This window comes from Strigops habroptila, chromosome 5, assembly GCF_004027225.2.
Source record: "Strigops habroptila isolate Jane chromosome 5, bStrHab1.2.pri, whole genome shotgun sequence".
In the NCBI taxonomy this organism is placed as follows: domain Eukaryota; kingdom Metazoa; phylum Chordata; class Aves; order Psittaciformes; family Psittacidae; genus Strigops; species Strigops habroptila.
The window spans coordinates 51092787-51236965 of NC_044281.2; positions in this window are offsets into that span (position 1 = coordinate 51092787).

Sequence of the window (144179 nt, forward strand, 5' to 3'; positions counted from 1 at the left end):
ACAGTTTCACTGGGCAGTAAAGAAGCTCTTCCCATCCCCCACAGCAGCTTGTTATGCTTGCCATGCTTCTCTGCAGCATTTTGTGTGCATCTTCACTGAGGAGACCCAACTCCTTTGTGTTTGTGAATTTCAGCAAGATTTGCAAACTTTACATCTCTTCCAACTAATGGGCTGTATCAAAAGCAGCATGACCAGAAGGTCAAGAGAGATGATAATCCCCCTCCACTCCATGCTCTTGTGAGACCTCACCTGCAGTACTGCGTTCAGCTCTGGGTCCTCCAACACAAGAAGGATGTGAAACTGTGAACTGTTGGAGTGAGTCCAGAGGAGGCCATAAACCTGATCAGAGGGCTGAAGCACTTCTATGAAGACAGGTTGAGAGATCTGGGTTTGTTCAGCCTGGAGAAGGGCAGGCTCTGGGGAGACCTTAGAGCGGGCTTCCAATACCTAAAGGGAGCCTACAGGAAAGCTAGAGAGGGACTTTCTGCAAGGGCATGTAGTAATAGGACAAGGGGGTATGGCTTTATGCTGAAAGATGGTAGATTTATATTAGGTATTAGGAAGAAATTCTTCACTATAAGGATGGTAAGGCACTGGAACAGGTGCCCAGAGAAGCTGTGGCTGCCCCATCCCTGGAAGTGTTCAAGGTCAGGTTGAACAGGGCTTTGAGCAACCTGGTCTAGTGAAAGGCGTCCCTGCCCATGGCAGGGGGGCTGGAACTAGATAATTTTTAAAGGACCCCTCCAATCCAAACCATTCTATGATTCTATGATTCTGATTCTATGATATGATGAAGGACTACTACTGTTTCTCAATAAATGTTAAGAAAAAGAAAATATAATTTTCATTTTACAGCTGAAAATAAAGTAACTTACTTGAAGTCCCATGGGAAGCCTGTTCCAGGCTGAGAAAGCAGACCCAAGTCTTTGATGGAGCATCTCTAGTGCCCCCATTATTAGAATAAGATTTCTTCTTGGACCAAGTATTAGCAAGAGAAAAATTAAATTTTGCTTTCATTACCTGCCTTTTGCTGATGGAAAACTGAGCTGAGGGGCCCAAGATTTAATACAAGATCACCAGTGCACTAGCTGAAGATCTGGCACTCACATTCAAATCTGCCAATTCCCTGCTGGTACACTAAATCCCAGAAAAAAGGTTGTGTTCATTCTAGAGCCTGCAGTATATCCAAAATTGATTTGGGAAGTCTTACTTTTTATCTCTGCAGAAGTCTATCAGTGGCAAAGCAAATTTTCCTGAGACACCACCTTCCAGAATTGCTTTAAAACTTTTTGTGCAATGAATTGGCCTGCTTGAGAGTGGGATATAATGAACTAAGTGCTGAATGCTTGTCATCCTTACATAAATACTCTGGACCAATTGCTTCCTTAAAGCAATGTGAATTTTTCCAACAGTATCACAGAATTTTGACTAGACCTCTGAGTCCGCAGCTTTTGTTTTTATCAATTGTTTCTTTTGTTAATAAATCTCACATAGATGTGTGTGTATTCTACAAAGCAGTTGAACTGTCTTGTGCTGTTTATCTGTCCAGCCAGAGCTGATGTAAGTGGAAAGATGCTCTTTCTTTTCCCTCATTTCATCTTTTATGTGATTAATGCAGGAATTGCTTTAATCTTCTAAATGTCTTCTTTGCACCACTTCTGAACACCTTCTCATGGCAAATTATTGCATTAATACCCGGCTACACTACTAGAAACCTTTGATCATATGCACTGTATTTGCAATGCACCTGCTCTTAATTTCTTATCATTACTGCATACTAAACTACAATCAGGGTACTTTCTAATAGCCTTTCTCCTTTTTTGCCATGCCTGCCCACATGTGTATTTTCTCTGAATTATCCATGCTAATTTTCCCCACATTTCTCCAGAATAAGCTTAATTTTTATACTTTTCCTTACCCTTTAAGACTCCTTCCTTTTAAAACCTCTCCTTCCTTAATTGTGTTTTGTGTACTTCACTCTGGTTTTACAGTGGAACATAAAATCTATCTGGCAAAAAAAAAAAAAAAAAAAAATCTAGTATTATTTAGAAAGCTTGTGGTTGTGTTTAGCCTGTCAGACAAAATGTAATGATGTCTCCAGATGCTTGTTGTTGGAGACTTAGAGAAGCTTTCTTCTTGGTGGGTGTTCTTTCTGGATAAGAATACATTGTGCAAGAAAGGCACAAGAACTCATCCCCATATCTCACTCTTTTCTTAACCTCAACCTCAGACTTTTCTTTGTTAGTTTGTTTTGATATGTAGCAATTTTTATTCCTTGTTCTGGAGATATTTAGAACTTTACATAATTTAGGTACTTAAAAGGTAGTACTATGTAATCTGGTGTTAAAAAAGGAAGTTTTTTTAAACCAAGATGATTTTGTCTATAAAAGTTAAAAATTGCAGTATGCAGTTTGAGACGAGGAAGTCCAAAATAGTAAATAAAAAAAATTCAGTTTTAAGTAACGTTAAGCTTGCTGGCTTTGTATGTAACAACAAAACTTTCCAAACCTAAAAAGCCCAACCAAAAGAACATAATAAGGATCCTTGTATAAGACAAATTATTGTAGCTGACATAGTTTTAGAACCTTATGACCTTCATATAAAATTTATTGTAAGCAAAATAAGGGCTGTAGATAAAGAGTGTCTGAAACTAGCAGATGTTCAGGATGTGCTGTAGCTAAGTTAACTGATAAGTAGAAGGACGAGAAGAAATCACTCACTTATGTCAGCAGTGTTACCGAACTAATTAAACTGGCGTAAGCACTTATCTACTGCGCAGACCTCAAAGACTACCAGAACAAGAATTCAAGGAAAAGATAAGGTGATGAAGAGGAGGATGATGAAGAAATGACCACTAAAGATCTCAAAGACCACTACCATATTAAAGTGCGCATGCGGGAAGAATGTTCTAGGAATGTGAAGTCATGTATAAACAACTTCATGAGTATGTATACAATATAATGAATATGTATGACGAACGACAATATAATCAGGGTTTTATTGATGCTCGAACAGAACACGCTAGGAGGAGCTATCCCCCGTGTTCTCTGGCGCCGCAATAAAGAATACCTGCCTGTCAACTTAAAACTTTGTTGACGAGTTCCTGACGAGTTCTACGAGTCAGTTGGATTTTTACTATATTTAAGGAGGTTAAACTAAATTTATTTGTAACATTTTTTTCTTGGGCCCAGTAAAGACAATTCGCTAGGATGTCAAGAAAGACTTGGGGATGCAAGCTGAATCAATTATTTATTTATTTTGCCCTGCAGAGCCTGCCAGAACACTTGTTGAAGGATCAGCTTTTCACCCAAGGTTATACACCTACAGAATGATCGACTCAGTTTGTAATCAGTAACTTCCAATTAAATTACTGCTTCCTCATAATTTAGAAGTCGATGGTGATGTCTTTAAGGTATGTCTTTCAAATGCTATAGACTGACTGTGAAAAAAATCCCATGTTTCAGAATATTCCTGCTCATCACAAGCTCCTGGTCTTGCCAGTGGCTGATAGTAATTGCTTTCCATGGGCAAGTGGTTGATACAGTCAGCACTGAATTCTCTAAAAGACCCTTTCCCCTTTGAAAGAGTATGTCTGGCAGATTTGGAGAAGCTTCAGAGAAGTGTTGATGGAGAATGCTGCTCATCAGCTTGTCAGGACACTAATTCCACTCACACTAGTGACTTCTGTCTATGTGGCATGCTAATCTTGGTTTATATCAATAAGGAGAAGGTTGGGATGTAAGGACATATTAGCTTTATAAGTGATATGTAAACATGCTGTATAATCAGCACTAATGTTGCCTTTCCAAACATTGGACATTAGTCCTTATTTAATGTATTATATACTATGTTATTAACCAGAGAACGGTATGATCACAGCAAGTAAACTATTGGTGTATGTCAAAAAATCTGGTATTATTCATCAATGAATTAAATCATATTTTTGTCTGCCATAATTAATTTCCATTTTGAAGTACAGAATTTTTATGTGGGAAATACGCCAGTGAATAATGAAGAATGGTTTATGGTAAATGTTGTTTTGGTATTTAAACACTCTTTTATATCTTCCATTTAGGCTGAAATGTAATTAGCTGTATTTTAAAAATAGTAATGTTTAAAAAAATTGCCTGAGATAACAAAGGTGATCTGTGTCACAAACTGATAAGGAAATCACAGATACCAATTTATTTCTTATTTGTGTTTTCACAGTGATTTGACACAAGAAATGTATACCTGGAGCCCATTTTATTCTATTTACAGGCACTATACAAACAGGCAAAAGGCATCCTTGTTCTGATCCTAAATGAGCAAATCACAGGAATGCAGAGAATTAATAATGAAAGAGCCAAAAGAGTTTTCAGTGAAATGTGTTGAAGCTGTAAACATAAACAAGTTTTGTTTGATAGTGTGTTTTTTAAAAGTTTTTAGACTCGGTGCCTGTTTGACTTGAGCAGAATCACCAGATATAGCTGTTCTGGCTCTAGCAAGATAATAAACCTGTACAAAGAATGCAAATTTTGGGATCCAGAGATAGTAAAGGAGAGAAAAGTAATATTTTGGTTTTATTTGCAAGGAGCTGAAATCCCAAATTACTTCCAGTCCAGACTATCTACATTTTTGCATAATAAAATAAAATGGGGCAATAAAAATAAAAGCCCCACTAAATTAAAATTTTCTTTTGATTTTAGAAACACAGATGCGTCCTGTGGCAGTGAAAAGCTTCACCACATACTTTGTATCTTGCCGATTCTTCCTACTGGAAGGAACCAGTAGGCCTGGCCCAAATGCATTTTTCAGAAAGAAACACAACGGATCTGAAGATGCCATATTTACTGTAATAAACACATTGAAAGTGACCCTGAAAACAATGGCGCTAATGTCAAAGAGACCCTACAAGAAAGCTCAGCTTCTCCATGAGGTGTTCCCAAGAGAACTTCTGGTCTCACATCCATCAGCATGTAAAAAACTTTATAAAACTGGTCTAGTAAAAGTCTCAAGTATCTAGGTGCAGAAGATATGTCAAACTGAGCTAGGCACTGATGTTTCGTTTTCTGTTTTTTTAATCCCCTGTTGAGTCTGACTTGCTACACGAGAAGGCTCTCCACTGTTTTGGAAAAGGGACTTCTGCAGAGGTACTAAACCAAGAACACACATAAGTAAAAGCTTCTTTGCCATTGATAGAACTTTTGATGGAATATACTGCAAAATACACAAACATGGCTGCTGCCTGCTGCCTAAAATTGTTGTATTCAATGTATATAGGAAAGCAAACAGTCTGAGTCAGAAATGCATGGCACCATTAAAAGAATAATTCAGCCTCTTTTGTCATATTCTGCAACTAGTAGATTGGTGATATGTGATATGTGTTTACATTAAATATAAAGTTATGGAAAATAAGTGTCTAGTATGGGGAAAAGTCCAGAGACTCCTTTTATGCATCATTGATTCCTTAAGGTTACTGACATATACCTTGATTTTGAAGTTAGGCCACCACCCACAGATGTCAGTGGTGTCCGTAAGAGCTATTATGCCTTGGAAAAATTAAATTGTTAATCTGACTAAACAAGATAATGCCTCAGAGGAGAGAAACTGAAAAGACTAAGACAGTCCGCTGATAAAACTCTAGATTTAAATTCCACTTAAATTAATGAGAATTTTGTTGCCCATTTTAATCTGGCAATGAAAGAGTTACAGTCCAATGTTATGAAACAACAAGTAGTTACAGGGGCAGACATCAGAAGGTACAGTCCCCTTTGAGTATTTTGTGCTTAATGTTACATGGCAAAGATGTTGGTAAACTGAGTTAATAAGTTATCTAAGAAGGAGGCTGATTTAAGAATTGAAAGAGAATTTGGATTTCAGATTTTAAGATTATTTTAAACTAAAAATTAATAAATAAACTGGAAGTCAAGAGAGAGTGGGAAGAAGTTTCTGTATTTAATGCAAAACAGGAAAAAAGTGTCATTTGTTTGAAGAAACATGTTAGGATACACTTGATAACTCCTGATGTTTTTTAGCAGAAAAGAAAATTCCCATCTCACAGAAATTCATGTTGCAGAAGGTAATTTTATTCAATTCATAAAACATTATAGCAAAGATTTTTGCTTTCCCAATTATCCAGATATTCATTTCACAGGAGATAATGAAGTATGTGGTAAATGTTTCAACTGATCTTATTTTAACATTTCACCATCCATGTGACAAAATGCCATACATAAAATCTTACATCAGGTTTTTTATTGGTGTAAAAATGTGATACCTCAAAACATTATGCATGCTCATGGATGAGTGTCTAAAATCAAAAAACCATAAAATATTTTATTGGAGGTTGTGTTTTTCATAAATGGCAGCTGTGCTCCCCTCTCATAATGTCAGTGCCAAAGCAAAGTGAGATAATAAAACTCATTTTTCTTTGGCTTATTTTCTTTATAAATTATATAAAACCAAGTCATGTATTTATTGCCTTATGGAAATTATTTTTAGCATTTGATACTTACAAAGAACTACAAAATGTCCTTTCTGTCTAAAAATCACAGCAGCTTACTGAAATGAATCCAGAGGCTTGTCTGCTTGTCTTTGACTGTCAGATTGGATTCTTTACTTTTAATTCAGAATATGACTAAATATGGATATTGTAAAGGTGTGTAGTACATTATTTTTTAGTTTCTGCTCTGAAGCAGCTGTACAGCATAACTTAGAAAGCAGCAGAACAAAGCCCTATAATTCTAAATAGTGCAGTCTTAGTACCTAGTTACATTTAGACATAAAAAGTATTGCTTTATAAAAAAAAATCAATGTATAAAATGAAAAGGAAAATGAGTGAGAAGTGTCTGTTAAATGAGCTTAAGAATACTTACATAAGTAGCTTCTCTGACTCCAAACTGCTAATAGGAAGTTTTGTAGAATGTAAATAAAAATCCCTCAAGCTGCGACTCATCTGACTGCATTTTGGAGCACATTCAGTGTTGTATTTTCTATTTCTGTGCTATCACATCGAAATAGAAACTTTGCTTAAAATCTGGCAAATCTTAACTGTTTGTTTCTGATTAAATTATATTTAGTGAGAGATGTCCTGCCAAGCAGCAACTTTCCCAGCATTTGTAACTCTTGAAATTTGTGTGTTATCACCCCAGAGAAATAAACAACTCTTCTTCACCGTGGCCAGAAGTAAAAACCTCATGGAGCTCATTGTGTAGCTCAACAGATCCCGTTGTAGAGAGGGTCAGTTCAGTGCAAGGAATCCTACTATTTTTGTATAGTAAGTATAATAGACACAGGCATCATCTTACACTAGTGTGGTTTGCTGAAGGGACTTATTCTTGGCAGCTCTTTACTTTCTTACTCTTCTTTTCAGCTTTTCTGACCTGGTTTTCACTTTTTTATGGTCTCATTCTTCTCATTTCTGGAACAGAATATGGCTGCAGAAAGATTGGGTGCTGGATGGGAACTGCATTAACAACAGTGACAGAGTTATTGCACGTCTGGTTTTTGATCTTTACTAATAAACAAACCCACTTAAACTGAGCTTATGTTCACATTTCTAGTGGGCTGAACCAGCTGCATATTGAAGAGGCCAGCCTTGTCCCCAGGTATAATCAAAGTGATACTTGAGACATGCACATGCACAACAATTCCATTTCCTAGTTTAGAAATCCACCCAAAAGCCATCGCAGGACTTATACAGCTTTAAAGCAGCATCAGAGATGCTGTAAACTGTGGTAAACTTCAGCCATGTCAGAGAACTCTGACAAAGCTGCTTCAGTCTCTAGGGGTAAACAGAAAGTAGCATCAATCACCCTCAACACTGCATTTTGTATGAATTAGCTCTCTCCCCCCTCTCCCCCCCCCCCCAATTCTTGGAAGATGGCATTTTTTAATGGTCCTATTTTATTTCTAGGTTGCAAAGACCCTGTGTTACAAAGAATCTAGGAAGTGCTACAATTTTCTCATATACTTTTAGAGCAAAATCTTAGAAGTGGTTATCTTTTTTATTGCAATACCTCTATGAAAGTCATTGCGACAAAACAGGCAGGGCAGATGGCTGGTCTGAAATAGCCAAGTCTTCAGCTCTAGCTCCTGACAACAGAAAATATTGTGCCATCCCAAGACAGTCTTAATATTGACAATCTTACTTATTGGACCAAGATCAAACCTTTAAAGAGTTCCCTGAGATATTAATGAAAGCTATGAACTAAGAGCTAGAGATTTATAACGAACAATAAATGCAACAGAACACTCCTTGATACTTGACTCTTGCTGGGATTTGCCTGTGCCTCCCTTTCCTCTTCCTATAGACATTTCTTTGCAAGATATTTCTGCGGGTAAGTCAAGACACAGGTGTGAAAACAATGTATGCAGAAGGATTGAACACACAGAATAGGGTTTATCTTGAAAAGGTTTGAATAGTTTTTGCCATTTTGGAGAAATGTGTGATTTTGAAATCATTGGTTAAAGTCTACAGATGCAGCATTATTAATGGTAAAGAAATTCTTAAAAATCCTTAAAAAAGAAAAAAGAAAAAAAGTGAACTGACAGCTACCATGTAACTTTTCCAGCTGTCAAACCAAAATTATTTTATGTTGTCATTTGGGAGAATTTTGTAAAAACACGGTCAGTGGAGGTCAATCTTATCCTGACCCTCTGTATTTCCATCTGTTTTAAGCAATCAGAAAAACAGTCAGAAATATGTCTTTACAGTCCAGGTAGTCTGCACCTCAAGAACTGTTAGATTTTACCAGCTATGGGCCAATCAAAACAAAGAACATATAAACTTACTTCTGTGGGAAAAATACTATACCTTTCCTGGTATTGAAAAGCATGTTCTTACATTCTGGGGGTTTGATTTCATGCTGTCTTGTTTCCACCAAAATTTTTGGAGGCTGAAAAGAGAGAGCTTCTTCAGTTTGCAAAATGTGTCAATTTCAGGTGCTTCTTATGGAGTCTGAGAAACCAGAATTTTTTTTTTTTTTCCCAGAATCATTGCATCGGATTCCATAATATGATGGTGCTTTGAGAATGAAATATACAGGACAGATTTTGAAGATGTTGCCCTGAGGTAGGTAAGTTGTGAGACTAAAATTTCTTCGTGCCCTACAGAGAATCTGAGGGGCACAAGAGTGAGATGGCACTTGGTGTGAACAGCTAGTGTGATACCAAGTATTCATCTCCAAGCCATGAAACATGGACTTAAGTTGAATGAATGAATAACCTCAGTTAACTTTACTTATATGTTGTATACATATGGGTGAAAGGGAGCTTATATATCTGACCTGTCTTCTCCATAAACTCAAAAATGCTGAGATAAATGTCTTCTGATTTACTATTGCATAAAAACTGGGTTTAGAGGCCAGATTCCTGAAGTTTGAAAGCCTGTTCTTGGTAGTATTTCACCCTTCTCCACTGAGTTTCCTGACATGTATGACAGCACCAACAAAGTACAAGTTCTTGGGCATGACAGGAATTAAATTTTACACCAGTTTCCAGGCCTGGGCCCCAAATTAGAGCACTGAAATGATACTTCCCATGATTTGTCCTGCTCAGCCAAACTACTGGGCCATTGTCTGTTTTTTAAGAAACAATTTCTTTCATTTCTTCTAGCTATAAAATGAATAACATTTATAAAACACTCATTACTCATGTTTCTGGGTTGAATACCTTGTGTTACATCATTCTTCATATGGTATTGAAACAGCCTTGGGCAAGATTGTAAGGCAGCACTCCTAGTGAGCCCCTCATAAAGATGAGATGTTCATCTCATCTGACAATTGCTGAGAACAAAAAAAGACAGATAAATTATTTTTAATGATACCTGGAAATGCTACTCGTTAACAATAGAAGCGTTAACCCTCTTTCTTGCTTCCCTTCTGTGCTGCCTCTGTAACATCCTCAGCTATAACCTTGGGGTGGAGCAGACTTTGCAGTGCAATTGTGATAATGCTGGCAGAAGCAATCGTGCATTTGCTGTTCCTTTCAGTAACGAGTATGCTTTGCTTTTTTGAGCTGCATATAAAGACTATTTGTAGAATGTCTTAAAACTTTCTAGTGAGACCTTTCCCACCTAAAAAAAACATAATAGAGGAACTGTTAAATTTAATTTCTACAGAAAGTGAGTTATCTTTTACTTTACTACACCAGTAAATTGGATGCTAAATGTGTTGAAAGATCACAGCTACATGTGAAGAAAGGCTTTTTAATCACTCAAGTCTCAAAAATTGAAAGTATTCTGCATTTGTGGATAAAGGCATTGATTTTTTCTTTCTTTCTGCAGGCTTCTTAGGTGTCACGTTTCTATAAATTTCAGCACTGTAACTTTAAGTTATCATTATACAAGCATAAAGCTATAAAATAAATACAAGGCACCACAGAAAGAACATAAACCTCAGTGAGAATGAAATAAAAAGTTTACCCAGTTGCCACTAGACACTTTCTGCTCTCCCACAATTGTTGTGTGCCAAAGGCACAAGTGCACACTGAAAGCTCTCCTCTGCTCCTTCACCAAGAGCAGAGCCCCATCAAGGCTTTGCAAAATTGTGCCACCAAACAGCTCTGCCTACCTGGACAATGTCCATGGAGATTGTGCTCCCATGGAACTTGTAGATGGTATATTTTAAGGCCCCTTCCATTAAGAGGCAAGGCTAATATTACAACTTATAACTGGAGTCTGGTGTAACTGAAGTCCTTGCTGTCATATAAGAAGAGAGTGACTAAGGTGATCACCTATGCCACAAATATAACACATGGATGTGTAAGCCATGCAAATGTTTCAGACCAAGCAGTGAAGGTGAAAATGAATTTGGAGTTGATTGATCTGAATTGTTAGTCAAGGCAGAGAAATGAGAAGGAGATAAGAAGCAAAAAGATTGAAGACTTAATCAGCCCACTGAAGACACCAGGCTTTGTACCACTAAAAAGGCAATAGTTAGTAATTCGCTTTCTGATCTGTACTTACTTAATAACTAAGTTAATCTATAGCCTTTCTTTGGATGGACACACAAAAAAAAAAAATCAGAAACAAATACAAGATTTGAGTGTAGGAAAAGATAAAATTTAAAAGAGGTCTTGGATATATCATAGTCAAGGCACTTTTGACTGATGAGGGAAGAGTATTGGCAGAAGCTGGAAGGAGAAAAAAAAGCTAAAAGTATGATGGATTTGTTGAGGCACACTACTATAAAAATAGTGTACGATAAAATTGCTTATGAAAAGAGTCACAAAGGTTTTAATTTTCGACTTTGGAGAAGTTCCTATGAAATACTGGAAATGCAAGGGGAAAAAAATCACCCCTTCAGGAAGATTTGAGATGACATAGAAGAAGACAGTATATGTCCTTAGCTGAAAAGAGCAAATGTGAAGGTATTTTCCTAAAATATCCTTTGAAAAAGCTGTGGTTGGATTCAGAAATATGTTAATCTGTGTGGGAAGGAGGAGAAAAAGTCAAGAAGTTTTCAGCTTCCTCCACAGACTTAGTATTCAAAGGTCATTTGACTATATGTCTTAGAGTAATTAATGTGAAATGAGAGCAATTAATGATCCTTCATTAAAGTGTCTGTTACATTAGATTAGTCAGCTTCTATTTTTGTCAGATGTTATTTAGCTATCTTTTTTTCAGTGTTCAACCTGCACAAAAATTGCAGCTGGGAAAGGAGTGGAAATAGGAATTACAGCTGATTAAGTTTTCCCAGTCTTTTAAAGAAGTGAAGTGCTCCTTACTGACTTTGTTGAATCAGATGTCTACTGAATTATTTCGATTTTAACTAGTTTCTAAGGTTCAAAGACAATCAGGTAGCTGCATATCAGCAAATAAATGAATGTTCAAGTCCCACTTGTGCCTTTCAGATTTTTATTTCCACTGCTAAATATCTTCTGGGAAAAGAAGTTCAAAATTCCCACTTTAAGCTATTCTTACTTCAGGATATTTTAAATTTGTTGATCTAGGACACTTTTTGAATTGTCTTTATACAGAGTCTGTGCTTGCTCATGGTAAGGAAAGAGTGTGCAAGTAAGGATTCACTGATCTGACTGTGAACTTCACCAAGTCATTCACAGTCCTCTGCTCACTGTTTTCCAGCTGCTTCCTACATCCTAGCTCCTACACTGGGTGTTGTGAAGCTTGTTTGAAAAGATTTATTATAATGTTTGTAAAGGACTTTGAAATGCTCAGATGAAAAATGAAATACAAGTGCAAATTGTAATTATCACTATTCCAATCTATTTAATATAAACACCCAGTTAAATTATTCATCAATTAACTATTTTTGTGTTCTCACTGAATCTTGAAATTCAGTTATGTTTTCCGTTATTGGCAGCTAAATTGGAGTAGGATCTCTAATGTGAAATTTGAGCATTTCATCTCAGGTGATGTGAAAGGTATTTTTCAAAAATCAGAATATATGTACTTGCATGTGTATTACTGGTAACAATTTACCAAGCCCAACACTAATTTTCTCAATTAATATCTTGTTCTTTTGCATAGGCCAGATTTTAAAATTCTGCTGGTAGATGCCTCTATTCTTGAGTGTGAAGCAAATGTGGGCTCTGGTTTTCATAGCATAGGCAAAAAAAAAAAAAAATCCAACAAAACAAACCAAACCAAAACCAAAGAAAAACCTATAGGAAACTCTTATTTCATTCAAATTTTGCAGATAATAAAAAGACAGCCTGTATGTGGCGATTAGTGAATTTCCCACAATGTTTCTAATCCTGATCAACTGTGGCAAAAACACATGCATGAAAAATTTATCTCAAATAATGCTCCACAGATGGCATTTCTGTGATGTGCATCAAATGAATATTGATGTGTTTAAGCTTCACCATTCAATAAAATACAAAAGTCACTTTGTTTTCATTCAAGTCAATTAAGCTTAAGTACATACTTAATTGTTTTGTTAACTCCTGGACCAAATCGACTCAATTGTTACAGCAAACTGAGCAATTGCACCCTGTATTCTCAGCAACAGAAAAAGTTGTATGTTTATGAACAAAGGATCAGTGATTAGGAGAAAACCATTCCTTTTATAGATCCAAGATTACTGCCAGCTGTTAAAATAGAGCAATTAAAAAACAGTAAAACATTAAAGATTTGGAATTGCCAAGGTGAAGCAAAATGTCTGCTGTAATTCACTGTTGAAAGGGATACTGCTCCAGCCAAAGATGTACGTGCCAACAAATCCTCCAAGATATTTTCTAATGATGTCCTTCCTTACTCATTCTGCAGTCAGACTCAGTCTAAAGAGGTGTTGATTGTCAGCAGGTAACTGGAGGAAGGGCAACAGTAGTATTGTACAATGTGAGAAACAAGTGAGCTCAAGACTGAAATACTAAGCTTACAAGACTTGCTCTTGAATGAAAATACTGCTTCTATAGCCCAGAAGATCTGTGAACAAAAACAAGTCTGAGGTTGGATTCTTAGTTGAAGTCAATAGCTGATTACCTCCTTCTAAACTATTCTATTATGTACTTTATCAGTCTAAATGTCAGAAGTCATTAAAAAACTCTCAGAAATATGACTTTTCAATTTCCCAGAGGTCCAAGATACTTTAATTGAAAAGAAAATTTAATACGAAATCATGCAAATTCTTTAAGGCCTGTTATATAAAGTTTTAGGATACATATTTTTTGGTTTTTATTCCATCTGTTTCTATAAACTTTAGCATATAATATAATGGACCAAAATGCTCGATTTAAAGGGAAAAGATGCCAAGTGTACTATTACAGCTGCCATGCTTTAGAATTCATCTGAACTGTTTTTTCTGTGAAAATATACAACGCTTCCACTTCAAAGATGTTATTCTTTTTATTCCTAAACAGTACCAGTTCTGGCCTTCTATATCTGTTCAAAATTGCTAAGAAATTACTTGTTTTAAACCTGCATATTTATCTTCTGCATGCAATATGGACAGGGAGTATGTAATCAATTTTGGTTCTTTTTTTTATTGATGGAATAGTATTTGCTTATTTATTTTCTGATTATTTTTAGTAAAAATATTTTTAATAGCATAATTTGCAATATAGAAGTGTTTCTTGCTGGGCAAATACATTTCAACCCACAAAATTCTGGACAGGACATTTTGCAATAGCAGATTTTAATGATATGAAGATCAGTTATTTTAGTGAAAAAAGAATTGATTTTAGGTCTCTTTGTTGCCCCATTCTCTGGGCAAAACAACCAGAACCACCTAATATTTAGAGAGCAACTCTGTCAGCAAGAGAGGTTTGGTTGATGCTTAGGAAAATGAAAAGCAAAAAAATGAACATCTGTAATAATTCTGTCCAAAATAGCAGTTACAGGTGTTTTTTTTCACACCACTCTTCATGTGGTCAGCTAAACAACAGTAAATAATACCTTCTGAATTTCCTTAACGGCTATATGATTATTAGCAATTCTTATATAAAGAGATTAAGCCATCCTTTTGAATTCAGGATACATCAACAGGTAAGAAATGGCAGCAATTCTGCTTTTTATCACCCACTAATGGAAAGTAATCACCTGCGCTAGAAGAGTCTGTTCTGTTTGAGCTTCCCAGGTACTGATGCTTGGCCTTGAATCACCACCTAAATCCTCTGTAACTTCAATATTCTGTAAATCCTGTTTTACTCGAAGTTGTTAAAATATTTGATTGGTAAGAATTATTTAATTCAGTTTATTTGAACAAAGCTCATAGAAAGCCAACCATGACATTTCCAAAGCACTACCCATATCATGGCCCAAACAGCCGTCTCTCAGCTGTAAATTGCTTGGCAATGTCATGTGTGTATAAACAGATGTCCTGCAAGTTGTTTTAAACTGCAATTATAGAAATAAAGATGCAAGAATCAAGCCTACAAGCATACCAGTTGCTCACCACCTATTGTAAGAGCAGGTACATATGTCTACATGAAATTTCAATTAATATTTAGTATTAATTATGCCAATAATTAAAAGCCTGTAATCTAAGTTGTTATATTCAGTTACTGAAACAAAAATGTTGAATGTTTCATTCATTCATGAAACATTTTATTATATATAATACTTATTTTTTGATTTGCCTTCTAAATCTAGACATACACAATCAAACAGAAAACTCCTTAAACTCACACACAGAAAAAGAAAAAACATGATGCAAATTTTCCTTTTGTTGCAATAACAAAAAGCACTGCAAATTTGTGCCAGAAGACAACTGAGTAATTCGTAATTCATAGGCAAAAGTCTTTCTTTGCTTCATTCACTCTTAAATAATTAAACAAATAATTTCTTGGCATTTTCCAAATACTAGTTTGCTTTGCACTTTCATGGGATGTTCCACATGTGGTGACATTCTTATGAAAAACCACATGACCATTAAGTACTGGGAAAAACACAGTGGTCTGATAAGCAGGTAGATTGCAGCACATCTATCTCACAGTACTTTTTTGAGATACACACAGATCCCTAAATCCAGATGACCCCATGATATAATCCTTTTCGTAAACAGCTCAAGCAGTCTCTCAAAAGTAGAACTTGTTTACTTTTACTCCAAAAGAACACTGTGACATGATCTTGCTGTTTTTACTTTTAGGTGTTTGGGATTTTTACTAATTCCCAGAATAAATATAATAGGAAAAATAATATCAATAAATAATATTAGTATGTTAATTTACCAGCATTATTTTTTTTTTTAGGTTAGTAGGATTGTTGTAGTTTATTGTTGTTGGGTTTTTTTCTTAATGTTTATGTTAGGTTTTCTATAGACAATACTCGCATCCTCTTTCAATCTGAATTTTCATAAGGTAAACAAGTGGAAGGAGGCACTTTTGTTTTCCATTTTCAGATGAGTTCTTCATCCCTCAGCTCATTCTAATATCTCTTTTTGTACAATTTCCAGTGAAAACTCACCTTGACTCTCAGCCTGTGTTGCAGAATACATACAACTCATGTTTCTCTGCCACTTCACCTCCTGATAGATGACACTCTCTTGGCCGATGGAATTGAAGTTCATAGTCATTCTATAATCTTCTAATACTTCAGACCTTCCAGATCTTTATCACTTCTGCCACTTCCAACTGATGAGGTCCAGTTTACAGCAGAAATGTGTGCTGTTGAATACCATATGCTTGAACTTGCACTTTGATCCCCAAATCTATGATTTCATTTTTGAAGACTGCAGTACAGTGATTATTATCAGTATTGACGATGCCTTCCACCTTTGTATGATCAGCAAATCTCAGACTCTTATCTTTGTGCTGATGTAGTAAATGCAGGTTAATGAAAGGCACAGTATAACCAGATCATCATGGAGATGGTCCTTGGCAAATTCACTTTCAACCTTTCCTCTCATCGGATGCTTTCTCTTTGATCCCTCATCCTTTGCTAATCTTTATATTCCTGTTTCTTTTCAACTAGCTCCCATTTATAAATTGTTGTGTAAAATCACATTAAACACTCCATGAAATTCAGGTACAGGTGAGTTACTGTATTTCCTTTAGACAGCATAATGAAAAAAAGATTTTGGTTCATCTGACTGTATCTCTTTCTGTCCAGTCCTGTTTCTTTTCCTTCTATTTGCCGTTTACCTTCACGTTTTTAAGTATTCTTTCAGAGTAATGGATCAAAGTCAAACTAAGGGGAAATCCTGCCTGACCAATTTGGTGGCCTTCTATGATGGAGCCATGGAACTGATGGACAGCGGCAGAGCAGTTGACGTCATCTACCTGGACTTGTGAAAAGCATTCGACACTGTCCCGCACGACATCCTTGTCTCTAAATTGGAGAGACATCAATTTGATAGATGGACCAGTCGGTGGATCAAAAACTGGCTCGATGACCACACGCAAAGAGTTGTGGTAAATGGCTCGATGTCCAGTTGGAAACCTGTAACGAGTGGTGTCCCTCAGGGATTGGTGTTGGGACCGGTCCTGTTCAACATCTTTGTCGGCAACATGGACTGTGGGATTGAGTGCGCCCTCAGCAAGTTTGCCGACGACACCAAGCTGTGTGTAGTTCGGTTGATACACTGGAGGGAAGGGATGCCATCCAGAGGGACCTTGACATGCTTGTGAGGTGGGCCGATGCCAACCTTATGAAGTTTAACCAAGCCAAGTGTAAGGTCCTACACCTGGGCCGGGGCAATCCCAGGCACAGCTACAGGCTGGGCAGAGAAGAGATTCAGAGCAGCCCTGCAGAAAAGGACTTGGGGGTGTTGGTTGACGAGAAGCTTAACATGAGCCAGCAGTGTGCGCTTGCAGCCCTGAAAGCCAACTGTATCCTGGGCTGCATCAAAAGAAGCGTGACCAGCAGGTCGAAGGAGGTGATCCTGCCCCTCTACTCTGCTCTTGTGAGACCTCACTCGGAGTACTGTGCACTGGTCTGGTGTCCTCAGCATAAAAAGGACATGGAGCTGTTGGAGCGAGTCCAGAGGAGGGCCACACAGATGATAAGAGGGCTGGAGCACCTCCTGTATGAAGACAGGCTGAGAGAGCTGGGGCTGTTCAGCCTGGAGAAGAGAAGGCTGCGTGGTGACCTCATAGCAGCCTTCCAGTATCTGAAGGGGGTCTACAAGGATGCTGGGGAGGGACTCTTCCTTAGGGACTGTAGTGGTAGGACAAGGGGTAATGGGTTCAAACTTAAACAGGGGAAGTTTAGATTAGATCTAAGGAAGAAGTTCTTTACAGTGAGGGTGGTGAAGCACTGGAATGGGTTGCCCAGGGAGGTTGTGGATGCTCCCTCCCTGGCAGTGTTCAAGGCCAGGTTGGTCAGAGCCTTGAACCACGTGGTTTAGGGCAAGGTGTCCCTGCCCATGGCAAGGGGGTTGGAACTAGATGATCTTAAGGTCCTTTCCAACCCTTACGATTCTATGATTCTATGATTCTATGATTCTAATAGACCAAGGTCAGAAGTGATTTCCTGAACTGCTTTCCTCGCTCATCACTCTTCTTAAATACAGGTACTTTATTTGCTGGTTTTGACTTCTACTCTGCTGCTTTCATTGTCCTACACCTGTTATAGAAACATAAATGCAGACCCGTTGCCCCCTCAGTCTCCCAGTCCTGGGCAGGAATAGGAATGTTATCCTCAGTCTGCAGGTGTCACACTGCTCCAGCTTTCCTTTTTGCACATTAACCATTCATCTGCTTTGCCACTTGCGTGATTAAAGTCTCAAAGTAGTGAGGATTTCAGCACAAACTCAGTACAACCTTCTGCTGTTCTGTACAAACCTGAAGGAAAATCCTCTGATCTCAATAGTATTACTTAGGTGTCTACAGGTTAATGAGGATTAAGTGCTTTTCTGGACTGGGGCCTAAGGAGGTCACAAGTTATCTTTGTATGCCCTCACTGTAGATGCTGCTCTCTCAGCCCTCATAAGTACCTCTGTGACCACAAGCACCCCATGACCTCAGATACTTCCTTTGCCTCCAGATCTTCAGCTTCCTTGTGCAGCCAATGGACACAGAGAGCCTTAGCCCATGCACTGGCACCAGAATAGGCAGAGTCAGGTCTTTAGCAGTTGTATATTCTGCATAGATTACATCTTAGGAGAGTGTTTCTGTACTGTATCGTGTGAATATGTGACTGAAAGCCATACTAGCAAGGTAGAAGGGAATAAGTAAATAGTGAGGACCATAAGTTCTGTGGGTTTGCTCAAGAAGGAATTCAGACATATACACAGCTGCCTATGTTTAAGGTATACAAAGTATATCACCTTGAATACTTCATTACCTGGTTAATATGACTTAAAATTTAATTTTTACATGTTAAAATAAGCAAACCTTTTTTACAGAACTATCCGTTCTTCTCAAGAGTTACAATTTCCTTTATGCATTTGTTGGAAGATGTTTCATCATTTCCCCTGTGATTTATTTCTATGAATCTTGTCTGATGAAACACTGTAAGACTTATTTCTTCAATGTTATGTTCCTCATAGAATTTTAATTGTAGAACAGTGGGAAAAGAGCTGGAGCAGAATAAAAACATATTGATTTAATTCAATTTTTATACTCATTTCAAGTTATCTTACCTTTGGGGGTAAGTGGGTTTGGGGAGACTGAGGAAAATACAAGCTATAAATTCTACTTGATTGATCAGCAATAAAAATAAATGATCTCATTTAAAAATTTACAATTAAGTGATGAAATGTTGAATAGCCATATTAGTTTGACAATAGGTGCCATGGGGCATATATAAAAAGAAATTGTGACAAAGCAGCAAAAAGCTAATTTTAGTCAAAGAACATTCTTCATTATGCCTAGAAAATATGGCTTTTTTGGCATACTTTTGGATTCATCTTCTTTCAAATGGAGATTTGAAATCAATACATATTACCACGAGAAGTCTTTTTAACAGCACAGTTGTAACAAACTGAAGAAGTCAGGATTTTCTTGACAGGATTTGCCTATCTTAAGGTATTTACAATAAAGAAATTTTATACAAAAGTATTTCTGAATTGTTTAATTTGAAAGTGTGATGAAACTGTTTCATACTGGATAAATTGCTATTCCGATAGGTAGTATATCACAGTGGATAAATCATTAAAGTGACACATTTTGGAATGATGGGCAGAGATCTGGAAATCTCATGTCCTCTTGCCTTCCTTCCACCTGTCCCCTTCAGCACAGTTGTTTCTGGCTGGCTTACTGTAGTTTAAAAAAACTTAAGTTTACTATAAATATCTCTTAGTATTTTATTACTGAAACATTTGGGGTCCCTAGGCATGGCCTAGTCCTTGGGCTGCTTGGTGCTATAAAGAGCAGATTAAAAAGTTGGAGCACAATGAAAAAATGTGCTGTATTATTAATCTGTTTGCCAGCTCTACCACCCCAGAAGCTCAAAGGCTTTTTCCTCAGCTTCTCAGCAAAGGACAGTTTCAAAGTGGAGCCTGATGGATGTTTGCTCCTGCTGGGATGAGCTGTGATGCTGAGGACATCAGGAAGATGCTTCATGGCAGTTGCAGTGACCCTCTCATCACAGTATGCTGCCAGGGAAAGTGTCCTCCCCCAGGTAGGTATGATGAGTAAAAGGAAAATAACTTGTGAAGTCTCTGAAAGTTAGAGTTATATTTGAAGTAATCAGCACTGGGGATCTGGCAGGGTCACACCTGGCAAGAGGTGACATACAGAGACCAACACAGTAACTGTCCAGGAAGCTAAGGGAGAAGGGAAAAAAGAAGATGTATTTGAAGAAACCAAAGCCAAATGCCATTTCAAGCAGACGCAAAATTGCACGTCTAGACAAGAATATTCATCTCTATGGAGAACCAAGCAGTATAAATGGCAGAACAACTGAAATTTCAGTCTCATGAGAGAAAAAAATATTCCTTCTTTTGGAAAGGGGATGTTTTTCTTTTACTTTTGACTAAGATTTTTCTCGGCATGTGGTTTCCTTTATATTTCAACTCATCCATTTACTAATAGGCAAAGAAAATATTTATTGTCTTTGGTGGTGGGTGGGTCTGCTAAATAGTTTGAAAATAACCAGTACTTTGGATTTGATTTTCAGGCACACCAAATAGCTCTGATTCTAAATAGCATTTATAGAACAGAACCAATAGACATGCAACACTAGACATAGAGATTTTTTTTTTTTTTTCCCCTGGGTTAATACCCATGGAAGAAAACCAGGTAATTTTAATTTTATGATTTCAAGTTTTCTCCCACATTTTTCAGCAATATTACAATTTTCAGACTCCTCATCTGAGTTACAGACATGTGGATCAATATGTAAGTTGCACCCCAAGGAGTAACACTTGCTGCTGCACTTTAATCTTGAGCTGCTGGAGTTTTACTACTGACTTCACAGGTATCATGTTTCCATTCATAATTAATAAGTAAACACTTCATACAGTGTTGTCAGTGGATAATATTTTTGTATTGTATATCATGATATAGAAAGACTAATCCTTACTAGTATCTTTGGAGATTTTGCAGACATCAAGGCTGGAAGACACCTGAACAATATTTCTAAGGAAGAGATGAAAGTGTTTCACAGCATATTGGTCTGTACCTGAGCATGAATGATTAATATACTTTTGGTCCAGCTTCAACTGGACTTCTTTAGAAACAGCCAAGAAGCATCCTATGATCTCATATCTCATATCTATTGATAGATCGATACACATTTACCTTTATCGTATGTCAGGCCTTGCATTATAAATCAAGCCTTGGCAAAAAGAAAGCTATAGAGATGCCAGATTTCTGATGTATCAGGTTTAGTATTTATTAATTTTTATTTTCATTGTGAATCTCTTTCCATGCTTTCTCATTTTTGACTGAGAATCACTTGATATATACTATAATTTCCTGAGTTTTTCTCTGAGTTAAAAACCTGTCTGTGCTACCTGACATGTATTATGGAAAAAATGTGAAGTCCCCATTACTTTGCTTAAAATAGGCCTTTATTAATGGCTTGATTTTTAAAAATCTCCTTTTGCTTCTAATGTAAATCAAAGCAAGTAAAAAGAAAAACAAGAAGTTTACTAGGAAGTTGGAATGACTAAAAAATGGGGACAAAGGACGATTAATTCTTTTAAAGCTACAAGGACTCAGTCCTTAACTGAGTATTGGAGAATTCGTATTTCTAGGGATAAGGAAGACTAAAATCAGTGCATCTCAAACAGAATCACTTAAAAGTCATGTTTTAAGTACTGTAAGTTGATACATTGATCATCTTTTCTGTCAATTAATTTGCATGGGAACTTTGTATTTATTTCTTCATAGTGTATCTTCCAAAGAACCTCTTTACTTATGCTATTATTACTACGTGAACCTCACAATGTCAACAGAATAATTGTGCTTTTATTGCTATGCACAATAAATTGCTTTTAATGTAGAGATAATATTTCCAGTCTACTATCTAGGAAAATAAGAACCGTTTTCATAATGAGTTTGAAGTATCATAACCAACTCAAACTGCAAAGAGTGTATTGGTGTTTTTTTTTTAAGGAATGACACTTAACAACTGAATACCGTAATAGCTGCCCAGAAGTCTTGCACATTATTATACATCCTGCTTCATACTGGTGCTGGGAAAACAGTCTACATGATCACAAATACGTAATCCAAGTAATTTGGTATGTCAGTTTGAAACATTACTTAATTGTCATATCCTAGATGAAGCTGCTGTTTTCATGGAGTACTTATATTTCTACCACAATAATCCACTGTGAACCAATAACAAAAGGCAAGTAAATATGGAAATTATATTGCCTGAGGAAAACCTGCCACATTAAGTAAGTATAGTGATAACCAGCTCAGACAAGAGGAATTCGAGTGAAGTAAAAGCTAGTTCTGTTTTCTCGTTTTTAAAAAATGATATAAAAAAAGATGACAACTATCTTGGTTTAGTGACATACAGTGCATATGAACAAAAATCCTACGGTACAAATTGATGAAAGGCTCCCCTGTTACTAGGATGTGAAGTACCTTTAGGATGCTGTGGGATAAATTCAACCCACATGTTACTTCAGTAAAGTTATGGCAAGTTACCAGGGAGATCTGGGCCTGCTACAAATTATGGCTCAGTTATTTTTCTGCTGCAAGCTCTCCCTGTCTGTGCTCCAAGCTGGCCAGCCCCAAAATGACTGCATTTCATAAATCATTAGCCCTGACTGTGCTTAAGTGAATTGATCCTCACCCCTCCAGTGGCTCAGAGGAGTGTCACGCAGATACCCCTCCACACACACAGATCATAGAAATTTGGTTGTGTATGTATTGTCCCAGGTGCACATTGTTCACATCCTGCCAGTGTGAACCCAACCCACTGCTGCACTGGCCCCCTTCACTCAAGTCCTTGCTTCAACAAGTGACATAATTTTGATTTTTCTTCTGCTGCTTCAGAAACACACTCAGTTTGGCCTCATGACAGAAGAAATTGTACTGCCTGGATACGAGAAGGTCTGGGACGATTGCATTGCTCAAATTGTAAAGATGTGAAAGTGTTGTCTGCTCGTTCTGGTGCATCCTTGCCTTTGATCTCCAAAGTGCTGAAAACTGAGCCCCTGTCCGGCAAAATACTTCAAGAGTGCTGGCTTGCTGGGAGTATTTGGGACAGAGAGACAAAAAGTTAAGCTTATTCATGGAATCATAAAAGCATAGCATGGTTTGGGTTGGAAGGGGTCTTAAAGATCATGTAGTTCCAACTCCCCTGCCATGAGCAGGGACACCTTTCACTAGGCCAGGTTGCTCAAAGTACCATGCAGCCTGGACTTGAACACTGCCAGGGATGGGGCAGGCACAGATTCTCTGGGCAACCTGTGCCAGGGCCTCACCACCCTCACAGTGAAAAATTTTTTTTGCAATTCATGATAATATCATTCATCTTCATTGTACCTACAATCTCTAATGGAAATTAATCACTTTTTTCATGATTGTGTGCCATGCACTGGAATAAATGTGGTATGAAGTGAGGCAGTTAACAGCTTGACGGCAGTATCTATCTCAAACAAGACTGCAGATAAATCCAGCTTAAAATGCAGAGATTTTTTAGTCAGAGGTATTTAAATTTAATTCTCAAGAAAATGAAATTAAATTTATTTCCCGCCACCGTTGATCATTTTAAGAACGCAAGTCATGAATTACTCGTATTTTCTTCCAGGGCTTTTTGTCAGATCTAACAGTTACTTGGGCTCTGCATAGCAAGCTGTCTGTCTGTCTGTCTCTCTGTCTATCTCACTCTCTCTCTCTCTCTCTATCTAGCTATCTATCAGTTCTTTGGCCTGTTTCATAAAGCAACAAGGTTGACGTTTCTTGGACAAATGCACACAATTATTCATGCATGCTTGTTTTTCAAGAAAGAGCTTGCTCCTAGACAATTACATGAAGAGAAACCTAGCAACGAGTGATGTGTAAACAGACATTTCGCAGAAGTGATTGTCTCTTGTCTTCCTCAGAATCCTCGAGTTGGAAATGTAAGTCCAGTGGGATTATATAATTTCATAGTTCAGATATTAATGTGCCACATTTCATTAGGGCCTGTGGTAGACTATTTTCTCTTCTTTATTACATTTGTGACTTGCAGTTGGAAATCCAAAATGGATCAACATAGGATACAGCATAATACCATCTGACAAAACACTTAATAAATGCCATGAAGAAGTGACATACAGCCTGCTTCTAAGTAGCCTTTCACCTGATACCAACAAAACTATCTGCATCTGCCGGATAACAGGAAACCATGATGATTTTCTTGTCATGTAGCTTTTCCTTCACCTGCTGGTGAACATCCCTGCTTGTATGTTGATGAATGACTTACATTATTAGCGAAAGCTGTTGACTTCTTTGGCTCCTGAATACTACTAACTATGAATGCTACGTGTTTTCAGTGGATTCATGGAAATAATTTCATAGAAAAGCCATCATTCTTGTTGGCTATAAATTCACTAATAACACTCCTTTGTAAGTGAGCTATAGTTTTGCTGATGTTAATGCACGTTCCATTGTGTTCTCATGTAAATGAACACAGCACATGGATGGAACAAAAACCTACCGAGTGGGAAGAGGAGTATGTGATGGAAGAAATAGAAGAAACTGTGATAGTTAATCTAAACTGTAATATTTCAATAATCAGCTCTAAAAAACACTGCAGAATGCTGGCAGTTTTTTGTAAAGATTTTGTGTAGGTTTTGCTCATCAACTTTGAAGAAATGGGATTCAGAAAGGTTTGTTATCATTTTTAAATGAATTACTGAAGATTCTTCATGGTAATTTATTCAGGTTTTCATAATGTTCTCTATCATAAAATATGCACATTAAAGATCCTGTAAGTGCTTTTGTTCAATATGTCATTTCAGGAAAGGATTTCCTGAGGTTACACTAACTGACTTCACTGCAGCCGCACTGAAATAATTATTAAAAATCTTCGCTGGAAATCAGTGAAACCTTTCATTTGGCATTTTGTCATTGAGTCTATTTTGATGCATCAAAATGGTGCATGTCATTGTGATATTTCAGTTTGGCATTGTAAGCATGATCCTCTGCTTGCATGTACACATTTCATTCCTGAGAGTTGAAACTACTGGTGAGAAAGCTATTAAAAAAAGCTAAGTAAAAATGTCTTCTTTGGAGAAGTTATTTCATTTTTTTAATCTGCAAGGGTCCATATGTCATGGTCTGTCTTTGGAAGAGTTATACGATGTTTGCTTAGATTATGCAGCTGGTGGCATTTACACTGTGCTGCCTCTGAAGCAAAGGACTCCACTCCTCAGACTGGTTTTACCTGTTGTCCTTTTCTGCAGGCCAGGTGCATGCTCTGGTGCTGCAAAACCAGTCTGTTTCCAGCCAGAAGGCAGAGGCAGAGGAAGGCTCAAGGTTACATCTCTCAGGACCAGCTTGCAGGGAGCTGGTATAGAATAATGCATAGGTAGTGAGTATGATTAAATGTCCTTGTTTCATTGAAGGCTGAATGTTCAAGCTGAGAACATTACTGTGAATTTGCAGGCAATGTTTGGATGTATCTTATTGTGGTATTTATAAATAATGTTGAGATATTTATAAATAATGTTGAGAAACTCCTGTAGGTACTAAGATCTATATATTGCAATGTTTTCAAAATACTTAATTTCCTTAATACAATAATAAAAGAAGAGTCAGGTTGACAAAATGTTTGAAATGTGTTATGAAGACATGTATTGTAGCATCATAGTCATGTTCACAAGTGAAATCAAAAGTTCAAAATAGAAAGAGCAGAATATAACTATGAAGGTTGAAGGTGGCATTTGCATCTACAGCCCTGCACTCTGCATGCCATTCTTATACATCTTAAACATTTTCTGCCTCTTGCTAAAGCTATTAAACAGTCTGAATACTTACAAGGACAGAAACACAAACACTGCTTTCTTCTTCATGGAGTGATTCATATTTGTTCTTTGCTGTTTTCCTCTATTGCAGTAAGCCATGTATACTGAAAGTACTATGCACTCACTATCTACAGGAACTGTAACTGAGAGGTATATCTTGAAAGGTGACATTCAGCTCAGCCAACCATGTGTTAATCAAGTTTCCTATAAAGCATCTAAAAATCTCTTTGGATATTTTCATGTAATTTCAGCCTAATGAGTATTCCAGCTCAAATAGATAAAGGCCTCTTCTGCTGCAGACAGTAGGAACACTTGTTGTTGGAGGCACATGAGGATGATGCTCCAAAACACTTATCTGAAGGCTTAAAATAGCCTAAGATGAATGCCATGCACGTATCCATGTCCTGAAAGAGCTTGTCAGCACACACATAGAGGGTTTCCCGTTGGTACCACAGGGCTGAATGCTTGTGTCAGATAGATAGTTTTAGAAAGTCATTTTTAGACACCAAGGCTCTGTATCCCTCATGACAGCATTTTTGACAAACATGGGGCTTCTACCGTACTTGTGAAGCTTTAATAATGCTTGCAAAAACTTCAGACCCTTCAGAACAGAATAAATTTTTTTTTTTTTTTTTGGTAATTCACTATCATACAGTCCAATCCTTTGAAAAATCACCTGGAAAAGTCTCTATCTGGCAACAACCCACTAATTAAAGGCTTGCATGTATTATCCAGCTTTATTTAAAATCAAAACTCTTTCTTTTTGCTGTAATATGGGTAATAATATTATCTGGATAGTCCATTGTATGGGAACAGCTTTGCCTACAAAAATGTTAATTCCAAGGTATTACTTCCCCAGGACTAATACTAATATGATTCCTTTTTTTTTTTTTTCTGTGTCTTTCTTATTTTCATGTATTAATGAACTGCCAGTTGGAAAATGCAACTAATTCATCCTTACCCCATGTCCTTAGCACATCTATTTCTGTCACACTCAAAGGGATCTTTCCCAGTCAATGTCTTCTCTATTTTATGAGCAATACTCCATGTTACCTTGCTATCAGGCTGGAGTATGTAGTCTGAAAGGGATCTGAGGATATAATAATATTTACTATTCTGGGGTGAGAGGAGACAGCACTTGATTTTCCTGCCTATGCATCTAAGTGAGTATCCCCCACCCTCTAACAAAGCAAGAACTGAACCCAGGGTTCCCTCTACTTGCTAGAAGAACCTGAAGAGGCCATTTGCACCTTCTTTCTTTTTTCCCCTCCATTGTTTTCTCTGAAGTCCTTCCTCCTCTGTGAAGAAGTTTTTTTTACTTGACATACCCTTTATAAATACTCCCTAAGGACTCTCAAATAAAACTGGTAGTTCAGACAGTTTTTTTCCTATTGTGATATTTAACCTTTTTACTTGCCTAACTTGGTGGAAAAGCTGTTATTTTCAGCTTATCAGACAAGCTTTTGTTTTTATCTTCTTTTGGCCCCTTTTTTTTCTATAGAGCCATTTTGCAGCCTTCTTAACTAATTATAGGCATAAATTCTTTCCAGTTCAACCAAATTCTAGTGTAAACCTTATGTCTAGATCCTAATAATTTCCTTTAAAAAAGTGATCTGCCTTGAAAATTTCCCAGGTTTATTTTTTAAGACAAAGGGTATTTTAAAGAACATTCTGAGGAAAAAAAAAAAAGGAGTTGAAACGTTTCTTCATTTTAATAAGTGTCTGAATTTAAATTGTGCAACTGCAATTTTACTGCTTTTAAAAAGGTTGTAATTTTGCACAGGAAATGAATAATGACATTTAAAAGGAGAAATTATGCAAGAAGAGTAGTCATTTTCTGTGAAATGAAGGACAGGCAAGCCATTTATATGTTTGAATTGCTTTAAAGGTACTGATTTGCAATGATATCCTACTAAATTTGTTGTCCCTTTACCAAAACATGCTGAGACTTCATACCTATAGGTTGTTGCTGTACTGCAGCACTGACCTTTTGGCTTAATGGTGGACTGGACTTCCTGTTATGTGTAGTTGGGATTAGAGAACAGCCTTTTAAAGAAAGAAAGAGAGTTTTCATTTTTTTTATTAAAAAAAGAAAAAAAAGATAAACCCCAGAATAGTCTGGGGAATATGCCTGAACTGCTTTTTGTAGACATTTCCTTTATGTTATAGCCAGGTATAAAATAAGCATGTATCAGTTTGCAGACCGTAAGATGAAAAAGCAGTGTTGAAGATGCTGAGTGGATGTTGTTTTTTTCCTAGAGGAGTGAATGTAATGTTTTATCTGAGTGCATAGATCCAAAAGTTTTATTATCTATGAGAATATTAGCCCAGAAATTTAAAAACAATGCCATATAAATATAAATAACTAAACTTCCATGGAATACTTATTTTCAGTCCTGGTGTTTCACAGTGCAGGTGGCAAGGTCACCTTTTCGAGCACAGATACAGCTCTTGTACCAACTAACTCCCGTTTCTCTCCCCAAAATATGGCTCTTTCTGTTTTGTGGAGAATTTGCTGAAATATGGGCAAGTTAAGCCAAGCATGGAGATCTGCCCAAGAAGCACGCAGCCCTGAGCGTGAATTGACACTTTCACACCGATTCAAACAAGTAGGAAAGAACAGGGCACATGAGTGCAATTCTACTGACTGCAACAAGAGTATGAAAATATATTTCTGTTCAGAACGAAGTTTCCTACTGTGAGAGTGTGTGTGTCTGCAAAATCTGGTTGGTTCTTGTAAAAACAAAGAAAAAAACCCAACACTTTCTATAGTATTGTCAGGACTTTTAAAAATACATTTCGCATCTACGGAAAATAAGTAATTTCATTGCGTTCTATTTCTTGAGATAATGCAATGTAACAGCTGTAGAAATTGAGTTTCATCTTGATATATGGTTTCTTAAAAATGTGCCCAACCCCCAAAGTAGCAATATTTGCATTGAATGATGCATACTTAAGACTGTAATGTTTAACAGGATACCATGAGATGTGGTACCAGAAGGTAAAATACAGTGAAAAAACATTGGTTCTTTTAACATGCCTGAGGGCTGAGGAAAAAAAAAAAAAAAAAAGGGAAAAAGAAAAAGGAGAAAAACATTTTCTTTGGGTAGCAATTAGATATTTTATGGAAAAGTACTTTCGACAGAAGTCTTCACAAGAGAAAGAATATAAATGTCCGTAGTCTGGCCATATCTGTTACATTGATTGGCCTTAAAAAGTACTGGGTTGGATTTCAAAGTATATGTATATTTCATATCTATACTCCAGTCCTTCTTCCATCTGCAATGGCTGGATACCAAGTCTTTATTCTCATGGAAAGGGGTGTCTTGATTTTCAGTCACTTTCCAAAGATTGTCTTCAATGGGAAATGTCAGATGCTGATGTGTCTGGTCGTGTACATAGGCGTTCAGCCTGACTCTCGAGCTTCATTTAATCTGTCAGCAGATCAAATACTCCGTCTACACGGTGGTATGCCAAGTGACTCAGTCAGAGCTGTGCGGTGGCTGCAGCAAATCTCACTCCAGGGCTGGGGGCAGCTGCAGAGGCAGGCCATGCATGGGTGCTCAAGAATCAACCCAAGCAAAACTCTTCTTTCAGCTCTCCCACATATGCAATTGTATAGAGATTTTAGTCTGTGTCTTGTCATTATCTGTGATTTGGAAGACTGGTGGTAGGCAAGTCAGCTATTGAAGACTCACGGCTTCTTTGAGAGGTGCCTTTTCATCTTGAAACCCAAACTATTTTAAAGGGTTAAAAAACTGTTGCTGTCCATGCCCTTGTGCACCCCCAGCCTGCTCTCTGGGGGGGTTGGAGGCAGAAAAGGCCTTGACTCTGTGTAAGAACTGCTCAGAAGTAACGAATGAACACGAAATAGTGTTACCACCAACACTATTTGCAGCACAATATCCAAAACATAGCCCCATACCAGCTACAATGAAGAAAATTAACTCTATCCCAGCCAAAATCAGCACACAGTTACTGAAGCCAACTGTAACTAGAATATCTGAAACACACAGCACAGCAGTGCCCATGAAATGCAGGCAGGCCTGTTTAAATTGAAGTAGTAAATGCTCTACTTTAATTACTATTGTCAAAGTTTGCTAATCTTTACTCATACTGAGCAGTACCTTTTTCTGTGAATAGAGTCATTGTATTTAAACAGGAAGTTCTGCAGAGTAATATGATAGAGCTAGTGACAAGAAATTGAATAGAGAATTGTGAATACTATATAGTAAAGCATAATGCAGGAGACATGGAAATATTTATATGGTGCCCAAGATCTGTAAGGGTATACTCAGAGACCATTTATAGCAGGAACTAAAAACTACACCACATACAACTCAAAACAAGTTAGGAAGCCTTTGTGAGATAGCAAGCCTTTGTGAGCATTTTACAGTCTGAGTGCATAAAAAGACAAAAATAATGGAGATACTTCAGTTGCTGGAAAGTATCAGGGATCCTCTATGAGGCTCCTGGGAGTCCTGTCAGCAAGAGAGGAAATTGCTGTTGGCACTTAGATCTGTAATATTTTCCTTGTCTTTTTGCCTCAAGAATGAAAGAATCAGCCAGAGTGTTGTGGAAAAATCTTTGATAGACAAAGAAAATAAACTGATTTTCAAATTCCAGCTTCCAGTTGTGGAGGTAGAAGTCAAAACAAAGACATCAACCTTACCCTATACTTCTGACTTTTAAACTAAACAAGTTTCACCTGCCTCTGCTAGGGAGGAATAAAAGCAACCCATGAGATTAACCTCAGAGCCATTTTTGTGAGCTTAGCTGAAAAGCAGCAAATCCTCAACTCCTAAATGATTTTTTTTCCATAGCAGAACAGACATAAATATCAGCTCAACTTTACCATCTAAGTAAGATTTTTGTCTCTATTTCTATTACTATGATAGTGCTTTGACATCTTTTCAATTAAAGCATTATTGTTAAGGAAAAAATATTAAACCAGTTTTAGTAATCAACAAGTATAATATTTGAATTTGCTATGGCAACAGGAAACTTTCCTAAGTTTCCTAATAATCACAGCAAGAAGAAAATTTTTATGGTTCCTGAGGGTTGTAACTTTGCGCAGTCAAATACCTCATTGGAAAGATATTTTTGGTGACTAGAACTGTTGCTTTGGCTTCTGAGGGGCTGTGTTGTGCTTACTGTTTGTTAAATAACACTTGAATGATACCCAGGAAGTAAAATCACTTTTCTTGTTTCCTTTTACGACTGTTTCTTCTTCAGAGTCAAATGCCACTGACTTGCAGAGGAACTACGGGAAGGCTTTTAATTTTTGTTATCTTTGTGAGCCTGAAAGTTATTCAGCACAGTGCATTGATCCTTGGTATTGGAGAAGAGCAGGAAACTGTGGGTTAAACAAAGCCAATTGACCTGAAATGACTGCATTAAAAAAAAAAAAAAAAAAAGTATTTACTTTTACAGTTACTGTGAAGTTTTGTAGTTCAATTCTCTTAGGCCTTTTAGATGGTCTCCTCCCACAGACTCTGTGGATCTGTGCAGATGTTGGTCACTGGCTGTGGCTTGGTCAACCCTACAGTCACTAAGGTGTTAGGACCATTTTCCTAAATCTACAGAATTCTTGAAAACAATATACCCAGAGTGCTGGCAAATGAACAAAACAACGAGCATGGCATGGAAAAACAGCACTTGTCCTCTGTGATTTTTTTAACAGGTTTGGCTTGCGGGTATGGTGGGCATGAGCTATTCAGATGAGGATGTGAGTTCTAAGAAGACAGAGTATCAGAAAGGAAAGAAAGGAAACTTTCATCAGTTTCCTGACTGCACTGAGGTTTTTTCCTTATGCATAGAAAAGGCAATATCATTTATCCTTGACTGAGAATCACTGATACATTTTAACAATGGAATTAGCTATTCACTGCATCACAATGACTTGCTCTCTGTAATTTGCCATTAATATGCTTCTACCTGAACAGTGCAAAATGTGAGTTAAATTGCCACAGGGAAAAATGATGAACCTATTCTTTGCTTCCATCTAAAAGCAGACAGTTACAGTCTCTTTACTCATTCTAACGTTCTTCCCTTTCTTCCAAACAATTTCACTTTAACTTGTCTTAGTTTTCTTTTTAATTAATGAAAAATGAGTTGCAGTCTGCAATGATGTGACCTTTTTGCCACTTTTAAAATTATAATTTATAAATATTTAAATATATAGTATGATTATATAGTTATATATTTTTTATTCTATGTAGTCATACAGTAAATTTATAATTACAATTAAAATATAATTTCCTAATTATAATTTAAATGTGGAAATAAAAATTACCCTTGCTTTATAACCAAGTCTTCCCTCCTTCCCCTGTCCCCACAGTGGAATGGTTAGGACAATATTAAGGATTCAGTTGAAATTAGTTCACAAAAAACCAAAACAAAACCCAAACAAATGAAAAAATAACCCAAACACATGAATAGGAAGATCATGCTGAAAAGTCATTTTTAATATATTGCCTAGTCCAAAGCATATCACTGGCATATGTCTAATACTATACCTCTATAGATTGTAGTGCTTCCAAGACTATACACCCTTTTCTACAGTTTGACAAACATAGATTAGATAAACTTTGCTGCTCTTACAGCTGGTCTCTGTCCTCATGAAAGACAACTACTTAAAGCATTTAAATAGGAAAACATTCTTACATCTGTGACTCCACCAGCTGTTTGCCTCTTCTCTGAAACCCAGGAAAGAGAATACTTCATGGTACACTGTAAAATACAAATGTTCAAAAATACAGACATATGGTCTTTGAATAAGGCAACTTATATTGATGATGTTTTATGCATAATGTTTTTTCCTCTCTCAAACTGTTATTTGTTAGACATTTGTAAAGATCTGAGGCATTAGACTCCTTTTTATGTGATATTTTCATGTGCATTGCTAAGTGGTCTGTCTGGGAAACAAGGTTATGTATGTGATCCATATTGCTTTTTTGGTACCATCCTTACAGTTGTAAATTCAGCTTATTGTATGTGTGGTAACACACTCCAAGATATAAAATAGATAACCTTCCCCTATTCCCTGGCACCAAACTATCTCCATCTCAAATTTAATAGTGCTCCATCTCAAAATTAATAGTGCTCTAGTTTTCACTGGTAAGCATTGATATAGGAAGGAGTGGAGCAGGAACATACATTGTCCAAAGGAGTGCTCTGGACACACACGGATTTTTTTCTGCTACTAGTGGAGGGATGATGAAAGTGGTGGTGGAGATTCTTATTTCTGGAATAAGTCACCTCCCTAATGTAAATGCCTGCAGCCTCTACCCCAAGCAGGACTGCAGCGCTTGGTTTCTCAGAACCATGGTGGATGGGCAGCAGGAAGTACCTCTGTTGGTCTAGACAGCTGCTTACTTTATCAGACTACAACCAGTTCAAGGTGTGTGTTTAATTTAAAGAAGAATTTTGAGGTGTTTCCCATGTGTCTTTAATAGCACATAAAAGATGCATAGTTTTCATAGTTCAATATGCTCATGCTGGAAAGACTTAATAAATGATTGTCCTTGCTGCAAACACAGCAGACTGGGTTACAGGTATGTCCTAACATATTCTGGCTTTCTTATGATCTTCATAGATATCAGTGTTCTCTTTATAAATCATTTCTTCTTGCTCCAACTTCTGCTTAACAGGATACATACCTTTTACATTTCTTTCTCCTAGTTTTCTGTCCTGCAGTGAGGCAAATATTTTTCTTGTTATGGACAACATCACATTTGAATAAATCCACCTATATATTTCTATTATTATTTCTTTCTTTTTATCTGCTCCTTTTGGAATGCAGCACACAGAGTGGGCATTGTAAATAAGTCACTTTTATCAGTGAACATTCCCACATATTAAATCTCTCATTCATTCTGGAATCTGCAGGCAGCTTAAAATATGCCTCATGTTAGTGCCATCACAGCCTGGAGACACATTGCAAAGCTGGGAAGAGATTGACTTTCAGATAGCTATCTGTTTGTAATAATAGTACAGAAGGAGTGTCAGTCAGACTCCCCACATCTGCTCCAGCTAGGGAAGAAACACAGCCTAATAATTTTTATGGCTGGTGTGAGCATATTGGGCAGAACCCCAGCTGACAAGCAAATGTGATGATATAGCTCTCTTTCTCTCACTATATGTTCATAATATATTATTCTAAATATCCTGTTGTCTAAAACCATTGCAGGATATATAGGTAATTTTTTCCAAGTGCCTCAGGCTCATAACTGGCCTCCCACATAACTACTGAAAAGTTATCCTCTTCAGGTCACATATTGACTCTTCCTTTGCGCCATGGAGTCTTAAATGTCTGCAGTTTCACGGGTCCTGCACCTTTGCATAGGGAACTGCCAAGTCTTGGAACCTCAGCAGTGGCAAACTCATCAAGAAGAGCATTTTGATGTGCCTCTTGAGTCTGTATTTGTTTGTTAATATTTACTCAGAGAAGCATGGAGATGCCTTACTTTCCATTTCAGCTGAATCAAACCACAACACTATGCAGTGTTTCATCTCCTCTGTGGCCCTATTTATACTCTCTCTGGCATGTTTTCTTATCTAGAGCTAAATGCCATTCAAAACAGAATTCCCTTGTCTGCCTTTCTACCAAGACATATGTGTTTGTTAGCTATCATTTTACCAAGGGCAGAAAAGAAAGCTCAGTTTTGCTTTTTGGCGTATGCACCACTCTCCACACTTGCTTACTTTAGTTGTGTCCCTCACTTCCAAAGCAAACTCCTTCATATGCATATCCATTTCTTGAGAATTCACTGACACATACCTTGCCCCATGGAGTACACAGTGGCATTACTCACTCTTTTGGTCACTTTCTGCAAATCACTTAAAAAACATCCTGTAGCAGCAGATTGCATAAATTATGCAGTTATTCTTCCCTGCATCTACTAACTGAAAAAAAAAAAAAAAAAGGGAAATCTGCTGCCAAATGCTTAACTGCAGTGAATCAACAGGGTTCCACTGATTTAAATGGAGGTTTGGTCACATCTCACGTCTGAAGGCTGATTATCTTGGTAATTATCACACAAAACCTTATCAATTACCTTATTCAAGAATTTTTCACCTTCATTTTCATTGCTGATGGACTATGGCAAGCTTTTGCTTCTAGGAAGTTCTTACATGAATCTGGATTTGAAATCTGTTTCTCTGGCTTCAAGTATTCAGATTTATTAGAAACCACTTGATATGCCCCATATGATTCTAAGCCACAACACAGTAGCAGTTTTTCAAAATACTGATTTTTATGACATATCTTTTACCAAGGTCACTAGCAGATCTCTAACCATTTTGTAATTTCATTCAGGGTTAAATTTGCCTTTGCTGTTGTTAACTACAGGCTGCATAAATTCACTAGGATCTTTTAAAGACTATAAGTACAGGCTGTGTGAATCCATCCTTTAATTGATGCATCTCTTGAGCATGTGCCCTGCCAAAAAAATCCTAGAGGCTTTGACATTTTTATATAATCCATTTTTGTTTAATACTGCTGATTTCCTGATTAGCTTTCCTTTAACTTTATGAAATACCTCTAGATTTTATTGCAGGACTAACACAGGACTGATGTCGTTATCCTAGACAAATAGAATTTTGATACAAGCCAGAGCACAGAGCTTCTTTAAAGCCTTTCAATTTTATTTGGTGTGTAAGTAGGAGGCAATACATGAGGATGCTCTCACAGTATGTTTGGCAGTGAGTAAGGTTAACCTCAGATAGCTGTTTGGTACGATACAGGCAATTTTGACCAATACAGAGAGGAGCCTTTACTTTCTCCTCAGCAGAACATCTCAGGGAGAAATGTAATTAATTCAGTCAACAGCTCAAAGGGACACTCAGCTTATGAGTTTTTTTTTCATACTCTTTCTTCTTGCCAGTAATAGTTTCTGATGTTATTAACAGGTAAGTTTCACACACAATGCAATTATATGGCGTCAATAACATGGATGACCAGAATGGCTAAAATTAACTTGACCAACTTCTGTAATCCCTATTATGCTCCTGAACTGTTTAGGAAGACGTATGTTAATTCTAAGATGATTTTTGTACTCCTTTGCCTCTTCTGTAGAACAAACCGGCTGTGCATCTGCCTTCAGTGGATGCTGGTTGCAGGGAGATCCTGTATAGGCAAAGGCCATAGAAGTGTTCTCCTATTTGCCCTATTGACTAATTCAATGAATCAGAAATACAGAATCTGGTTGATTTTTGAATGTCTAAAAGCTTTCCATGGGATATGATCATAGAGGACTCGTACCTACCATCAGGAGGTTAGCTTTTCATGTTACTTCTCATGCTTCAACTAGATGCAATTAGTCAGAAGACTCCCAGACATATCTTTAAGGAAATATGTTAGTATTTGGCTAGCCCAAACTGGTCTGGTCTTTGAGAAGATTACTTTTCCTAATGATATTCAATGACATAATGAATAGGCACCTTCGTAAGCAATTAAGTAGTAATAGATATTTTGAAAAACACTTTTGTCTTCTATAATGTGGAAAGAAATACAATTGAGATGAAAACAATGACACTGTAATCAATTAGTAGATATATTTACAATTACTTCTGAACAAACCATACAAATATTACTAAGCAGTAACTATTCCAATACTTCAAATGGCTTAGCCAAAGTGCAGGGAGAAATTGTCAGTCTTACCCTACGCTTTCTGAATAGGTGCTTCCATGTACCCTTAGCAATCCCAGATCTGTTAAGAGTGCTTAATTTTGTTTTAGCTTTTTAAGGGAATGTGAACAACTGCAAGGAAAAGAGAAGAGAAGAAGCATATGGAATCTATTTTAAAGAGATTTCCATTAATCTTACCATGTCTTTTCTTTCCTTATTCTTAATTCAGTATTTTTAAAGTTTTCAGTATTAAAAACTAGAGAAAACAAACAAACAAACAAACCAAAACCAGTACAGCTGGGGAGAATACGCTTTATTAAGATTCTGAACTAGCAACAAACACCTTACATTAACATTTCATCTGCTTATGTGATGAACATCTGTGACTTCTTGGCAGAGAAGGTAGATGCAGTATGGAAGGCCTCCAAGTTCAAATGCGGCCTTTTGTTTTCCCTTCTTATTCTTCACTTATTCTTCCCTTCTCATTCTTTCCTTCTCATTCACAAGTTTTTTCATGGACTCTTCTCTTCCTGAGATTATACTGGTGGCTTCAAGAGGCAATTATGAAGACTAAGCAGCTGTTTTGGGGGGAGGGAAAGCACTTGCAGAGATAAAAAGCTGGATAAAAGGGAAAATACAAGAAGTGGGAATACAAGAAGCTCATCATGTCAAAGGACTGATGATGGAGTATCACAGACACTGGACAGGGATCTAATGTGGTTCACAGCTATGTGGTAAAATAAGCTTGTAAAAGCCAGAGACCACTGAGAAACTCCTGAGGATCTCATGAAGATAGTTCTGTTTAGTAAATGAATGATGGTACAAGAACTTTTTGTTGAAAAGTTAGTGTGTGAATGGAGGAATAAATTATTTCTTTCTTCAGTTTGCTAGATTTTTTCTTTTTTTCTTCTTTTTGTTAAAAAATACAGTCTAAGAAAAGGCAGAATTATTGTGCCTAAAGAGTCATTTGAAGGGGAACTCAAGAGGGGAACTCTTGCGCAACCTCCTTGTCCAGGTAGGGTCAGCTGTGAGATAAAACCAGATTGATCATGGCTTTATCCAGGTGGAACTTGTCTTCCCTGGAGTCAAGGCAAGATGCTGATTTCAACAGGACTGATATTTAAGACCAGTAATTCCGTAATTTAAAGAACCCACTAGGTAAGATAGACCTTGAGAAACACCTCCTTCTAAAATAAAATTGTAAATGTAACTAATATAAAAAGTTTTGATTTTTTTTTAATATGAATTGTTTGAAAAAAATACTTTAATTTTACCTTAGTAGACATAATTGATCTCTGTCACATAGAAGTATATGGTAACCTACCTTAAAATTTGTCAGTTGCAACTAAATACAAGATCTGAAACTTCTTTTTGTAATTTTCTTTTTAGAACTTTTTAGAATATAAACCTAGATTGAAATGTAATAAAATAGTTCATGTGATCAAAAGTAAAGGGGAAAATAGGCTGTGTTTGTGTAAGACTGACTGACTGAAATAGAAATGGAAATTGAAGTAAACTGTAGCTCATAAGTGATGAGGTGAAAAGAGGTAGACATGATTGCACAGTAGTTAGGTATTGAGTTCAAAAAAAGGCAGTTAGGCACACAGCGTTTAATCAAACCTTCCTCTCCTGCTTTGAGAAGTTACACGGCACAATCAGCTCAGACACACAGACTGAGATAAATAATGCAGGTGGGTACTCGAATACATTTTAAAGAGTTGTCTGTGGGAAATATGTTTATTTCATCAGATACTTTAAGATACAAGTTGCAAAATCTTTTGCCCTTGCTTTATGATCATGAGTTTGCTCATGTCCCACAGCATAAGAATTATTTCTTCTTGAAAATCATGAACAGACTTTTCCAGTGATGTCCAACCTTCCTGGCCTGCTTTGTCTTGCATAGGGGCTGCTGGAAGTCTTTACTCCATTGCAAGAAACATTCTATTGTGTATAAAGGGAAGTACTCTGGGATCTCAGATACAGTAGAGATGGAAAAAAGGTGACCACTTGAAGTTTTTGGGTTTCATCCTAGATGGTTTCATCCTAGATGTCCAGTGATCAGGGCAGCTCTACTTTCTCTGACCCTGCGCCTAACATAGAAAGGACCATCTCTGGGGCTAAGCCTGTTAAAATTCAACCAAGATAGGACTGACAAGATTTTTAACTAGAACATATAAGATCTGTAACTTGTCAAGAATGCTAATAGACTTTGGTCATTAAAAAATAAAACAGACATGATACAATTTTTAGCCATCTATTTTTTGACAAACTACCGAATTTTCTGCAATTTGCTCTGGCACATTCTCAAAATTCCTTGTAGCTTTCTTGGAACCCAGAAAGAGAGGTGGTGTTTGTTTCCCCCCTCCATCCCCAAATATTAGAGGGTTTCTGTAGACCTTCCAGTTTCAAATCACTGTCCTTCTGAAAATAAAGGGCAGTCATTGCTAAGCCTGTGGAAACACATGGTCTCCTGAATGTAATCCTGTTGTGTTGAAAATGAGAAACCTTACTTAAGCAAGTGCTTCACCAGGTACAGTTACAATTACAGAGTTAGCAGCATCTTTGACTCCTCTAAAAGCATTTATTTCAGGGCTTTTTTTCCTCAGGGCAATTTTTTTTTTTTCCCCTAGATGTTTTCTTTGGTGTTATAGGTAGCTCTGGTACTTAAGAAGAAATGCTGATGATTATGGGAAATGCAGTGATTAATAACACCTTCTCTCAAACCAAGTTGTCAATTATATGTCTATAGAAACAATAGAAACACAGCTGTCTGAAAAAAGAAGAAAGAAAAGGAAAGCTCCCGTGCCTGCTGAGGTCTCTCCTTTTGCCCAGACCTTAGACAGATCAGCTGATCTGAGGTGGCTTTTGGAGCTGGGTTGCCCTCAGCCTCCTGCCCTTGGTGATCCTCACTCCGACTATCATCTTCTCTGTTCAAAGGGCTACTCTGCAGTTCCAGGCAAAATATTTTGAGGTTTGTTCAGTTACAGGCAAATCTTCACAAATTTCTGTACTAACAGTAAGAACAATCATTTTATAGTATTTTTGACTTGCTGCACATCTCCTGCCTTTGTAAGATTAAACCTTTTGAGTCTATATATAGGACAGTATCACAAAATACTTATAAAATTGATAACCATAACTAATATCTTTAAATACTCTTCAACAGTTTGGCTGGAGTTTGACCTAGCTGAATATTTTTCAGAAGTCTATACACAATTAAGATTGTATGAAGCTAATGCAGGTTAATTTATTATTATTTATTAATTTATTCTAATTTGGGTGATAATGATCAGTAAAAAATCAAACTAAAATAATTTAATCTTCACACATAATAAGAGCACCACACAGAAAGTAAATATTTAGCTTCTATTTCCTATACAATACAAAATAGTATAATTCTTCTTCTAAGGTATTGGAATTTACCTGGAATATCAGTGGCTCTTGTTTCTCAGGAACATTGCTCCCACCTGTTACCATACCAAAATTAGCCATGGAAAAAAGAAATAACAGCAGACATAATGCACATTTCATGCAATTAAAAAATGTCAAACTTTTATTTTAAACCTTTGTCTAAGAGTTAAATAGGTTTATGGGATAATTAATGATCTGTTCTATTTTGCAGTTGTCTTTTGTAATGCAAATTCAATGCCACTAAAGTGGCTAGGTGGAGATGAATAAGGAATAAATCTGACATTTGAAACACTTCATCTTATTCTCCCAAATAATCTTCAGTAAGAAGTATGCTTCTAAATTGGGTTCTCTAAATTAATATTCCAGAGCTATCTTCTCTATTAGTAGTTTATGGAATAAGGTTTCTAATTTGGAAGCAGTGAATAAGCCAGTTGAGGTCTTCTGTTGCAGCAAGCAAGTATCAACGAATACTGGTTTATCTGAGATCATAGAAACATGAAATGGTTTAGGTGGGAAGGGACCTTAAAGATCATCTACTTCCAACCCCACCACCATGGGCAGGGACACCTTCGCTAGACCAGGTTGCTCAAAGCCCCATCCATCCTGGCCTTGGACACTGCCAGGGATGAAGCATTCGCATTTCTCTGGGCAATTTGTTCCAGTGATTCATGACCCTTATAGTGAAGAATTTCTTCTATGTAACCTTAATCTACCCTCTTTCAGTTTAAAGCCATTACCCCTTGTTCTATCACTACCTGCCTTTGTAAAAAGTCCCTCTCCAGCTTTCTTGTAGGCCCCCTTTAGGTATTAGAAGGCTGTTCTAAGGTATCTCCAGAGCCTTCTCTTCTTTAGGCTGAACAAGCCCAACTCTCAGCCTTTCTTCATAGGAGAGTGCTACAGCCCTCTCTGATCATCTTGGTGGCCTCCTCGGGACGTGCTCCAACAGGTCCATGTCCTTCTTATGTTGGAGGTCCCAGTATTGGATGCATGTTCTGCTGACAGGCAGGGTATGCAACAAAACGGCCACACACTAGCTGTGTAATATGCACAGTTTATTAAACAAGCACACTAATGCAAATTGGGTATATGTCTCTATATAATGAATAAGTATAATGAAGCAAATCAGAGAGAGATATAAGTAAAGCACAGAGGAAAATTACCAATGCATGAAACCATTATTGCATAGAGAGAACAGAGATTAAGAAGAAATACATCACCAATCCATAACAAATCATCATCCAGGTCCACATTTCAAGCTGGGAAGCCCCATTGCAGCCGATGCAAGGAGTCTCAGGTAATTGGGAAAGTTCCTATGCAGTGTGTTCACTCATAGGTGAGGCTCCAGATTCGGCCCTCAGAAAAACAACTGTCTTTATGTCAGCTTTGTTATTGTTTACTTGTGGGACCGTGCAGTTTCTCACTATCTCACTGTTGTCCGTGCTGAGAGTGTTGGCCAGTTGCCCCAGTGTGGCCAGTATGAAGGTCATAGAGCAGCTGCACACCTGTGTTTTCTTGCCTCTTTCCAACAAAGTGTCACAATGACCATAAACATATACTTTACCAAATATACTTTGACAAAACCGTACTTTGTTATGTCTCTCAGTCATTAGCAGGAATCAACTCTCAGGTTGATCCTAGGTTCCCATCCATCACAATGCAGTACTTCAGGTAGGGTCTCACAAGAACAGAGGAAGAGAATCACCTCCCTCGACCTGCTGGTCACACTTCTGTTGATACACCCCAACATATGGTCGGCTTTCTGGGCTGCAAGCGGACACTGCTGTGTCATGTTGAGCTTCTCCTCATTCAATATGTCCAACTCCTTCTCCTCAGGGCTGCTCTCCAACCAGTCTCTGCCCAGCCTATATTTGTGCCTGGGATTGCCCCAACCCAGTGTAGAACCTTGCACTTGGCCTTGTTGAACTTCAGTGGGTTCACAGAAGTCCACCTCTCAAGCCTGTCACAGTTCCTCTGGATGACATCTCTTCCCTCCAGTGTGTCAACCCCATGACGCAGCTTGGTGTCCTTGGCAAACTTGCAGAGGCTGCACTCAATCCCACTGACCATGGCGCTGACAAAGATGTTGAACACTGCTGGTCCCCATACTGACCCCTGAGGGTCTCCACTTGAACATCGAGCTGTTGACCTCAAGACTTTGAGTGTATCCATCCAGCCAATTCCTTATCCTCTAGGATATGGAATGGAGTGGTCCATCCATCAAATCCTTGCCTCTCCAGTTTAGAGACAAGGATGTTGTGTAACACAGTGTCAAACATTTTGCACAAGTCCAGGTAGATGACATCAGTTGCTCTTCCCTTAACGACCAGTGCTGTAACCTTGCCGCAAAGGCCACCATATTTGGCAGGCATGATTAGCCTTTCGTAAAGCCATGTTGGCTCCCACCAATCACCTCCTTATTTTCCATGTGCCTTATCATAGTTTCCAGGAGAACCTGCTCCATGACCTTGCTGGGCAGAGAGGTGAGACTGACTGACCTGTAGTTCCCTGGGTCTTTCTTTTTCCCTTTTTAAAAATGGGGGTTATATTTCTCCTTTTCCAGTCAGCAGGAACTTCACTGGACTGCTATGATTTCTCAAATATGACGGATAATGGTTGTTAACTTCATTAGCCAGTTCCCTCAGGGCCCATGGATACATTTCATCAGGTCCAATGGACTTGTGCAACTTTAGGTTCCATAGATGGTCTCAAACTTGATCTTCTCCTACAACAGGCAGTTCTTCATTCTCCCAGTCCCTGACTTTGCCTTCTGCAACTTGGGTGGTCTGGCTCGAGCACTTGCTCGTGAAAACCAAGGCAAAAAAATCATCGAGTACGTCCACCTTCTCCATGTCTCAGGTAACCAGGTCTCCTTTGTCCTTCAGGAGAGGGAATATATTTTCCCTAGTCTTTCTTTTATGACTGACGTACCTATAGAAGCTTTCTGTGTTGTCCTTGACATGCCTGGCCAGATTTAATTCTATCAGGACTTAAGCCTTCCTAACCTGATTCCTGGCTGCTCAGACAATTTCTCTATGTTTGTCCCAGGTGACAGGTCCTTGCTTTTACCCTCTGTATATCTCACCTTCTAATCTGGAAAATCTCAGTATTTTTAAGTCTGTTTCATACAAAATAAAATTTCTACTGTCATTATGTGGCACTCACCTTTAGTACAAACACACCAAACAAAAGACAGTAGACAAAACATGAAAATCACCTTCTTAATATAAAGAAATTCATGCTTGCATGCCTATCAATGGCTATAAGTTTTTTTTGCAATGATTCATATCTGCATTGAACAATATTTTTGGCTATGGTAGATATTTAAAACGTGAAAATGATTCTGCTTATTGATTTCCCTTCATACTTAGCAGATAAATCAATAGGATGTGAAGATGAGGCTCTATTACAATGATTTCTTGTGACATCACTTTTGCCTGAAAGTTTCCACAATAATGACCCTTGAGTTTCTCTGCAAGAGGTCATTCAAACAAAGGAATGCAGTAAAATGCCTCTTGTGGGCTTAAGCTGTAATTTCTTCTTTTATGTCTTAGTTAATATTTCTGCCATGATGTAGGTACAATTTGTTCAGCTAAAAACAGAAAAAAGAAAGGAAGAACACCCCCACTCCACCCCCCAAACAGATACATTATTTCATTGTGCATGTTAAATAACCCCAACTGACCTTACTTCTCAAACTTATGACTGCTATAGTCTATTACAAGAAAGCCTGTAATAATAAATGTCTCTCAGAAGGGCTATATATGCACAGTGGTATAGAGATGCCAAAGATGTACCATCCAGGAAATTGTTGTGGAAGCTGCAATGATTATTACCTAATGGCAAAACTTTTGCAAGCATTGTTCCCTGAAAGATTGTTAAGCAGAAAGATCCCTGAGAAGGGTCTTGTCACCAGATTGCACACAATCTGGGTTTTTTGTAGTTAACTCTATTTTACTACTGCCCTGATTGCCATAATAGGTACGTCCTCTGGGATGAAGATCCTTTACTGCAAGGCACTCCAGAGAGAGCAGAAGGGGAGTCCATACACAAAACCTTCTACAACCTGTGTGTGTGACACAAGAGGTGACAGGAAGATACTGGAAGGGTGTAAAAAGATGCTACTCAGCCAAATAAAAAATTGTATCATGACCTAAGTGCTACTGAAATTATGTTATAAGTTTTATGATCAAATTAAATTTGGAAAGTCACATGAAAGGGTTATGGTGTGAGATGGCCTTGCATTGTCTGTTGATTTTCTTAGTCAGTAGTGGATAATGCCACCGTTTCTTGCGAGACAGCTGTCTGGGGTTGGGATTGAAGAAATATGCTTAATCAAGTTTTTGATCTCTGGTGACTACACATCTTTGAGCTGCAAGACAAATTGGTAGAAATTTCATTTTTTAACAGAAAAGACAGATGGAATTGAGATGTAGATCAGGTAATCATATAGTCAAAGATGGCTTTGTTTGTGAAATTAAAAAGAAAATATTGTGGAGAAAGTATGAGGAAATAAATAGCTTGGAGGAAAACTAGGAGAAAATTGAATTATCAGGGAAGGGCAATATTTCATGAAAAAGAGAATGGTGGGAAGTATTGAAGGCAGCTGTCAGGTTGCAGAGATAAAGACAGAGTACAGGTTCTGGGACTTGGTTAAGAATAGGCCATAAAAAATTCTGGCATGAGTACTTTGATCAAGTGCAAAAGATACAGGGCAGAGCTAACAGTTCTGAGCATGGAATTGAGGGAACTGAAAACAGCATAATAAATAAGAATAAAGATAAATGACAACAGGAAGGTAAAGTGGTCTCTATGGAAGCAAATGGGCTAACGTGAGATTGTTTTTTTTAATAGAAACCACCAAAGTAGGATTGTATAATAAAGATGTGGAAAAAACCCCTGCAATATATGAAACTTAGGACAAAAGTAATGTGGCACTGAATGAAAGAATGGTCAGCAGATATGATGAAATGCAATAAAGTGCACAGGTTGGACGGCATTTTTGAATCAATATCAAGAGGGAAGAAAGGAAAAATGAAAAATAAACAAAAGAATAAGGTTGCGTTACATGTTTGCTAATTTTATCTTCAAAGAAGTTATTAAGAAAGTGTGAAGACACAGCAATGGTGGAGATTTAAGTGTGTCTTGTGATTAAAACATGATAAAAACCAGCCATGAGAGAGATGGGAGCAATCAAGAATTTATGATGCTGGTAGACTACAGATAACAGAGAGCCCAAGTGACAGGGTCTGATAGATCATAGAAAGCGCATTGGGATTGTAGAGGGGAAATTCAGAAACCAAAAGGTCTGGGAGAGTAGGAGATGGTAGATATCAATTGGTTAAATTCTCTCTGTGAGAAGAGAAAACCAGCATGAAAATCTAGCATCAGTAGATACTCCATCCCCTAGAAGGACTGGGAAAAAATACACCCAGTTGATTCCAAGATGGCCAAGTCCACAGTGCCTGTATAAACCAGAGGAAGTTTTGGGCTTCAGTGGCTTTGGCAAGTTCAAAGTTCTCAGTAGGTCCCCAGATCATCCTCAGATGTCTGAATGCGTTTTTTGTACCCATCATTTCCTCACATATGAATTTTACCCGGACAGAACCAATGCAACTGCTCTGGTTACTCTGATCTTTTTTCCTCATTCTAATGGGAGAAATCATCTGACATTTGTACAGCACTGAGAAAGGGTAGGAGCAAATGTAAAAAACCTAAAGCATCTGGGTTATTTTATAACTAGAACGCCATTTGGCCTCTGCGTAGTTACAAGACACAAAAGTGCAGTTTCTGTCAAATATGAGGGACTATTTTAAATGGCAACTTGTTGTATTTTTCCAACCATGCAACTCACAATAACTATTCCAGAAAATGATCATTAAAATCACTGCATGTATATTTTTGATAAGCAGAAGTAAAAATGTAAAAAATATTAAATGCACAGCTACACAGAACAAAGAGATTGTAAGTTATTTGGTTTTTCTGTTCTTCCATAATATGTACCTTACAGAGAAAGTGTGAAGAGGCAAAGTGTTATCCCAAGAAACTAAGACTACTTCCTTCAGGGAGAAAGATATTACAAAACCAATCAGTGGAAGTCTTTTTAATGTAACACTCAGTCTTCATGGTTTTCCCTGGAAGAAGGGCAATATTGCTTTGAAAGGTGGGGATCACCATCTCCTAGTTGGTAATTTGACGTGCTGCTAATGCTGTCCTATGATAGAGTACTACTTTTGGATTGCAGCAATGCAGAACCTCCCAGAAAGGAAGATTTTACCAGCACTGTACATAAGCTGCCATTCCTGCACTGCCCATCACCATTGGGTATATTGTGGTGCTTCTGTAAACACTACCCTATCAGTACATAAGAAACTCAGATTCATATGCTAATCAAGAAAAAAATCGTAATGTAACCACCTTTCCCTGCAGGGAACTTCCTAGTGTGCCACACTCTGCAATTAACTGGCTGAACTACTCGAAAGGTTTTCTCGCTTTTTCACTTTTATTTCCCCTACTCCTCCTGAAACAGCTGGTATTGGATAATCTAGCCTGGCAAATCCCATGCCCTTTATCTCATGAGAGATCTGGTCTTATTCTGGGGTCACATATTATAAGAAAAGCTTATCTTATGTGACATTACTTCTTACTGTTTGGCTTTCCCGCTGCACCTGGGCTGAAACAGGGGCTCAGAGGTTATTCATTATTTTCATCCCTTCTGGGTAGTATGTAAAAATTGGCAGAGGACCGATGTTATTAGTTGAGGCAGAAAGGTACATCTTGCAGTAGAAGCCTCTGTCCTGTAAACCAGGCAAAGAACCTTCGCCTCTGTGTGCCAAACTCCATGGCGACCATTGGGTTTCCAATATCTCATCCGATATTTTGCTGATACCAGTCTTTCTGTGACACCACTGCTCACTGGGTTGCATTTCTTCCTATCCAGACCCCTGTGATGCTAGCTCTTCCTCTGCTTATTCAAATGCCACGGAGTGCAGTCTGCCGCATCTAGGCTGCCCTTGAACAGTTAGATGCTTGCACAGATACCCCTGGTCTGGAAATTTGTCGCAGTCTGGGGAAAAAAGGCAATCCTAGAACAGCAAAACAGATGAATGAGCTCTTTAAACCCTCTCCTTACAAGCTACATTCTACAGTAGAGGTGCGTGAAGGTGTTGTCCCCCACATAAACTCCCAAGCTTCACAGTAGCCAGTGACCTTCACCAGCATTTTCCTATTGCCATGATGTTTCTAGAGTGCACAATGTGGAACGTAGCCTGCACATCTTTTGGGGATCATGCTTTCAGTTGTTATTAAGGTGCCTGCCAGTTCTGGGTCCTCAAATAACGCTACACAATCAAATAGAATTGAGTTAACAAAGATTTGTGATAGGACAAGGCTGTTAATCTAACATTTTGGCTTCTTCTGCTGTCCATCAGGCTGCAAATGGTGTTGCCATCTGCTTTTCTCTGTGTTTTCATCCAGGCTAGGAGATGTGCCCTTGAGAGATTTAAAAAAAAAAAAAAAAAAGGAAAGAATAAAAAGGACCAGCTTGATTTCAGGCTGCAGCTTGAAGTTTGTGCCAGTCATTGGCAGAACGCTTTGTTTGTAGGCAGTCATGGGGTGTTAAGACAAATGGCTGTTCTGCTATGGAATATAGTTTCCAAGAAAAATGTTGGGATATAGCCACGAGACTCTCTAGAGGTTTTGAGTGGTCTCCTTTCCTTCTTAGAAACACATTTCTTCCACTGGCAGATATATATTTGCAGTCTTTCCATTTGATTGAGGGAGCTCAGAGACTATTTTTGACACAATTTTTTTTTTTAATTAGTGTTGAAAATTCTATTACAAGAGGTATGATTGCACAGAACTATATTTTTTTTCCCCTTAACAATATTACTGATTTTTATGACCTGTTTAATTGCATATGTTGTAAGACAGAAACATAAGAGTCTTGGGAAGAGCCTTTCTGGAAACCAAGTTCCCCAACTTATTAATCTAAACTGTCACGTGTGAAATGCATCAAGATGAATGCACCTAAAAACAACAACCAAAAAAAAAAAATCACAAAATTTTTTCAAGAAAGTTGAAATGAAACATCTGAACCAAATAACCTGTTGTAAACTAAGATAACTTTCTGGCTCAACTAATCAGACTAATCAAATTCCTAAGATCTTAAGAGTCTGTGGTGAGTTGATGATTTCAAAATCAAACAATAGCTGAGGGAATAGTTATAAACCAGATTAGACAAAAAGGAAGGAAACAAAAAATAATAATAAAAAAAAAAAAAGAGAAAATAAGATCTGAGAGGACATAAACAAATTTCTCCTTTAGAGACTTCGATTATTATTTCATGTCACTGTATTTAATTTCTGATATGCTATTATGAACTGTTTTTAAAGATATAAGATTCCTCTTTTTCTTTTCTTTTGTTGTGGGAAAGGCAGGGAATGAAGTGGTGTTTATTCTAACATTAATTACAACATGAGCTTTACATAAAGGTTGGAAGGAGATTTTTTTTTTCTCACTTTACACTTTTGAGATTTTACTGCCCTCTGCTATGCACAAATGTAAAAAGATAATTCTCCTTGTGTGTGTACAGAAATTGACTTTTGTTAAGCCAACTGAGCCCTATTGACCAACCAATATGCTGGCGATCACTGGGTAGTGATTTACCAGAATCCTTTCCCTGAGTGCTTTGAACCAGGACCTTGAATATCAGTCTCTTGAGCTTAATGTGAATTACAATGAAGGGTATTTCCAAAATCTAAAACAGCTCTAATTTTGCAAGATACTAATTTTAAAAAGTAATTCAAAGTTAATTCACATTAGGCTTTGGCTATACAAGATCAGAGTTCCCACATTACCTAACTGCATATTTCCTGTTTTTCCCTCTCATATATTAACTTTTTAATTTACCAAAACCTCAAGCATTGTATTTTCTGCATTTACCAAAGCCTCAAGCATTGTATTTACAGCATTACAACAACAAAGTATCTTTGCTTGGAAGGAAGATCTCAGGAAAATAAAAACAATAATGAAAAAAAGCATAGATAATTTTATCCTTTTTCTTTTTTTAAGGAAATAATATAAACCAGATTTTCATGTCATGCAAATTTGTCTAGGCTCTGGAGGTATGATTGTTGCACATTCCTGAATTAACATATCTGGCTCAGCACTACTACAAAAGAACATAGAGAAAAAGGATCTCTAAGTTAATAGCTTGCTATATTACATGCTCTAGTCCTCACTTTTTGAAATAATTGAGACATGTCCAGTGCAAAAACCCACTGAGGAGGAAAAAAAATTATTCTTCTATGTGTACACAATGAAGTACCACTGACATAAGCACAGTTTTAAGCATACAGATGTTCTAACCTGACCCATCAACCTAAACTACTACAGATCATTGAATTCCAGGCAACCACAAAAGCACATAATGAATTTGTTTTCCATAAATTGATATAGATATGATGATCACAGACACTTTCTTAAATTTTTAAGTATTTTCATAATCTCCGGCTTAAAGTTCTTTTAAGAGGAAGGAACTGGGGTTAAATCTTTGCAGCCTCCAGGTAGGCCACATATCGACAGTTTAAGGCACAAAGGAAATGCACATCACTTTTCAGAAAAAAAAATTGAGAAAAGGAAAAAGAAGGCAAAAATGTCTAAACTATTGGGGAAGGTAAATAATTTGAGTTGAGTAGTAGCTTTCAGAAAATCTAAGGTTCTCGTCAAATGAGAAAAATAGAATGCAGGTGCTGACGAGCTGCATGCAAGAGGCACAGCAAAAAGCTTTGCTTGAAAAGTATTTACCAGTGTTTTTCATACACTTAATACATTGTTCCTCAAACACATTAGGAGTAAAAAGCCTTCCAGAAGGTCTCTAGAGTCAGTAGATAATAAAGACACAAAAGGAGCACTCAGAGGAAAAAGGGCCAACTGGAAAACTAAATTAATTTTCTGTCCTTGTATTCATTGTGGAAGAGCTTAGGGAGGTTCCCACACTGGAACCCTGCATTATGAGGTATTCACTGAAGAGCTGAATCAAATTCAAGTGTCAATAAATGTTACAAACAAAACAAAAAAAAGAATAAATTGAATCAAATCAATCAGCATTTACCTAAGAATTCAAAAGGAGTTCAAGAATCAGAATGGTGAAAAATTGTCAGTGGTATATAAAGTATCACTCAAATCCACTTTCATACCTGAGAACAAGCAAGCAGCTGATACAGTAAAGATGACAATTTTTCAATATATATACCATGAATGATCCAGGGAACTACAAGCCATTAAATGTAACATAAAACCAGCAAATCAGGAGTCATCTTGATTTTTTAAAAAGAAAGTCCTTAATCTGTATGACAAATTTTGCTGAAAATACAGTTATAATGTGAAAACAAAAGATGTGGTTGCAAAGGTTGGCCTGGGAATACTACAAAACTATCTGGGGGAAAAAAAAGACAGATATAATTGAATATAAATGTTTTGTAATGCATATTGGTGAAAAAAGTTATTTTGCATATAGAATAGGGGATCTACGTTGAATAATGTAGCTGAGGAGTGAGATTTAGGGTTATGATGTGTAGTTCAGTTACATTCCATAGCTCAGAGAAAAAAAAAACCCCACCCTGAAAATAACATGTTAGAAGTTATTAGAGAAGGAATAGAGAAAAAATAGAAAACATTTATGCTCTTACGTAAATCCATACCACATAGTTCCTATCCTCCTCTACAAAAAGGCTCAAAGAAGGGCAACAAAGATAAAAAAAGAATATTGAGTACTTTCCTTACTTTGACTGAGTAGACAATGACTTATCCTACTGGAGAACAGACAGTTGATGGAGAATTTGATAGAAGTCTGGAAAATCATGCCTGGCGAGAGCAAAAAGAGATTGATTACCCAGTGTCTCTTCCAGTACAAGAACTAGGAGGCATCAAATTCAATTAGCTGTGAGCAGATTAAAAAAAAAAATGCAGAAAAGCAGCTTCCCTTACATCTCATGTGTTTGAGCTGCAGAGCTCCTTGCTGCAATACATTGTGGATTCTAAAAGTTCTATGTATCAAAGGGAAACAAGTTCACGGGAAAGTAATACATCAAGGTGAATTAAATAGGTACTATCACCTCTGGTTCAGGAGGTACCTGAAACATAAGTTTTTGGAGGTTATCTGGGGGAAATAGCCCCTTACAGAAAATCCAAAGCTGTTGACTTCTTCTCATGTTAGATAAATAATGTGTTTTGACAGACCTTTTGTCTGACATAATATCACTTTCCTCTTTAACTTATAATTTTCATTCTCACTTTCAAAAGTTAACGACAATAACAAATCAACTTCTTTATCTATTTCAGAGACCAATTAATAAAATTTTTGGCTGCCCAATATACAAAGTTGTTCGGGTATGCTTATTGTTAAAGCTGGCAGGAGTGAGAAAAGAGCATAAGAAATAGTAAGCAATATAACAAGAAGTTTGAAAATATATTCTTTTAATTTCAAAAAGATAGCAAGGAAAATAATTATGTAATTTTTTAAAATAAAATATCAGTTAAAACAGTATTTTAAAACAAAGATCTAGAGAACAGGATGTTCCAAGAAACCATGTAAATAGAAGTGAATAAAAAGAAAAATCTATAATGGATACATGAAAAAAAACCATTCTGGAAATCTGTCTCACATCATTAATTTCTGCAATATATTTCTCTATTTGGAACATATCATCTGCACAAGCACATGTACAGAGTAGCGAACAGCATAATATTAGTAAGATGAAATTCAGGAGGACAAATCAACACACACATCCAGGTAAGTGCTGGTTTTTCTTGCTCACAGCAGCTGCTGTAGAGCAGTGGACTCAGGTTGAAGTGAATACAGCAGGGTCTGATTGGTAAGTGAAGCTATTGGGAATTAATTCATGTCATTACAAAACTAGCTGTTCTCCTTTGCCTGTTAAGACTATCATCCAAGGGAATATCCTTATCTGGTTTTTGATAGTTTTGAATTTTTTTCTTTAAAGTTTTCTGTCTTTTTCATCAGTCCATCTCTAGTTAACCACTTTCACATAAATAGCTTTTTAATGAGAATTGAAAATCCTATGCCCCACAATTTGAATGTAACAAATTCTTTCTCATCAGTTAGAATCCAGTTAAAAACTAACTCATTCTAATTAGATTTAAAAGCTTCTGAAGAGAAAAACTGTCTTCAAATATTTCGGGAACACCCAACACACTCCAAAGTCTGCTGTGTTTCTTTCACCATAGCTAATTAAAGTTCTCCTCTATTATTATCAGATTCTCTCCTTTGACTGACTTCCTTAGGGGCCTGCAAAACTTTTATCAGTCCATTGACACCCAGTAAAAGATGTTTCTTTTCACTGGCATCGTTCAGAGGAAAGCATTAAGGTTCCTAGATACCTTAGGAACATTATTCATACGCATCATTCAGGAAATCTGATCATTTAGCATGAGTGATGGTAGGGATTGTTTCCAATGTGCCTTGAGCAATAAAACCTTTAAAGCCCAGGCTATGTTTCTACATAGCAAAACCTACGAAGCTACACAGAACAAGTGTGGTGTACAATACACACAAAGAGTGAAAGCCCCTCTGTAATTTTAATTAACAAAGCACTCCAAATAGCCAAGAGTCCAAAAGCACCAATGTGCTGTTAGCCTCTGGAACAACTTCAATAACATAAGAGTTAAGTAAATTATTTAATGGCTTCCTTTGCTATAAAGGAAACAGAATTGCAGCTCCGCTAGGTAACACCTTGAACAGTCATGATCAAATGCTATCTTTCTGCTTTGTCTACCATACCATCTGCTTATTCCTTCCAGAACTTCATTCTGGCAAGTGACCCACTTGTTCCAATACAACTTGGCAGATAAGTGACATTGTAGAGTACTTTGTTTATGCGTGTCTCTGCATGCTTAAATTTATGAATATTAATAAAGTTAATTTTTAATGAAATTAAATATACAGCCACACATCACTTGTCTGTGTTTGCTGTAGTCAATCTATAGTGAAATGGATTTCTTGCATTTATTGTTAGAAGGAAAAAAAATAAAAAATATCTGGACTTACAGGCCAGGTCTTGGTAGATTTTCTGACTCCAGGGTTATGCTTGGGAAATTTTGGGTTTTAGTATGGCAAACACACTAAAATGCACAGGTCAGGAAAATTACAGGTGAGGTATAAAGTTATCAAACGGACAAATTGCAAGCTAGAAGTAAATTCAGTATTTGATAAACTTGCCTTGGAGAGTAAATGCCTGTGTGGAGGGTGCACTACTGAGCATAAAGATCTAATGACCTTTGTTAGTGGGCATGTGGACAGAGGATGATACCCTAGTTTCTAAATTATTCTACAATATTGACTGCCATTTATTAATATCAACCTTGTCAGACAATAAATGGAAAAGCAATACAATTAGTTAACAAAGAAAATTTTCTAAACAAGCATCTCAAAAGGGCAACCTTCTGGAAATTGTTCAGAATTTTTTTCTTCATCAAGTACCATGGAAGGTTTTAATAAATATATCAACCTGTTGACTCTTCTCTAAAATCCTTTGCTAACCACCCTGAATATCATGGGTCAGTATCCTTACAAGCATGTAGCACAAAGAGGGTTTCAGGTTCCTTGATTACAATATGGCAAAACAGATAAGCTGTCTGAATTCTGCAAAGCAATGTTTGCAATGTGTACTTGAATTTTGAGAAGCTGTTTGGTTTGACTATGATTGTGCCCCTTTTTATTCTCTATTTGTTACCATTCTTAAGGATCTTTGTGGTTTGGGGGGTTTTGTTTACAGGAATATTTGAAGAGCTGTGTATAAACCTTTACAGGCAAAGAATAGTGTATTGTCTTGTGTTATTTTTCACTCTATTTTAGTTTTTTTTTGTTAATCTTTGTTCATCTATTTAAGTTTCAATCATGCCATATCAAAAGCACAGTTTACTTCATGTTACAGGTGTCAAATTCATATAAATAATACCTTGTGAACACTCAAAATGAACAAAATTCAGGAAGATTTTTTTATTAGAAATTGTTAGCTGCAACTGTCTAACAAATGTTTGCAAAATATCACGTTGGGTCACAATGAGAGAAGTTAGTCCATTTATAATAAGTACATGCCTATGAAGTTTTTATTACAGCTTTCTGGAGCTCTGTTGAAATTTGGAATATTACAAAATCATCAGGAAACAAACTGGTGAGTAAGAAAGTGAAAAATAACTGGAGCTTGTCAGATATTTTGGCATCCAGTCACCTGATACTACTAATATTATATTTGTGATGTTTCTATTTTAGAAGCAAGAGCGAATTAGTCATAAAACCTTTAAGAACTTTCTCATACAGTTCTGTACAAGATTGATTTTGATGGTGCAATATAGAAAGCACTGACATACATCATTAAGAAAATGTGCTCCGTTTCAAAGGTGAAGTCGTGCACTTGTTGAGAGATCATAAACCTATCTCCTTCTTTTGCTGACATATTAAGCTATTACGATTGGCTAAAAATAGTCTGCTAATTCTCCAGAAGAAATTAATCAGGGATACCTAAAATGGAACACTGTTCCTTTTATTTATTTCTTAGTTGAAATAGTTGTTCTGAAGCCTCCACTCATATTTTTCACGTATTCAAATACCATTCTTAATATATCATATGATTTTTTTTCCTTTTAGCCTGCTTGCTAAAAAAGTTTCAGTTTTGCTTTTAGAAGTATCTGAACGACAGATAAAGTAAATATTAATTAGTTGTACTGCAAAGAAAATTGTATTGCCAATCATTGCTACTGACTGGTAATTGGTAATGACATGAAATTGCAGTAAGATAAATGATTATTATTGCTAACTAGCAAATATTCTGTTCTGCAATGCATAATTTTCTAAAATAGACAAAGTGTAAATGCAAAAAAAAAAAAAGTTACATCATCTGAAGGATTTCATTTCACAAGCTGTCAAGAAAGATGAAGATGAGAAATAATTAAGAGTGAATGAATAATTGGAGATACTTCTTGAAGAACATGATATTGTTCTTTTTTGCTGTTTCTGGGTTTTATTCAATTTTCCTCTCCTTAGTATCTTTTTCTTACTTAGGAGTGCAGATATGGAAAACAAGTAACTTCTTATCTGACCTGAAAGTTACAAAGTCCTTTTAAACATAGAAGGATATAATAGGAAAGACATTTGGACATGACCAACAGCTGCTTGCACAAAAAAAAAAAAAAAAAAAAAAAAAAATGGAAGAGAGGAGAGAGACAGGGACAGCAGCATTAGGCTTAAACAAGGCAATACAAAGCCTTTAGAATGTCAGTTCTAATTGCTGTCATTGGCCATCTTAATAAGAACTTGCGTGTGACCGATTAGCACCACTCCCTTCACATCAAGCAGAACTTTCTGTGTCAAAGCCTCGGCAAGATGTCTTTGGTGTTATGGTAGAAACTGAGTAAATGAATAAATTTATCACTTGACTAAATATATCACTTAGAGATATGTAGCCTAAAGATGTGCAGCTGCCAATGTTTGGGAGTGCTCTGAGTTTATGAAATAGAGTAACTAGCCAAAGCAAATAGATATATGAATAGAATGCAGTTACCAATAGCTAATTCATTATCTAAGGTATAAAGAAGTCTTTCAAGCCGTGTAAAGAAAAACTCTTACTTACCTTCAACTATTTGAGGTGCTGGACAGTCAGGATTAGATTTAGTGGACAGTGTGTGGGCACCATACTGGAAAAGCATACCATCTTCCACAGCAGGAGTAACATGAGATGTATAGGAGATCTATATCTTCTTTGAATGGCAAGTAAGGGCCAGTCAAGACACCCTGCAGAACTGTAAATGGCCTATTTTCAAAATCTTGCTCTTCGACTCCACTGCATAGTGGGCAAACTGCTAAGCTTGATATCAACCCGCAGTTCAGACTGCCCTGAAAAAAAAGAAACCCATCTGACAAATCCTATGTCAAGTCCACCTACACAACAAGGCAAAGCTGAGCATGTCAGATTGGTGGACAAGGTGGGGGTTGCAGACAGGGTCTATTGCAAGAATTATAATCTCAGCCAGATTAGAGGAATTTAATGTGTAATGTGTAATGTTAATGTTAATGTTCCACTTGAATTTACAGCACTCCCAGTGCTGGAAGACCAATTCAGAACAGGTTGCGTAGTACAAGATTTTTTAAACAGGGGGTATATTTTTGTGTGGGAGCCAGAAAGTTTCGCAATGGAAAACTTTGTTAGAGGATAGAATTTTTATCCTCATGCTAACAGATATGGAATTCTATAAAAAGCTTCTAGGAAGCAGTTTACAAAACAGCTACCCAAAATAAATATTTTGAGCCAGTGAATAGATAGTCTATCTGAAATGAGCTTGTATGTGACAAGCAAAGCTATCCACATTATGAAGAGAAGAAATATTTTTAGACGCTCATCATTCAATCAAAGAAAGAGACGGCTTCTTCATAGAGATGGCAGGACCTCTGCTCTAAGCACATGACTTTTCAGACAGAGGGAAGAATCATCTTTAGTGAAATATGCCTCTGCTCCCCATCTATCTTCCTAAGAGGGAGCATGTTCATGTTTACCCCATTTGGCACCTTGCTTCTTTCTGCTCAGCGTTTGCTGTGGTTGTGGGAAGAGTAGTGTCCTCCAAGGAAGCATGGTTTTAGAAGGTGGTTGCAAATGAGGAAGCATGCACTTAACTCACAGCATGGTTTATGAGAAATTTTACTCTGTAACGTAGCTGTCATCCACAGTCTGTTGACTGTCTATTTTCTCAGGGCAAAGGAGAAAATAAAGCCTAAACCTACAGCTGTGCTCTGAGGCCAATGAAGGCTGTATCGTCTTTTTCTGTAGAAATTTTCAAAGTTCAAAGGATTTTGCAAGCAGGACATAATTTAATCAGTATAGAACATTTTCTTAATGCCATTCCCATAGACCTGAAACTGCAAGAATAGTCCCTGTGTTTCCAATCCCACTGTGTCAGCAGAGGCCGATCTAGGTAGTTTACCCAGCACAGTATGTTTCCCATTTCAGTCCTTGTCGCAGGGCAGCCTTGTCCAGGCTCGGTTTCCATCAGTCCTTTTCAAGTTCACTAATGCAATACATTCCCCCCAATCTATTTTTCTGCAGTCCTTTCATTCATTGGCACGTTTTGTTTCTAAGTTCTCACTGTGTTTCAAGTCTGACCATTATTTTTGACTGTCAGCAAAGGATAATAAAGGAAAACAAAACAACACAAGCCTTTTCCTAACAAAACTGCACAACAGCAACAGGAGAGGAACTGAAAGGAATATTTCTCTTTTTCCATAGGCATGCTTTCTCATCATGCCCTGTATACCATCCCTTACTTTAACTATTGCAGGATAAACCAGACATAATTTGTTCAAATTGAGCAATGCTACCTATACAATTACATTTTCAAATAAAATCTGTCTTTGCTCTGTGACTGTTTGCTAGGAGCTCCTCTGCCCCTCAGAAGATGAAAAAGTACAACCGAAAACCAGTAATGGAAATGAATCGATTTCCTGTGGAAGAGTTGAGCCTTGAGCTTCTGGAGATTCATTTACGCAAACCTTCCTGGTCCCAAGAAATATGGATCTGCAACAGCCAACTATAGATTCTGTGTATGTGGAAAAGGAATACAAACCAAACTGCTGTGGTACAAAGGTTTTACCAGCAGGAGTCTGAGGTGGATCCATTTCAGCACAACAGACAGCAGTGCTTTTGGCGGGGAAGTCATTAGCAGTGCACAGAATATGTGACATTTTTTATAAACCTCATCCCCCTCAAAGTAAATGAATCTCTTTTTAAAAATCTATTTCTTAAAAACACATTTCTATTCAGTTTCCTAATGAAAACTTTTATTTGATGCTCTCCCTTAACCAAACTAGTGTAGCGCAGGATCTGAGCACCCAGCACATTGCATAGCTGCATGAGAACTAATTACTGCCAGAGTCCTCAAAAGGCAGTGAGTCTTAAATTGTGGTACTGGGGCTTAAAGTGACAGAGTTGCTAGCACAAAAGACATGAGCAAATGCATAAGTGCCATCTGTTTTTCAAGGAGGCCTGCTTTCACCCTGTCCAGTTGTCTTCTCACTCTTACTGTTTGGTTTTTTTTTTTTTTATGTCAAAGTCATAGGTTGCTTTTACAGTGTTTTTGTTTTGACAGATCTTCTAAAACAACTGATTGTGACTGTGAAGGTTTAGATAAGCTATCTTCATTATATTACCAAATGTAAAATAGCATCTGTCTACACGAATGACTGAACCTCATCCCATTTCTGAAATAACTTTCTGAGATATAACAGAGGATTTAATTGTTTGCACTGGATTTTATAACAGTGCTTATGACACTGAGATGTATCATTATTAGCTATTATAGAGCAATTACACCACCATAAAAGGATAGTAATTCTCCTTTCTCAGAATAAACCATGGAAGATTTCATTGCATTTACAAATCTGAACTAACGGAAGGAGGAGATGTATAGTTATTCCAACATTTAGAGCAGATGACGAATTTTTCTGTGAAGCCAGATTGCAGACAAATTCCCCAGCCTAGCTTTAGCTCTGTAGTCCTAAGGAACTGTTTAATGTATAAGAATGCCTCACATCTTTCAAAGTCCATGCCATTTTACTTTACTGTGAGTACGGAGTGGCCATCCTATACAAATGTGACAAGATGTGTTCTAATGAGAGACAGTGTTAGAGTGCTTAGAAATTAATTTACAGTGTAAGATTCTTGGTGGAAACAAGGCATTAAATCCTCATCCAGCTGAAATCAATGGTAGAAGTATCATTAATTTCATTTGGACTGGTATTTCACCCACTGTCTCTTATCACATCTTGCATGGCTCAGAGCCAAGAAGCTGTTCCTCAGCTTCACTATCACTGATAAAACTCACAAGTACTTAGCTATTGCTTATTCTACATGCGAAATAATACTTCTTATTTATTCTGCATTCAGAAAGGTAATGATTCAGAACTTTAATATGTCTCTGCCTGGTTTTGTTTATTGGTTGTTTTCTTAGTTTGATTGACTGTATTGCCTCCACTGAAAAATTGATCCCTGTCTTTGCTCATGTGTGCCTATGGGTCTCTTCTCCCCTTTCCATAAATTCTTGTGACTTTAGCATCCCTGAACTAGACTATGATGAATAAACACTGCAGTCGTTCTGCTAAGGACTAATGCACATTCCAGCCTCTTTCTGACAGGTTTCTGAACACAGCATAAATTTTTTTGCTTTGGACTCTTTCCAGGGCAATATTCATTCTGATCTAAATTGGCAATGTTAATTCTGTCATTACCACAGTTTTGATATTTATTAGTCTAAGACATGGCACAATCAAGCTTAAGAGGAAATAATATTTCCAGGGAAATCTATTACGATTAATATATACCCAAGTCCCAGCATGCAAAGAATCTAGTGACCTGATCCAATAGATTAGACCTTGTTACAGAAGTTTCCCTCTTCCCCTACCACCCTTCACCCATTTCCCAGGTGCAGCATCACTTCTTGGCTCTTCTGGTTGCAGACAGTCACTTGCTACTGAATGGTACTCAGCCAGAGCACTCTTGATAGGTTCTTAAATCTGCAAAAAAGATGGCCCTGCACTTTGTCAAGCCAGTGCCACGCCAGCCAGCTCTACTTTACAGTGCCAGTGAAAGTGGGACAAGGCTTTCTAATGGATCCTTCTTTTATTGGCACTAAGCTCTCAATGGTGTTGAGTGGTGCACTTGACACACCTGAGGGGTGGCATGCCATCCAGAGAGACCTAGACAAGCTTGAGAAGTGGCCACATGGGAACCTCATGAGGTTCAACAAGGCCAAGAGCAAGGTCCTGCACCTGGATTGGGGCAGCCCCCAGTATCAGTACAGGCTGGGGGATGAAGGGATTGAGAGCAGCCCTGAGGAGAAAGACTTGGGGGTACTGGTGGATGAAAAGCTGGACGCAAGCCAACAATGTGCGCTCACAGCCCAGAAAGCCAAATGTGTCCTGGGGTTGTGTCAAAAGAATCGTGACCAGCAAAGGAGGTGATTCTCTCCATCTACTCCACTTTTGTGAGACCCTGCTTGGAGTACTGCATGCAGCTGTGGATCCTCAGTGCAGGAAAAACATGGACCTGTTGAAACAGGACCAGAGGAGAATAAAAAAAGTGAGCAGAGGGATGGAAAGGCTTGAGAGGGTTAGGGTCATTCAGTGTGGAGAAGAGAAGCCTCAGGGGAGACCTCATAGCAGCTTTCTGGTAATTAAAGGGGGCTTATAAGAAAGATGGGGACAAACTTTTTAGTAGGGCCTGTTGCAACAGGACAAGGGGTAGTGGGTTTAGATTAAAGGAGGAGAGATTTAGACTAGAGGTAAGGAAGACATTTTTTACAATGAGAGTGGTGAAACAGTGGAACAAGTTTCCCAAAGAGGTGGTGGATACCCCGTGTCTGGAGATAGTCAAGGTCAGATTGGGTGAGACTCTGAACAATCTGATCTGGTCGAAGATGTCCTTGCTCACTGCAAGGGGATGGGGATTAGATGACCTTCCAAGGTATTTTGTGATTCTATGATTCTATGCCAACACAAGCCTGAAAAAATAGGTGAGGCATGTTGTGTCTTTCACCTGGGACAGGAACATCCCCAGGATGGCTCAAGACTATAATCTTGTAATTTTTGCTGCTGTGAGAAACTGTCTGGGATTCTTACTTATCTGGAAGTAGAAATAGCCAGCTGGGGGGCAGCAGGGGATTGAATTGCTCCTGATGCTTTCTCATGATATCTAAGTTAGAGTAAATTTCATCCTAACCTAAATCAGGTTTGCCATCCTGAGATACTGTCATTTAGACTCGCAAAGTGAGCAGAACGTATTTTTCCCATTTTCTTTGCCTAAATACTTAGCAACGAATTACCGTTAATACAAACTCTGTCATGTAATATGTTTCTATCCACATATGCTCCTGCATTTTGAAAACAGCCTTAAAAGGCTACTAACTGCCTCTCCTATCTGTGTCTATATTGGCTGGTGCTTGTAACTGATAAGAACATGCCCTAAGCTCTGCGATTCATTACTTTCCATTACAACTTCCAGTGAGATGCTATGTCTCTGATTGCAGTTACAATCTGATAGATTTTAAATTAACAGTATCGGAAAAGACATTAACTTGTCTGTGGATGAGATGTTATTGGGAATAATGGTATAATGTTATCACATGTTCTTTTTTAGTGCTCAGTTTTATGAACTGAGCAGTTATGAAAATATTTAAATAATGAATGTAATTGCTTATTAAAACATTATTGTGCATAAATATTTATATTCCTCATCAATGTTTCCTCAAAGGTACAGCTGTAAATATAAAGAAAACAACATGTGCATTGTACATGCAAAATCATGCATCTAGCTCCTCAGCTGGTATAAATCATCAATTACACACTGATGACAGAATGACACTATCCTACATGGGCTAAAAATCTGGCTTTTTCAGTCTGCACTGGTTATTTCAATGTCTTTCCTTTTGACTGATCAGTGTTAGCTGTCAGAGACGACAGTAATTTTCAGGCAGCAGGAACCCACTGTTGTCTGGCAAGTAGGCACCTCTGTGGGTGGCATTCTGGCTTCTGGCAAGTGACGTCAATTTTTCCTCTTACTCCGGTAGGTCTGGATTCTCCATAAAAATAGCACTCATCACTTAATACTTGCAGTTGTTTTCAAAAGGGTAACCATACATTATTATTTCTTTGGTTTTGTACTGTGAACATTTTGCAGAAATGTTCTGCAAAGGAGTGAAAGTATAAAGGGAGATAATTTTATATGCCTGATTTCATAAACAAGCCATGAAATTCACAAAGAGAACTCTAAAGGAATATTTTGTTATGCCCACCATCTTCCAGTCCCTCCAAAGATAGCCTGATTGCACATTGTTCTCAGAAAGAAAAAAAAAAAAAGAAGTGACATTGGAATTGTGCAAGGAGCATAAAGTTTAAAAGTTAAACGTAACATACTTCAATTGGAAAATCAGTGATGAGATGCTGTTTAATTGCTTTTTAGCTCTGAAATGCTGCAAAGTGTTTTATTAATTCACTGGTATACACAGTATTACCATATGTAAATAGTTGCATTAACTCCTATGTTCCCCCACCTTGTACTGTCTCACAAGGAAGAGCAGGCTGACAGAAAAGTCACAGCAGGGCATAACAGAGCAAGGTGAAGAACAGCAGTATGATTTCTAATTAAGAGTCAGGAGTCTTAGATGACACATTATTACTGGAGCTGAACAAGGATAAAAGATGAATGTCTAATATAATAGCGTGATAGCTAACAACGAGGTACACCAGCAATGCCCTATTAAGGTACCCTTTCCATTCCAAACATTTCCATTAATTTAGGTGGGTCTGGAAGACACGGAATATGTGTATATGCAAATAGTTCTGCACACTTGAGGGATAACCGACATACATTTTGACGTTAGGAAATCTTATCAGCATTTGAAGAGAAGTCCTGCAATTGACATTAACTCCCATAATCTGCTTTCAATCTCAGGACCACAATTTGGTTATGGGTCTTAAAGGCTGTCTTGTCATTTACTAAAAGGGTGTACCTTTTCTGAGACCATTTTGGTTCTGTGCATGTTCTGTGTAAGTGGTTCTCAGTCTCTCCCTTAAGCAATTATATATGTTTATGTGTGTGAATATGGCTGTTTGTTGAATTAATCTGTGGGTGTTAAAGATGCAGATAATAAATAGTTTTCAAGGGAAAATGTCACCTATGTATGTCTGTACTCATAAGTTCTTTTCAACAGATACTCAAATACTTTGTGTATCTCATCCTTTCACCACTCCAGTAAACTATTTCCCATTTCCAAGTAGAACATTGAGGAAGAAGGCTGTTAGCTGACTTCTCAACCTAAAATTTAGAAGGAAAGAAACACCTGCAGATCAAAATTGTGAAGTGAATCTTTGCAAATGTTATATAATGAATGAAATGTATTTTCCGAGTATGCTGACCTTTTGTATTTTCCAAGTTCTGAAATAAGCCAATCAGATTGTGCTAACATGTACTTATTTTTATTCTTCAGGTCATGTCACACTTGATAGTGTAAACTTTTCAGGTCAGAATTACCACTTTTAGTTCAATGAACTGGCTGCCTCATCTTAAATACTTAAAAAAAAAAAAATAAGAAGGGGGACTCATTTCCTTGTGTTACATCAAATCTTAGGTTCATATATCTCTCTGATATATGCCTGGTCAGAAGGATTTTACATCTGCTGGAAAATGTATAAAACTATATTTGGATCCAGCAAAGTTCAAGAAAGAAAACCGTTCAAAGTCGGACCTTTTACTCCAAATGCCGATGTGTAGTATGAATCAACATCTCTCCTATCAGGGAGGGCTTCCCTTTGAGGAGGTTGTGTTGTCTGAAAGGCCCTTTCAACTCTTGGTTGCAAACTGGTATGAAAGGAAGAAAACTTCTAGACTAATTTCAGTCTCTTCGAATCTGTTTACACATCCCTTGACTGGTAAAAAGGAAAGAGTGCTATTCTTCACCGGTGACACAGTATACAACCCCCAGCTCTTCCTTTCCATATTTTTTCCATTATTTTCGATGTTCACCATCTTCCAGTTTCTCCAAATCCAGTCTGGTTGCACACTGTTTTCAAAAATTTTTCTACCCCTTCTGAAAACCAAGATAACCCATGATACCAAAGACATTTATTTCCCTTTTTCACAAAGCACCACATGTACTTCATGCTGCTTTATTATAGAGCTGGTATAATTGAATTAGGGGCCATGTAATTAATGGATTTGTTAAATATAACAAACAAAATAACAAAGAACAACCAGGGACAAGAGTTGCAAAAATTGGTACTGCCATTAGGAGGCCTGTCTGTCAAGTTTGCAGCCTGTGAGGCCTGAAAAACTCACAAGAACCCATCTGAGCCTGTTACTCCTTTGGAACAAATAATGGAAAGGAATCACATAAAGCATCCGATAGTAAGAGGTTGTGTACTGCACACACATGTTCCTAATCTGGAAGACAGAAAAATTGGTCTACCATACCAGGCGTGGTGAGACTAGGTGGTCCGCTTGCTTATAGGGGCATTGTGGTTAAATTAAGTGAGCTGCTTACTGGAGGAGTTTCACCAGGTTGAATGCAAACCTCAGTCTCAATTACCTAATAAACACTGATTTTTATTTTTTTTTCCCCCTGGAAGTTTACAACAAGATCTAGCATATCGTTATAAGGATCCTGAGCTGTTCTTTAGTTTGCAGGACAACCTCTGCCAGAGTACAGCATTCAGATTCCAGCTGTAGCTTGTGACAAAACCTATCTCCTACTGCTGAAATTGCTTTGTCATCAGGTGCTTGCTAAGAATAAAACCAGGACTGTTATGAGAAATCCATTACTTATACAAAAAAAAAAAACCCAAACCCCAAAACCCCCCCAAAAACCTCAAACCAAACAACAAAAAACCAAACCAAAACAAAAAAAACCCCAAAACCAAACAGCAAAAAACCTCAAAACCCCCAAACCAAAACTAAAGCTGGTAGGCAAGACAACAGCTGAGGCTTTTTCCTACAGTGAATTCAAGATGAAAATTCCCATTGATTTAAATGACAAATCCAAACATGAGAGAGAAAATATGTCTGGTGTTTAACATCCTGCGCGTATTGGCTCTGCTGCAGAATTTTGTCATAGTCTTTCGTAAATCACCTAGGAAACATTTATTGCAGTTGGAAATTTAGTTTCAGGTTTTATCTTATTTAACAAAAGAGAGAGAAAAGCATGGATTCCCTTAGCCAAAAGTTGACCCCATACATCCTTTTCTAATGCACTAAAGGCAATGTTTAAAAGGAAAACACAAACAAAACAAAAAACAAAAACAAAAACACACACAAAAAACCAAAACAAAAAAAACCCAAAAAACAAACACCACCACCACCCCCCCCAAACCCCACAAACCCAAAAAAACCAACAGAAAAAAAAAAAAAAAAGTCTTTCCTCGGGTCTTCGATGGGACCCAGTTTGTTGAACCTCATTCAAAGTTGTGTTGTACCCATTTGTCTCTTCTGTTACATGTTGCAGAGCTGAGTTCGGCTGTCTGCCTGTTGTGCTGTGTGCTTTGACCCCGCTGCACTATGCCATCTATTGAGTGTGTGGATTTCTCACACAGGGCTAAAAAGTACATTCTGAGAAGCCAGGTAGCTAAAGAATTTGTTGGTAGTCAGCTTAATTTACAAGCATCGCAGATGTTTATTGGACAAGGTCTCACAGTACTTCTCTGTAACTGTATTGAAATAGACCTTTAAACTTTTGGTGATCTCTCCATATAGGATGCTTAATGTACACGGAACAAATGCTGATTCTGACCAAAAGAGACTGTACTTGAGTTGGAAGAAAAAGGGCAAGGATAGACATGAAGAAACAATGGGAAAATAGCAATTGTAAAGACAGAATACAGCATTACAACACCTAATATGAAAAATGCATCTGTAGAACAAATTTTAGATTTTTTCTTATAAAATAGGATTATGTAAATATTCATAAAAACTGCAAAAAAAAAATACAATTGTGATAAAATTCTTAACCCTATTTTACTGTCAAGTATAAACCTTCCAAAGAACAGATAAAGCAGCATGACAAAACCCCCAAATAACAGATTATCCAACTGAGCTCTGCAGGAGAATTAAGATCTGCTCTCACAGACACAACAATCTGTTTTGTAGATTACTTCTAATGTGTAATTGAAAAAACCTTTTCAGGTCAAAAATCTTTAGAGATTTTTAGTGCTTTTTAGTTTGTTTTCTGGTTTGTTTTTGGTGTTTTTTTTTTTTTTTTTAAGGTGTTTTGGAAATTACTTTAATAGTTATCTAAAAATGGTAAAGAAAAACATACTTAGTACTCAGTTTCAGATTTCCTTGTCGTATTAGTCTAACAATACCTAGATTTAATATTGAAAGACAGCAAATAAAATTTAGTCTTTTCAAGTGAATAGATTGTTTTTATCAATTTAAAATGGTATCAGCCTACTGTGTCTCACTTTGAAAACAACAGTAAATATTCTCACAAACCAAGTTTTATGTACATACCCATTGCTGCTATCATTGTGCTATCTAATTTGGATGTGTATGTGGATCCCCAAACTCATTTTTGTGTGACATTTGTTTCTATTCCTAGTTAAAGACATGCTTCTTAGTGCAAGGCTGACTGTTATTATAACAGATGGTTTATTTCAATTCATAATGATTGGGAAAAATAACAATGAATCATGTGAGCAAGAATAAGCACTTCACTTTCACTACAAGTTACTCAGTGCTTGCCAATTTGAAAAACAGCTGAGGGCTCTGGCTCCTAGTCAGAAATGCAAGGATGCTCTCAGATTAGACTACAGCAGTATATTCAATCTAGGGAGAGCAAAACTAGCAAGAAACAAGGTTCAAAAAGCTTTCCATTTGGGCACTCAACGTTTTCCTTCTCAGCAACAAAAAGAAAGGAAAAACCACATAAATCCCTGGTGTTGCAAGGCAAATGAAGGAAAAACAGTCCCTGGTGTTATTTGAGAATACTCTTGTACCTAGACATCTCATTGCATCCATCTAACTCTAAGGGAAGAGACTTTTGTCTCTCTCTAAAAGGAGGATTTGAGTTAAAGCCTCTCTGTCCCCATTCACTTCTGAGTGATGTGGCTTCCTTCTAAAGTAGCACAGGGGTGCAGAACCTACATTTCTTTGAAAATGAGGACTCCATTTGGAGAACTTCATATTGAAAAGTAGGATTTCGATAAGATAGCCTACAGTTTATATTCTATATGCATAGAAGATTTATTGAATGCCTACAGTTTATATTCTATATGCATAGAAGATTTATTGAATGAAAAGTTAGGTGTCTGAACACACAAGTAAGTATACAAAGCTGTGTTTACCTTCACATATCTTCCACCTGTCCAAAGCCTCCAGAGTTATCTCCATTGCTTCTTTCTCAGATCTTTACATCCTTCTCTCTATTTACACTGAGTCCTGCAAGGAAATGCACGTTCTGATCTGGAAACACAGACATTCACCAGATGATTGTTTCTAAATCATGGTATAAAAGTAAGGTGCTCCATACACAGCCCTATTACTAAGTGGCACTAAGCTAACTTAGATATTTTATGGGTCGAAAAAAAGTCAATGAATGAATAGAAGTAGACTTTTAGAGACAGAGCTTTATTTATCAGTTCTCTTTGCACTGCTTAAATTTGGCCCAGTAAATGGAATAACATAGGCCTCCTTTTAGGTATGTACATTTTTGTTCACTTATTACTTTTCCCCTATTTTTGGTTTATTCTTAAGGCACAAATGTTTCTGTGCTTCTTACCCACATTGTTCCCAAATCCCTCTCGAATCATAAGATGTAACACCCAGCATTAAATTGCCCTGTCATTGGCTTTTCTCTTCCCAGAGCAGATAAGCTAGAAGTAACTGAGTGTAGTCAAAGCTGGTCAGAATAAGCAGGAAGCATTCACCTTCCCGCCCCCCAATAGCATTTAAAAGGAAAACAAAAACTGAATCATCCACTTTTCAGATGAGATGGAAATCTTTGTTAAGAACAATTATTTTGACCTGACTCAACAGAAAAAAAAAGATGCCTAAATATAAGCTTGTAATGCCACTTTTGATGCATCGGGATGTGTCTGTGTAATAGCTGGGTCTGTCTGGAAGGCTTGCATATATGAATGTGGCTCCAATGGCATGATCACAGCTATTTGGTCACCTGAACAACTTCCACAGAAACTGAGGACTTTAACTCCCGCTAAAAAAAAAAAAAAAAAAAAAAAAAGAAAAAAAGAAAAAAAGAAAAAATTAAAATTAAATTTTCCCAGATTAGCATTCTGGCTGAGAATAATGAGGTAGAAGGAATAAGGACTCAAAAAGGATCAAAACATTTGCTATGAATATTATCCAAGTTAAAGTATATTTCATTTCCACATCTCTAAATGAAGCTGCACTTTCATCCAAAAGTGACACATACCAAAGGGGGAGGAGGGAGATTAAAATGGGGGACTAAGCAGCTGAAAAGAAGGAAAGCAGATTGCTTTGGAAAAACAGTATTTTGAAGTGATTCAAATGATTATTTTTGCAGCTGGTTCTCTGCTTTAATAATACCCTAGAAATCTTTCCTTTCTAGTTCAACATACACTGCATGTGTTTTGCCTGTGAATTACTAAAATGAAAAATGTATTACTTTTCAGCTCTATTGTCTTCCCTTGTTGGTTTCTACTAAACATCATCCTTTTCTCCTGCCAGTGGCTACTGTGAGCAGGTCCAAATGGAATCTACAGCTGTGATGTATGAGTTTATATTGCTTCTGAAGTTCACTCACAGTTCATCCTGCTTAGGAAAAATTTGGGAATGATACCAGACCAGATTCTCAGCAACCATTACCCACACACTTGGAAAATATACATAAGAGTGTGTGGGCACAAGTGGTTCATTCTTAGTAAAAAAGTCTGTGCTATATATCCCATTGCATACTTGTGAAACATGTGGGTAATGGCAGATGGGACTCTGTTGTGGCAGCAGTCTTGTTTATCTCATTTTCTGTGACCTGTTTTTGTAATCATTGTGGTTTATTTCTTTTAGTAAATACTGCTCTTTCTATTGTTTCACCAGACACATTTTAATGTCTTTCTTTTCATATATAAGATACATACCAGGCAGAAGCTGACTTTAAAAACATAGTTTGTACACCCTTATACCTTGGTAGTTGAAGTTGCATTATAAATTGTGAGCCTATCAGCCTGAAACTTAACTTGTAGCACACAATCAGGAATTATATCTAAGTGCTATATCATTAGAAAGCGTCAGCACATATATTTCAACATAGTAGGATACAATGTATTAAAAATGATGTATTTACTTGCCAAGGTACTCAACATACTTACATGATATTCTTCTCTTCAAAGCACCTCCTGCTACAATGTAGGTTTCTTCTGGTGAATGCAACGAATTGTAGTGCAATAGTTTTTTAAATTTGCCTTGTAAACCAGATCTTCTAAGATTTCTTGCTGCTTTTCCTAGAAAACCATCCCTACATGACATTGGTTTCACACATCTGACTGTATCATTTGAGAAACAGAAGGTAACCCAAGATCCACACTGCATATCTCTGCATGACTTTGCTCCAGGCCTGACTCAGCCTGGAATATATCAGGTGCACAGCTGGAAAGCATTAGGTGCACAGATGGAACACATTGGGTATACAGGTGGAGTGTATCTTTTAATTTGATTTGGTCCAGAGAGAGTCAAGTATCTGTGCTGAGACTCCTCTGCAAAATGAATCAAAGTGGAGTTCACAGACCCTTCAGGAAATTTAATAACCGGGAAGCTTAAGAATATATTCCAGATCTGAACTAACATGCTAATACAAGTGTGCCCTGTCCTTACCACATGGACCTACTGAATACAACATCTTCTCCTCAGCAAGTAATAGTTAGTTACTTAATACTAAATATGATTAGAGATGTAGTTTATGAAATTGAGGAAATCTAGTTTTACCAACAAATAAAGTGTATAGAAAGATGTCATTTTCTTCGAAATATCTGTCCCTAAATTACTGCTGACCAAAATTTTCAAGTTAAGAATTTCTTTATATTTAAATCCTCTGATTGGGTGCTGTCTTGCAATCAATGGAAGCTATAGGTGTGTAAGCTAACACAGTTCATCTATTCAGAAATCTTAGTGACTTCCATGCCTTTGGCACACTGTGAGTCAAAGGAAGACAAATTTGTAGTTCGTTTGCAAACGCGCATTGAAATTGGTTCATCTGAACTACTTAGTGTGCTCAGCTAATATCCCTGTGCTCTCTTTATAGTCAATGAACACAGGATATCTCTTTGAGGCACTCATCAAAGAGTGACTCAGTCTATGGCTATGATGTGAGACTGGTGACATTCGTGGTGAGGGCCTCAGACCTTTTCCCCAGGTGCCTGCTCCAGTTTTTTTGTATGGGCAAATGTGCCAGGGAAATTTGGTGTACTGTGCGTGACAGAGGAAGAGAGAGAAAAAGGAAAAGATTTTACATTTCTGCTTCTTGTACTGACCTAAGGCACAAGAAGCCAGGAAGTGGGAAAGGGACACGGTCACAGGATACTTAGGACTGTGTCTCTAATTTTTGAGGAGTGTTTTTTCCTCTTAGTTGAACTGACAACACAGGGAGCCTGAGGAGTCTGACTGACCTTGTCAGCTAAGTGACAAAAATGGTTATGTCAAGCCTCCTTTCTCTTTTTTTTTTTTTTTCTTTTTTTCTACCCTGCAGTAGGTAAATATTTGAGACAGGGGATATACTCTGTTGACATTATGCAAAATGAAATACCTCACCAACTAAATTGTCACCTTCTATTTGCAAGTAAGAGGGAGCTTATATTCAGTTTAATTAAAACAAAACCAAAAAACACATGGATTTTGTGAAAATAAACATAAAACACACATGAAGGATGTCTCCAGGAAAGTAAAGGAATAAGGCTCGCAGGGGACTTTGATTTGAGAGGCTCACTTATTTGCGTGATAATGAAGAGGATGTATGTGTACAGGGACACACAGTACTTTTTGGAACTCTCCTCAGGTTGTAAAATGCCCATATTATCTATTTTATGTTCAAAATTTAATTAAGAGTTCTTTGATTTACTTACTAATTCTTGATGTACTTCCAATATACTTTCCTTCTCGTTTTGTCTTCAGAATTTATATGTGCTTGATTAGAGAAAGGTATTTATTGCATTTTTAATGTTGACTTTAATATGCTAAATCTAGAACATGAAAGGTGCCATAACAGCCTCATAACATTGTATGCATGGAGCTTTGTTTATTAAATGTCATGTGCATCTCAAAATCTGCTATTGTGACATAAGTTATAGTTTGTCCTGATAAGGATTCGGTAAAGAAAAAATAGTGTGATGTATAAGAATGAGAAGAATATGGCAAATCTGGAAATGATTTTTTGATCTTGTGAAATCATGACTTCTTTATCATTCATTGCAAAACTACTCTGATGTTATTGTGCAAAAATGTCACCAAATGAAATGCCATTGCTTATGATTCTCACTATATGCATACGATTATGCTTCGATGTAGTTTAGCAAAAACCTTCAATTCAGATCTTACATTTGTTTGTAAGGGTCTGTAAGCATTCTAATAGCCTCCTTTCCCTAAGTGAGCAAATAATCTCATGTGAAACTGGTCCTAATGTGTAGAATTGGAAAAAAAAAAAGAAGGTAAAATAGGGTCACTGGAAATATGCGGAAGTGGTATGTTCTGTGATTGAATGCCTCAAAAGTTTACCAGGTTAAGAACAGGGTGAAAATTTCAAAGCAGTTATTTCAATAGTTTAAAACATTTGTTGAAAGCAGACTCTTGCTTTTTGTTTAATTTGAATAAATCTTGAGCAGTAGAGTTTAGCTGGTACAGTAGTATGCAGGAAAACATGTTGGAAAATCTATCAGAAATGCATATTTATCAGCTTTGTATTTATCAATTTAGAGAAAGTATAATATATGTTTCAGTACAAACTACATATCATAATTAAACAATGTGGATTAGAATCTGGTACTTCATGGTCAGTCTGTAGTATAATTCAACAAATCAGCCAAACATCAAATTTTTCAGGAAAAATCACTCACAAATACTCTGGGATCACAAAAACAAAAGGGTAATATTAATCAGTTAAGCACCTGGCTGTTTGCTAAGTGCTCACCTCTAGTTTTTATCTCTTAATTCTTCTGTTTGAGCTAAATTATTTTGCTTCATAGGAATGGCAATATAGTAGAATGAGAACTGCCAAGGTTGTTTTACTCCTCAGGATAATGCAGTTGACAGAGCCCAGGACAAAGATGTGGAAGACGGATATAAAGCATGATCAAGCAAGGAGATTTATCAGAGGTGTGAGCTCTCAAAAAAAATCTGACTAATAAGAATTCCTGATTCTCTTCAGCATACATTGAAAGACCAATTCGGTAAATCCAATTTGGTAAATCTAAAGTTTTGGTAAATCTCTGATAGTCTGCCTCGACATATAGATATAGGACCAGACCTGTCTTTAGCTAAATAAAAATTAATAAGGTTCCATGATTTCAATAAGGTTTATCCTTTAAAATGTAAGCTTCATCTCTTTCTTACCTTAGCAGACAGTGATGGGCTCTTGAGAGGACTCAGGGCCATTCTGTTGTACTTGTTTTTTTTCTGTTAGCACCACATAAAGACCTAAATCCTTCTGGCTTCTGACAACTGAAATGAAATGCACATTGCAATACACATCTTGTTAAGCACTTTGCCAAGATAAAGTAAGAGGTTGCTGTTTCAGCAGCAGAAGTAGTACACACCCCAGAAAAACACAGTTTCTTTACCAAATGATGCTTTATATTCAAGAAAATTCCAATGTCACGGATAAAAATTACTCTATAGAGAAATGTTTCACAAGGCAACACTGTGCTAGGACAGATAATATCAGAAAGCACTTGCTTACAACCTTTAAATATATTTCACTTTTGCGGGAAACATCTCTCTCACCTGCTCGAAATAAAACAAAAGGAAATTAAGACTTGGCTACTGTACCAATTGCTACAGCACTCACCAAAGGGAAGTGAACTGTCAGCTAGACAGCTCCTCCATGGCAGCTGGCAATATGTGCTTACCAAAAATCCCCTAAGGTATCATTTCAAGGAGAAGGAAAGAAAATATTCCTGTCATTGAAGGCACACAGTTGAGCTATAACTCGGTTGCAAGGAGGTTATGTCTCAGGATTCCCTCTCCAGCATCTTTGTCTCTTGGATGCAGAAGTTAATTCTGCTTTCTGTTTTTACAAAGATAAATCCAATGAGGATGTACATGGGCTGGGATTAAACCACAACAGTATGGTAGCACATGATGCTGCAACAGCCATTCTTGCACTGCATGGAGGGCATTGCTACAGCAGTCATAGAATCATAGAATCATAGAAACGTAAGGGTTGGAAAGGACCTTAAGATCATCTAGTTCCAACCCCCTTGCCATGGGCAGGGACACCTTGCCCTAAACCACGTGGCTCAAGGCTCTGTCCAACCTGGCCTTGAACACCGCCAGGGATGGAGCATCCACAACCTCCCTGGGCAACCCATTCCAGTGCTTCACCACCCTCACTGTAAAGAACTTCTTCCTTAGATCTAATCTAAACTTCCCCTGTTTAAGTTTGAAGCCATTACCCCTTGTCCTACCACTACAGTCCCTAACGAAGAGTCCCTCCCCAGCATCCTTGTAGACCCCCTTCAGATACTGGAAGGCTGCTATGAGGTCTCCACGCAGCCTTCTCTTCTCCAGGCTGAACAGCCCCAACTCCCTCAGCCTATCTTCATATGGAAGGTGCTCCAGCCCTCTTATCATCTGTGTGGCCCTCCTCTGGACTTGCTCCAACAGCTCCATGTCCTTTTTATGTTGAGGACACCAGACCAGTGCACAGTACTCCAAGTGAGGTCTCACAAGAGCAGAGTAGAGGGGCAGGATCACCTCCTTCGACCTGCTAGTCACGCTTCTTTTGATGCAGCCCAGGATACAGTTGGCTTTCTGGGCTGCAAGTGCACACTGCTGGCTCATGTTAAGCTTCTCATCAACCAACACCCCCAAGTCCTTTTCTGCAGGGCTGCTCTGAATCTCTTCTCTGCCAAACCTGTAGCAGTGCCTGGGATTGCCCCGACCCAGGTGTAGGACCTTACACTTGGCTTGGTTAAACTTCATAAGGTTGGCATCGGCCCACCTCACAAGCATGTCAAGGTCCCCCTAGATGGCATCCCTTCCCTCCAGCGTATCAACCGAACCACACAGCTTGGTGTCGTCGGCAAACTTGCTGAGGGCGCACTCAATCCCACTGTCCATGTCGCTGACAAAGATGTCGAACAGGACCGGTCCCAACACCAATCCCTGGGGGACACCACTCGTTACAGGTTTCCAACTGGACATCGAGCCATTTACCACAACTCTTTGCGTGCGGCCATCGAGCCAGTTTTTTATCCACCGAGTGGTCCATCTATCAAATTGATGTCTCTCCAATTTAGAGACAAGGATGTCGTGCGGGACAGTGTCGAACGCTTTGCACAAGTCCAGGTAGATGACGTCAACTGCTCTGCCGCTGTCCATCAGTTCCGTGGCTCCACCATAGAAGGCCACCAAATTGGGCAGGCAGGATTTCCCCTTAGTGAAGCCATGTTGGCTGTCACCAACCACCTCATTGTTTCTCATGTGCTTCGCATGTTTTCCAGGAGAAACTGTTCCAAGATTTTGCCAGGCACAGAGGTGAGACTGACTGGTCTGTAGTTCCCCGGGTCTTCCACCTTCCCCTTCTTCAAAATGGGGGTTATATTGCCCTTCTTCCAGTCATCGGGAACTTCACCTGACTGCCAGGATTTTTTGAATATGATGGACAGTGGTTTAGCAACTTCATTCGCCAGCTCCTTCAGGACCCGCGGATGGATTTCATCAGGTCCCATGGACTTGTGCACGTTCAGGTTCTTACGATGGTCTCGAACCTGATCCTCTCCTACAGTGGGCCTAAGGTCTTCATTTTCACAATCCCTGCATTTGCTTTCCAAGACTTTCGTGGTGTGGTCAGAGCATTTGCTGGTGAAGACTGAGGCAAAGAAGTCATTAAGAACCTTAGCCTTCTCCAAATCCATGGTAGCCAGTTCTCCTGATAGCTTCCGGAGAGGGCCCACATTGTCCCTAGTCTGTCTTTTATTTGCTACATATCCATAGAATCCTTTCCTGTTATCTTTTACATCCCTTGCCAAACTTAATTCTAGCTGGGCCTTAGCTTTCCTAACCTGGTCCCTAGCTTCTTGGGCAATGCTCCTATATTCTTCCCAGGTGGCCTGTCCTCGCTTCCACCTTCTATAAGCTTCTTTTTTCCCTCTAAGTTTCCTCAGCAGCTCCTTGTCCATCCATGGAGGTCTCCTGGCCCTCCTGCTGCACTTTCTTCTAGTCGGGATGCAACACTCCTGAGCACGTAGTTGGTGATCCTTGAATATCGACCAGCAGTCTTGGGCCCCCCTGCCCTCTAGGACTGTATCCCATGAAACCTTACTAAGGAGGTTCCTGAAGAGGCCAAAGTCTGCTTTCTTGAAGTCCAGGGCAGTGAGCTTGCTGCATGCTCTTCTCACTGTCCTGAGGATCTCAAACTCAACCATCTCGTGATCACTAGAGCCAAGGCTGCCCTGGAGCGTCACATTTCCAACCAGTCCCTCCCTGTTGGTGAGCACAAGGTCCAGCATGGCACCTCTCCTCGTTGGCTCCTCTATTGCTCGAAAGAGGAAGTTGTCTTCCACACAATCGAGGAACCTCCTGGATTGCTTGTGCCGGGCCGTACAGTCCCTCCAACAGATGTCAGGATGGTTGAAGTCCCCCATGAGGACAAGGGCCTGCAAGTGTGAGGCTGCTCCTATCTGTCTGTAGAGCGCTTCATCCACAGAGTCCTCTCGATCAGGCGGCCTGTAACAGATCCCCACCGTAATGTCCCCCATTGCTGTTTTCCCTTTGATCCTGACCCACAAACACTCTGTTACCTCATCACCCGTCCCCAGACAGAGTTCCATACTCTCTAGCCTATCACTGACATAGATAGCAACACCCCCTCCCCGTCTGCCTGGCCTGTCTTTTCTAAACAGCCTGTAATCTTCCATTCCGACACTCCATTCACAGGAGCCATCCCACCATGTTTCTGTGATACCAATGACATCGTATTCCCGTAGCCTTGCACACATCTCTAATTCCTCTTGCTTGTTCCCCATACTACGGGCGTTTGTATAGAGGCACCTTAGCCGAGCTCCAAATGAAGCCGACTCAATGGCTGGGGCAGCTGGAACATCTCTACATCGCTCCAAGCACTTATTACAGGTGCTGGCAACTGACCAGGAATGTTGGGATGGATCAATGCTCCCCTCCCCCAACACATCTAGTTTAAAGCTTTCTTGACCAGCCTGGCAAGCCTCCTACCAAAACAGCTCTTCCCCTTCTTTGTCAGATCAGCTCCACCAGCCTCCAGTAGACCTGGCCTCCCAAATGGAGCCCCATGTTCTAAATAGCCAAACCCCTGACTATGGCACCAGCATTCTAACCATTTATTAACCTGCCAAACGTGCCTAGCTTTTTTAAGGTCCTCCCCTTTGTCCTGGAGAATCGATGAAAAAACTATCTGAGCTCCAGAGCCCCTAACCACCTCTCCCAAGGCTCTGTAGTCCTTCTTAATGTTCTCCAGGCTACCGCTATCTATATCTCTAGCACCCACATGGACCACTAGAAGGCGGTAATAGTCAGCAGGACTTACTAGACAAGGCAGCCTCTCAGCAACATCCCTGATCCAAGCCCCTGGCAGGCAACACACCTGCCTCGAGACTGGATCAGGCCGGCAGATGGGTGCCTCTGTGCCTTTCAAAGTAGAGTCCCCTACTACTATGACCCGCCGCTTTTTCCTGGAGGCACCAGTAGTGATCCTCTCTACTGGTGCATCAGCAGGATGCTCATTAGGTGTCGTGGGTGCTTTCTCATTAGCACCCTGCAGAACTGCGAAGCGGTTCTGGGTGGGGACATCAGATTTAGGAGGAAGCCCCTTGTCGTTAATTGTCCTCTTCCTCCTTTTTTTGTTAGTTTTTCTCGTAACTAATTCCCAGCTTCCTGGGTTGCTGCCCTCCTTCTTTCCTATATGAGCAGTGCTGGACGTTTGCAGCCCCTGCACAGTTTGGGCCTGGAGCAAGCAGCCCAGCTTGCTCTCAGCTTCCCTGGCATCTTTTAGCTCTCCAACAGCCTCCCGCAGCTCAGCCACCTGCTGCAGGAGGACCTCTAGCAGGGTGCACCGAGTGCAGCCCTGTCCATTGTGCACCCTCGCCTCAAGAGACCAGTCGAGGCACTCTCTACACTCCGAGGTCTGCGCCGCAGCCTTCCCTCTCATCGGCTCTGTCTGGGTGCCTACGCTGGCCACTGCCGGGGCAGAGCTCCCAGAGCGGGCCCTGGTCCTGAGGCAAGCGCTCACCATCCCGGTCGCTGGCCCCTCACTGTGCCTGCGCCAACTGCCGCGCCGCGCCCTGACTGACGTCCCACGCCCTGGTCGCCGCGCTCTTGGTGGCCGCGCTCCCTGGGATGGGTTTTTCCCCACTGAGGGCTGGTGCCGCCACTCCTGGCACCGCCCCCTGTGAGTCAGCTGAGCTGCCGGCTCCTGGGCAAGTCCTGTCGAGGACTTGAGGCTCCCTCGGTCGCTCTTGCCGCTCCGAACTGAAGCTCCTGGACGCTGTGCTTCCCCCCGCTCCGGTGTTAAAGGCGTCCTCTCTGGAGATACTCACCTCGGCAATTCAGAGTCTCTTGATTCCAGAGCCATAACTCCTGCCTTCTCTTACAAAGCTATTCTAGCAGATAGCAAGTCTGTGAAATGTCTGCAGGTACATGTGTGTGTATACATGTCTAAAGAGTCACTACTAAGTTCCCTTTACTCCTACTGCAGCCTTCTACGGACTCCATTCTTTACTACTTCAACTGTGATATGAAGCGTTGTCCTATAAGAAATAAACAAAAAATAATCTTGTCCATGATAAACTGAGCCTTAACCATCTACTTTGGAGGATGAAGTTTGATCATAAGGAGATTAAACAGGCTTAACTTGACATTGAAACAACTGCATGGGTTCCCAAATCTTGTTAGCAGTGACAGACTAAAGAGTTACATCTAACTAAAAATTCAGTCTCTAGGATCCAGCAAATACTATTATGCAAGATAGGTCTGAAGGTTGCAACATTTTGGTCATGTGCATTCCCTATTTCAATCTGCACATTCCAATATAAGGAGTAAGTGTCATCTAGTTTTACTGCCCATAGAGCTTACCCATCTTGATGAAATAGTTCTTCAAATTTTTATTCTGTTCACTTCTAAAAAGTACTGCAATAACATTCACAATAAAATGATACAAATGGGAACAATGAGTTCAATACTAAAATATTTGACTAGTGCTCATTCATAGGAAGTGAATACCTTTACAAGGGTTATAGGCTGAATGTTAATGTTTTTACTATATCTCCAGAGTATTATTTTAATGATACTATACCAGTTAAAGAACATACTAGCATTTTTGATAAGTATTTTACTTGTTTGGGAGACTGAGTCAATAATCATTGGCATCTGTCATTACCAGTCAAGATTATTTAATCTAGTTGTTTAAAAGGCAAAACACCAGTATGATGCTGGTAATAGATGCTTACAGCTGTGCTTTTGTTAATGTTTGGCCTGATGATATCACACCTTATTCATAGCTTAATGTTGAATGAGACTAAAATCTACTCATAATGAAATGCTGATGAATTTTAACATGCTCTTAGACCCTTAACATGCAAAAAATAAACATTTCATTTTTGTTGTGAAGAATTGCATGAGAGGCTGCTTATACTCTATATATTTGATTACACCTGTGTAAAACACAAGTTTCATGGAAAAATGTATGCATTTTTTTAGGTGCTCCAACAGCTCCTATCATGGAGCATCTAAATAACCTTTTGACACAGTGAAGAAATAAAGAATATTGTAAGAAAAGTCATCATGGGTAAAAGGGTCTACATGTGGATATTTACTACAAACTAGCACATGGACATTCTAACATTTATATTGAACATCTTTTACACTTTTAAACTCCTTTTAAATATCCACCTCTAAATCTCTTTGTAAGCTTTCAGTTGAGTCATTTTGTTGGCAAGCTCATATGCCACACCATCATCTGAAAGATTTAGGGAGATGTTTAATGGAAAAATATTCCCATCAATTATAACCTGAAATTAATATGCAATGAAAATCATAAAACTGTTATTACTCAATAAACAATTCTCTGTAGTTAGCCATCCCAAATAGACTGGGAAAGGTGTTTGTTTTTTCCACATTTACTAGTTTATGCATGCCTGGTTTAACTTACAATGCATTTAGCAACTGGGTTTTTTTAGGTGTTTGCTATTAATTACATGTAATGTAATGTGAACTGTTAATCTGAAGCATAACATCTTTCTGATAACTGCCACTAAGAAAACCAAAACCTATTTAAACCAATAACTGTCCTGAGGAAAAAGTATTATTTTGCACAAGTTGTGTTTGTATGTTTACATAAGTGAGAATCTCCAAATGAGTTTTAACATAGGAAGAAAAGCATGGGTTTCCAATCTGTGCAAGCAAAAACCTCCGTTATACAAATATTTGTGAACAGAGAAAAATGAGATTCTAAAAAAATATCTGTGTTTCCCAAATATGTTTAAAGGAGTGGGTGTAGTGTTTAAGAAAGTCCTTTGTTTTTCTGGTTTGCTGGTATCATTTCAAGCTGCCATCTCTACAGCAATGAATACTGAACAGCAAAGTCCAGGCTACATTAGATTATACCATTTTAAGGTTGTCTGCATAGTACATTGGCATACAGAAGACAAAAGGTTTCCTCACACAGTCGTATGTTGGAATCAAAAGGTGTACATAAGAGCTTTTCTACTTATTGAAGGGACTGCTTGGCATGGAAGACCCTATTCCAAGGGGCAAGAAGAGGCTATGGACCTCTCCCTGGGTACCTTGGGGAAATCACTCAACTGTACAAAAAGAAATCTAGAGACAGACAGATCCACAGTCTGACTCCTCTTTTTTGGGTCAGGGTAATAACTGTTTCTGTTTTGGAGCCATTGTAACTCAAAAATGTACAAAAAGGTGCACAGGTCACTTATTCTTTACAAAGGGCAAGTGAAGTCCCTCTTGTCCTTTTCCAAAGGTGACAGTTTCCTATTCTGAAAACTGCCATCTCTTTAGCCTTTTTTTTTTTTTTTAAAGATGATTTAGAGTTTTAGCCTGTAAATTAAGGGTAGTTTCTTGAATTCATATGGGAGTATTATCACACTGATATTTCAAATATTGTCTAAATCACAGCATGACCTTAAAGCCCTGTAAACAGTAGCCTGAGCACACAGCAAATTATCCAAGACTATAAAGAGTAATAAGGTTCACATGGCTGTTCAAACACAACTCTGTCCTTTGTGGTTTTGTCATAAAATAATTATATACATAGAGAAAACCGTCTATACGGCTGCTTACTTTGCACAATGCCAAACAACCTTAAGAAAAATGATAACCAGGAAAATCACCAAATAACGATATTTCTGCTTCTGGGAGATAAATCTTGAACCCTTTAAAATTAGAGACAATTTTTTTTGTTGATATCAGTGGGATCACATTTTTTAAATAAAGTGTGGTTCACTGCATACTCTTTCATGACAGCACACAATTGTTTATCTCTTTATCTTTAAATGCCGGGTTGTTAGTATTCATTTTTAAGGTAAATGTGAATCATCTTTCTCCCTATCTGCCCGTGTATACAGATAGTCCCATTCCTGAATTCTCTGTAACACTAGATGTGTTTATTCTTGTAACACTGACATGGGGTCAGGGAAGTACTCTTATCCTCAGAAGCACCAATTAAGAGAATCCCAAGAATGCTAAGACATCTAACCTCTCTTCCAGATCCCCCTTTGCAGGTCTGTATCTGTGACAGTGGCATGAGGTGAATAAATACACATGTGCAGGCCCAGGGTTTTATCAGCAGAGCATCTTTCCTTCCCTTTACTCCTTAGCCACAACTTCAATAATACCAAGGGATCCAAAGAATAGAAAGATTTTCTAGGAATGGAAGGATGTTTCCAGACTGCTAAGTCAGCAGTAAGTCCTTTCAACAGCAAAAGAAATACATTTATCCAATTAGTCCTGAAAGGACACAGCTCCATGACAAAAAAATTTCACAATGGTACGATATCTGGAATTCCCTGTCCCATGGTGACAGCATCTTAGAAGCTCCTTATGACAAACAATATCTCAAAGCATGTGAGTATCTATGGGAATCAGTGCACAGTAGATTTCCTTAAGTTTTTTCATGGGACATTAAGTAAAATTTTCTACAGGTCTAAAATGCATTTCCACATGGAGAAAAATCCCTGTCACATTCTGTAGAATTTTGTAGCTCTATTAAAAGCCTATAAAATTTATAAGTTTCTGGAAAAAATCCTTCCCTAACGTTTTTTTAAGAAAGGCAAAGTAATGATTCACAAAAAAAAAAAAAAAAAAAAAAAAAATTCTCAAAGTGAGAGTAATAAAACAAAAATATTAAGTGCCTTTCATCTTTACTAAGTCTACTGAAAAATATGAACCTTCCAAGTGTTTTCCACTCAACTTTTTTCTCAGTGAAGCTATCATATAAAGCAGAAAAATAGTAGAACAGGAAAGGAAAGGAATAAAGTATGGCACAACTGTCACAGGAAAGCTTCCTGACTCTTGCAGTTTTAGGAACTATTTAATAAATTCTTGTGCTGTGTAAGTGAGTAGAAAATGTAGACACTGTTCCTGAATTAATCTTCAATTAATCTTCCATTGAGAATAACCCAGACTAATATCTCATTGAAGTATTTTTCTTCCACTTTCCCCCTGAGCTTCCAGTAAGATTAACATGTGACTATAGCATGTTAGCTTATTTGGCTTTACAATGGTCATACTTGGTGGCAAATTATTAATATTTGTAAAGAAACTGTGGTAACAGAAGTCTCTGTGCTGGATTTGCTCTCTAGGAACACATTTCTAAGTCTGGGACAAATGGAAATACTTAAAAATGTTCAATTTTTGGGTGTCCTGACAGTCAACACTGGAAACCAGTGGCAGCAGTTTCAAAATTTTTGACCTGTGTACATCCACACCTTTGAAAACTCTACCAATGTTAGGACCTCTCAGAAAATGTACTGAGGTTTAGGTTGTACATCTTCCCTGAACGTCTCCAGAGCATGACCCGACAGTAGTAAAACAGGTCTGTTCTTGACAGCTGTATTGACCTTGTCAAGCTGGGTGTCAGTTTTCCTTTGCCTGTGCTTGGACCAAGACATCTTTCACTTCCAGGTGTGCTTACCCTAACCATTGCATTTGCTTTGTGCTGTGATGTGAACCACCTAGCAAGGGAGGTGTTGCCAGAAGGCTCCTATTTCCACCGAAGCTTACAGCTGAGAATAAACCCATGTGAACCACTGATACACAGTGGCTCGAATCTGGGAAGTATCTCAGAAGCCTCTCGGGGCATAGGGCATAACCATCAGTGCATCATCCACCCGACTAACACATGGTGTCACTACTCCCACATTTCTTCTGTAGAGCTGGCAATACGTGTTCTGGGGTCATGTGCTATCTGCAATGAGACTTTAACCTGGACCACAATGTGGTACTGTCTCTCAGACTGTGATGCAGCTTATGGGGGCAGTCAAATTAATGTCCTGTATTCACCATGCAGGGAAACAACACACAGTTAAAGCACCTCTTAGCTCCTTGGTTTCTGACCAAGGCCTCTCAGTAACATTAAGTGTATTGACCGATTTGCCATCAGGAAGATGAAAAATGGGTTACAGCTTTACACTTTGTCCCCCTGGCTTCAATGGGACTAATGGATGAACTGATTCTGCAGTATTTAAGTCAGATCTTGTGGAACAGGGAAATGTGTTACAATGTGTAATTCTGCAGTCCCTCAGTCTAACTAATTGCATGAGGGGTCATGGCCAGATTAGTTTTCGAACCTAAATTCTTTCATTGCTTGAAAGAAATAAATCTAAAGCAGAAACTCATGTCTATTCTCTAGATATAGATTTATTTTCTGCTTTGCAGTTCTCAGGAATACCTCCTGAAATGGTGAACTTTTCTAAATGTCAGTTAAAAGGTTCACTGATTTCTTTGCTCATTTCCTAAAACTAATGTGTGTGTGTTCTCTCTGGGCCTGTTGCCTTAGCTAAGCCTGCCTGGCCACTCAGTAAGCAACTCCTTTGTCCACACTTCTGTCCACTACTATTATCTCCTGTGCATTTCCTGCTGCCTTTCAAAGATTGACCCATGACTTCATCAGAAAAAAGTAACTAATAAGTTTTACTGGTCAATTAACAGTTGATATAAACTTTTTGTAAATTTTAGAAGTCTGTGGACTTTTTTATTTATTGAGTATATATGGATTTGAATATTTCTTACCTTTGAGATTTCAATTTCACTTTGTCATTTGCTTGCTTTTATCTCCTTTTACTACTTCTTAAAAGTCTCTTGGTTGCCTTCAGTGCTTTGTGACTCCCTTTTTTCAAATGGCATTTGCATACATCAGTCTCTTCAAGCACAAATACTTAAGATGTAACAGAACAAAGACTCTATATGCAGGGTCTCAATGATATAAAAAGGCACTATAAATAAACAATATACCTTGTCTTTCCTTTCTCTTTTCCCTTCATTGGTAACTTGGACATTGTGAGAACAGAATTGATTTCTGAGGAAATTAAGAGTTTTGTTCTAGTGGTGGGGAGGGAACACTGCCTGGTAATTTTGTGTTAATAGCAGTTCCTGAAACAAGAGGGCCAAAGCCACTAAAAAGAGTGCAGTGTAAAAAACTGAAAGGAAAACTCCATTCTTATCCATTTGATCCTGACACTTCAATGACACCACTTGTCCATTTGTATGAAAGGAACATTCGTACACATTTCTTTGGCGTCAGGAGTGAGTTTGATTCCTTCTTCTCCCTCTGTTGGAAAGATGAGGCAGAATCAAAGTTGAGAAATTAAGTCATGGATAAGTGTCTTAAAGTGGAAACAACGCTGTTCCCCTCAACTGGGACTTCTAAAACAAAGCTGGAAAAAATACAGACCAAAGACACATTGTGAGAACATATTTTGCAGAACATGGTTTATATAACCTCACAGGTGTTCCCCAACTGTGAGTCGAAGCATCAAGAGATCTTGCAAGTTATATGCTTCTGCTTTGTACAGGTTTTGTCATGTTTGTCTCTAATCCTTAGGATACCACAGTAACTTGTCTTCTGCAGCTGCCATTCTCACCTGTGCTGTTGAGTACTCGTGTGAAAAATCTTCCATAGTTAGCATAAACTTCTGTTTATGTTGCTGGCACCCACTGCACCAGTCTACAGATGATGTAAGCCTACTAAATAACCACACAGAGAGCACAGACTTAATTTTTATGTCTATGATTGAGCAATCTCACAGAAATGAATGGCACTTACTCTGTGATCAATATGAACGCACGAACAAAAATACAGGTTCTGTAATCTGGCTCTGAGCTGTTTGGGGGTTTTTTTGGTAGCCTGAAATTTAATTGTGGCCTTGCTGTTGATATCTGAAAATTTGAATCCTGTCCTATTTCCTCTATGTATTGTTGAGTTTCAGCCAAGTTTCTCTTTACTTATTTCACATTCTTTCAAAGCACGCTACTCTCCAAGCCCAGCATATTGGCATTGCCTTCTCTGCAGGCCTTCATCAGCATGTTAAACTCAATGACAGAAGAGAAGAACAAAGAGTCAGTATGCTAAAAGCAGGTTTTTTATGCTATATGTTCGAACGGGACCTTTGAAATTTCAATGAGCTAAAATTGCATGTGTGAAACAGTCTGCTTTCCTGAGGTCATCAGCAAGGTGAACTATTCTCACCACAACACAATAAAAATGCCATGTATAGCAATTCTGTAGTACACTCTACCTTGTGGTGAGCAATTTGTCCAAGAATAAAAGGAAATATTAACACTATAATTTTATATGATCATTCCCGTTTGAGGAATTTTAGAAGCCAAACTGAGGTAAAGAAGGTGAAGTAAAGAGAACAAAAACAATAAAAAAACCCCAGAAAACAGCACAGTATGGAGGATCAGAGGAAAAAAAAAAAGAAATAACAGAAAGAACAGGACTGTAAAAAATTGAAACTAAAAGGACAAATTTTTCTTAACATCATTAAAGGAACTAAAATTGTTAAAACCTGTCATTACTGAATTCTACTTGGCATAAAAAGATTTTTAGGTGCTTTAATGGTACTATGGTCTACAGCTGTGTCCAGCCCATGAGAAAGATGCTTTCAGTTCAGGTTCATGTCCTGAACAGCAGCTACCGGTGGAGGCTGAGGGAAGAGGATTAGAGCTATGCTGTGACAAAACCATTCTTCCTCCATACACTTCCTCAGTTCCAGAGGTTTGTTAGTCAAACCCAAGCCCAAGGTAGTTTGTATGAACAGCCAGGAAACAATATTTTTCCCCCATGTAGTAGCACATTTTTAATACAATTAAGCTTTTTTTTTTTTTTTTTTGCACGCACAACATCGTATGGCAATGATTCTCCTGGCTTAGCTGTATAGTTCATTAAGAGAAACCACAATGAAATGCGGGAGCTCCATTTTCACTGGGCATTTGGTTCAGGATTTTGAAATTATCTCTGATATTGAACCTTGTTTCAATTATCCACAAATCCTAGAGTATTCAGTTCCACATCTATTTTAAGTATAAAAAAAAGGTCTGATCATGCTTCCTACACTGCCTGTAAAACTAAAACCAGGCAACTTTTTTTTTTCTTTTTTTTTTAAATGTTCACAATACATTTAAAAAAACATCAGAAAGAATAAACCCACAGTTCCTGTAACACATGATTAGTCTGTGCAGGCTTTCGGCTTCTAGATTCGAATGACTGTAAATTCTGTCTTTTAACAAAACTTGGAATCATAGAATCACAGAACCATAGAATCAACTAGGTTAAAAAAGACTTTTAAGATTATCAAGTCCAACCACTACCCTAGGACTGCCAAGACCACCACTAAACTGTATCACTAAGGGCCTTATCTACATGTTATTTGAACACTTCCAGGGACAGTGATTCCACCACTTCCCTGGGTAGCCTGTTCCAATGCCTGAGCACCCTCTCTGTGAAGAAATTCTTCCCAATATCCAATCTAAACCTCCCCTGGTGCAGCTTGAGGCTGTTACCTCTTGTCCTGTCGCTTGTTACTTGGGAGACCAACCCTCACCTTACTACAGCCTACTTGTAGAGTGCGATAAGGTTCTCCCCTGAGCCTTCTCCACACTAAACAATGCCAGTTCCCTCAGCCATTCTTCATAAGACTTATTCTCCAGACCCTTCACCAGCTTTGTTGCACTTTTCTGGACCCACTCCAGCACCTCAATGTCTTTTTTGTACTGAGCAGCCCAGAACTGAACACAGGATTCGAGGTGCAGCCTCACCAGTGCCGAGTACAGGGGGATGATCACTGCCCTGGCCTTGCTGGCCATACTATTGCTGATACAGGCCAGGATGCCGCTGGCCTTCTTGGCTGCCTGGGCACACTGCAGGATCATGTTCAGTGGCCACCAATCAGCACCCCCAGGTCTTTTTCTGCCAAGCAGCTTTCCAGCCACTCTTCCCCAAGCCTGTAGCATTGCATGGGGTTGTTGTGGCCCAGATGCAGGACCTGTCACTTTGCCTTGTTGAGCCTCATCCCACTGGCCGCTGCCCATTGATGCAGCCTGTGCAGATCCCTCTGCAGAGTCTTCTTATCCTTCAGCTGATCAACAGTCCCAGCCAACTTGGTGTCATCTGCAAATTTACTGAGGGTGCACTCGATCTTCTCATTCAGATCATCAGTGAAGACATTAAACAACGCTGGCCCTGAGGGACAGCACTAGTGACCGGTCACCAAACTTGTTATTTTTCTAATTTTTCAGGGCCAGAGGAATACTGCAATAAGACAAATAGAGACACTCACACTCAGCGACTCAATTATTCTAGATGCAATTTTATGGACAGATTCAAATCTTTGACCACTTAATGATGATTGAGTATTTCATGCCACTTCCCGTTATTGAAAACAGACGCTCTGAGCAAATTGAACTTACCTCATTGAGCACTCACCCTCCCAGGGCAGCATATTGCACATTGCTGAAGCTGATCTAATGTAAGCCTTATATCACTTCAGTGTCACGCATTCAGTAACCATTTCTGAAGATTCATGAATGGCAAAAAAGCAACTTATATAAAGTGCTTCTTGAGAAAGTTTGTCCCCTCTGTGCACAAAAAATCTGTCTAAATGAGTTTATTTTTTTAACTGAGAGTGTTGGTACCTGATTGCAGCCAGAGAACTGCTTAAAAAAAAAAAAAAAAAAAGATATAAGATATAGAATAAGGGCTGTGCTGACCTCTGAATTCAACGTTTTCATGTCTCTACTGCATGATTTGGCCCTTGTGAGATGAGGACATGTGTAGACCAGGTAGGCTTTCAGCTTGTACAGCAAAAGTGAACAGCAGGGTCAGCCAGAGAGACCAAGAATCTATTGCCATCTCTTAAGATGCCATCTGTAAGGTACTGCTTAAGGCTTGAAACCATGAACTGTCCCTTGCACAGAGCGATTTGTACAAGGAAAAGCAGAGTTTTCAGGAGTAGGCAAACAAAAGAACCATGAGGTATGTTTTCACAGAAATTCTTCAACACCTTGCTTGGTCTTCTTTCAGCAAAATATTCATACATGACACTGTCTTATTTGGATTTTTTACTGCCACTTTAATTTATGCATCACCATCCTTTTATATTGAATGAGGTTTTCATCCTAGCTGTCTTCCCAAAGGACCAGTGCTATAGTAATTTCTCACTGCGGGATTGAGAAATGTCAGGCCAAGGTTCACGTGATCCTTGTGAAAATCTGCAGATGGGCTCTTGCAGAACAGATCTTGCATATTCTGACTAATAGCCAAGTGCAGTTTGAGTACACAAAGCAAAGTGTTTGAAACAGATACTTCCTGAATGATGTCTTTAGTGACTCAGTTATGCATTTTATGAGCTATAACTTGTGTGCTATGTGGGTATGTCCTGGGTTCAGCAGTAACAGTTATTTTTCTCCTTCTTAGTAGCTGGTAGAGTGCTGTGTTTTTGATTTTCAGCCTGGGAACAACGCTGATAACACTGATGTTTTTAATTGTTGCTAAGTAATGCTTACACTGATCAAGGACTTTTGAGTCTCATGCTCTGCCAGGGAGGAGGGGCATGAGAAGCTGGGAGGAAGCAGAGACAGGAGACCTGACCCAAACCGGCCAAAGGGGTATTCCATACCACAGCACGTCATGCCCAGTATATAAACTGAGGGGAGTTACCCAGAAGGCCCAGATCGCTGTTCAGGTCAGGCTGGATATTGGTTCACAGGCGGTAAGCATTTGTACTGCGCATCACTTGTGTTTATTGTTTTCTTTTCATTTTCTCCTTTTAATTTTCATATTCTCTCTCCGCGTTATTTCTCTTATCGTTATAATTATTGGTAGTAGTAGTAGTGGTTTTGTATTATACCCTAGTTACTGGACTGCTTTTATCTCAACCCATGGGATTTACATTCTTTCGATTCTCCTCCCCATCCCTCCGGGAGCAGGAGGGGAAGAAGGGAAGGAGAGAGTGAATGGCTGCATGGTTCTGAGTTATTGGCTGTGCTTAAACCGTGACAGGGTAGAACAGGGCAGAGTCAGATTTACAGGAGAATAACAGGCTTTTGGACAAACAAAATTCTAGGGCAAAGCTACTGAAAATAATACCTTTTCAGACAAAAAGCCAACTTTTCAGTGTTTGTTTTGAGCTGATTCGCAGGAGCTGTTTGCACTGCCACATCCTTTTCAGCTTAAGCCTTACACTTAAAAAAGCAAGAACAGACATTTCTCCTTGTTTTGGGTAGATTTCCATCTCTCTTTGCAACCTAACAGCTTTTCTTCTTACAGCCAGAATAATTTTCCTCACGTATTTTGTGGTGTTCTTTGCTCTAAGATATTGTTGTAGTTTAAGCCCAGCCAGTAACTCAGAACCATGCAGCCGCTCCCTCACTCTACCACTTCTTCCTCCCCCCACTACCGGAGTGATGGGGAGAAGAATCGAAAGAATGTAAATCCCATGGGTTGAGATAAGAACAGTCCACTAACTAAGGTATAATAAAAAACTACTACTGCTACCACCAATAATAATAATGATAAGGGAAATGACAAGGGGAGAAAATACAATTGCTCACCACCCACCAATCAATACCCAGCCTGGCCCGAGCAGCAATCTGGGCCTTCCAGGTAACTCCCCTCAGTTTATATACTGGGCATGATGTGCTGTGGTATGGAATATCCCTTTGGCCGGTTTGGGTCAGGTGTCCTGTCTCTGCTTCCTTCCGGCTTCCCCTCCTCCCTGGCAGAGCATGAGACTCAAAAGTCCTTGATCAGAGTAAGCATTACTTAGAAACAACTAAAAACATCAATGTGTTATCAGCATTGTTCCCAGGCTGAAAACCAAAAACACAGCACTGCACCAGCTACTAAGAAGGAGAAAAAATGACTGCTACTGTTGAACCCAGGACAGATATAAATTAGAATATATATTTTTTGTTCATTAAGAAACAGAGCTCACTGCTTTATCACCAACAGACCAACTGCCAACAAGTAAGAAACACTACAGGTTCAAATGAAAGCTCTGCTCTAGATGGCTGGGAAGAGTTTCAGTCAAAAGAGGGCAATTCATCTCTTTTCCAACATGCCTTAGCTGCACAAACTTCCAATCAACCAATAAATTCCAGAAGAAGAAAATGTACTAATAATGAGGAGTAAATGTTTTGCAAAACAGTGATCTATCTATCTACATGAACTCCCCATCTCCTGCAAGCCACGTATCAATGGTTGCCAAGCCAAGCTTTTCACACAAGTCACATTTTCCAGTTCTGCAGTGTGACAGTGACAAAGAAAAGGGGTGATGTGTGGAAGCAGGCAAGTTCTGCTAGAATTTTTATTATTAGTTCCCTTAATCATATTCTCATACAAAAGTAATTTAATCATGAGATAAGCAGCTATCTTTGTGGTATGTGCCCACATAAACTATTTCATCCCATTAATACCTGAAGCCAAACTCAACATTAAACAAAGTGCGCAGCCTGTTCCACAACAGTGACACACACTAACAAAAAAAGAATCATTACAGATTTTCCAGTATAGATTTTCAATTGGCAAAGTAAAAAAATCTGTTCATATACTGATGATTACCTGACATCCAGTCCCACTTCTCTTATTTGCTTGTGAATATCCCAATACAATAAACACACAGAGATATTGCCAGGCTGAAGTGTTCTGGGACTTTTTGCAGTGTAAGATACAACAGTGATTTGAACCATTACAGGGAATTTTGTCTCCCTTTACAAAACAGCTGTAACTTAACTATATTAAGAAGAATTGACAGTTTTATCTAGGTAAAGGACATGAAAATTTTAAACTTTTTATTTCTTTCTAAGGATCCAATGTAGAAATGTACTGAATGGACTGGTCTCTGGGTTTTTTTATAACTATTTCATACTTCTCTTGACCTGTCATACACATAAAAAAGCAAGCTACAGTTGGAAACCCTGTGTAGGGTCCTAAAATTCATTGGAGGTTGATGGCATTTGCTAAGTGACTTTCAGTAACTTATCCAGGTTCATACTGTGAAAGAGTCCATTAGAGCTAACTTGCATTATCTGGGTATTTCAAAACTCAGCAGAACTTTAAGGTGAATCAGATTTATTAGTTTATTTCCTTTTGGGTTTTTTTTTTCTTTTCTTAAGTCTACAATTTTAGCCAAATTTACTAAGGAAAGTAAAGCCATTGTCAAATATAATTCAAAAAGTGACAGAAGGAAAAGAGGTCTCCTACAGGCTTTGCATAAGCAGGTGAATAACTAGAGGGAAAAGATCCTATGACCCAATATTAGATGCTGGAAAATCAACATAACAGAAAAAAAAACCCCAGAATGCCTGAACAGCATGGAAAACTTCAGCTAAAGTTTGCAGTCAACAAAGCAGAGTTGTAGACCCTCATGAACACCAAAGGAAGAAGACCTTTGCTAGGTCTTCTGGTTTCTGCTATCGTATTATCTAACACTTAAAGACCTTTCACTTACAGGTTTCATGTTAAGACTATACAGCAGGACTGCTCAGAAAATCCACTCATTCTAGGTTTTGCTTTGACTTCATTTAGTTACCAGGCATTTGGTGTTTTCCACAAACCTAATGGAGCATCCCTTATTTCTTACCTTTCCCTGGTCTCTGCAAACCAATGTACTTCTCAGCTGTGAACACAGAACTGGCTGGAAATCCTAAAATGCAGAACTCCAAAAAATAACCCAGCAGACCTAAAATTATGTATCTGTGTAAACAATTAGTAGTCCTATCTGAACGTGTTTCCTTATAGTCCTTTGCACTTTGACCTCCAATAACCCAAAGTTCCACTAAAACCAATATACCACCTCTGATTTCCTTCACAGCTGGCTGTGATGTTACATTAATCATTAAACTCTCATTTACTCTTCCTTTTATCACACAGGTTATAAACACAGAGATGAGTGATCGGCAATTTGTGACAAAATGGTGAATCTTTGGCTACACATTTTGCAACATAAAATATTATGTTCTTTCTTTCTCTGCTTGTCTCTTTTTCTTTGCTTTTTCCCATCATGAAGTCAATTCCCATAGTAATGCTTAGGGCAGAGTGTAACATTGCAGGGCCCAGATGGAAAACTATCTACCATCTGGTTCCTTACTGATATCCTTAAGTGGATAAGCTTGCAGCTCTGAAACCATGTTAAGTTTTCCATGCAACAGCTACTATTTGTAGCAATACATGCTCTGTGTCTAGCTTCGTTTTTCATTTAAGGGGTGGAGCAGGGTTACAACGAAGCAAAATCCTGCAATAATATCAAAACCAATTGGGAACAGGAAAAAAGTTATCATGAAAAAAATTTTCTAACAGGTGGGTTGGGTTTTATAATCAATTTAAGCCATTTGAATTTTCACACCATTCTGTATTTCTTGTTTTATTTTCCAAAACAAAGGTAAAGATAATTGTTTGCTTTATCTGTGTCCCCTTATTGTGCAAATATAGACAGTTCTATGGATGCTACTGCCTAATGAAAAATGGGATGCAAAAATCTTTTTTTTTTGTACTTTAATGAGGTGAAGTAATGTCAAGTATAAAGAGATATCAAGACAAAACTAACTTCCAGCCGATTGGAACGTCTCTCAATGCAGCTGGAGTAAAAAAAATGGACAATCTGGATGCTAATATGTGTACAGATGGGATGTTTGTACTACAGAGCAGGCAAACTCCAATAGAAAATAAAGTATTTTTAAAAAGCTCTAGAATAAAACCAAAAAGAGTGTTTCTACACTTATGCTGCCAAACTCTTCAAGAAGTTATTCCAGCTCCAATGAGACTAGATCTTTCCCCAGGCTGCAACAAGGTTTGTATCAGCCGTACCTTGTACGTAGAGAAAATGAATTATAAAGATTATGGAAATTTTTTTAGAAGGGCATTATTTTTGTAGGGAGGATTAGATTCTTTGAGGAAGGCAACTCTCTTTACATATAAGATTTATTAACGTTAAGAATTAGGAACTGGAACTGGAACTGTTTTGTTCTCCTACCAGAGATGATTGATTAAATCAATCACCTGTTTGCAAACACTCTGTAAATTTTTAAAGCCCAAGAACTAGTTCTTACAATTTCTGTTCATGAATGCAATAGTCCTTTGGAGAATGCAAATATTTTTAATTTGTTTAATAGGATCAGGGTACTTTTAAAGAGCTGCTGTTTTTTTTAGCAACTTTATGTTTTCTTTGGACACATTTGGACCGTAATGCTATCAAAAATAAGACTAATTTCTGACAATATTGTCATATTTTTGCGAAAGGAAATCATAATCGTCACTGTTAACTGCTAAATTTCTGTATGTCTCTCTTTGTGAAGGTAGTCCAAACCCATAAGGGGCAGATGTGAAAAGGGCAGAGCAGCTTGTCCGCTCAAGTACAGAAATGACTCACGCCAGCCCCTCATGGGACTGTGGCTCTCTGATGCTCCAGTGCTGGCTCCTGGTGCCTCCATCAGCACTTTAGTCCAGGATTAACCCAAATTTCACCTGTGTTCCTCTTTTGCTCTATTTCTGAGAGGAAGAAGTGTTAGTTGTCCCCATGCTGAGACAACAATAGGCTGAGTGTGCTTTTCCTTCACCTTGCCTGCAGCCGTCCCCACAGGCTAACAGAGAAATTGAAGTTATTTTCTGTCTGCATGGGGTCAAGTATGGTCAGTCCCCACAGCCAAACTTGTCTCCACAAGTTCTCAATTTCAATGTCACCAGGATGAAGATGAGCATCCTTACTGCCGAGACCAGCTGGGAGGCAGGGACTGTCGGTGCCTCCCTCCTGAGTGATATTATTATCTGCAAAGAATTTAGCCTTCATCACTACTGGAGCAGAGCAGGAGGATTTGCAATTCAGAGCTGGTTTTGGCTGAGACAGGATAACTCTGGAGAACCACCATTGCTTGGCCAGCCTGCTGTCCCCAGCTGACTTTGGGCAGAATAGTGCTGAGCTGGTAGTTTTTTCTGGGCGGAAGCCTAAGCTTCAAGCCAGAGTCAAATACAAATCTATGCAGCAGGCAGCAGGACATGGTCTCTGGTCTCAGCCTTGGCCCAAAGTTTTGGTGGTGGCATGGAGCATCCAGAACTGAGTGGACATTCTATAAGTTCCTTAGAAAGTCAGTAAACAGGTAATAAAGGGAAAATCAACATTTTTAACTGTTTTATAACTAAAACTAAACTAAATTTTACAGGACTAAAAAAAAAAAAAAAAAGATAACTTTTGATCAGGGCCCTTCTGCCAGCCAAATATGAGAGAAGCAATGCACATGAAAGTGCTATTGCTTCTTAAAGGAGTAACAGTCCCATATCGTAAACAGAAATTGAGTAGACTGATGGTAGGTGAGAAAATACTTCTATAATAATAGCAAGGAGTTAAAAAAAAATGGCCTTTTAAAATTAATGTCACTAGGCAAATAACTATGTAATGATTTCATGGGAGATGACATGCTAAATCTCAGTGGCCAGTGCGCTGAGGATTCAGTTTGAACAGACAGCTCAGGGGTGAAATAATAAACATAACAAAGGAACAAGAAAAAGGGGAAATTAAAGAACAAACAGAATAAAAAAAGCTCTGTGTTGCTTCTTCACATTCATGACCAAAGGAACAAAACAGATGAGAGAAAAGATTCACAGTGAATAAACAAATTCCTCCAAGCTCTTCACAAGGATCAACTTAAGAAAGAGTGAAATAACAGAAATATTTATGAGCTTTTCTCAAGGGCAAAGCATATAGGGGAGGTGGAATTAAGGTCTTAAAAAAATAAATTGAAGCATTTTACTTTGCAAAAAATTACATGAAAAACACCATTCTTGAAGATTTACTATTTATAACAACTTTCCCCTGTGCACATTTCTAACCAGGAGGGAATTTTTCAGAGGTTGATTTTTGCTTCCTGTTTTTTGTTGTAGAATATATTTGATGTACATCCCCAGGTCCTTCCCACCTGTGCTAATGTCAGTCAGCCCAATTCCTGTGGCATGAATGGAGATGGGCTCTTTACTCCACCTCGGGAATCTGCCCAACATCACCTCATGTTGAGAGAGATTTGTTATTGTATCATTACCCATTTCTCCAAACATCCATTTACTAAAGCCATAAAAATTGTATTTCTGTAGGTTTTGTGTGTTCTTTGCACAATAATTTGCTTAGCAGAAGTGAAGAGGTTTTTGCCACACTTCCTTTATAATGCATCTGTCATCTCAAAAAAAAAATAGGAGAAATTAGGATTTGTGAATATTTCTTACAAATATTAAGGGGATGTAAGGGTTGGTAGATATGCAGAGTGTGAAAGATAACTTCTAAAATGACTCACATCTTACACAGTACTCTGCTGAATGTAAGGTTCCTACCACCCTGAGATGAAAATTTCCATATGAAAGCAGATTTCTTCCTCCACTTATTATTGGTGATAGTCATGATAGACTTAACAGTTCTGGAGACTATAAGGAGACTTACAAGGCATACAAGATATAATAAAGACTTACAGTTGTACTGTTCTTACCCCAAGGCTTCAAATGTTGACCCAGGACTGAAGTGAATGCTATGTGATGTCTGGCTGTCCAGCTGAGCTGTTGCATTAGGAGAATTCCACCTATAAAATATACTCTGGGATATTCTATTAGACAAACATTTTGCTTCACTGTGGACAGCCACCTGAAAGACTGCAAAAGGATATGAAAAGGTGCCAAATGGGGAAAGTCCTCAACACCCTTTCATCTGGGTGTTACACCAACACAAGTCACCTAGTGTCCAGATTTTTTTCCCTTTGCAATTCCTCCCACTCCCCTGAAACTAAACACAACAGGATTTTCTTTAAAAAGCAAATTGTGATCAGTTGCATTTTGGATTTTTGGGTTTTTTCTGCTTTTATTTTTCAGATAGCTGACAAACCATAGCATGGTTGATCTCTCAAGGCTTCTACTTTGAATTTCAAGGAAAGTAGAAAAATAATGTGAAAGCCTGAAGGACAGTAGCTTCTGGCATACGCTTCTCTTCCACATTTTGTAAATCTAATGGTGCATACCATCCTGAGCTATGACAGATGTGTTAGACTTTCATCTCAACTGTCAAAAACGTGGCAGTTTTATTTAGTGTGGAGCAACTTTGACCACTTTAACCAAATTTCATTAGGACAAATTTGCAGATGCTGCAGCGGACGTGCATTTCAGCTCCCAGCATTTCACGCTGGAGGGACAGATGCTTGTGTAACTGTACGAGTAGAGCAAAGAGCAGTATGATCACACAATGTGAAAACCACTTAATACCATTAGCTGTGAGCAAGTCTCAGGGAGCAGAAGTATCAAATAGGCCAGCAAAAAAAAAAAAAAAAAAAAAAAAAAGAAAAATAGCTTTTAAAGCATGTTAAAATAGTAAATCCACTTAGTAAGGAGGGGAATAGAAATCTTAGGCATGAGTCAACTTCCCTGCATCTTGCTGATGGGACTGAATAAAGTGCTTTGCCTGCATCTACTTCTCATGGGATAGAAGCCATTTCAGATTTAAATGAAACAACAGTCTTAAGCAATACAAGAGATTTCAGTAAGCAACCTAAGAGCACTGTTGCCAGTGCTCAGAGTCTCTTAGTAATATGGTCTCCATATCTGTTCCTGAGAGCTCTAAATCCACATTATTTTCAGTCATTTTCTGTAGATAGTGTTATGTATTCATAAAACTCAGAACTCGTGTAGGATTCCCGCCCATGATCCATAATGGGACATATACAGAAGTTTCAGGCTCTGAACTGTAGAATGTAGAATTCAAAATATTTGATGTTTTATTAGACTCCCAATGCACTGCAAGGAATCAAGCCAGACATGGTTTAGTCTACTTAGAGGAACTCTTGCGTAATATATTTATTCTCTTTCTATTTTTAAGTCTACACTTCAGCTCCTCACAGCTGCAAGATGTGTCTTAAATGGAAGACTAAATAAATCCCAAAGAACAGAGCACATAACAGTGTACTAGCATAGCTTCCTTTATGCTTCTTACTCCAGATGCAGTAAGAATGGCAAACCCTTTCAAGTGCTTCTCAGCAGCTCCATCACTGAAACTTTTTATTATCACAGTAGCTAAGGCTTCATCTGCATTGGGGGAAAAAATGCATGCCAAACAAGGATGTGAATTAGTATCATACCAGCTATGCTCTTTACCTCCTTGTTGGATATTCAACTGCGTGTTAAGGGCAGATTAGACATCCATTTACTTTGGCAGCCTGTGGCATTCTCCTCTCCCTCTCCTGACCACCTAGCTTCTTCCATCATCTCCACCTTAGCCATCCTGGTACAATTGTTTGTGACATTGTGGGGAAAACTGATCCATAATAATAATAGCCATTTTTTAGTAGGTTATTTTAAACCTGTACCAATCCCTCGAGGGAGTTCAAGGCATCGATGCAAAAATATCCGTACTAGCAGAGCTGAGGAGGTGGTGAAGGAAAAGAAACAGACAGGCAACATTTGCAATCAATTTCTCACCCTGCTAAGTAGGGTAAGCAATTTACAGCAAACTAACAAAAAAACCCTCCACCACCCAAACCAAAACCAAAACAATTTCTCTCTGTTTATTTACACACAGAGGGAGTGACACCATCTCTTTTGGTGGCTGCTGGAATTTGACTTTCCCCAGCCACGGCTGAAAATGACCTATTTCGTATTCGTTTAAATGAATGTCACCAATTTGTTGAGCAAATGCTGGTCCAGTAAACTAGGTGTTCCTGTGATTTGCCTCTTATACTCTCAATTTAGGACTACTGACATTTTCTCTCTTTTTTTTGTTCTCTTGGGGTGCTGAAGACTGACAGAAGTTAAATGGTTTCTGCAAGCATAAGGTTATTCTGTCTTACATATTTTCTGTTAAAAATCCATACAATCTAGAACAATTTTTACCTACTGACTCTTGACGTGAAATATCCACAGCATGCATTACCATTGCACTGAAGCAGAGACATACAGTGTCAGAAGTGAGCGAATAATTTCATTTAAATATTTAACATGAGAAGACACTAAAAAATAATTCCCACATTAAATAGAAAAAGATTAAACCTTGTGCTTATATCAACATGAAACCTTTTTATTTTTGAAAATTAAATACTACTCTTTCCTTGAAAAAAAACCAAAATTGCAAAAATCTTAGATGTAGAAAATGAGAAAGAACTACTTGGGTTGTACACATTTTTCTGGACCAAACAAATAAGATTAGAAATTAATACTGAAACAGAAAATTTGAGTCTTTCCTGGCTTTAATGACATGGCACAGAACGATGCCAGCAGTGCACAACGTTATCTGAAAGAGAGAATACCACTGGAAGAAACACAAGAGACTTTTGTTGTTGTCAGTCATCAGGTAGCAGATGGCACGTCTTGGCTGAGTGGGTTCTCAGGCATCTTATTTCAGCAACCACTTCAGTGTACCTGACAGCATAGTCAGATGTGAAAAATGCTACCTAAACACAGTCTTCAGTAACTCAAGAACAATGAATTCCCAATCACTGCAAGATTACCAGGAAATAAAAGTACAGGAGTTCTGTCTATCCTGTACATGGAGTAACTTTCCTCTTGTCTCAAGTTAAAACAGTTACTTGCAAGCTCCTTAGGGTAATAGATCATTTGATTCTACTGTTGTTATTTAGAATAAAAACGATGGATTTTTTATTTTTATTGTTACCAATCCAAGCATGACAAAACTAGTGCATGAAAATAATAATAATATGTAATAATAAATAACGAAAATAGTTTTCACCTCTCGTGTCAGCTTAAATCAACAAAAATACTTTCAATAACTCCTGCCTCATGAGGTAAAAATCAGACATTGTACACGAAAACAGTGTCAGATGCCTTTTGTAATGTACACTATGACCCCATTACCTGGGTGTCTTTAGGAATGCAGTCCTCCACTGTGAAGGACTACTTTGTCACCAATTGCTCCAAGTGGTGATATAGGCGCAGGGATGTGGTATTAGCCACACCTTTACCTTGAGTCTGGTTTAAAAGCCAAACTTTACTGTGGTTGCTTCTGGGATTCCTATAGACTTAAGACCTCTCTGTTTACCCTTTCTTTTGTTTTTTAAGAATTAAATCTGAAGCTCCAAAGATGTCTGGGATGCCCTCATGCTGGGCCTGGCATCAGAACAAAGGAGAGAAAGGCAGTAAGGGTGACTCCTGGGGAGGTTTGAAGGCTCAGAGCTATGCTTTCCAGAGAAATGCTGAAAAGTCCTGCAAAGACAACAATCCCTTGCTGCTTTTGAAACTGCCAATTGATATTCACTTAGTGCTTTAGGCATTGTAAAAAAATTGGCCTAGAAGGTTTGCCTACCATCATACACTGTGTGACACAGCCAGGAACTGAGCTCCAATTTTTTTCAACACCAGGCCAGTGCCTGCAGCACAAAACATCCATCCTCCTTCTGTTAATTGGAAACAAAAAGTTACACTAAATGTTGTGCGAACAGTCATTAGAAAAGCAAGTTCTCTATATGGGCATTATGTAAGATATTAAAGTTTGAGAATAACTATCCAAAATACTGTAGTTACAGGTAAAAAAAAAAAACACAGGACTCACTCTATACTTCGAGAAAATAACAGGCTACATAATTTGAAAATGGATTAATTCTTCTTGCCTGTAAGTATATGTTAGTTCTATTGAGTCTTGTACAAATCATACATTGAAATTAGGAGATGGAAAGATCTCGTAGAACTTACATGCATACAAAAGGAGACATTAGGGGTTTGTTTGAACTAAATAAGACATAAACTGATACACATATGTAGATTCAAGATATCTGAATATATAATAAAGCCCTGGCATCCCAGTTATTTGCACAGAGGCGTCACTTTATTTTATCCACTGTATCCAACTGAAAGAATGATGTAGAACAGGGTGAGGCCATGAACTTACCTTCAGTATCTCAGCTGAAGAACAAACTGTAAGTATATAAACCAGCTGTAGGTCAATTAAAAAACTCAGTAGATAGCCAGTAAATCACTTTACTGCCAATATTTATCACTGCATTGGATCTAAACCCATTAATTCTCTTTTGTTTCTACTGCAACAACCAAACTGTAGATATAAAATGGGAATTTGTGCAAATGGGTGTTATCGCCATGAGACAATTACTTTGGCAGTGTCATCCAAAATGCCATAGGCACATCATAATTATGTGCTCCACATGTACATTGTTATTGTTGATTTTAGGGATATTAGTGGATACCGCAGTGGATGGAAAGGAAACGAAAGAAATTCACTACAATTTCGATGTGAAGCAGAAACCCCAGCTGCATTTCATCAGTCTGCCACAGAAATCAAAACCAGTCTACAACAACAACAACAACAAAAAGACAGATATGCCATTTAAGGCTTCTTACTAGGCTGATATGAGGGAGATTGAGACAGACAGACAAGAATACAAAGAGTTCATAGACTATTTTGCAGGCTGCAGCCACCACAATAGTCTTATTAGGCAAGGTTGCACAGACAAGAGAAAGGCAATAAATCTATATGTGTTTTCTTGCCCAAAAGAAACTACTACCATGAAACAGAAGTGGAAGAATTAAGTCCTAGGGAAAAATCATACTGACTGGTACGTCTCTCACTATGCAGTCAATTAAAATTAAATTTATATAAACAACAAGTATCAACTATTAATGTGGCTGGCCATCTGCCTGCACCAACGTCAAACAATTGTTATGAACCCAGAGGGTGGGCAACAGTACACAAGACCCAAATTAGATGCCCTGAGCCTTTTTTCTTTCCTGCAGAACTGCTATCAGTGATTTATTAGTGAATAGATATTCACCATCCATTTTGAAATTAAAAATCCCTTGGAGGCTCTGTAACCCCCTCCATTACATTACCAGCATGTGCAGGTTGCAAAGGTACAACTGCAAAAAGAATTGGGGTCCATCAGTCAAAAATTTTATTTTCTTCCTAAGTGCTAAAAAGTCTTTAAGTGTGTAATTTGAATCAGCTTTAAATTCCCCAGTATATTTAAGCACTGTACTAATAGGATAGTATTAAAGTATTAAAGTATTAAAGCATACAGTTCAATCCCAGTGCTCTTATGCATTGGTCTCTTGATGGCAGCCAGGGCTTAAAGCAAGAGAGAAGAGATAAGCTCTGAATCCATTTGTGAGTGCTGAGGAGGGACAAGCATCTTCCTTAGAGAAAGTCACAACTGAGATTTTAGAGTAGCATTCTCCATCGCATTGCTCCAATTTCACTTTAGTTTAGTGTTTTCAATTTCTACAGGGTTAGTTTAAGCAGACACAGGATTTGGCCACTTGTCTTAGCCTGGATAAACAGGGGAGATAGGCTGCTTCTGTGTGTGTTGTATCCCAGGGCTAACTTTACTCTTCTGTGAGCCCACTGACAGAAAGAAAGAGTAATAACAATGCCCAGAAGAAATAGGAGAAAACTGAATCCAAGAAGAAAATGAATGGATGAGCACCTAGGCATGACAATGATATTCAAGTTTAGTATTCTGACCCCCTCTCACACATGCCTGTTGTGATAATCCTTGTGCAGATGAGGTGTGTTGTACCTTTATGTCTGGAAAAAATATATATCAAAGGGTTACTAAAATTCTGACTCATATTGTGTGTGAGCCACCTCTACGAAGTAACCATAGACATGTTTACATACAAATGAGGTTTAGGACAGGTACAGAAACACTTGCTCTGACAGTCACAGGAATATAAATGCCATTTTACAGGTTTCCAGAAATGCAGACATTTTGAGACGGACTTTGTATGGCTTAGAAGTGAAATATGCAGCATGTCAGGCTAAGAGCACATTTCTTCTCTTACTCTGGATGTTAGCTTCAGCCTTCTGTTGCAGTTACCCGGTAGGTGTTTCCCCTAAAGCATGGCATGCAGCTATTACTCTCTGAAAAACAGATCAGCTCCTCTCCTTGAAATAACTTTGTAACTGGCCTAGAGGGTCGGAATCATAAAACTTACAGAACTGGGATATTCCCCACAAGGCAGCCATAGATCAACGAGACAGCATATCTAAGGGACTAGTAATTGAGAGGACAAATTTTTGGTTGGGATTAATTAATACACCTCAGCCTGCAACAACAGTGATCATCAGCAGAGAACATGAACAGCTACATGCCTCATAATTTTATTCAGACAGCTTTGTTCTTTACAGTACTTGTTAAATCTTAAAAAATTAGGGAAACTTCTTTTACCTGATAGATCTTGTTAAATCTTAAATAATTAGGATGGAAAAACACAGAACTTTTTTTTTTTTTTGCAGGCTGTTGGTTCCAATTGTGCCCTACATACACATTTTTGCCAGTCCATTAAATGTGTACACAGAAAATCCCATGATGATGTATCTTGATCTACCCCTTCAAAAAAAAGAAGTTGAACACAAACAATGGGTCTTCAGAGCTTGATGGAGTTAAACACAGTCTATGCTACCCAACCTTTACTGGATGTATATTCCAAAACTCATTCTAATTTAAGATAGAAGCTTAAAAGAATTTCAACTAAGGAAAGACTTAGTTGAAGGACTTTTTTACCTCGGTCAGAACAAAGTCTGGCCTATTCTTTCTCCAGTTTTTTTGAAGTCTATGAAATTTTATGCATCAATCTTTTTTCCCAAATGAAATAATTCAGTGTTTGATTTTCTAACAAACAGCTGAGCTGTTATGTACAGAAACCTTACTATGCTAAAACCGTGCACATCAAGAGTAGAGGAAAAAAAACTGTATTAAGGAAGATTGTGGATGCACTTTCTCAAAAACTGTTTGAAATAAACACAAATGTGTTTTAAAGTTAATAAAGGAAGATAAATCTTTTTTCCAGTTTCCTTATCCTTCAATAAAAAAATTGAAAAATAAGGAAGAAGGTATATGATAGGCAGCACATACACAATACTAAAAATTAAATAAATAAGGTTTCTCCTCACATATAAACTAAAGGTAAAATGAGCAGCCCTCACCTTCAAAGAGGATGAATTCCACTATTTGCATGTCAGAAAACTTTAAAAGATTTGAGTAAGTTAAGAGCTAATTAAGAAAATAGAAGAGACCAGCCACAATTAAGCGTGAACAGCAGGCAGGGAGACTTCATTTAAGTTGATATTTGCTCATTAAATGGACATTAAAGTAAAAATCTCCCTTAACACACAGAACCCAGTAACAGCTCTGTGTCTCATGCGAATTGCAGGGACTGGGTGCCAGAAATGTTTCTTACCTCCTGAGGTCCAGTTATTAATTTGTTCCATGGATTCTGTATGCAACTGATCTACAGAATTGCAGCGACTCACACAAATCCTGAAATCACCTTCTCAATTCCTCCTCTGCCTCGGTACTTTTAAGGTCTAAAACATAACACATTGAGTGTGAATATTAAGGGACCAGTTGTGAATCTACCTGTGTAGCTAAATAGGGGAATAAAGGAACAGAAAGCTTCACAACAGGTAAATTTGTCCAAACCACTGCCTCCTGTCTAGAGGGGCAGGGAGCAGGTAGAACTTTGCTGGGAAAGAATAGCTCGGCCAGGTTTCCCCAGAGAATAACTGAGTAACTGAGAAGTGGCTATAATTTGATCTCTGCTCTGCTTCTGGGAAAAAACAAATACATGCTGCCCTTTACTTACAGCTGAATGCAGACTGCCTGTCAATGTAGAGCCCTGGGAGAACATTCTGGGTGTAAACTAACAAGTAGCAAATGTGAAGTCTAGGGCTTCATAAGACTGTTGAAATAAATACCTAAATGAAGCACTTGACATAAATACCTAAATGAAGCATGCCTTATCCAAAGGTAATTAAAAGATAGGGGACACTATAAATGAATGTATTAGTTCTCTGCCTGATCTAATTAATCATAAATGATGTGCGTGAGCACATGTGAGTGAGTGGATGAAGGAGAGGACGGGTACGCATAGAAGTGCATTCAAGGATTCACACATATTCAAAAACCAGGGTTGTTTCACTCCCCTGTTACCAGCTGTGCAATAGAACAACCAGCAAAATCAATGCAATCAGCTAAGCAGGGAGAGCTGATCATCTGGGAATTCTGAGTAAAGATTACCCACAATAGCATAAAAGGCTGCTGCCCAGCCAGGCAAAACACAAAGTGCAAGTAAAAAGTACCCAGAGCCCAGAGAAGCATTACAGGCTTCCTAAGAGGGCATCAACATGAGAGAATGAATAAAAAAATAAATAGTTGTGCACTTTAAACAGAAATTAAAAAGTGCTGTTTAAAATTCCCATCAGTAACGCAAACAGAAGACTCATGCAAGCTTTGTGTTGCCATTAGTATTTCTCCTACATTTGTACCAGTTGTGACTGCCATTGCATTCTTTCTGCCATCTACCAGTTCTGTCCTTGCCATCGGTATTCAACGAGTATGTTTTTGTAACATTTAATTTCAAGACATCAGTCAGTTTCCTCAACAGTTATTTTGAATTTAGTGGTTTTGGCAAAATAACCTCAAGAATTTATATTTGGAAGTGCAAGCTCCCCTTCAAGGATCATGAGCAAGATAAACTGTCTTGCAATTGTTGCTTGTAGAAACTTCATTCACAAATGTGTGAATGTGCTTCAATTTGGTAAAGCAACCAACAGCTTGATTGTTTAGCTAAATTATTTTCGGTTCTCCTTAAGAGTACCCCAAGAACAAACTATAAAAGGACAGATACTCAGTGATAACTTTGGGGCTAGAACTTTTTACACTTCTTTTTCTAGTCAAAGGGAACAAAAAGAGACTCAAAACTGGAAAGCATATCTCAGATAGTTAACCAAGATTTTCCAAAGTAATTTTGGAAACTTGTTATGATCAAGGTCTTCAACCATCTCAAGTAACTGCTGAAATAATTCTGCTGCCTGTTTGGCTCATTTCTACTGGAATCATTAAACCACATTTACTAAAACAAGAAATGAAACCTTCAGCTATATTCTGACAGATGGAAGTGCTTAAAGCTGGTAGCCATTTTTCCTGTAAAAAAATTCAAACAGAACCTAGAGGAAAACCAAATCAAAGAAAAAAGTCCCCAAGTTTTACCTCCACTCCACTACTCCAAATCACTGTTTTCAGCAATCCGGCAAAAGCCTCTAAAAAAAAAAATCATTCTGCCTCCCTGAGATTCCTTAGTATTTTTTTTTTCTTGTATAGCAGGAAACCAGAAGTCTTGACCTGTTCTTGACTCTGCAAATCTGCTGTTTGCTTGTTTGTATTTTCTTAGCCCGGACAGTTTTCATAGTTAACTAATATTCAGAAGTTTAAAGTGATTCATATCTGCTTGTTAAATTTCACATTTTCAGATGGAATATCTGATTTTTTTCAGAGAAATTAGGAGCTAAGTGAATGAAAAATTTTATATAAACAAGTTACTTAAATGAATATTTGTTCAAGTAAGCTCTAAAAGTGTTTACAGTTGTATTTTAATTGTATGAAGTTGGGCAAGACTCTGCCAACATTCAAATGTTTAAGGTAGCTCATGTATTCTTCTTTTTACAAAAAAAACCCTGTATTTGAGTTTAGATACTTTTCCCAGTGGAAGTTTTATCAAGATGAATATATTTTTATGAAAGGTTTCAATCCCAATGAACTGACATTTTCTGATGAAAAACTTGCCCCAAACCTCTGAACTATCTCAGCATACAGCCTCATGGTACTTAGGCAACTATTGCCTCAGGCTCTTTAACTGTATACATTTTCATCAAACCCCAATGTCCCTTGTGGGTTTGTGCAATTTCTAAGATGTAGCTAACACATTTGCTTTATTCTGTTCATTGATTTAATGTGAAATTATATCACAGCTCTATATGTTCTTTCTCTTCTTATTCCTGATATATTTTGACATTCAGAGAATTAAATTTTTACTAAAACCCTTTAAATTGCAGAAGCTTAGCAGGAAAGGAACTGAAGTAAAAATATTGTACTTGGAAGCTAGCAGTCAAAATCAGGGCAGTGGCTATTCAGCCATTCAGGCTGAATAAGGGGCTCATTACTTGCCTCTGTGACAAGTATTCAAATACCAAATTTCATAACCATTACTTAATTTAAAGGATCAAGAGCTAGATTATTCAAATATTATTTAAAATTTTGTTTTAAAGTAACACTTTAAAGTCAAGATCAAAATCCTGCTGTGTGATGTTCTGTAAGACGTGTCAGCTTACTACTGTCACTCCAAACACCTTGCTAGGAAAGAGATTTCTCCTGCTGTATGGTTTTTCTCTTTGTCACTGAAAGAATTCCAAGGAGATTCAGCGAAATTCTAGAAACTGTTCAAAAAAGTGATAGTCTAGAAGGGTACCAATGGAGAAGAGGAGCTACCTGGAACAGAGCTGGCATAAGAAAAAGCAAGTATATATGTGACATGAGTATGTTTAGAAATTCAGAATAATTTATAAGGTTTCTAATTAATGAATGTTCCTTTTGGTTTAATATTATGTGACTATATTTCTCCTGTATTGAGAAGATACATCCTTCCAAATATTTTCTGCATTTTTTTATATTAAATCTGAATTTATTACTCAAGTGTCTATTTATCATTCCTGTTGCTCATGCTCATGCATTTCCAATACTTTGTTCTTCTTAAAAATTAACAAAATATTTTCATATTCTTAGTGGTGTCCTCAGCTTACCTTAAACTGTGTGTGGGTATTCTGAGGTGTTTTCACTGAAGTATTCCAAATTCTAGCAGGAAAACTCAGCTCAAGGACTGGGAGAACTTGAACTTTAAAAAGGACACTAATGAAAATAAATAAATTTAATCAGTCATTTTTAAATTGAATATATAGCTGGACTCCCACAATTGTATTGAATATTTATAAGGAAAAAGTTATGAATCTAGATTTTCTGCAATCAAGCCCCAAATTTTAGGTCTTATTATGAAACATCTGATGGCATATCTGGTGACTTGACTTTTGTCAGCATGGAGCAAACACTGATCCAAAATACAGAAAAAACCTCAGTTTATTGGCAATTCAAAACATTTCACAACATTTCATAGAAATCTGTCAGAAAATACCGACTTTTCCACTTATGCTTTCCATATTAAGAATTTATGTGAGTTTCTTTTTTAAATAAAATAGCATGTGATACAGTTTGACAGTGACAAGGAAAAGGTGAGGAGGTGTGTATATTTTCTTTGAATGCTTTCCAAGGTGGTGGCCAGCACAGTGATGCTGAAGATTTAATCCCTGATTCAATCTGCTAGGAATAAGACAGATCCAATTAATGCTCTGTAGTAGCTGGCACCTGGTAGAAGAAAGGTAGTATATGGAAGACTTGCTAGCATTATAGGGAAAATCCGTATATGGATAGGTATATTGTTTCAGTTGTCAGTTTAAGTCACCCAAACTTCATATACTGAATATTACAATGGTACACATACACATATGGTTATATTACATTAGGATCTTAAACCCTGGTCTTGTCATTCTGCTGGGCACTGACAAACAAATATTGAATAAACAGTTTCTTTCCCTCTAAATTAAAAAGAAAACTGAGAGTTTAGAGAGGAAATAGATTTGTTGACTTGCCCAGTATCATCTATCAGGTCAGAAAAACAGTGTAGATTAAAATTTTGTCATGTCAAATTAAATTTTCATCCAATTTATGGTGTAAACAAGACTTAATTCGCATGATGACTGCATAGAAACTGCTATAGATACAATATCAACATTTTTCCCAAGCTTTGATTATTGTTGTAATTTAAGGGAAAAAAATGGACTTAAACGTTAAATTCTTCCAAATTTTATTAGCTGAAAATTGAAAATACTGTCATTTAGGCCAGTAGAAACGCTTCATTCTATTTAGAAGAAATTATATTTGTTGTTCTACTCTTCTTGTTTTTATATCAAGAAAAAAAAATTAAATAGAGAAAGAACAAGACTATGTTTTCAATGGTATATTAGAAGTGTCCAGAGTTGTTCCTTGCCACTGAAGCCAGCTATCACAGACTGGATTCCATCCATGCTGTTAAGCACTTTTAGCCTCCAAAACCAGAGTAACCACATGCAAACTGCCTGGTGACAAAAAGCGCAGGTATGTGCCAGCTACCAAAAGCTGTTTAAAAGAGTGCAAAAGCATGAGCAAGACCACATTGTAAAAGTTTAACAGGTAATAGATTTGCAGTGACCAGAGATGTTCCCTGGTCCTTTAGAATTTATGAATCTGAGAATTTCCCGAAGAATTTAAAAAACCACATTCTTTTCAGTATTAAAAACCTAGAAAATATATTAAATATATAAATATATATCAAAACTACTAATAGATGCCATTAAAAATTGATACTAATAACACTATGTTTTAAAATAAAATTTGTCCAAGTCTCCAGCAGCTCTACCAAAGAGACAGACACATTGCTCAAAATTTCCCATGACAACTCTGTGACAGAGCTAAAATTTCAAATCCAGTCTCCTGGATTCTGTTCCAATGGTTTCATGACAAACCTTCTTCAGGTGGAAAAATAGATAAAGAAAACACTGAAACACACAGATTGGCCTGGCATCTTTCACTATGAAATAGTCAAAGCCTTTTGTTTTGTAGTGTGGAGCCAGGGTGGGCAATATGCCTAGATTCTCAACAGCTATGAAAGCAGGAGTCTTTGTTTATTTTGTGTTAGAGAAATGTATGACTTTGCAATCAGGACAGTTTACAGTACTATGCTGAAATGTAGTGAGTTTTCAATATGCAGAGAGTCCCAGTATAACTTTCTTACGGCAACATTAGAAAAAACCACACTCCTTTTTCCCTAGCTATTTGTACCTCTAACATAATTTTGCCATTAGCAAAGTGTGATGAAACTTAAGTCACTTGTGCAGCCCAATATGCTCAATCACCAGTAATTTATGGGTTTTTTTTTTTTCTTTCTTACTAACTTGGGGCTTAACTTAGCAATAAATTGTCTGTAGAATTCAAGATGATAAAAGCTTTTTAAGTCTTTAGCATTGAAACCACACCAGTGCTCTAACCTATAAATCTGAGGATAGAGGAAGGTCATGCTAAGATTTCAGTGACATAACCCAAACTCTTGCTTTGAAAAATGTCTTCTACCACCATGTGGATGGTTGACATTGAAGGCAGGCAGTTTTCTAGCTAATAGTGATATCAAAAGCACTTAAGAAAGCACACAGAAGAGAACCTACTAGCCTTTTATTTTTTTATATCCATTAATATTTGCAGTTTCTCTACTTTGTAGCACAGTTGTCTGATGGTCTTCAGAGGTGGGTTTGTGCAGAGACTACGAATAGGAATGGATGTATCGGGACAGTTCAGTCTTCTGACCCAGTAGACTTTGACAGCAGTCAAAATCAGAAAATAGGGAGGAAAAAGAAAGCCAACAGCAATACTTTCCTAATACAGTCCCTCAGCCATAGAATCATAGAATAGTTTGGGTTGGAAGGGACCTTCAAAGTTCCTCTAGTCCAAAAACCCTTCAATGAGCAGGGACATCTTGAACAAGATAAGGTTGCCCAGAATCACATCCAGCCTGGCCTTGAATGTCTCCACTACCCTGCTTCTTTTTTCGACCAGGATGCTTATATTTAATTATGAATACTATTACAAATCCCTCTATGGATTCCCACTACACCCATCCCCCACTTCTTTTCAAAACTTGTGAAATCAGAAGAATGACTGTTTTGGCTTTTTCAACCAGATATCTCAAGGACAAGCAAGCTGACAGACCATCCTTTGAGCTGTAGGCAGTTCTTCATCACTGTTAATCATATTTGCTAAAAGAAAACAGAATATAGTGTAAGCAGTTGGTAATGAAAATTTTTTAGATTACACCCATTTCTTTAGAAAAGTGTGGAGGGAAGAATGCAGCATGTGATGCATGGGAAGGGACTCACTGAGAGCTAACCGTGGGTTTCTTTCCCTAGACCAGCTATCTGTATTTCACCAGTGAACAGTTCTGGTCTCCTGAGACTTTAAAACAGAAGCAGAGTACCAGGCAAAAAGAAAAGGAAAGCAAAGCTGATGCAGTTTGCTTGCTTGCTTGTTTATCTGTGAAGCCAAGATTAAGAAGAGAAGTCAAGCACTCCACTTTTGAAAATCCAGAGCCACATTATAACCTCTCCTGTGCTTGCTGCTCATGTTGCTAGAGACAGTGGTTATCCTTGTACTGTCCCAGTGAGTCTGACCTCCTGGTGGATTAGGAAGATCACAGTGCACAACATAGAGGACAATCCTGCTGCTCATAGCATTTCTAAGGGAATAGCAAGGCAAATGGCTATAGTTTCCTTACCATAAAAAGTGAATACATTGACATTTTTTTAGGCTGAAATCTTGAATGCTGAGATCAACTTGTAGTCAGACTCTCAGGATCTTCCCAGTCAGACGTGACAAATGCAATAATGATGCCAGTGTACCTTCCAGTACACTGATTCTTCAGTGCACTTCCACCTCTCTTCTATCCAGTTTCCTGTCCACTCCCAGAAAAAAGATGCTTCTTCTGGGTACCTCTTGACACCCTCGCACACAATACACCTTTCTGGCACAACTGCAATCTGCTCTTTCCCCAGCTCTTGCAGATACAGCATTTCACAGCTCTCTGAAATGTTCTTTTCTATGTTAGTCCACAGTCCGGCCTGCCTGCAAATGCCAGTGCCTGTCTCACAGCAAAACTGTGCCATCCTTATCACAGCTGCCTGAAGCTGCTCTGAATGATTATTTCTCCTCCAATGCATTACTCGCACTATCACAGGACTGGAGGGACTCGAGGAAATATTTTCAAATGGGCAGGAGGGGACAGCAGCATCAGGGACTGCAACGCCTTAGGGACACTGCTCAGATGTAGCATGAGCTGCCATGCTGTGCTCAGTTTATATACTCAAAATGTCATATCACTCATATGTCCCATTCACCTTTCTTCCATTTGCACTATAACCATTCCTGTTGAAGTCACAGTGAAACTGGCCCTTCCTTGCTTCATATCCTCTCTTGCCAGTGGTCAGTTGTAGCTTACTCATTCCTTTAGAGCTAAAATTGGATTTGTGCAGTTCTTGGGAGGTGTGTCTTCTCCATGTAACAGAAAACATTGCAAAGAATGCCCCAAACCAACAATAATAGGAAGCAGTTCTTTATGAGAATCAATTAAAACATGCTGTATTTAAAAATTTTCAGCAAAATATTTCTGCTATCTTCCCCGTTATTTCCCTATAGAGAAGAAAATTTCTCTTCCACTTTGCTGTTTCACTGGCTGTAGCAAAAAGATTTACCTATTTTAGAACACTGTAGTGCCTTGTTTCTTAAAGCACAAGGAAACTTCACATGGCTTATTTTAAAATACAGTGAAGATAAGCATTTCTTGCATTGTATGTATTTTTAGGCTAACCAAACACGAACTTCGAGTTGAATCATCTTGCTTGAAGGAAACCCTTTAAAGCCTGCTGAAAGCCGTGTTTTGTTCTTTTCTGTGTTGCCTGAGTTTGGCTAAAGAGCTTTGCAGGGTAAACTGTCAAAAGAAGTATTTCTTGACACAGCCAGCTTATGGGACACAGTGCAGCAAAGGTGCCAGTGTGACCAATTGGCCAAGATTTTTCAATAGGAACTAGTTATTTCATCTAATTACCAAAAGCTTTGCAGCGTTTTTTTCAGAGGACAAAAGTGTAGCTCATTTATTGGATTTGTGCATAAATAAGAACAGTATATGCAATTTATAATAGCAGATCCTTAAAGAATTTTGGAAACAATCAAACATTAGGCAAAAAGCCAAAATCTAATTAATATGTTTTGCAAAAGGACCTTTCCTCTGGACAGTTTTTTGGGTTTTTTTGTACAACAATTTCCTGCCAATAGTTTCTTAGCTCTTAGGAAAAAAATTATGATTGATTGGTGCTTCAGATCTGATAAACAACAAAACTAAGACTATCCAGTTGTGGGAATAACAAAAAAAAAAAAAAAAGAAACTTGGTAGATGCAGTGGGCTGTCTTGACTGGGAAATGCTCTTAATTCTTTTTCATAAAAATAATCAGCTAATAAAAAATGCATTTCTACCAAAATGAAAATTTTCAGCGACATTTATTGATTTGATCATACCTCTTTTTTAAACTAAAAATTCAAAGGCTATTGTTATGTTCAAAATGTTTCATTGCAGTAGTGAAACAAAGCCACATTCTCTCACTTCATACAAAAGTTTTTCTCTGCCTGCTGAAGTAAAATTCCATTTTGCTTAAAAATATTCAAAATTTTACTGTCACATTTTGAAAAGTGAAAAATATTTCAATATTTCTTGAAACATTTCATACTTTGCAGTCATTTCCATTATCACATTATCTGCATGGTCACAGTCAGGAAAGTGAATCAGAACAAGCTACAGCAGATATTTTCTACACAATGCTCGTATTCATGCCTTCTCCAGTTGTGAATATTGTACTTTTGAATAAGAATTTCCCAACGGGGTTTAGTGAAGTTTGACTAATTGACTTTAAAAGCACATTCAGTTTAAGTTTCCTGTGTTCACTCACATGGATAAGCTTTATTTCTGTATCATTCACTTTCTAGCCCAACTTGCTTTGCAATGTCACACATTATTAAATAGCTAGTATAAAAGCCTTCTTAAAATTACAGTGAATAACTCTAATAGTGGAAATGTCAAGTAAATATAGTGATTACTGTGAAGTTTCTAATTCATGGAGGAATTGTGATGCTTAATTAGTTAATGTTTCTAGCTTTGAGATGAAAAAGGTTAATAAGTTAAAAGTATTATTATTCTTATCTTTTCTAAAATATATTATCCCTATTAATTTCAAAGAGAAATTAGCATAGTTATAGTGCATGCATTTAAGGCACATTTCTTATTTTTCTGTAAACAACAAAGCCACTAATATTTCAGTCAATCAGAGCTATCAGCCAAGCATTCATACACCAGCAAACCCAGACACGCCAGTGGAAAGACAAGAGTGAAAGAATCATTTCAGCTCCTAGCTTTCCAGGGCATTGCAAACAGAGAAAATAGTATATAAAAATAGGAAAAACTGTTCTTTCTGTTCTGTTTTGTTTTTTTTTTTTCTCCATGAGAAAGACATTATGCAATAACATCACGGGGTAGCTACTGCAGCAGAAACAAGTAAACAAGGTCACACTTCTCGCTGTAGACAGGTTTTCTCCAGTGGACCAGCTGCTAAGACATTTAAGAGAAGTGGCACCCTACAGGTTGCCATTGTGTATCAGTAAGAATGTTTTTCTTGATATCGTCTTCCTACACAGGATGTAAAGTTCCACACAAGAATTAAATTCACCTGCAGGTAGTATAGTAGCTGCCCTACTGCCATGATGGAGGAGCCTGAGGATGAAGAGACCTATACTGGGATCAAGAAATATATAATCTAAATTCAGATCATAGTTTTACTGGACTACATGAACAAACTTCCCAGATGTTGCCAGAATGAATTCCAGTTTTCATCATGTTATAGTGAAACCCGAACCAGGCATTCACAGTGAAATAAAATTCCCAATACTTCAGATATCAGAAAAGATTTTCAAAATTATAATCTGTGATTTCACTGTGAAGTCATATGAAATTATTATAGAGCAGTTCAAAATAATACGGCAACTGATTTTTTTTTTTTCCTGAATCTCACTGAAAAGCAACAGATGTTTCTTGCTCTTTGAAAGACTGTATTATATCTTTATGTTAAAAAAACCTAAAAAGGACATGGAGCTGTTGGAGTGAGTCCAGAGGAGGGCCACGAGGATGATAAGATGGCTTGAGCACGTCCTGTATGAAGACAGGCTGAGAAAGTTGGGGCTGTTCAGCCTGGAGAAGAGAAGGCTGCATGGAGACCTCATAGCAGCCTTCCAGTATCTGAAGGGGGCCTACAAGGATGCTGGAGGGGGATTCCTCATTAGCGACTGTAGCAATAGGACAAGGGGTAATGGGTTCAAACTTAAACAGGGGAAGTTTAGGTTAGATATAAGGAAGAAGTTCTTTACAGTAAGGGTGGTGAGGCACTGTAATGGGTTGCCCAGAGAAGTGACAAATGCTCCATCCCTGGTAGTGTTCAAGGCCAGGTTGGATGGAGTCTTGGGTGACATGGTCTAGTGTGAAGTGTCCCTGTCCACGGCAGGGGGGTTGGAACTAGATGATCTTAAGGTCCTTTCCAACCCTAACTATTCTATGATTCTATGATTCTAAAATTGTAAGACTCTTATAACTACTTGAACACAGAATGCCAGAATTTGAAATTAAATTCATTATTCTGATGTCACTGTTACACATGAAATCAGTTTGTTAACACAAGAAATCAGTTTGTTAACACAACCAACGTTGATTGAAAGGATAGCATCCAATTATTGAAACAACATTGTGATGCCATAACATTATCATAATTGACCTGCAAAATACAGAGATTGCTAAGTATATCAGTTTGTAATCAGAGATTGTTTTCAATTTGGAAGTGACTACAGGAGGCAATTTTTCTGCCAAAACAGAAAAAGCAGATTCAAATGAAAATTTTGATAAATATGTCTTAACTTGACTGAATTATTTTGACTGATGCATGAAATAACTTCAATTTAATTTAAAACACTTTCTTTTTTCTTTTGAGATTGTATTGCAGTTTAAAATTCAACTATATTAAAAAATGTTTTCAAGATACCAGATAAGAAACATGCCTTGTGTTGAACAAAACAGTCTCTTTGCCTCCAAACTATGTTTAAAAATGTTTTTTAAATTTTAGCAGACTAAACATCAGTTTATATTCCCACAGCAGTAAATAAGTTGAGCACATACCTTATCCTATCATAATTGTCAGGAGAGCGCTACAACTTTGATATCATTTCTGCAAAACAGATCAGAAAAAAATAACCAAGGATTCAACCTACTGTGATGGGTTAGCATCACAGAAAAGCCCAGAAGCCCATAACAAGTAGATGGTAGAACATGAAACCACCTTCCTGCTATGCCATGGCAATGAGAGTGACACTCCTCTACTCAGCAATACACTCAACTCATCCTCCTTTGGATTTCTTGGTACGTAGGTAGATTTTACTGCATTATGCTTTTTTGCCTTTCAAAGTTTTTCCTTTCAAGGTTGTCAAATAATTTCTAGATGCTCCTCAGACAGCCAGGATAACCCCTCTGTATGTTGGTACCAAGACAGGCCAAGAGCAATTATTGGACTGCCTAGACTTAAGGCCAGATATTAGACTTCTTTATGGTGTTTAAATTCAGAGTAATGCTCCTCATTTCAGCGCATCATTCCAGTTTCATTTTGGTGTGGAATTATATTATCTCATTTTCATCCTGTGCTAAGCTATCAAGCATAGGAATTCCCAAGCTTGAATTTTCTACACTGGAAAAAAGTTATTTTGTTATGAAGAGGAGAGGGAGAGGGAGAAGATAGAAAAAAGAAAAGCAAAGGGAAAGAGAAAAGAAAAGACACGAAAAGAAAAGACACAAAAAGAGGAGAGGAGAGGAATGGAGAGGAGAGGAGAGGAGAGGAGAGGAGAGGAGAGGAGAGGAGAGGAGAGGAGAGGAGAAGACAATTTACAAATCCAGATTATTTGGTTATGTCTTTCTGGCTGCATGAATTCATCTGAGGAAACAAATACATATAATGATGTACTTTGAATTTTGATTCAGAAGGGATATTTTGTTGTTTAGATGAGTCGCTATGTCACATTGCATTATCGAGTGGAACAACCCCATGTTCCTAATTCACAAAAGTCTCCTTCTTTCTTCAAAACCAAAAGTGGCATAAACCCTTTTATAGGTTGCTGGCAGTTCCTAAAATGATTTTGCTAGAGAATAATAACATAGACTGGTGGGATAAAAACCATGATAAGTGACTGCACAGTATAAGGCATTATGAATAGTTGCTCTGTCCCTTGCAGGAGACTATGGTATCCAAGAACCTTGTCATGCAGTGTCTTTTATAGCAAGTCATAAATTAAAAGTGATCTTTATTATGAAAGCTTTTGCCACTACAAAGAGGAAGAACAGTACAATGCCATATTCCTTTCCAGGACTGCAAATCAAGGTTACAGTCTTCCCTAATGTAAATTATGTCAATCCATTCATTTCAGCTGAGTTTTACCCATGTTTATCAGCAGAAAAACTCATAAGCTGCTTCTGCTTTAATTTAATTGAAGTATTGATTCTTCAAAATTGCTACGTTAAATAACATTTTAGTTACCAATGTCTCCCTGTAAAAGACAATCTGGCACAAAAAAAGCTGATTCTGTGTATAAATCAATGGGAGTAGACAGGAGGATAGGCATTAGGGAGATGAAAAAAATGCTGTGGAAATTATAAGGCCAAAGAAGTATCTATCTTCTAGTGTGATTGTCTCAGATGATCAGCAGAAATTGCAATGATCAATTACAGCCAACACAAAAAGAAATGTAGCAACAGCTCCAAAATAAAATGTTACTAATTTTACTGATCTTTCTCTTTCACTGTTCATAACTCAAGGACGCTCAAAGACCTAAGTTAAGCGTTAACTCAGGTAGAAATAGCAGCAAGTTCTCAATACATCTTCTTCAGAATTATGGAGGTGTCCATCAGGACAGTCAAACTTTTAGCCACCTTTACAGTGGTATGACGACATTTTGCAATGACTAACAGTGCCTGAGGGCTGCCCATGCAATGTACAACCTACACTGATGCTCTAGGAAAATGTGTTCAAAGTGTATTTTATGCGGTTTTTTTCTATATGTTTTGCCTGAATCTCTTTTCTGTCAAATTGCTTTCTTTCAGAGGCAAAAAATATATGTATTTATGCGCACACACACATAACTATATTTATATTCAGGAGGAGAGGGAAACTGACCCATGATTCTTTCCTCTTGGGACTGAATTTCCTTGCATAACCTGTTCTTGTTTTGGCCTGTTAATACCTCTCAGGTTTATTCCTTTCAGTCAAACTATGCTCCAGACTGTCTTTGTGTTTAGTACCTTACGCTCTCCAACCGCCCTGGCCAGTCGTATAAGCTGAAGCGCTTTGTCAGAACCAATGCTCACTGTTCTTGACCTCTACACCAAGGTCAACTGTATCAGTGGCTCACCTGTAATCAATAAAAACTATTTGGAAAACAGGCCCTAGAGAATGTTAGGAATATTCTTAGCATCTTGAAAAATTGTATTGTGGTGAGCGGGAGGAATGCAAACAAGTGTCAGTAACAGAGTATTGCTTGTGAAATCATTGGGTACATATGCATGCAGGGAGGCATGCTTGATAGGTATGTGTTTCTGCCGCACTGAACTGACTGGGCATGGATAGTGCTACTCTGTAAACCGTGCAAGTGTCTTAGCAAAATGTGCACCAGAACTAAGTATCCTGCCTTTCAGCAGTGCCAAAGAGCATGGAGGACTGGAACTGGCTTGCACTTAGCCAATTCAGATCACGACATTGTAAACATATATCTGCACACACACATGCACATCTAAGTCTACATGCTATCCACACATGCTCTCTGCAAGGGTTAAAAATTATAATGGCAGATGGTCCTTGAGCTGAGAGCGTATTGATATTGAAATAAAGTAGATCAAATCCTTGTGATCAATATTTCAATTTAGAAGTACTTCTTTCTATGTATGAACATACTTCTAATAGAAGACTTTTTCATCAAGCGAAAACAACTCAGGTAGTATTTCCTCAAGGACAAACATTCTTATAATGCCACTTACTTGGAGAGAAGAAACTGGAATTATTAATTTATTCCCAAACAGTGAAATTCTATTGCACACTGTGAACTCCTTCTGCCTCCAAAAAGAGCTACTCACACCCATGCACTTTCTGTGAGCCAGTCTATGATTTTTAGTTTCATATCACTAATCAGATATTTCCCTCTTGCATTCATTTAATTATAACATATTAATAAACTTTGACTTTTAGACAGAAGCTCTATGAGATACATTCTCAACATGATACACATGAAACTCCCAATAGCATCAGCAGCAGTTAGGCACAAGTGGAGAATTGATTATAGCCTTAGGTTTTCAGCCATTGCTGGCTTACTCTTAGATTTTTCCTCTGGTGATTTCTCAAGCACCAGCACACATACAACAGTTCCTCTTTTTGCTGAAAGCTTTCCTAGAAACAGTATTAAAAAGATCAATTTATGCAAAAAAGAATTTTAATCTAGAAAATGCAGATTTGAGACACTACATGATGAAAGAAATAACCTCAAAATACAGTCAAAGAGGTTACAAATGCAGGTCACAGAGATCTGGTTTCCTAGGGAGCTTCTGTAAGTTAGAAAAGTGTTAACAGTTAATGGCAACCCCAAACTGCACACATTAAATGTGTCTACAAAGGGTTTTGACAGGTTTTATGGCAACACAGATGTAAGGATCAGAACAGTTCCTGTGCAACTGTTTCATACTGAAGGAATACTCCTTTAGACAAATATTAATTTATGCTAAGGTCACTTGCAAGTTGATGGATAGTCATTTTCATTTTGGGGTGTTTTTGTCAGGTGGTTGGGGTTTTTTTCTATAATGATTGCCTATTATGGCCCAGTATGATTGTATTGGTGATAAAATTGAAATTCTGCTGCAGAATTAAAGGATAGATCATAAATACTCAGATAAACAAGATGAAGATCAGTTATGGGTTAGCTGGTTTTTTTCCACCAGTGTAGTTTTGTTCATTCAGAAACACCTCAAGACAGAGTATTAAAATGTTCCCTTAAGTATCTGTGTCTAAAAAATGTGTCCAGAATAACAAGCAACTGAAGAATCCAAAGGTTTACATAAAGTCATGGACAAGTTCTGTTTTCAGAGACTAGTTTCAATCTCAGTCTCCTTCAAACATAAAAGACAGCAAAGAAGATGACTGAAGAGACAGTAAAAGGCATTTTGACTGGAGAGACAGTAAAAGGCATTTATCTCCTGGTGTGCTCTGACTCAGTTTTGCCACAGTGAAAAGGTATATTGGAAACCCTCCTTTAGTCTGTGTGCTGTTAACAATGGCAATGAATTATTATCACTGCCAATTAGGGAATTTCATGCAAAGACAGACAGGGTCTACCTGAAGAGTGACAAGGCCTTATTCAGAATAATCATCTTTAGATACACCCAGTTTTAGTGTCTGGCGTTGTTGGCTTCTCTATATATTTGTAAGCACCTTCTTTGGAAGGAACATATTAAATGGAGCGGTGGTGAATACTACTTCTTTTCTCCAAAAACCGTGTAAGTACACAGTGTCAAAGCACCTGACCTTGTCTTTTCTCATGCTCAGCATGCGCGTAAGTCTGGAAGTAGAGGTTTGAAGGACTTTGCACGAAGTGTATCTAAACACTAAAAAGGGAGGAGTTTTACCTACATTCAAGCATCTTTTTTTTTTTAAGACTTATAATAACTTTAGATTTAATTTGATTCTGTTATTTTCCTATCCAGACATTCATAGATCAAGAGACATTTGATAATAAGCTGGAGAAATATCATACAGGTAAGCTAGACCACCTTAGAATTTAAAACAAGGTTACTTTGAGTATAGTAACTACTAGTTCTATTTATGTTTCAGCTTTTGCTTTTTTTTCATACCTACTTCCTATTACTTAATTTGCTCTTTAAATAACACATTAAGGAAGCTGTCCTAAGATGTTCAAGTTAATTACTTTGTGTGATAAAAAAAGGAAAAAAAATCTAAGTGTTCAGTACAACAAAATGTGGATCTCTCTTCTTCTGTAACATTTACTCAATTTTGCTATTAGCTATAAAATGCCAGAGCCTTGCATGATATCTCCCTTTCTCCCATGGATGCTGAAATATCCAAAAGCACTTCTGTTAGTGAATCAATAAATCTATTAGAAAAATGGCATTTTCTCAAACGCAACCGTGTGTTCAAGTACTTGACGGTTCTAGAAATGGAAAGCCTCAAATGTTTATCTATAACCAGCTCAAGACAGACATTACTTTTCCCAAGTAATAAGTGATAGAACAAGATGAAATGGTCTCAAGTTGCAGCAGGGGAGGTTTAGATTGGATATAAGGAAAAATTCCTTCACTGAAAAGGTTGCCAGGCACTGGAACAGGCTGCCCAGGGAAGTGATTAAGTCACCATCCCTGGAAAATTTAAAAGTGTAGGTTTGGCACCTAGGGACATGATTACATCTAACTGATTCTATCATTCTATCATTCCGTAACTCAGCTGGTATCACTCCATTATCCACTCCTTTACTGTCAGCATGACCTGACCCTGGTTTATGTCGGATGAGAGCCTGGATGTAAGCTACAGAGGTGACAAAATTTTAAGTATTGAATTCTGAATCTGGGCCTTTTCATTATTTCCAATTTTATGGTTATTAAGCAGCATATTATACCCTATAGCTACTTATTTTTAATGGACTTTGGTTGGAAAGAGTAATGTGAAAATATTTACAAGGGTGTCTGGGGATTGTCTCTTAAAAATACAGTAATAAACAGTCCCTTCAGTTACTCAGATCAAATAAAGTAATTCATCCATGGCATGATTTTGAGTCCATCTACATGGAGTTATGTATATAAAATAAGAGCTAACAGATTTGCACTGTATAGCCCTCAGCAACACTCTAGTTTACAAAATATGTATAGTATGTATAAAATTAGGTTACAGAATGTATAGCATGCAGTACACATACTATTTGTACGCATATACAAGCACATCAGATGGACACAAGAGATAAGTTTTTTGAAAGTGGCAAAAATTGAAACTTTAGTTATAGGTTTGATTTTCAGAAAGTGCTGGTAAGATACTTGCAGAAATTCCCGAGTCTTAGCTTAATTGTCCACAAACTGAGACTGAAATCATGGGGAGATTTTGCAAATCAAAACTAAATTAAAAGGTCATGCTGTTTTTACTTTTATGCAGAGTGATTGTTATCCACAGTGATGCCAAGACACTTGGACTTTTTCTCAAAGCAGAACTTTGCAGCTAGTAGATCAGCGCCATATTTCATATAACTTTGTCATTTGATTATAACTGGAAGGCAAGGAAAACATCAATATATACAGCTTCTGAGAGATGCAGATACAATTCAATAATTCACACTGGTGTAATTGTACAGTGCAGTTGAATGCTGTTTTATAGGATCTTAGAGAACTTTGCTGGAAAGTCTGTAATAAAATAATCATTGTTTTAAAACAAAACTCAACCTGTTCTGGAAAAAACCCCCCCACCAACTTCTTCTGTTAAGAAAACATATAGGACATGCTTATCTTTTATCGGGTATTCCATGTGTTTGAGTTTATCTCCTTGTTTTGTACTTAAATCGTCCATTTCTAATCAAGCAAGCACTCAGAGCTTTTTAGACATTTGGTCCCTGTTGTTTCCTCTGCAGTGTTTGTTATTGCCCATGACAGATCTTTTTCTTAGACTGCCAAGCAATGCAGAAAGCTAATCTAGAGCAGCATTGCTCTCTCTGGGTAATTTGGATGAGATCAATATTCATTAACATTGGAAATTCACCAACAAGTGAACAGTGCTTTTAAAAAACCGCTAAAAGACAGACCAGCAGAGAAGTGGGATGAGGCACACCATATACATTTTCTACACCCTCTTTGAACAACCCACATTGGTGTTTAATCACTCACATTGTAATTCTTCCTTCTGTCCAGTTGGAATGCCTTCTGTTGAAATTTGTAAGTATTGCCTCTTCTCATTTTGCTGTAAGCCTCCTTGACCCTGCTTGCTGAACTCTTTGTTCTGCCTGGCCCACTTCCATGGGCTCACACCCAACATTTCTGCTGCTTCTCCTGCTGTCAGATTAAGTTTCTGATAGAAACCACATGGCCACAATGACTTTTTTCCTCTTTACCTTCACCAGTATTGCATAATAGATTCTTTCTTCACAACATCTCTATGATATGACTTTCCCTACCAATGTAAACAGGTTAAATATTCAGTAAGGCTGTGATCATGTTGTATCTTTATAGAGCAACGTCCTTTGGTACAAAACAGTACCAAAATGAAATGTCAGTGTAACTGAATTTTCTATATTAAGTGTTATGCGCACAAGTGTGAAACAGTCTGATTGGTTCCTTTACTAGATTATATTGGGGAAAAAAACTTTTCATTTATCCGGAAATACTTTTTTTTTTTTTTTTTTTTTTTTTTAGGTGTGGGGGAGAAAGAAATAGAAACAATTTGAATTTGAAGTAAAAGTTGTATTCTGAAATGTCTGAGTTTCTATTTGAGTGGATGGAGGCTTTTCACTTCTTGATTACAATGAAATTTTAAAAACTTAGAATAACTACTCTCGTTCATTTTTTTAAAGAGAAAACAATCAGAAAGGATGATGTTTTTCCTAAATACTTAAATCTATCTATATTTGTTACAGGTGGAAAGACTGATTTAAAAAATATCATTTGTCTTTATTGATAAATCTTAAAAAAATATGTTCAAATAAGTCTACAGTCTTGCCTATTTGTTTTGTAAAAGAAGTAACAGATGCAGTGGACGAGGCACATAGTTACTTTTCAACAAAAACTAAGCCATTATATACTATTTGTTAAGGAAGTCTTCAGTCTTAACTCAGTAACTGCAATGGCTTCACTGGAGCTAAGCTGAGATATGGGATTCAAAAGAACTGAGTTCTAACATGTTTTGAAGTTATTTATACCTTGTTTTAAGTCCATGGGCTTGAGGAATACTTGATCTGTTAGTTTGCTTTGGCTTTTTTGTTGGTTTTTTCCCTTCTTTTTATCTTTTACTACTTGCTCTGATACATAATTAAAATGATAACATAGTTATGGTGAGATGACAGTAATAAGCCTTTAGAACAACAGAGGCATTACATGATACTAATACCTTCCTAAATAAGACACCAGATACAAAAAGCAAATTACTAGAATGTACCTAATCTTTTCCACTAACGTTTTTCCAAGCTGAATTTAATTAAAACAATGAAGGTTTCAACACATGTAAAGAAGACATAAACATGGTAAAATAGTAAGGCCAAAGGACAATTATACATGACGATATCTTACTAACCTACCAGATGAAGAACATGACCACAAAAGGCAACATCCTTGAGAAATTATCCTAGCATTCAGCTTGACTAGATAGAGGTTTGTTCCAGTTCCTCCTGCTACCTGACAGTCTATGCAGCTGGGGTTTTGCTACACCCTGGGGACTTTCGGAAGATCACCATCCACTTTGTTTTGAGTCTGGTATTCCCTTTATGATAGGTTAGCTATTTCAAAGCATTCTTTCATTATTTTACCTTGAGAAATGTTGTACCAAAGGTTTGGTGGTTTGGGCTTTTTTGGTTGGGGTGTTTTTTTGGTTTTTTTTTTGGTTGGTTGGGGTTTTTTTGTTTTATTGAAAATACAGTTTCAACATCACTGACTTGTTGAAAGTTTCTTTTTTTTTTTTCTCTCCCTGAAGTCTTTCATGCTACCATCAGAAAAGCAGTATACCAGTTTCAAGCTGGCTTGACCTCAACTTTATTATTTTTCTGAACTGTGCTTTGAAGTGACCTGAATTTTTTTTTTTTTAAGTGGAATTTAATATCAAACTATATTTCTTTGTTTGGTGCTCTGGTTTTGGAGCACCAAAATAAATTACAACAGGTGAAAACTACATTATGAGAAAAAGCTAAAACCAAAAAAATTGGACTTGAAACTGAGAATAGAGTTATCTTGAAAGAACTGAAGAGTTACTTCTTGTCACCCTAAAATCCTTTTAAAGACTGGTAAGCATATTTTGTATTTCTGAATAGTATTTGCTCATTGAGATGTTCTTTAGAAGTACTGACCAACACAAAATATATGAAAGGCATTTCTTTTTTACCTGATTCTCTCTAAGATTTTTGTCATAATTGTGTTTTAAACTTACATTTTCTTATCTTTCTGCAGTCATCACCAAAGAGTTTACAGCTCATGACCACATCCATTTTGTGATGTAGCCATTTGTTAAACTCCTTCATGATTGATTAGCACCTGTTTTACTGATGGGTTTCCTTGACAGTTTTAATATATTTGTTCATTCCTCCAAGGTAACTGCATGTCTCCTTGCATATTACTTTAGACTAAATTGATAATGACTTTAATCTGTTGCTAATTTGATAATGCAACCCTCAAAATTATATTCCAGCTGCTTACACTTTGCTGATTGGCTACACCATTTAGCAGGTGGAGTTAATTGTGAAAGACTTGCAATTTTACACAGGTAAATGTCACAAAACCTCTTTGTTATCATGGACCAAGTCTGGAAGAGCTCTCCTGAAGTTAAACCAGATTTATACAATTAAAACTGAGAAACCTGATGTCTGCATGTGTAAAAAATAAATAAAATGTCACAAACAGTTTTCAGACACTCAATAGCTGTCAGATAATCTATTTAAATTAAAAACAAAGTCAGCATACAGGGTAAGCATACCTATTCTTTGTTGTTTTCAAATGCTTACTTTATACAACAGAACAAATGTGTTTTTTCACGGACTTAGTATTGCCAGCAGTTTCTGACCATGGGATAATTATTTCAAAATCTAATAAATTCAGTAAAGCATCTTAATTTACAGAGTAGCCTCAGTTTATATGAAGACCTCACTTCTATAGCAAGTGTAGGTAAACAGTAGTTTTCATGGGTATAATTAATGCCGCTATTCTATGCTCTGAAGACAATTTTAGGTGCTCTCTCATCTTTGTATTGACCTTGGTGTTATACCTAGCTAAAGCACATCTAACTGGGACTTGAGGGGAATATCAAGCAAAAATAAGGCAATTTGCAAAGTATTCCATGTGGTGGAACATAAAGCATGTTGTATCATTTACGATGAGCAAACACAACTATGTGCCCTCTGTGTTGTATCTCTGCCCTATGCAGCACATATGGATGAGCAGTTTTATGAAACTTGTAATGAGTTAACACAACAGGATAACTTGCTTGAATGTAACCACAGGTGAAGGATAAGCCCACTTTTATTTGCATTAGAAAGAATTTAAATTTCCTTAATCTCAAAAACTTTAAGTAGACCAACAAATATGACTAGTCACAGTTTGTTCAGCGACCACATGCAAAACAACAGCATTTTAAACAGATTTTAAGGTTCCAAATCATGTAAGTTAAAAATGCATACACAGAACTTTATTTGACTACTAAAGGTTTAGGAATGAAAAATACGAATCACAAGCCAGATCCTAGCTGACATGAAATTGGCAGGACTCAACAACAGTGGAATACCTGGTTCCAGATATTTTTTCATTGGCAGTGTAATATATGTACGTAGCTCAGACTAATAATGGAGGTTTTAGATTAAACAGAGGTCTGAAGTGCTGTCTTAACATATGGCCCCATTAACTTCATTATAGTGAATTATTTTTAAAGCATAAGTTACAAGTGACTGACACTTACATGTGTAACTATACATATTGATCATCAGCAGAATGAGAAATACAAGTGTATTTGGAAGACCACAAAGGATACATATTGGTAATGTCTATAAAGACATGCCTTTAAGACTGAGCAGGATCTCTGGGACTGAGCATCACATATTTGATTTGAAATCTTCCATCCTCCTGAACTAAGTACAACTATATGGCAAGTCATATCTTGATGTTAACAGTTTACTTTTCCTCTCTCCTTCTATTACAAGTTGCTGGCAGTTCTTTCTGATGGATTTTGAAAGAAGAGTGGGTGATTTATAAGCCTAACAAACGTAGTCCAAACTAACAAGGTTGTCTGTGTTCTTTTGAGGGGAGGAGTTTTTTGTAACGCTGTTGAAAACTATGGATTCAGAAAGTTAATTTCATTGTCTACTGTCTGTGGCAATTTTTAGATCCAGGGAGTTGGACAACTTCTGCACTTCCCTTTTTCTTATACCCTTCCATACCCAACCTCTGCTGCTGGAGACAGAGCTGGGTGTTCCTATAATCAGTCAACTTTTCTCTTCTCTTGGATGACATATTCATTATGATTTCATTTGAAAATTAATAAGAATTGTTCACTACTAACTACTTGCAAGTTTACCATTCTCCAGGATTTCAGCATTAGGTGATGAGATCTGAAACAGCTTTTCATTTAGAGGACTGGAGGAAATGTATCTGGCTAATTTAAAGGCAGAAATTTTAAGTTTAAATGGAAGGAAAGGGCTGGAGTACCTCACTCAGAACTCCCTTCTGGCTCTGTGTCATTTCTTCACAAATGTACTACAAAAATAATGAATTCTTAATAATCTGATGTTCTGACACTTTCTAATCTTGACTTGTAAATGGAGAGCTAAACATTTTATTCCATTTCTCTGCTAAAACAATATTTTGTGTGCAAAAAGGAAATAACACCCTGTGATGATCTGTGCACCAAATTATACAAGAAAATGCTCATCAACACCAGCATAATTAGAATTTTACTCCTTCCTGTTTCTAGTAGATCATTACAAGTTCCAAACACCATATCTTAATGAGGTGTAACATCTTTCCTGACTGTAAAACTATGATGCTTCAAGACTGTTTTCACTTTATTATCCTCTTTTCCCCTCCTTTTCTGCCTAAATCTCCTGGTTCATCCTACCTGAAACTTATGAATTCTTCTTTAGTGATCCTTTGTATCTTTCTGACACTTCATAGTTCACACTCTTCTCAGACTTTGAGAAATATTGTCTGTTTTGTTTTGTGAAAAGGGAAGTGTAGGAGAAAGATATATTCAGAACTATCTGTTGCCTTACCTTTACAAAAAAGTTAAGAAAGACCTTGGAGACTGCAGGACACATGCATAACATATGAAGGAAAAAGGTATATTATTATTATTGCTATTGTTAGTATTATTACTAAAATTGAGAAAATTCAGGTTCTACTAATTATTGAAAGTCAATAAAAAGACTTCCACAAGCCTGGATAAGAGTCCTTTTGCAGGGGTTAAAACTAGACAAAGAACAGGCGCAATATTAGTTAGGTTAATGTTGTGCAATTGGGAGCATTTAAAAAATACCTGAGCTAGCACTAACCTGGGTTGTAATGTACACAGCACTGTATTGGCATAGACACATAGCTTCTGCTTCTCCAGACTGGTTAAAGAATACCGCTTCAACTTACTGATGAGCAGGGATTGAGACACGCAGCAGCTTTTGTCTACCCTGTGGTTATAATAGGATAAACACGCCCAGATGAAACCAGTCCTTTCAAAAAGTAAACGTTGCAATTGCTCACTGACTACTATTAACTACACCAAGTAAAGAGAAATTACTACAGTAATATAGAATTAGGAAGGAATATTGAGCAATAAAGTCTCTTATGTCATATAGGAGAATGCATTGCCTTAATGTTCATTAGTATTTAGAAATGTTTCTGTCCAGGAAACCTAAACATGCAGTTTCAAGGCTTGACTGCTATCTTTGCTCCACATACAAAATGCAAAACATCTGAGCGCACCAAAGCAAGCAAGGCACTGGTTAGAAAACAGTTTTGCAGACAGCATCATCCTGAGAGGAGAAAGCATGGAGATTTCAAGGGCATTAAATACAGGTAAAAGCCAAAGTTTTCAAAGGGACATTCAGTCAAATACATGTAGTATAGATGCAGACTCTATTCCCCCAGTACGAGTGTGTCTCCAGCTGCACTGTACCTCTTAAAGCTGGATGAAGGGAGGTCTGAAATATTTCCAGAAGAGCCCTGTTGTAGACTGGAGAAAAAGCCCACAAAATTCCTATGAAAGGGAAGTGAGGGCTGCATTTGGGACAATTTGGTCAATAGAGTCTTTAACATTTGGGATCTTTAGCACTATTGCACTGTGCATGGTGGGCTGTGGGAGGACAGGAAGCCATGCTGCCAAGGAACTGCACTGTTGGATATAAGGGCCACCATTTCCAGTTCCTTGCCAGACTAAGTTCAGAAGGCTTTTTCCTGGGAATGCACAGGAAAATTAAATTCATGAGCCAACACAGTGTCTCATATGAATTTTTGAAGAGTTCAGAAAAATGCGCCCAGAAAATGTCAGTGTTTTTGTTTTCTCTTGTTTCTTACTGCTGTAAGCTGCTGCATTTCACCTTTCCCTGACTTCACGCTTGGTTGACATTTGGTTACCATATGTTTGTATTGTTATTGCTCTGCCCTTTTATTGTAGATGCTGCATCCTGATAGATATCAGCCTACAGTACAGGCACTCCTTTATACAAAAAGTATGTTTTAAATAATTGTCAAAAAAAGTAAGAGCTGAAACATTTAGAAAATATAACCCAAATACAGCATTATGGCAGGAGAGCAAAGAATCAAACAGTAGCAGATTGGTTACATTGTTGCTTTTTATTCTAACTAGATAGATAGAATTAACTTTTTATTTTGATTAAAAAGGAAAGAACTGCCATAACAAACCTTGAACTAAGGTAGTTCAGCTGAAGACTTGTGAAGAATGGGAAAAGAGCCATTGATAAACTAGATTTAATATTTAAGGTCTATTGATTGCCCGTATGCAAGGTAATTCTTACTTAGGTGAATGTTCCCACCAACTTCAACTAATCTACCTGTGTAAATGTTAGCAAACTGGAGCTTCAGAGATGGAACAAAGTGAAGGCACATCTTAAAAACTGTGTGAGAGCATGTTCTTCAACCACAGGAGGCTGAGCTAGCATTAGTATTTTTACCATTCAGTATTTCGTAACATCTCAATACTTGTTGATATTCCAAAATATTGATGGAGTGACAACAAAGCATATTTCTAGTGCGAGCTCCGCTGGAAATCATTTGACTAAAGAAACTCTTCATGAGGCTTAGTATATGATCAGCAGCAATTACTTATGCAGATATAGAGATGTTCTGGCAGTCATTCCACACTTAGAGGGTCCATTGATTTCAGCAGAAATTTTAAATAATGGATAAGTTTAACATGAGGTCCCCAGGGGAAAAGATGTGTCATGCAAATAATAACAAGTAGATCACTCATTTTTGCTTTGAAAAAATTAATTGTCAGTACATGATTTTCACAGTCAGGTGAGCAACAGGAAAAAATCTGTCTTGCAGAGAAGCTTGTTTTTACACCAGTATTACCATGTAAAGGCTCCCAGCATCAGAAGGGGAAAGTTTGTATGCTGAATAGCTGGAGGATAAAGGGTAGATGGGAGTGGTAACCTCAGTTACAGACCACTCCAAGTACATTGGAGCCTCCCTCACCTAAGGAGGCTGTTTAACCAGCAACGTTAATCTTGTTTCTGGTTTTGACCTCCTGGCACTATGGTTAACTGAAGTCTATAGTTTAATATTTTCAGCGTTTCCCGTGTTCCACATTAATCGCTTTGCAAAGTTAGTGCAATCACTCACTGTGACAGCTCTGCCTTGCTGATCTCTAAAGTGAGCATCACCATGGCAACATGCCAGATAAACCTCTTCCTAACTTTGCAAAACTTGTCAGGGAAAAAGAGGTGGAATGGAAGATGCTGTGGAGTGCTGAATGGTTTAATCACCCATGTGTTTCTCAGCTATTGTGCTGCAAACATGGGAGAGGCTGCTTGTCAAACACAGTGGGGTGAGTCAAGAAGGAGCCATTTTATGTGATGTTCCCATGTCGTTCTTCACCAGGTCACTCATACATTGTGAAGAATATAGAGACCAGGCAAATACTTAGGCAAGCTTCTGATTTCCTATTGGACGAAGTTTTCATGTCTTTATCTGGTGTTTTATTCCTTATTACAATACTAGAAATAGTCACATTATTGAAATATACAGCAAACCAAAAAAGTTTTGAGAAGACAATGGTCCCAGAGCTCAAACATGTTTTTTAGCTGGCTTACAGTTCTTCAGACATACTTCACTATGACTTTCTGGTGGCTTACAACCCAAATCTGTCCTAACTCTGCAATAAAGTGGACTTTCTTTCCTTGACAATAGAATACTGTATATTTTAACAAAAGACCATTTTCTTACTAAAGCAATTGATGCAGGCTCATATGGAATTAGGCAGCCAGCTACAACCATCATATTTTCTCCAGCAGGGTTTTACCTGATTTCATGCAGCGTGTTTAAGGTGGTGAAGTTGGATGTGAAAACCTGCATGAATGGCTCCAACCAATGAAGAAGCATTAGGTACATGTCAGAGAAGACATGTTAACAGATAGCAGAAATCTCCTACATGAGGTCAGCACTACAAAAATATGCTAGCTTCAAGCTTAACTTTTTGCCTAAACTTTTTAAGAAAGAAGTAAAAAAGCTATGGACAAGAAAAATAGCTGTAGTACATGAAGACATCTCTGTCATCACTGACATCACAAGGTTTGCTTTCTTTAAACAAAATATATTTTCTAATTTCCTCTTTCTACCTAGTCTCCTCCCATGAGCTCTCATGTTCTGACTCAGTCATATACCTTTCCTGTCTTTTCATTTTCATGCCTTCCATAATGCACCAGATACACATCACACAACCTTTACACTGGCTATTGTTCTGCTTATGAGTTATGCACTTTTTAAAAATAACCTTTCATTTGCTTGGCCCAGGAACTGTGCATCTGGTGGAACAATAGTAAAACCACTGTTCAAGAGCCTGTCTGTACATTATATTGTGCAAGTCAAATAAAGACTGAAATCAAGCTCAGCTTTTCAGATTGAAAAATAAAAAAATAAATCAGAGCCTGCTCTATAGCTGTGTACTCAATTTTTTTTGTTTTTTTTTAAAGAAATATGTGACAGACAGCATGCATCCATATCCTGTTTTGACAGGCAGTCAGTATGCACATATGACAGCAGAGTCTGAAGAGCACATGTCCTGCACTGTGGACACAAGCGGTCCCAGATTCTGGCTTGTGTTTTAATCCTTGAACTATTTTTCTTTTCCTTGTACATTTCTCCAGTGTCTCCAAATTATATGAAGTGTATGTATGACTATAAAGAATATATCACAATACAGCAAGTGACTAAGGAATAAGGGAAAAGTTTTACATATTTGGAGATAAAGAGATATAGAGAAGGTTTAATGAAGATACACTCTAATACATAAGCACTTATGATCAGACTAGAAACCATTTGATTAATAAAGAGAACTTAGCAAAAGCTGGGTTTTCTTAATAAAAAACAAAAACAAAAAACTAAACCCAAAATCCACAGTTTCAGAGCAATAAAATTGTCAATAAATCTGTACTAAACTTGATGAATAAGGTTTTTGGGAAGAGAAAGAAAAAGGATGAACCATGGAGGAAAAGGAGGGGAATAAACAGAAAATTTTTAAGATTTTCCAAATTAAAGCTACAACATTTTCTGCAAACTACCATTTTAATTAAAAAAATTACCAGTATTTTAAAAATAATGTTAAAATGAAGAAAGAAATAAAGGAGGAAAGAAATACCAAGCAGTGGAAGGAGAAAACTGTGACTGATATGAAAGAAATTTCCTCCATCTTTTTTTCCACATTATCCAGAAAATTGTAAGGTAAGAAACTGTAGCTGATACCACCAAAGCTGTTGCAAATCTATTTTTAGAAATTAGTGGCAGACTTATAATATACCGCTCTTATCTTTCAAACATTAATTAGTAACGATTTTTGCAGGGGGACTTGCCTGTTCATACGTTTCTCTCACAGTCATTGGTCCCTCTGGAGAAGGACTGTGCTGTACTTCGAAGTAAAGTTCTACTCTCCCTGCTGAAATCCTGCCAACAAAAGCTGAACTGTAAGCATGACTCCTGCACTCCAATTACTTAATAAACTGTCAGCTGCTGTCCTGGGAGCGTGATAACTTGCCTTAAATATTGCATCCTATAGGAGAAAAAAAATAGTAGCACAAATACTCAGGAGAAGAGGGGAACCAAGCAGTGGTTCCAGCAACAGAAACCTGACTCAACTTACATCTGCTGAAGATGTGGTCTAGAAGCAGTGCTTGTTTACCAAATAAGGTACTTTTACCGTAACAAAGTGCAACAAAATCAAACGTTTTAATTAAAAGAGATGATGCACAACAAATGATCCTACCTATTGAGGAGTTTGCTGAAAATGGAAAAGCAAAGCCTTCTTTTGTGATTAGTAATTAGTGTGTAATGGGTTTCCTTTCTGTGCATTTAAGAAAACAGACAGTGACACATGGCAGTTTTTTGCTCACAAATCTTAACAACTGGTACATTTCCTCTGCTTTTATGGCAGGAAAGATGTGGTGTTGTTCTCCCCATTATTTCTCTGTCCCTTTTGGTGCCCCAGCACAAAAAAAACCCCAACCCCAAAACAAACAAACCAAAAAAGCCAACAAACAAAAAACAAACAAAAAACCCCAAAACCCCAACAAACCACATTACCACAAAGCAGTGGTGATACTTACTTTGCTAAATGGACTTTAAGAAAGGATGTATATAAATTCCTTTTATTCTGGGTCTGGATTGAGCTGTGGGAGTCAGCTCTGTCTAAAAGGGATCACTCCAGGATTAGCTGAAAGAAATTAATTCTTTCTTTGCTGTCACTAAAAGAATACAGAAGTCAAGCAGAAATGTAACAGTCAGGCTTATTTCTTATTATACTCCTGTCTGGCCAAACAAGGAAAGGACGGGGCAGTTTTGCCTAGTACAGTCAATGGTGCATGTGAAATTCCCATTTAGAGAGATTTCAGGCTGTAAATCCATTATGCTTCTGTAAGACTCATACTCTTAAATTAGTAAGGATTAAAAAAGAAAGCAGCTTGCTACCATACTGCATTTTAAACTTTTAAGCACCATGTTTTTTGTTTCTGAATCTCTGAAAGTGAATAATTTTCCTTTTTTTATTGAATTCTGCAGTTCACAATAACAGAGTAAAAGTTTCCACTAACTTAAGCTAATGAACCATAAATCATTTAGAACATGCAAATTCAGTTCAGAGAAAAGGAAAAACCAATTGTAACTCATTGAGTTTCCAAAGTAGATTTTTCTGCATGGTGTTCTTCAGCTGTCCTTTTCAGAAAACATGCTCATATTCAAGAATAAAACAAAATTAAAAAAAAAGGAGATAATCTTGTTTCATCATCTAAAGTGTTAAACAGCAGTCAGGACAAGGGAAAGGAGCCCAGAAAATGGAAGAAAAAAATCACAAATATTTCCATTTGAAAATATTTTATACATATTTTCTCTCACAAAAATATTTCTTCTTCTAACTTCCCCAAAGGCAGTAATTATTATAGCTCCATTAAGCTTTTTAAAAAATCTTGGTAATATTATAAAATGTAATTAAAACCATCAAGACACCCAATTGGAAAATGATGACATATTATGTTATTTTTGGTCTACTGTTCCTCTCCTCGACTGCAGGACAAGAGTGCTGGAAAACTACATGTTAGCAATAGGAAACCTGACATTAAGTTATGCAAAAAATTTTAATTCCAATAAAACTTTTCCCTCTTAGATTATGATCTATTCTCCAGCAGCATTCTCTATTTCTTTAATTTGCAGCACACATTTAATTATAAATATTAAAACTAGATATCCATGCGTCTGTGGAAAGATGAGTCATGGCCACAGGCTGACCACATGTTCAGGTATTATTCGTGCCTTTTATCTGTTGTAGTCCCTCCTCGTTTTGAAACAAGATACTTCTTTCTATTCAAGAAGCTGGAACTTCTTCATCCTGGCAAACATTTGCCTCTTACTGAGTCTTCTCTTTTGAACTGACAAACTAATGTTATCTACATTTGACAAATGCTCATTTAAACAAGCACTTTCCAATGTTTAGACCTAGAACATGAGACCTTGGTAAAAAGTAAATAAAAGGGGATGGATTTTCATAAGACAGGTTACGTTCTGAGACTTAGAGCTCCTGAAAGTAAAATCTAGTGCCAAATACCCATAGAATCATAGAATCATAGAATCATAGAATCGTAAGGGTTGGAAAGGACCTTAAGATCATCTAGTTCCAACCCCCTTGCCATGGGCAGGGACACCTTGCCCTAAACCACGTGGTCCAAGGCTCTGTCCAACCTGGCCTTGAACACTGCCAGGGATGGAGCATCCACAACCTCCCTGGGCAACCCATTCCAGTGCTTCACCACCCTCACTGTAAAGAACTTCTTCCTTATATCTAGTCTAAACTTCCCCTTTTAAGTTTGAGCCCATTACCCCTTGTCCTACCACTACAGTCCCTAAGGAAGAGTCCCTCTCCAGCATCCTTGTAGACCCCCTTCGGATACTGGAAGGCTGCTATGAGGTCTCCATGCAGCCTTCTCTTCTCCAGGCTGAACAGCCCCAACTCTCTCAGCCTGTCTTCATACGGGAGGTGCTCCAGCCCTCTTATCATCCTCGTGGCCCTCCTCTGGACTTGCTCCAACAGCTCCATGTCCTTCTTATGTTGAGGACAGCAGAACTGTACGCAGTACTCCAAGTGAGGTCTCACAAGAGCAGAGTAGAGGGGCAGGATCACCTCCTTCGACCTGCTGGTCACGCTTCTTTTGATGCAGCCCAGGATATGATTGGCTTTCTGGGCTGCAAGCGCACACTGCTGGCTCATGTTAAGCTTCTTGTCAACCAACACCCCCAAGTCCTTTTCTGCAGGGCTGCTCTGAATCTCTTCTCTGCCCAACCTGTAGCAGTGCCTGGGATTGCCCCGACCCAGGTGTAGGACCTTGCGCTTGGCTTGGTTAAACTTCATAAGGTTGGCATCGGTCCACGTCACAAGCGTGTCAAGGTTCCTCTGGATGGCATCCCTTCCCTCCAGCGTATCAACCGAACCGCACAGCTTGGTGTCGTCAGCAAACTTGCTGAGGGCGCACTCAATCCCACTGTCCATGTCGCCGACAAAGATGTTGAACAGGATAGGTCCCAACACCGATCCCTGAGGGACACCACTCATTACAGGTTTCCAACTGGACATCGAGCCATTTACCACAACTCTTTGCGTGTGGCCATCGAGCCAGTTTTTGATCCACCGAGTGGTCCATCTATCAAATTGATGTCTCTCCAATTTAGAGACAAGGATGTCATGTGGGAAGACTGGCTGATAACTAGTCTTTAAAGTTGTGAATGTAACCAGAAGTTTACAATATAGACTAATGAGAAACATTTGGCAAGAAATTGCATTTGTTTTCGTTTAGTGTGACTAACAGCCAAATGAAAAGTGGTTGCATAAAAATAATGGTTATATAAAAATAATGGATCTCACTTACATATCATTTTGATAACATGCAGTTTGCAGACCAGGGTAAATTTTGGTCTTATTAGAGAAAAGTCAGTGTTTTGTTTATGAAGTTACTAACCTTACTGTCTCTCTTACTAGAGTCTGAACACTAGACCCAAACTCTTCAACTAGTCAGACTGAGGACTTTCAAACCACTTCTGGCAGCCCAACACGAATCTAAGAAAGCAACTACACTTTCAGTTTTAATTGATCTTTCCCACATATGTAATTATGTAAACCCTATTACCTTGCTCAAGGCTTACTATAATATCTAAACATCTAGTTTATATATGTGATGTTTCCTTCAGGATAACAGTCATTCATGAGGAAATTGTATCCAATAAAACAAGCACTCAAAAAAGTAAACCTTCAGGGACTGGTACTAAATGGACCATGTAAAAGAGGAGTTATACCCAAATTGATAGGAGAAATTCTGCTTAATTTATGAGTAATTTAGTTAATAAACACAAAGATGTATCTATCTCACAGACTTTTGAATGTAAAGAAGGTCACGTCAAGAGCATATATTTCTTTGTTTGCATTGGCAATTATAAGTTTAAGCTACAATTAAATAAAAATCAAAGATCCTTTTCTAATCACGGAGAAAATGTAGACTGTAAAGACAGAATACAAGCTGTGGATTTAGCCCTATACAAGTATGTCATGTCTGAAACAATCACATAAAATACAAGAAGTGAATAGTAGTGTAACCATACCAGGCGCTGCGGTGATCAGATTCCTTTCTGTCTTAAATAACCTTTCCCAGAGTGGAATACAAGCAATAAGAAGCTGGCTTTGCTCTGAAAAAATGATGATTATAAAGATAAGACATCTCCTGCACTAAATGGCACAACACTCATCTTTATAGCTTCCGAGGTCAACGAGAGATTGATGCAGGCTTTAGAAAGAGAAGATGCTGCTTTACAAAGCAATGATAACACCACATTCATAAAGAGGTGTATTCTACCATAAATTTCCTGACTGGAAGGTTAGAGATAACAAAAAAATCATCTTTCAGGAAGTTTTCACTACTCTGTGCTTTTCAGTTATTCATTCTGCACAAAACAGCCTTGCAACATAATCTCCTGGACATACAAGTACCAACATTTTATGATCATTGATGACAACTTGCTATAATATCACAGCTAGTGCCATTTCCGAACTCAGAAAATTATTCTCCCAGCGCTTACTCTGTCCACACCAAGCTGAACTCAGCTCTGAAATGAGATGCTTATAGAAGATCTGTGCTCTTAGAGTGGGAGAAGCCTAATCATAGAATCACAGTATTGTAAAATGTTCAGGGTTAGAAAGGACCTTAAGATCAGGTATTTCCAACCCTCCTGCCATGGACAGGGATGCCTCATACTAGACCATGTCGCCCAAGGCTCTGTCCAACCTGGCCTTGAACACCACCAGGGATGGAACATTCACAACTTCCTTGGGCAACCCACTCCGGTGCCTCACCACCCTCACTGTAAAGAACTTCTTCCTTATATCTAACCTAAACTTCCCCTGTTTAAGTTTGAACCCATTACCCCTTGTCCTATCGCTACAGTCCCTAAGGAAGAATCCCTTTCCAGCATCCTTATAGGCCCCCTTCAGATACTGGAAGGCTGCTGTGAGGTCTCCAGGCTGAACAGCCCCAACTTTCTCAGCCTGTCTTCATATAGGAGGTGCTCCTGCCCCCTTATCACCCTGGTGGCCCTCCTCTGGACTTGCTCCAACAGCTTCATGTCCTTCTTATGTTGAGGGTACCAGAACTGTACACAGTACTCTAAGTGGGGTATCACAAGAGCAGAGTAGAGGGACAGGATCACCTCCCTCGACCTGCTGGTCACGCTTCTTTTGATGCAGCCTGGCATATGGTTGCCTTCTGGGCTGCGAGCACATACTGAAGCTGGCTCATGTTCAGTTTCTCATCAACTAACACCCCCTCCTTTGCAGGGCTGCTCTGAATCTCTTCTCTGCCCAACCTGTAGTTGTGCCTGGGATTGCCCCAACCCAGGTGTAGGACCTTTCACTTTGGATTGTTGAATCTCCTGATGTTAGCATTGGCCCACCTCTCAAGTGTGTCAAGGTCCCTCTGGATGGCATCCCTTCTCTCCAGTATATCAACCGAACCACACAGCTTGGTGTCGTCGGCAAACTTACTGAGGTCACACTCATGGACACTGTCCATGTCGCCAACAAAGATGTTGAACAGGATAGGTCCCAACACCAACCCCTGAAGGGACACCACTCGTTACCAGTCTCCAGCTGAACACTGAGCCATTAACAACAACTCTGCATGCAATCATCCAGCCAATTCTTTATCCACCGAGTGGTCCATCCATCAAATTTATGTCTTTCCAGTTTAGAGACAAGGATGTCGTGCGGGACAGTGTCGAACACTTTGCACAAATGCAGGTAAATGACATCAACTGCTTTGGCAGTATCCATGAGTTCTGTAGCCCCATCATGGAAGGCCACCATATTGGTCAGGCAGGATTTTCCCTTAGTGAAGCCATGTTGGCTGTCACCAACCACCTCGTTGTTTTGCATGTGCCCTAGCATGGTTTCCAGGAGAATCTGCTCCATGATCCTGCCAGGCACAGAGGTGAGGCTGACTGGACTGTAGTTCCCAGAGTGTAAGAAAACCTCAGCAAATGCAAGCCATGAAGTAGGTGAAACGTGGCAATATGGTGCAAAAATTCCAATTTTGTGCTCAGAAGTGTACTGCAGAGGCTGTTGTTTCAATCAGTTTTGCAGTGGCATCTATCTTTTGAACAAAAGCACAGGGATGTAAAAAAATTTCAGTCTCCTTTCAATAACCTGATTGCCCCTGGTCTTCCTCTGTGGCTGTTGTGCTGCTCCAATCCATTATACCGGATTCATTCTACCTGGATATACTCGGGAAGTTCAGCAGCGTTGAGCAGTTAATAGTGCCTGCAAGGTGCTTGTATGGCTTTATTTACTGAGATGCATTTTTCTGTTTCAGCATTAGATCCAGATCATTTAACCAACAAAAAATGCAACAGCCACCAGATGCTATGTTGCGCTAGTGACTAATTATCAAAGAACATGACAGACAAGTAATTTCTGAGGAAAGATTTAATGAGCGGGATAAGCAAGGAGTGAGCTTAAGAGTCATGACATTCAGAAGAAATAATTGTCTTGCTTTTATGGGGTATGTTATAGTTTACTCCTAAAGACAGAACATCAAATTACAGCATTGCTGGGGCTGGAAGACGCCCCTGGATATTGTCTAGTCCAACCTGCAGTAGGACTGCTCCTTGTTCGAAAGATGGAGACTCTACAGCCTCTGTGGGCAACCTGTGCCAGTGCTTAATCACCCTCATGGTAAACTTTTTCCTTATGTTTACATGGAATTTTCTGTATTTCAGTCTGTGCCCGTTGCTTCTTGTTCTGGCAACTGGGCACCACTGAGAAGAGTCCGACCCTGTCTTCTTTACTCCTTCCAACGTGTATTGATACACATTGATAAGATCTGTCTGAACCATCCTTTCTTCAAGTTGAATAGTTCAGCTCTTTCAGCTTCTCCATGTATGTTAGATGCTCCAAGCCTTCATTGATCATCACTCGCTCTAGCATGTCCATGTCTCTCATAATGGGGAGTCCATAACTGGACACAGCACTCCAAATGTGTCTCACCAGTGCTGAGCAGAGGGGACAGATCATCTCTCTTGACCTTCTGGCCGTGTTCTGCCTAATGCAGCATTAGTCATTTTTGCTGCAGTGGTGCTTTGACGGCTCATGGTCAACTTGGTGTCCACCAGGATCCCCAGGTTCTTCTCACAAAGCTGCTTTCCAGCCTATCACCTCCCAACCTGTGCTGTTCCACAGGGTTATTCTTCCCCAGGTGAAGAACAAGATGTTTCCAGTGGCAAAGCTAGTTTAAAAGAGTCTTATGTCCTTTTTTTCGTCTTTAGTGTACTATCTCACTATTATAACAAGTGAGGAGATGACCCACACACATTTCATTCCATAGGGCTTTGCTAAAACTTCAATATCTGAAAAGGAGCACTGTTTTTAGAAGAGTTGTAAAAGAAAGACACCAGTTGCTTTGCATCCTGCATTTTAGAAGAAAACTATGAAAGTGGCCAAAATGAAACCTTTCCTTGTCTGTGGTTAATTTTCTATTATGAAAGAAAATTATTTGTAGTTTTTTGCATGCTCTAAGCTAAATTAACCTTTGAAGTTTATACTATGTAGGCTATGTGGAGATAATTTATAGTTTTAAGAAATAGGGAAACAAGATAGAATAAAAAATCAGTGTTTGCTACAGCCATGACCTGAACAGAGATAGTTAGCATTCACTGTCCCAGAAAATCAGCTATACAGTTGTTTCTGTGACATTTACCAACATATCAGTAGTGTAACAACACATTCTCATTCAGCATTACGTTGTCCACAACCAGGGGATTTTTAAGGGTTGGGACAGTTAAGTCCTGGACCCTGCAGTTCAATGAACTACTGCCATATTCCCAGCTGTACACATTCTTGTGAGTTCTCCTGATTATTTACTTGCATTTGACACTGAAACACAAAACTTTCAGGTGAGACTACTCTTGATGCAGGAAAGAAGAGTCTTTGGTACAGCTAGAGGACAGCCTCCTCTCCATGGCAGCACTGACCAGTATTTGGACCTCACTTCCAAGGCAGGCAGAACAGCTATAGGAAATTTCTCCATCACTAGAACCTGCCACCATCTTTGCTTCATAGTCTTGTATTGTATATTAAAACTTTTTCTTTGCCTAGCAAGGAATACCTTATCTCATTTTTCTGCCACGGATTCTTCAGTTGATGAAATAAATGGTGGTAGATCCACAGGACAGTATGATTTAGAAAGTATTCTTTGGAGCTGGTTATGACTTTCAGATAAAAAATTTTAGGCTGTATTTAAACTCAGGCAAGCTCTACCAAATCAGTTATGGAGAGATTGTGCTTGTAGGTTAGCCTAAGAACTGTGAAGATGAGAGGTTTTGTTCTGTTTGTTTGTTTGTTTGTTGTGGGTTTTTTTAACATAACTTTGAGTTGTGACAGTTTCATGATGTCAAAACATTAAGTACTGTTTTCCTGCTCTAATTCAGCAAGACAATTCATCTTTCTCCCTGTTTTAACTCCTAAAAATTTCCCCATTAATTTACCAAGTCTCTCCATTCTGGACACCAGACTTCCAGTTCTCTTTTTTGGATGTTTACCTTCCTTATTGTCAGACCTTGAACTCGCACATCTTCTAAACTTTAAACATGTTCTTAAGCTCTATTCTTAGTAAGGAATTCATATTGAAATGTCCCCATTTAAAAAAGTAAGTAAAGGTAAATTCAGTCAAAAATCTTGTCATATTTAGCAGCTTTGGTATCACTAAGAAGTACTTTGGTATTGCTAAGAAGTAACCATCTCCTGGCATTTTCATCTGGCATTAAAGATTATCTGAATTCCTCCCAGGAGATGCTCATAAATATCATGAGACTCCTTAATAATGAAGATTAAATGGGACACTTTAACCATACTTACTGTAACTGTATAAGACACTTAGTGATACAGGAGTATAACAGACCCACACACCAACTGTTATTAGGTCATTGAATCTGGCATTAATCCTGTGCTGTTGATCTCATTCTAATGAGATTATTTCAGATAGAAAAATTTATTGCAGAACACAAAATTTAGCCTGAAAAATACTCAAACAGGTCTAAAGAAGAATTAGTCTCTTCAAGATTTGGAAAACTGTTGGCAAAAAAAAAAGGTATTTATACTTAATATATTGTGTTATACAGTCTAGAGACAAATCTGGATTCTCTGCCATGCTATAAAGGTACTGCAGCATTATGCCGCAGTCTCTCTGCTTTATGAACTTGTACAATACCAATCTCAAGGGTGTCTATGTCATTTGCTGCTGCTACTGTCCAAAGCTTGCAGCTGCTAAGTGAAATGGAGGAGCCAGAGAAGATCATAAGGACTTGGTCTTTTTCTATAATTTCATTTTTATATAACCCAGGTTGTAGCTCAAGCATAGTTTAAGACAAAATTCAGCTTTTCCTTCTTTGCCTCATGATGGTTCCAGCAGTGATATTACAGAATAATTCTGATTATTTCACAAATGCATAAGAGCTAATTTTTAAGATGATTATTCAGCCCTAATGTCCCAGAAGTTCTTTCTGGGTGAGTAATTTATCCTCTATAAAGTTTCTTGTTTATTGCCTGACAAAGAATCTAGTCTTGCTGATATAGCCAATAATTTACAGCAGCTAGAGTAATTCAGCAGAAGCTTTTCTCACCTTTATTCCCTACAACGGAGATTCACTCACTGATGGGTTACTATATAAACACTGAACTGATGGCAACACAGAAATGTTTACTTTACTTATATTCTCTACCACAGCTGCTACAGCATCATAGGCACTTCCCTTTTCACCATTGCTTAATATTTTTACAATGTTCTCCATGTCCACATAGATGCAGAAATGTTATTTATATCATACTGCTACTTATGCAAGACAGAAGTGCACTTGAGAGATAGCCAGAAATTTTCAGGTGACATTTTCCAGGGAAATTCAGATCTATTAAAAATGAAAACTAATATTACATTTCTAAGAAAACTGTATCTAAATCCAAAAATCCCCCAAATTGCTACTTCAACTTCACCTTCTAAAAAACCCCAGTTTTATTTTTGTTTGAAATATTTTTTGTTTTAAAGATTCAAATACATTTTAGGTCCTCTGGTGTCAAAAAAAAAAAAAAAGAAAATGGAAAAAAAAGATAAAATATAAAAACCTACTTCACAACTGTTAAAAAGTAGTTTGATTTTTCCAGGTCTGAAAATTTTCTATACCTCTAGAGCATGGAAACACTAAAAAAAAAAAAAAAAAAAAGTATTTTAACTTTTATTTGCTTTGGAAATAATTTAAAACTATCGAAAAACCCTGTCATAAGGAAAACATTTCCCATAAAATAATCATATATTATTTCACTCTGCAGTTAGGGAAGAGACATAAAAGAAATGATTTTACAGTGTCACACATAAATCTAGTAACATATACTCCAGTAAAGCTCTTGGTAAGGACTATTTAAGGCTTAAGACTTTAAATCTAGACTACAAAATCTGAGTAATTTGGCAGGATTCTGAAGTAAAAGCACATGCGAATGCAAAGATCACAGTTTTGTTTTCCCAAATAAAGATTTAAAACTGGAGAGCTGTTACCTCTCTCGCTTTCAAGAAAGAAAACTGTGCCTTGGACTTTCCTTTATGCTAAGTTATTTGAATAAACAGAAGGAGAGAAAAGAAAGAAAACAGGGGTGCCTGCATGCAGGCTGCCGTACTTAAAATGCACACAGCACAAACACCATTACTGCAGAACAGCAAACACAGAGCAGCTTGGGAAATCACACAGAAGACTTCTCGTGAATATTTCCATTCACAACTGCTTTAGGGAGGTTAATCAGGTATTGTGGGATGTACCAAAATAAGTCAATTTAACAGTTGTACAAAAATTGAGACAGTGATAAATGTAGTTTAAATAGTAGATTAAATCAACTTGCTCAGTGAGAAGACTGCAGTGAATAATTTCAAACTGAGATTTTGCCAGATAAAACTTGCATGTCTCCATTTTTGCATACACCTGGAATGACTAAGGTTCCCGTATTTTGTTATTCTCCCTCGTTTTAAATCATGTACAGTTCACTACAGAATTGAGTTACACAGTATATTATAAACACTAAACATATAAAATAATGTGCATATTGTGGTAAATGACCACTCTTTAAACTCCCTTAAAGTGAAAAAGAGTTTATATGTTTTATATGTTTTGATTTAACTATACTGTAAATTCCTTTTCTATAGCTACCCACTGGAGTAATTTATAAGGTAAAAGGAATTCCTACCAGCTCAGATTGAGACAAACGATACTTATGGCACTATCTGTACACAGTATATTATTTACAATATAAAAATAATCAAACTAATGCTGCTTTAAAGGGGATAATGTTCAGCTAGTGTTGGGATCTCAGGAAGACTAAGGCAAGACTGCACATATGCTTTAAAGGGGAGCAAGTATATTAAGATGATGTCAAGAGGTGCTGTTTATCCTACCAGTCACAGCTCCCTGTTGGAGGTGGGAACATATTATGATGCAAACAACAATCATAGGTCAAATTCTGCCATTCAACTCCCCTTTAGGACCCACTGATGGCAGAAGGCATCCCTTTGGCACTGTTAATTCACCCACCAAATCACACCTGTGTGCTGGTATGTAGAAATATTGAACTCATTGATTTAAATGTAAATTCTCAGACCAAAACTGATTTTAGTACTTACATAATTTCAGGTGATTAAAACCTTAGTTAAAACTGGGGTGCTAATTTATTCCTTGTTGCGAAGTCTCATACAAAATAAAATATTGAGGATTACCCAAGATGAAGAATAGATCCAAATGATTCAAATGTTTAAAGGGACATACAGATCTTAAGTTTAGAAGCAGATACTCAAAATTAATAAATATTGTTAGAATTAGCAGCCTCCATTTCCCCTCAAAGACTGTATCAATTTCACATCACCTTGCAGCTGCCTTGAGAAGATGAAGGCGTTGATATATGAGAAACACATGAGTACTTTAATGAAACACAGCACTGAAAAGGCCAAGAGGAAATAAAAAAGTCTGATTTTACAAAAAGATTTAGAAGATCAGTAAATAAGTCATGGTGATACGCACTGAATAAAGAGAATGAAAGGAAACACTGAATAGCTACTCACTTAGTGGGACACATTCATCCAGTGCACTGAATGAGGTAGGAGCCCCATGGAGAAAGCAGTATGTGATCAGGTAATTAAAGACTGTATCATAATGCATGCACACAAGGGAACCAAATTAAACTCACACAGAGCTATCAGTGTAGAGTTTCCTAACTTTTCCATATATGAATTTGTAACCTTAACACTCTTTTAACACCACAATTTTTGTTTTGGTTCTTTTTATGTAGTCATTAGTATACATTAACCATCCAAATCTTATTTTGCTCTTAATGATCTGGCATTCATCTAGCTTAGCTATAGCTTTATAAACACTGTGGAAATGTAGTTAGGTAACACAGACAATCAACTATAGACTTGGTAAAAAGAAATTAAAGGCCTCATCTTAAAACTGTGAAAACATGCATTAAAGGACTGACTCACGTAAAACCATATACATGCATGCACAAAAATGAGATATTCACTTTTCCAACAAATTCTTAGTAGCTTGATTTTCTAAGGGAATACAATTTCTGTGATTATGATGTCCGGTTATCTACCTGTTTCTTTGTTTGCCAATCTTTCTCCTTCTAAATAATTCTGAAACAATAATTGATAGAGTTTATACGGAAAAAAAAAAAAGTGCCAAAGATAATAAATGTTTACAGATTTCATGAAAATTGATGGCTGAGTACAGATAAGACTCTAAATTAATGACCTAGATAAATTTCAAGGCAAGCAGTACTTGGCCATTATGCACTCTGATTTTCAGCATAAATGTGGGAAGCTATGTTTTGATATGTGAACAGAAATGCAACGATAAATAAGAATAAAAAATAAATAAGAATTTTTCTTAATAACTCTTCTATGACCCTCACTATTATCTCACTTCTTCATGGATTCATTCTAAACCTGAAAGAATCAGACGACCGGGCATGGACTGCCCACGGAGTCAACCTCACCAAGTCCTGCAGGACATGCAAAGGATGCTGATCTGAAAAACAACCTTTGTAACTATGCTTGTCCATCGCTTATGTACTTGCAACAAGGATCTGCACAGACAAGTTATGCTGGTATGAAGAGCTTGGAGGATTATATTTGTGACTAGCAAGCCATAGAAAAGTCTGTAGTCTTTCTTTAGTCTGAGATCATAACTACAGTCCATGGACTGGAAAACTTGGATGCAGAGTCTGAGGAGTAGATTTCCTGCTGCATTTACTACCTTATTTGTAACCCCTCCCTACTCTTCTCCACAGACATAAGGTAGTTTTTAATATTTATTGCCTGGGCTTACTTACAATCTGTGAGCTAGTAAGTTGATTCACATCTTCAAGCCTCACCTCCTAAATTTGAAATAGTTTCCCGCTGAAAAGTGTTTTTTAATATCTTGTGCAAAGGACGTTTGCACTTTAGAAACTGCTTGGTATTGTGCTGTGCATACAGGTAGAAGTAATGATTGCAAATAACAGAAGTAGTTACACTAATCTCAATCCATTTACTAA